Below are 144,179 nucleotides of genomic sequence, written 5' to 3'. Positions count from 1 at the left end.
CTGCTCACTCTCCCCAGTCTCACAAGCTCGTTACCTTGGAGTAACCCTCGACTCTGCTCTATCCTTCAAGCCGCACATCCAAGCCCTCTTCACCTCATGCCGACTACAACTCAGAAATATCTCCCGAATCCCTGCTTTCCTTAACCAAGAATCAGCAAAAACATTAGTACATGCCCTCATCATCTCCCGCCTTGACTACTGCAACCCCCTGCTCTCTGGCCTCCCTTCCAACACTCTTGCACCCCTCCAATCTATCCTGAATTCTGCAGCCCGCTTAATCCACCTATCCTCTCGCTATTCCCCAGCTCCACCACTCTGCCAATCCCTTCACTGGCTTCCCATTGCCTGAAGACTCCAGTTCAAAACATTAACCATGACCTACAAAGCCATCTACAACCTGTCTCCTCCTTACATCTGTGACCTAATCTCCCAGTACCTACCTGCGCGCAACCTCAGATCCTCACAAGATCTCCTTATCTACTCCTCTCTTATCTCCTCTTCCCACAGTCGCATGCAAGATTTCTCCTGTGCCTCTCCCATACTCTGGAATGCTCTACCCTAGCATATCAGACTTTCTCCTACCATGAAAAGCTTCAAGATGAACCTGAAGACCCACCTCTTCCGACAAGCCAACAACCTACAATAACCCTCAGTCCAGTACACCACTGCATAACCTGCTCTGTCCTCACCTATTGTACCCTCACCCATTCCCTGTAGATTGTGAGCCCTCGCGGGCAGGGTCCTCTCTCCTCCTGTACCAGATATCTTTTGTGCTGTTAATGATTGTTGTACTAGTTTTTATGAATACCCTTTTTCACTTGTAAAGCAAAATGGAATTAATGGCCTAATAATAATAATAATAATAATAATAATAATTAACAGTAAAATCTAAACTTAAAAAAACATTCTTACTTGGTAAGTCCATAATGTTAATGACAAATAGGATAAAGGTAATGCTGGTATTCATGCTGTGCAGTAAAAAATTAATTTATTTACCAATTGCTGATATAACTTATCTCGCAAAAAAAAACTTCTGAGAGATTCATTGACAGAAAAAAAAGTTTGGACACGGAATAAAATGATGAAAAATTAAAAAAGTATATCATCCTCCTTAAGGACAGAATCAATCTATTTATTTAAGATTTGCCATCTAGGGGATTTAAGCTAATTACACATTTTCTATGCAGTTTTCTGCTTACTTTACAGTGTTTTCAAGTCAGAATAGTTGTTGAGGCATAAAGTAATATTGTAATCTGAAGTGCAATTGTCGCGGGTGAAGGAGGGGACGCGCACTCTCCCACTGCTCGGGTCCGGCTGCCGCTGCTGCTGCGGCCTCTGCTGCTCGGTGGCTCGAGCGATGGGCCGGATCCCGGGGACTCGAGTGGCGCTCCTCGCCCGTGAGTGAAAAGGGGTTTGGTTTTGGGGATTTATTGTCTGTGACGCCACCCACGGTTGTGGTGATTGTGTGGACACCACCGCTGCTCTGTATGGGGATCCCGGGAGCGGTGACAGGTGAGCAGCTTTGTTGTTATTTCTCCCCTCCGTGGGTAGGGGGTTGGTTGTCCCGGGGCCCGCTGATGGGGTAGGGGTGAATGGCAGGCCAGGTGCGGGGCCTGGTGAGGTGCAGGGTCGCGGGGGCAGCGCTGTGCCGTACGGCACGGTGGTACTCACTCAGCCTGAGACGTTGACACAGTTCTCGGTAAAACACACGGCTGGAAAGACGATTCCCACGGACGACTGCTGTTGCTTTTCCCCGGTAGTTGACGGTGACTGTCTCTTTCCCTGCACCTAGTGTAATGTTGGTAGCGATGGGTTCCCACCGGTAACCCGCTCCCCGACTTGGATATGGGCCGGAGGAGCCCCTCTTTGCCCGCAGGTGCTGGCCCTGAGAAACTGGTGCCTTGGCGGTGGCGGTGTCTCTTTCCTACGGTTGGACTGTTGCCTTCAATCGGGACTTAGTTGCTGGGAGACCCGGAGGTCCCCTTCACTGACGGATTTGGCAAATTCATGGCGGCTCCTAGCCTTGCCGGGATCCGAAAGGCCCTGCCAATGGTGCTGGCTTCTCTTCCTATACCGGTCCGGTACAGCCAGGCCACCACCCGTCCACGGTCCTTTCGGCAACCTCCGATCAGCCTCTCCTGTAGACGGTCACCGCCGTCGGCCAACCTTGCTGTTTCAGTCCGGGGCACACACCCGGACTAACTTCAGGCTCCTCTTTTACTACTTTCCTTGCTTCACTCTACCTCCTTTCACTTCCTCCTCCAAACTTAACTGCCAGTTTTCCCTCCTCCAGGACTGTGAACTCCTCGGTGGGCGGAGCCAACCGCCTTGCCCACCCCCTGGTGTGGACATCAGCCCCTGGAGGAAGGCAACAAGGGTTTCTGGTTTAGCTTTGGTGTACCTATCCGGGGTGTAGGGTGTGGTGGTGTCATTACCTGTGACCCCTGGCTTGCCCAGGGTGCCACACAATAATAACAGTCATAATGATATTTATATTAGTCATATACTATATTTTTTTAATTGTAAGACGCACTTTTTTTCCACAAAACTGGGGGTAAAATGGGGGTGCATCTTACAAAAAGGATATGGCTTACCGTGGCAGTGGTAGTGGAGCGGGGTCATAGAAGGTAGGGTCACAGGACAGGTTCGGGGGTGTCACAGCAGGCACCATTGATCTGTGGGGGTGTTGCGGGAGCGGCGATCGCTATTGATCTACTGGTGGGCTGCGAGGGTGTCACTGCAGTGGAGTGACTCAGGAAGGTCACAGAACAGGCTGCATTGAGTTGACTGCGGGCTCTATTGAGGACGTGATGGACTTCAAGAAAATGGCCGTGGAGGTGGCACATTTGCAGATTGACCTGATGGATTTATGTAAAATAGCCACGGAGTCCTATCTGAGCAAGCGCCATCTCCGTGGCCATTTTCTTGAAGTCCATGTCATCAATTGCTGTTCAACAGAGCCCGCAGTCAGATCATTGGCACCCGAAGCAGAGACACCCCGTTCTGGGACCCTCCATCCTGTGACCTTCCTGAGTTGCTCCACTGCAGTGTGACCCCTGCAGCCCGCCGATAGATCAATAGCGCCTGCCGCCATGATACCCCCGAGCCTGCAGTATCTCTGACACTCTTGAGCTGCAACACCCCCTCCTCTGAGCCCGCAGCATAGCCCTGCCTCCTGTGACCTTCTTGAGCTGCTTCACCACCGCCACTCCTTCCTGGTGAGCATTAGGATTAAGGCGCAGTAGGATTATAAGACGGACCCTCATTTGAACATTAAATATGATTTTTTTCTATTTTCCTCCTCTAAATTTGAGGTGCGTCTTATAATCCGGTGCGTCTTATAAAATGAAAACTACGTTACGTTTTTAAATTATAACAGAGTTTACATGTGATTTTTAAGTCTAAAGGGGGCTTTACACGGTACGACCGATTGTGCAATTTCACAATCAATCGTACCCGCCCCCGTCCTTTTTGCATCATGGGCAAATCGCTGCCTGTGGCGCACAAAGTCGGTAACCCCCGTCATACATACTTACCTCTCGTGCGACCTCGCTGTGGGCGGCGAATGTCCACTTCCTGGAGTGGGAGGGACGTTCGGCGTCACAGCAACGTCACACGGCCGCCGGCCAATGGAAGCGGAGATGAGCGGGACGTAAACATCCCGCCCACCTCCTTCCTTCACATAGCCGGCGGCGGCCACGTGACGCAGGTGAACTGCTGTTCATCGTTCCCGGGGTGTCACACGGAGCGGCGTGTGTTACCCCGGAAACGATGAACAACTAAATTAAACGATATTATGGAACCTAGCGAGCAGTAGACGACTCACGATTTGTGAGCGATACTGCGACGCTAGGAGGTGTCACACAGGCCGGCATCGTCAGAGATGCCGGACGTGCGTCACAAAAAACGTGACCCCGACGATCTATCGCACGATAGGTTGTCTGATGTAAAGCAGCCTTTACTGTTAACATAGTTAAATTGTATAATTTTGTGTAATATTCTGTTATTTTAATGTTATTGATTAATACAGAAAAAGTTGGATTTAAAACAAGATTTTTTGCAACTAGAAAACTTTTTCAATAATGTACTTTTTATTTTGAATTATTACTATGGAAAGACTGGACTTCCTATTTAATTTCTGAAAAGTCAACCTTTTATGCCAAGATTCATTTCATATTATATACTGTATAGGTTGTGATGGAACTGTGACAGACACGCTTCTTGCTCTGTTCAAACATTAATCAATTACAACTTTCCTTTAGTCACCAGTCTTTCTTCAGTGTTGCTATCTAATCTCAAATTTCCAGATATCCTGCTCTATTCATTCTTCAATTTCAGTATAAAAAAAAAATATTAACGATTTTTTTACTTTATAATGAAAAAAAAAATGATATTTCACCAGTAAATAATAAATATATAAAAAGACAAAGTAAATTTTGAAAGCTGTCAAATAGATAATCATTTTTTGTCTCTTTTCACCCCCAAATGAATCCTTACTATTTATATTTATTGTGAATGTATTCCTTGTTATAATTCTCTATTTCCTTGCTTATTCCAGCTGGTTAAAGGGATTAAAAGACAACATGGTTGTCCTAGAGTAAAAGGTAATAGGCAGCACCTCCTGCCTGCGGAGCCTTACTTTGACTTGCAGTTTGTGAAACTCATATTGTCCCATATTGGACAGTCAAGTCTAGAATTGTGTCTAGCTTTAATGATGTAGTGGTGGCGTAACCACTGTATTTTTTGGATTGTAAGACGCACTTTTCCTCCCAAAAATTTGGGAGGAAAATGATGGGTGAATCTTACAATCTGAATGTAGCTTACCGGGAAGTGAAAATGGGTGCTGTGCTGGCAGCAGGGGCTATGCTGGCGGTGGGGGCCTGTGCTAGCGTCTGGAGCCCATGCTGGCAGGAGGCCTATGCTGGCGGCCTTGGGCTCTCCTTGTGGCAGGGGCCAGTGCTGGTGCAGGGGTCCCTGCTGGCGGCTGGAGCCCATGCTGGCGGGGGGGCTTGTGCTTGAAGCCTGTGGCTCTTCTGACGGCGGCAGCCCGTGCTGGTGGCGGAGACCAGTGCTGTTGACTAGGGCCAGTGCTGGAGGCATGGGCCTATGCTGGTGGCGGGGGTCCCTACTGAATTTGTGGAGCAAGGCAGTACGGCGAGTGTTCCAGATGCTCTGTCAGCGGTGCAGGCTTAAAAATAATGGCGCCCAGAATTGGCACGTGCACAGATTGAGCTTTTAGCTCAAGATCTTATCTGCGCACACGCCCCCTTTGGTCCATTAATCTCCAGGCTGCGGACTTAAGGAAAATGGTGCCCGGAGATAATACATGCACATATGAGATCTTGGCTTCTCATTGAGCTGAGAGCTCAAGCTGCACACGCATTACCTCCAGGCACCATTTCTTTGAAGTCTGCATCACCGACAAAGCATCTGACACCTGTCACACTGCCCTTTTTCGCAAGGTCCCCACAGGCAGGACAGACCCCGCAGCTATGACAGACTCTGCAGCCAGAACGGCCCCCACTGAAGTGCCTGCAGCATGGCCCTACTCCAGCACCATCCCTGCCTCCTTTGACCCCGCTACACCACCACTGGTGCCTCCCTCCGGTAAGACACCACCAGAGTATAAAATAGAACCCAATTTTTTTTAACCATTTTTTTTTCCTCTAATCTCGAGTGTCTTATAAAATGGAAAATATGGTAAATATCTTGCTCAAATTAGACCATTCTGCATTGGTTTAAAAAAATGCTGTCATAATATCCCCAAATAGTGCCACCACACATTATGCAAACACACGCCTCAACATTGAAATTGCAACTTAATCCGCTGTAAGCATTCCTCTTTGCAATGACGTCACATATGGGCCCAATGGCAGACAAGTTCTGAGACACTGCAGGCTTTAGCAGCCCATTTAGGCGACAAACGCTGTTCAAACTAGCACAATCCACATGGGACCTGATGTAACATTGATAAACATCTCCTGGGATAATTTCATGTTTTGTCATGAATGTATCTCAGTGGAATTGCCCAAGTATCCTCCAAACCAATAAGTAGCTATCATTGTATCCAAGTCAATAGAAGGACTCATGGCTGAAGAAGATTGACCTCCATTCTGGCCTCCATTGCCATCTTGCTTTGTACCATGACAGTATTTTTGAGTGGTGACATGAGGTCAATGAAACACTTGTACCTGGATGTTTGGCTCATAGCCTGTTGTGTTGTGAATGCCTTTTCTTCATTTGTGTAGACATTGTCTGATGCCTTAGAATGTAACGGAGGGAAAAGGAGAAAGAAAACCGGGCACAGTCTCCAGCAAGTAATCAGCACAGAAACACACCTGTCATATTAGACAGGGGAATATTTCCACTAGCATGGAACTGCCATAGGAACTCGTAGGGACTTGTCAAACCACTGTTTGTTGGTGCGAAACAGCTGTCGTCCACGTGTGGTCAGTCCCTCTCCCCTCCGTCTTGTTTTTTTGCCTGTGCTATGTCACAAATAAATACAAGTTTTTCTACTGCCTATCTACGGTAAGTGCCCTCCATTTTTACTTTTTTTCTATTGTGTGATGCCTTAGACTTGGTGTGTGTTTCTAATTTCACTTGCAGACTGGATTACTATGTACCATTCTTCGAATCCTATGAGACCATGTGAGCAACACCATGAAGAGATCTTCATGAAGGAATGTCACAATGGTCCTCCTCCCAGGATTTTGGTGTTTAATTGCATAATGTATGGTAGAAAGATCCTTTTAGTCTTTATATTTTGTACACTAGCAGCTCAGAGTTACTCTAGTTGATTTGGCCATTGAGTTGAACATGTCCCAGGTGCCATTTTTCATCATAACAATGCAAGGCAGTATATTGCTCATGTGGCTGTGAACAGCCTTCATAGCTTAAATGTGCTGCTGTGGCCTGCAGCATCTCCAGACTTATCTCCCATCAAGATCATCTGAAATGTCATTGGCCGGAATATGATAAAAAAGCTGCCAGAAGTGGATAGTGAAGATATGCCCATGTACATTCAGCATGAAAGAACATTTTTAAGACAACCATTAACGTAGTCTCTGACATATAAGATGACTTTTTAACCCCTGAAAATCTTCTCAAAAGTCGAGGATTGTTCTATACGCCGGGTGTCGTCTTAAACGGCGATGCATGGTGCCGTCGTTTACACACAATAAAAGATATTCTCACCTTTCCTATGTTCCCATGGTGCCTCCATCTGTTTCTTGCAGTCCGCAGGCACACAGCGCCCTCCGTGATAGCGCCCAGTGCACGGAGAGGCCGCTGCAGGATGTCGTCATGGCTTTACTACTGTTGAATGCTTTATGGCGCCACAGAGCATTCACAGGGGTGCCGAGGATGTCAGCACTTTACTGCAGTTGAATACTTTGTGGCGGCGTAAAGCATTCAACTGCAGTAAAGCCATGACAACATCCTGCATTGGCCGCTCCGTTCACGCTATCATGGAGTTTGCCTGCGGACTGCAATAAACAGCTGGAGGCAATGCTGGCATGGAGGACAGGTGAGAATATCTTCTATTGTGTGTAAACAACTGCTTGATAGGGGGCAAAAGGGGACCATCAGGGGGGCATTATTTAACAATGGGCTCATTACTGCACTGAACATTACAGCAGGGGACATTACTATGCAATGGGGACTTTACAGCAGGGGACATTACTATACAATAGGGACATTACAGCAGACATTATTAAACAATGGGGACATTACAGCAGGGGACATCACTAACAATGGGCACATTACTTGGGTCGGCTTACACTCGAGTATATAGGATATATCCCAAACTCTATATTTTAATTGGAAAGTTGGGGGTCGTCTTTTACGCCCAGTCATCTTATTCGCTGGAAAATACGGTAATTATGCCAATTATAGTTGCCAAAGCTGTTAGTGCTGTGATTTCTGCATGTGTCTCTCCACTCAATACTAAATACACTGAGATGTTATGATTTTTTTCCCATTTTTTCACAATTTGCAAATCATTAACATGTCTTTTAATCCTTTGACTTTTCCTCCTTGGTGTTGTAAGTGTAATACTGGAATACCATACCTAAAATGTTCTGATATTCATTCCTCAGATAACATCATTATAATATACCCACATAATGCAATCTTACAATAATGAATGTACAAATGATAGCACAATACACTGCTCAAATATTTGCATGATTTGTTCTATTTATAATATACAGTGTTTTCCCGAAAACAAGCAATAGCATGGAATTTTTGGCCTTTTCGGTGTATGACTTAAGCCCTACCCTGAAAATAAGCCCTAGTTGTGGTTCAATAATGAAGTGTCCATGCAGCTAAACAATATTAAAGAATACAGCAAGACACTTCATTATAAAAAGCAGACATCCCCAAAAGAGAGAATACATTCCCAAAAAAGAGAAGACAGACCCCGCAATCCACTAGCAGACTCCAAACAGCTACAGCTGGCAGATGCCGATAGGGGATGGGATATCCGACAGTGATCTGCGTCACTCTCAGGCCCATCACAAATCACACACACACATGCAATCACAGTAACATCACACAAACATTCACATATCTGGTGATACTTGTAATGCCTGGGTGGTGGATCCTCTGGGCCGTGCACCGGACTCCCCCAGTGAGGCAACACAGGGCTAACCCCTATACAGGGACTGTCCGGTCACCCCACTAGAGGGCCTAGGTGCACGGTTGCCGGAGCACTAAGCAGGATAAGGTCAGAGTCCTTTCCAGAAGCTGGAATGAGGAAGTCCCTGGGGACAAAGAGTTCCTAGTGCCAGGTGTGATGACGGTGCCCGGGTACTGATGGCAGGTAGAGATGTCAGACGTGAACAGAGTCCAACTGGTAGAGGAGGCAAAGGTCACCGGGTGAAGCCGAGGGTAGGAGGCAGGTTCAGACTGAAGAAGATGGTAGCGTCTCAGCTGATAGTCCCCGTAGGAACACTCGGACAGGCTGTGGCCCAGGCCAGGATAGCTTGGCAGGACAGTCCCCACAGGACCTCTCGGACAGGACCAGGTTAACTTGGTAGAAGTGGTTCTGTGGAAGACACAGTGTTAATGCAAGACACAGCAAGCGGGACCTGGACTCCTAGCTATAGAACTCGTAGAACAGGCGACGCCCTCCAGGCAGGAAGCTCCTAATATACCTGACCCTGACTGATGTAATATCCTGTTTAGGGAGTGCTGGGCCTTAAAGAGGAGGTCAGTGACCGCGCGCGTGCCCTAATGCGCATGCGCGACGCCCGGGTGCCGGAGGCTAGAGCAGGGAGCGGTGCCGAGGAGGACGTGTGACTGGAGGCAGGAGACCCGGGGACCTGAGCGGTGAGTGAGGAACGACGTCGGGACCCGGGGAGCATGACAGTAACCCCCCCCCAGGCCCCCCTCCCCGCAACCGGGACAGAAAGGCACGAATCAGAGGAGTACCCACATTCTCCCGGGGTTCCCAGGACCTATCCTCGGGACCATAACCTGCCCAGTCGACCAGGAAGTACTGCCGTCCCCTGACGGTCTTCATGGCCACGATATCTCTTACCGTATAGATGTCATCATCGGCTATGGGAGGAGGAGGACTGGCATCAGAAGAGAAGGGACCAAGGACAACAGGTTTCAGCAAGGATACATGGAAGGAGTTGGGTATCCGCAGGGAGGGCGGAAGCTGCAATTTGTAGGATACCTCGTTGATCTTCCTGAGGACCTTGAAGGGACCGATGTACCGCGGACCCAGGTTGTACGAAGGAATCTTGAGTCGGACGTACTTGGAGGCAAGCCAGACCAAGTCCCCAGGAGAGAAGCGAGGAGGATCAAGACATCTCTTGTCCACATGTTCTTCATTCGTGCAGCAGCATGTCCTAGGGAGGTCTTGACTGAGGCCCATGTAGCGGAGAAGTCTCTGGCCACGGCATCTGCTGCAGGTACATCGGAAGCTGGAGAGACTGGTAACGGCACAGAAGGCTGGAGACCATAGACAACATGGAAGGGAGAACTGGAGGTGGATTCGCTGATCTGGTGGTTATGAGAGAATTCAGCCCAAGGAAGGAGCGTGGACCAGTTGCCCTGGTGGACATTGACGTAGTGGCGAAGGAAGGTGGTCATTATCTGGTTGACTCGTTCCACTTGTCCGTTTGACTGAGGGTGGTAGGCAGAGGAAAAGTCCAGAGACACCCCCAGGTGTTCACAGAGAGCCCTCCAGAAGCGTGAGGTGAATTGGGTTCCTCTGTCGGACACAATATGGGCAGGAAAGCCGTGCAGCCGGAAGATGTGCTGTATGAAGGCGTCCGCAAGCTCTTGAGCAGAGGGCAATCCAGCCATAGGAACAAAATGAGCCATTTTCGAGAACCGGTCCACCATGACCCAGATGACCGTATGACCGGAGGACAAGGGCAAGTCCGTGACAAAGTCCATGGCTATGTGTTGCCAGGGAATGGAAGGAATTGGCAGAGGAAGAAGAGGATCAAAGGGCAGATGCTTAGGCGTCTTGTTCCGGGCACAGGAGGAACATGCAGAGACGAAGGTGGTGACATCCGTACGAAGAGACGGCCACAAATAATGACGGGCGATTGCGCCCCAGGTTTTCTTCTGGCCGGCGTGTCCGGCCACTTTCGAGGAGTGTCCCCTATGAAAGGACCTTGAGTCGGTTGGTCTCCGTGACGTATGTCTTCCCAGGAGGGATCTGTGACAGAGAGACGGGAGCCACCGGGATGACCTTGCTAGGACAGATGATGGGCTGGTTTGGCTCCTCCTCTTGGTCCACCGGAACGAAGGACCGAGACAGGGCATCCGCCCTTACGTTCTTGTCCGCGGGCCGGTAGTGTAGCTGAAAGTCAAACCTGGCGAAGAAGAGAGACCAACGTGCTTGGCGCGGATTCAGCCTTTGAGCGGAGCGTATATACTCCAGGTTTTTGTGGTCAGTATAGATGATCACCGGGTAAACCGCTCCCTCCAAGAGATATCGCCATTCCTCCAACGCCATCTTAACAGCCAGGAGCTCTCGATCACCAATGGTATAATTGCGTTCTGGGGCTGAGAAGATCCTGGAGAAGAAGCCGCAGGTGACCATCTTCCCGGTGGCGGACTTCTGCATAAGTACGCCCCTGCCCCTGCAGAGGAGGCGTCAACCTCCAGGGTGAATTGGCGGTTCAACTCAGGTCGTTGAAGGACTGGAGAAGAAGCAAAGGGCCGCTTCAGAGAGCAGAAGGCGGCTTCGGCCTCGGGTGTCCAAGCCTTCGGATTGGCCCCCTTCTTGGTCAGGGCGGAGAGTGGAGCAGTTAGGGTTGAGAAGTGAGGGCCGAACTGGCGATAGTAGTTAGCAAAGCCGAGGAAACGTTGGATGGCTTTTAGTCCCGAAGGAGGAGGCCAGTCGAGGATAGCAGAGACCTTCCCGGGATCCATCTGCAGACCGTTGTCCGATATCACATAGCCCAAAAAGGGAAGGGATGATTGCTCGAACACACACTTCTCGTGTTTGGCGTATAAGCGATTCTTCCTCAGCCTCTGTAGCACGATCTGCACGTGCTCTCTGTGAGTCCGTAAGTCTGGGGAGTAGATTAAGATGTCGTCCAGATATACGACTACACAGACGTAGAGGAGGTCCCTGAATACGTCCTTCACCAGCTCCTGGAAGACTGCCGGGGCATTGCAAAGACCGAAGGGCATCACGCAATATTCATAGTGCCCGTCCCGGTTGTTGAAGGCGGTCTTCCACTCGTCTCCGGAGCATATGCGAACCAGGTTGTAGGCCCCACAGAGATCCAATTTGGTGAATATACGGGCCCCCCGGAGCCGATCGAAGAGTTCAGGGATGAGAGGCAGGGGGTATTTGTTTTTTTCCGTGATTTGGTTCAGTCCCCGGTAATCGATACAGGGCCGTAAGTCGCCTTATTTTTTCTTGACGAAGAATGGATGAGGTTGAGATGAGGACCGTCGAATAAATCCCCGTGCCAGGTTCTCGGTGATGTAGTCAGACATGGCCCGGGTCTCAGCAGGGGACAAAGGGTATATCCGTCCCCGAGGGGGTGTGGTTCCCGGCAGAAGGTCAATGGCACAGTCGTAGGGTCGATGTGGAGGCAATACCTCCGACTCCTTATCAAAGACATCTGCGAAGGACCAATAGGCTGGAGGAAGGCCCAGTAAGGAGTCCGGGGCCGGAGGATGATGGACGGGCTGGACTGACTGGAGGCAGTTCTCATGACAAAATGGACCCCAACGGATGATTTCTCCAGTACGCCAGCTAACCGTAGGTTCATGTACCCGTAACCAGGGTAAACCCAGTAGAAGCGGATGAGACATGCGTGGCAGAACATGGAAGGCGATTTCTTCGGTGTGTAGAGCACCGATACGCAGTTTCACAGGTTTGGTGACGAACAGGACGGTGTCAGAGAGAGGTTCCCCATCCACAGAGGCTATCATAAGGGGTGTCTGCAGCGGGGTGACAGGTACCTGGTACTTGTCCACTGTGGCCTGGTGGATGAAGTTACCGCTGCCCCGGAGTCGAGATACGCCTCTGCCGTGAAGCGGGTTTCTCCTGTTGTCACCTGTACAGTCCATGTCACTGGGTCAGAGAGCTTCCCAGTACCTAGGGTGGCCTCTCCTACCAACCCTAGGCTTTGGAGTTTCCCAGTTTCTCTGGGCAGGAACGCACCTGGTGTGCGCCATCTCCACAATAGAAGCATAGGCCCTTGGTGGCTCGTTCCGCTCGACGCTGCTCGGAAGACCGTAGCCGGTCCACTTGCATGGGCTCAAGGATGGAGGAGCCAGGGAGCACGGATGAGGAGAGGATGGGCTTCTGTGGAGAAGCGGAGTGCCTTACAGGACGCCGCTCGTGGGACATTTCTTTAGACCTTTCTTGAAAGCGGAGGTCTATCCGGGTTGCAAGGGCGATCAAGGCGTCCAAGGTAGAGGGGACGTCTCGGCTGGCCAGCTCGTCCTTGATACGACTGGTAAGTCCGTCCCAGAAGGCGGCAGTAAAGGCTTCATTGTTCCACCCTAGCTCAGAGGCCAGGGTACGGAACCGGATAGCATACTGTCCCACTGTCAAAGTCCCTTGTCGTAGTCTGAGTAGCGAGGAAGCCGACGTGGAGGCGCATCCGGGTTCATCAAAGGTGGCCCGAAAGGCATGCAGGAAGTCTCGGATGTTGTTGGTTACGAGATCTTCCTTCTCCCACAAGTAATTCATCCATGCCAGTGCCTCACCCTCCAGGTGGGACATTATGAAGGCTACCTTGGCCTGGTCAGAAGCGAAGAGGCGCGGCAGCAGTTTGAAGTGGAACGAACACTGGTTCAAGAACCCCCTGCAGGTCTTGGGATCCCCGGCGTACCGGGGCGGAGAAGCCAGTCGGAGTCTTGAGGTCTCGGTGGCGGCTCCTACGAAGGTCGTGGACGTGGCTGGTGTTGATAGGGACGTGGCGGTTGCTTGCAGCGTGTTCAGGCGGGTGTCCACTGCCGTCATGAAGGCCAGCATACGGGATTGGGTTTCGCGTTGACGAACTAGCTCCTGCTGCAATCCGGCCAACTGAGCCGCTAAAGCTTCGGCGGGATCCATGGCCTGTTCTATCTGTAATGCCCGGGTGGTGGATCCTCTAGGCCATGCACCGGACTCCCCCAGTGAGGCAACACAGAGCTAACCCCTATACAGGGACTGTCCGGTCACCCCACTAGAGGGCCTAGGTGCACGGTTGCCGGAGCACTAAGCAGGATAAGGTCAGAGTCCTTTCCAGAAGGTGGAATGAGGAAGTCCCTGGGGACAAAGAGTTCCTGGTGCCAGGTGTGATGACGGTGCCCGGGTACTGACGGCAGGTAGAGATGTCAGACGTGAACAGAGTCCAACCGGTAGAGGAGACAAAGGTCACCGGGTGAAGCCGAGGGTAGGAGGCAGGTTCAGACTGAAGAAGATGGTAGCGTCTCAGCTGATAGTCCCCGTAGGAACACTCGGACAGGCTGTGGCCCAGGCCAGGATAGCTTTTCAGGACAGTCCCCGCAGGACCTCTCGGACAGGACCAGGTTAACTTGGTAGAAGTGGTTCTGTGGAAGACACAGTGTTCATGCAAGACACAGCAAGCGGGACCTGGACTCCTAGCTATAGAACTCGTAGAACAGGCGACGCCCTCCAGGCAGGAAGCTCCTAATATACCTGACCCTGACTGATGCAATATCCTGTTTAGGGAGTGCTGGGTCTTAAAGAGGAGGTCAGTGACCGCGCGCGCGCCCTAATGTGCATGCGCGACGCCCGGGTGCCGGAGGCCAGAGCAGGGAGTGGTGCCGAGGAGGACGTGTGACTGGAGGCAGGAGACCCGGGGACCGGAGCAGTGAGTGAGGAACGACGTCGGGACCCGGGGAGCGTGACAATACTCTACAGATTCCGACCATCAGTGAGACCTGGGACTTTGTGGAACGCGAGGACCTGCAGTGGAGTGTATGGATGACCTGCGGTGGTATGCATTGAGGAGCAGGTCCTCAATGAATTAAACCACAGGTCTTTGATTTTTCCACAGTGTTCCAGGTCTCCCTACAACTGGAAACAGTATGGGATCACCAGATGTGTGTTTGTGTGATGTTACTGTGGTCAGATGTGTTTGTATTTGTGTGTGAGAATGAAGGGATGCCAGCAGAAAGCAGGGGAGGACTTCTGAGGAACACATGTGGATCTGCTGTGAGCACCCATTGTGGATTGCAGCAGCGATGAAAGTGTCCTGGGTATGGTAAGTGTGATTCTCCTTAGGGTGTTGGCCTTTTTTTTATGGGGGGGTGTTTGAACATATTCCCAATCTGTGTTTTCCCAAAAATAAGCCTTACCCTTAAAATAAGCCCTAGCACATTTTTCAGGGCAAAACATAACATAAGACAATGTTTTATTTTGAGAGAAACACGGTAATCCATCACCCAAGTTACCCACAAAGCTCAGGGTAACCTTGATATTCCTAAATTCTTATAGGCTCAATCCACAGAATATGCCATTAGGCTCAAACAGGAGGAAAGCAGAACTTCATCACTCTGTTTTCAGGGACCATGTGGCAGCACATACTGTATATAGTTCTCTTCATTCATTTGTATGAGAGATCTGAAAATTTTCCGCGCAAGTGTGCAGGACCATTTTTTTTCCCAGGCTTCTTAAGAAATACATAAAATTGCGTAATTATAAGAAATTCACTTTAAACCTGAAGCAACTAGTCAGAGATTATACAATTGTCATCTGCTGGAAAGTCATTTATTAATCTAGAGATCAAATGCATTGGATCTATATGTAGTAAACAAAGCCTGGACCTGCTCACTGATCCAGATGAGTAAATTCTCCATCGTCATATATAATAAACTGTCAATATTCGTAAAACACAGAACAGATGCTAAAGTTATTTTAAGCAACAAAAAAGCAAAGGGAATAATTTGCTATTAGATCAATTGAAAATAGCAGAATGGCTTTACCTTACATATTATCAAGGGACTCAGCCTAAAATCCACTCATTTTCAGCATGTAATAAGTGAGCATTCAAACACGCAGCAACCTGGGGTTTCTGTAATAAAGTATTGATTTCACTTGAATGCCAGGATAATTAACAATATTAGAAAAGAGGGAAAATATAATGCATTTGCATGAAACTCGAATGTAACTGTAAATCAGATTAAAATACGAATTATTGCTGTAATACTTTTTCGAGGGTGGAATATTGATCATAAATCTGCCATATGTCTCCTATTTGCTATTACTTCACATAACATTTACAGTTTGATATGATCAGTATTGGGAACAATTATTTTATTGTTTAAGGGGTTTAATTTGAAAACCACAGAAAAACTTCTACATGTTATAATAAACACAAAAATACACATTACACATCCACATAATACACAGAAAAACATATACATTACACAGAAACAGAAAACACCAGCTGGAATTGAGTAAGCCGAAATCCATAATGACTAAAGATGGACGAGATATGCAAGAGGAACTGAATTGTACCCAAATTTTACAAAAATATGCAATGGGAAGTTTATAGATTTGTTGTAATCTACTCCTGGAAAATTTTGGTAATTTAGGCCCCAATCCGGCTGAACATGAGAGAGTGGACAAAAGATTAACATAAAAAACAAAACATTCCTCACCATTCTCCCTAGCTGTATCCACTGTTCTTGCCTTATTCCTTCTGCCTCCCGTTCACTGATGATCACCACGCATGTGCAATGACCTCACTTCTCCTGGTCATGATCAGAGAACACCACCTCGGAGATGTAGCACAAAAGGGAAAGTCCCAGTTTGTTGTTCACTTTAGACCTATGGACTTATGGTTATGGCCACAACCAGGGTATGTATAGGACATCACTGAACATGTGTACTGTTCACAGCTGGAGTTGAACACTAGGTCATAGATGCAGCTCAACAGCGTCATGGAGGACCAAACAGACGGCAGGGAGCAGTGTGGATGAAATCTGCTTGTGCCATTAGGCTTGAACTTACAACTACAGGCTCAGGACTGTAAAAGTCTGGATCCACGCAGGATACCGAGGATTCATGCACCGACCACAGGCCAAGAGTTCTTAGGGAACTCCAGGTAACTATCTGGATCTGGTCTTCTGGATAATTGAAAAAAAATAAAGAAAAAATAAAGAAAATATTGATAAGCAGGAGCATTATAGTTACCAGTCTCCCCGCGGCTGTAACACTACTCCCGGGGCCACTCATTATCCCTCATGCATATGCACTGCTTCCCTTGCCTACTGGCAGTCCTGACATCTGTGTTTCAGTCAGACTGCACCCCCACACTGTGTGACAGCATGTTTGACTGCTTGGAATAACACGTACACACTTATCTGTGTTGGTTATCATAATATGGGAGCATTCTATGCCAATTTTTTTATTTATTTATTTTACACTACTATACATACGCAGACAGCCTGTGCAATTCCAAGCAGTCAGACACACTGTCACGCAGGGTGGGGGCGCTGTCTAACTACAACCAATCACAGACGCCGGGACAGCAAGTGGGCGGGGGAAGCAGTGAATACGTTTGAAGGTAATGAGCGACCCTGGAAATAGTCCTACCGCCATGCAGGACACTCGGTAAGTATAATGTTTGAACTAATCCCGCTAGCCCTTTCTACCACAATTTTAAAGGTAATGATTCAGATCCCCATAGACTTACATGGGGATCAGCATCTGGGCAAATATCCAAAATTAATTTCTGGTCCCAATTAATTTCCGGTCCACCTGCATCTGTTAGCTGCACATCTGTGCTTATTAGGTCAGCAGATGTGTGTCTGGAATAATGCAGGCTCACCATGCAAGCCCGCATTAAAGGGACAGATACAACCTTGGATGTAGAGGTATGTCCATGGTCATAAAAGGGTTAATATGCTAAGAATAAGAATAATTGTGTTGCAAATTATATTTCCAATTAACATCCTTGCAATCTGGTAAATTCAAATATTGTCTTCTCTAATACTCACGTCTTTACTCACCTGTCCCCTTGCAGCAGCCCCCATCTTCCTGCCATCGTCTTGTGATGACCCCTTAACTGGCATGCCCAAATGTATCAGTACAGGAACTTGGCACTCCAGATAAATGTGAATAGTGGTCCATTATTGAGAAGAACTTGTAAAACCAGCACAAGCACAGATATTTCAGTCAAAGACCTTCAACAGTGTGTGTGCAGGGGGTCCTCAGAAGGTATAGCAACTTGGCAACTGGCGTAGTCAGGTGTGACGCAGTGTCCACCGCTGTCTATGTGGCAAAGAGCATCAAAGACCACTATTCACATTTATCTTGAGTGCCAAGCTTCTACATCTACTTGAGATAGTTTTGGACCCTACTTGAGCACCACCCCAGAAGTGCCATGTGTATCAACTCAAATGTATCAGTACATCAGAGTGTAATTGACACTGGAAGCGCAGCGGTAGAGTGAGAGTACCTGAAGAAGTAATTTTCTGCCAAAGGTAGGGGACTCCAGATAGACTTTCAGGAGGACAAAATACTGCGGTGGAGGTAATAAAATGAAATGCCAAGATATTAACAAAAATGTTGACCCTTTTCCTGGTTCTCTATGATTTAGCAAAATGAAAAAGGAGAATCTGATTATTTTTTGTAAAATTATAGGCAAATTCCATTTGTCTAGGACTGATTCGTTCAGCTCTAATTTTTTTTGTAGCTTAAAATTAATGTAATGTACTTCACAACATGTTCAACATCAATTAACCTAAAGTATCCAATGTAAAAATAATCTCTTTAAATCAATCCAGAAGAATGATAAGTTGCCATTAATTGAGTCGAATTGTAGCAGATTTATTTTGATACAAAGTGTACGTTCAATTTTTATGAGTTGGCTTTGAGAAATCATTATCTAGTGACAGTCATTGCAAAATCTGATATATAAGCATCCAGACTTCACTACTCGCTCCTTTGTATTTTAGAGCTGAGCCCTGCCATTGAAAGGAGTCCATTGCAGTATAGCAGTCAGTAATGAGGTCAAGAAATGGCCAGTTCAATAGATTTTAAGGCAACTCATCAGACTTTGGAAAGGAGCCCAAACCCCTTTGGAAATAAAGAAGGAGATTAACTGTTTTTCCATTTTACTACTCAAGGGCAAGGGAACTTGATACATGAGATACGGCTGCCATAAAGCCTCCACTGGGATAGTTCGTTCATCACATCTTGCTGCAAAGCCAAGTGTGAGCCCACTTTGGAAATACTTCAACGTTTAATTCATCAGTCGAAACTAGGTGTGATCAGATATACAGAAGATAAGCCCATGGAGAAAGTCTCCTATTGCTCTTGACATTTGCTACTTGCATTGAAGATTACTTACGAAAGAAAAAAAATCAACAAAATAAAAAAGTTAAAAATATAACTTAAGTTAAAAGTTTAAAGAACTACAGGATCAACTACTTTAAAACTTTTTAGGAGGACATATTTGAATTTTTTCTTATTTGCAGGTTTGGCCATTTTTAGTTTTTAGGTTAAAACAAATGCATGAACATTTTTTGCAAGTCAAGTTATAGTTTCCACTGATACATATTGCAAAAATTACTTTCACAGTATGTACTTTATTAAATGGTGAGTATAGAAACTCTTTATTTTATACTAGCTATTAATCAAAGAGTGTAGCTGCCTATTGACATACTATAGCTGAATGTGCAAATGCGTTAATCTGTCTAGTATGTGAATGTTTTACATGTCTTTTTATTATTATTATTATTATTGTTATTATTATTATTATCATTATTATTATTATTATTTATCGTTTTTCTCAATTATATACTGTTATATATAAAGCATGCACAATAAACAAAAATATAATATACATTATACTTCATACTTCCAATGGTTGTATCTGTAGCAGAGTAGCATTTATGGATTTATAGTAACCTTAGTGATTGGTATTGTGCATTTGCATATAAAGGCCTTTGATCGGTGCATAATTTTTAATGCTCCACACTTCTCTGGCTATGTGTGCTTGCGCCGCATGCGCGCCTTTGTGCGTTCCATTGCGTTCCATCTAGTAGACCAGATTAATGGAACGTTAATACCATCCTGCGTGTGTGCATTATGGCTTCTTGTCTATGCGCACGCGCATTTGACTGTTCGGCACTCTGCATTGACCAGTCCGCATAGTGCTGACCGCACATGCGTGTTGTTGTGCATTCCACTGCGGTATGCGGAAGTGACCGGCATTAGGCACATGGACATGACATGAGACGTGCTATTGCTGTTGAAGGTATTTAACTGATCGGGGCTGAATGGGCAGTGTACCACCATCCATTTTGCACACTCAGTTTTCTCGTTCATCTTGTACCAATCCCTGCTACTGCAGGTTACCTTTGTGTTATTTCTGCCCTGATGAATGCTCATGACAGAGAGGGAAACACGTCGGGAGGACTTTTTATGGGGTTGCGGGACAGACAGCATACTTTGTCAGGGCGGAAGTCTACACATAGGGTACAACAGGGGATAAGCTACAACTATAACCCTGGTTCTGCCTGATGCCTTCCAACCTTTGCCTTTTTGCTAATGTGATTGGTGCCTAATTCATCCATGGAGAAGGATCGGGTGAGAGTGACCCTTTTTTGATTATTGCACCTTATGGTTTTTGTATTTGCACTTTATAACTTATTTAGGTTTTTAATGTATTTATTAAAAGTTAAATTTTAGTCCCTACTATTTTAGATTGCTTTATAGGACTTTTGGGCTATTACTGTCTCTGATTTGCAGAATCGGCTCTTATATTCTACTCCCAGGGCCATTCATTATTGCTCATCCATATGCACTGCTTTCCCCACCCACTAGCAGTCCTGGCATCTGTGATTGGTTGCAATCAGACAGCACCTCGAGGCTGAGTGGCAGTTTGTCTGACTGCTTCTAATCACAGACCCTGTCTGAGGGGCAAGGTAGGTTGGTGTAAAACTAAATAATAAAAAAAAAATAGAATCCGCCCATATTATGATACCCAGCATAAATAAAGCATACGGCTACAGGCTGTAGCCCCCATCTTGGCTGTGTATCAAAATAAGAGGAACCGCATTCGGCATTTTTTTAAATTTAAATACATAATTTTAAAAACATCGTGTAGTCCTATGCATTTTTTATACAAAGCCATGATGAAGCCCGACAGCTGGGGGCTGGTATTTTCAGGTTGGGGAGACCCATGCTAATTGTGTGCAGGCATAAAGTAAAATAATTAAGGGTTAGGGTTAGTGTTAACTCTAACCCTAATGTGAAAAAAAGTTTTAAAAAATGTGTAAAAATATGAAAAAAAACCCCTAAAAGTTCAAATCACCCCCCTTTTGCCCCATAGAAAATAAAACATTTAAAAAATAAAAAATACACATCTCCTATTGTTGCTTTCAAAACTTCCAAAAGTCAAAATTACATTTTTTTGGTCAATGCAACATTTCTTTAAAATGCAATAACAGGCAATAACAGGCAATGAAAACAGCACATCTACTTTAAAATGGAATAATTAAAAGTCCAGCTCAAGATGCAAAATATGAGCCATAACAGAGCCCCAAATTTAAAAAAATGACAATGCTATGGGTCTTGAAAAATGGCAACAAAAGCCATACTGGGTTTTTTTGGACAAACTTCTGATTTTTTTTTTCACTCCTTAGTTATAAGTAAAAGTATACATGTTTGGTATGTACAAACTCGTACTAACGTTAGGCAGTAAGCTTTACCTTATAGTGAACATGGTGAATAACCCCCCAAAACAATTGTGCAATTGCACATTTTTTACTATTTCTCCATAGTTGGATTTTTTTTTCCCTTTTTCCAGTACACTATAAGGTAAAAAGATCTCATATAGCAATGTTTATGTAAAAATAAAAAGGTTATGGCTCTCTGAAGAAGGGGCGAAAAAAATTAAAATGAAAAACAAAAAATCCCCCGAGGCTAAAGGTGTTAATGGCAGCCCACAGCTGCCACTAAGCCCTAGATTAGTAATGAGAGGCATCTATGAGACTCCCCATTTCTAATCTGTAAGTGAAAAGAAATAAACACAAACACCAAAATAAACTTTTATTTAAAATACGTAAGAGCACTCTCTTTACCCCCTTTATTAACCCTTAAAGAATCCAGGTCCGATGTAATCCACTCGAGGTCCCACGACGTTTCCAGCTCTCCTACATATTAGGTGACATCAAGAGGCCATAGAACATGACAACGCACTGTGAGGTTCTGGCAACTAAGATACTGAGGTTATTAGTGATCACAGCTGGAGGTTCTTACAGTCCTCCACCTGTGAGTGAAGGGAACCGGCCCTCAGGTGATCTCACTGAACTGAATTCACAGACCTGCATATCCTTGCTAAAAAAACACTTTTTATTCCAAAGAGATCCAGATTTGGTGCTGAAATTTCTATGGCCTATTGTTGCACCTAATCTATGTCTCCTGGCATAACTACCACATGTCATATGATGTGGTAATGATGTAACGACTGAATTCCGGTCGTTATGATTATTAAGATACGATGGCACTATGGAAAACCCAGGGACACAAAGATGGTGAATAACAGTTTTTTTCTTTATAAAAAAAACAGTTCTCTTACAACTTATGGGCCACAACAGCCCGGAATAAACAATGAGAGATTATGCAACTTGGAGGACTTCAAGCGTCGGTCTGTAGGGATGAACAGGACTATATTTCCCCCCACTATACTGCTCCCTCCCTTATCTATTGATGGGGCTTACCCGGGTGCACTACTACAGATAATGCCACGTGATCGCTCCAAGGATATAATCTTACAATCACCTCCCCTTATGTTTACAATTCAATCAGGGTACCCGGCCACCTTCCTATATACAGCCAGAAACAAGTAAATATATGTACATGTACCTTTATACTTGTACCTCTAGCTCTACATGTACCTCTATTCAATATTCTGTACCTCACTGCTTCCAGACAGTGTGATGAAGTAAAGGCAGAATAGTCTGTAATTATCAGCACAACACAGCTTAACCTCTAATAACTTCCAGTTCAGAGCAAACGCCTCAGGATAAACAAGCAAGCACAGCTCCTTCTCAGTGAATAATCTGTCGAAGAATAATCTTTCTTCTTCGTTATCCTATCTATCTATCTGTCCCTGACTGACTATTATACACCGATAGGTCTCAGGTCAATTGTTACTCACTGAAGTCTTTCACCCAAGATGGCGTCCGTCTACCTCAGACTGCTTCTGATTCACTCTTAGATGATTTTATCCAAACAGTTTCTGGAGAAAAAATCACTCAGATGAATTCCCCTCGTCAGGGACAGTAGGAACTCCAAGGAAAAAAAAACGAGTAAGCAGTCCACAAAAGGAAAAAACAAAACAAAACAGGCAATGCTATGAATCCAAACACGGGGAAAAAACTGCCATCTTCTCTTGTGCAGTCCCTTAGATCTTGACTGAAATTTTCAACCGTCTCTCTGTCTACATTACCAGGGAAACCTAATGTAACCCCTTACTGTCTAGCAGTGTGCCTGCCCTCTAGTGACACCTAGTGGCCATTTAAGTTATAGCATAAATATATATAATACATTAACAAACATGCAAATTTATCTTATGTACATTTTCACCCTGCGATTTTTTGCTATGATGTGTAGATTGAGTGCAGGCATATGATATAAAAAATTGAATCACCAAATTTGCATATCTTGGCCCAAAAGTGAAAAAAAAAAAATATTTTTTAAAGCTGTGATTTTCTTTCAGGAGGTGCAAATTTGGTGCTGAATTCTAGTGCAGACATTTCATCTTCAAATTTGCACCTCCTGGCAGAAAACGTACCAAAACTGCATCAAAACAGGTTTTTTTTTGCATTTTTGGGCTACGTAATGCAAATTTGATGCTAAATTTGATGCTTTTACACCATGTTGATGCACCCAATCTACGCCTCCTGGCAAAAAAGTGCATCTAAAAAGCATGCGGTATCATGCAATTTTTTTGCCATGTGGTGTAGATTGGCTGCAGGAATATGGTGTAAAAAGTTCAGAACCAAATCTGCATCTCTTGTCAAAAGAGTGGTTTTCTGCCAGGAGATGTACAGTCAGGGCCAGAAATATTTTGACAGTGACACAAGTTTTGTTATTTTAGCTGTTTACAAAAACATGTTCAGAAATACAATTATATATATAATATGGGCTGAAAGTGCACACTCCCAGTTGCAATATGAGAGTTTTCACATCCAAATCGGAGAAAGGGTTTAGGAATCATAGCTCTGTAATGCATAGCCTCCTCTTTTTCAAGGGACCAAAAGTAATTGGACAAGGGACTCTAAGGGCTGCAATTAACTCTGAAGGCGTCTCCCTCGTTAACCTGTAATCAATGAAGTAGTTAAAAGGTCTGGGGTTGATTACAGGTGTGTGGTTTTGCATATGGAAGCTGTTGCTGTGACCAGACAACATGCGGTCTTAGGAACTCTCAATTGAGGTAAAGCAGAACATCCTGAGGCTGAAAGAAAAGAAAAAATCCATCAGAGAGATAGCAGACATGCTTGGAGTAGCAAAATCAACAGTCGGGTACATTCTGAGAAAAAAGGAATTGACTGGTGAGCTTGGGAACTCAAAAAGGCCTGGGCGTCCACGGATGCCAACAGTGGTGGATGATCGCCGCATACTTTCTTTGGTGAAGAAGAACCCGTTCACAACATCAACTGAAGTCCAGAACACTCTCAGTGAAGTAGGTGTATCTGTCTCTAAGTCAACAGTAAAGAGAAGACTCCATGAAAGTAAATACAAAGGGTTCACATCTAGATGCAAACCATTCATCAATTCCAAAAATAGACAGGCCAGAGTTAAATTTGCTGAAAAACACCTCATGAAGCCAGCTCAGTTCTGGAAAAGTATTTTATGGACAGATGAGACAAAGATCAACCTGTACCAGAATGATTGGAAGAAAAAAGTTTGGAGAAGAAAGGAAACGGCACATGATCCAAGGCACACCACATCCTCTGTAAAACATGGTGGAGGCAACGTGATGGCATGGGCATGCATGGCTTTCAATGGCACTGGGTCACTTGTGTTTATTGATGACATAACAGCAGACAAGAGTAGCCGGATGAATTCTGAAGTGTACCGGGATATACTTTCAGCCCAGATTCAGCCAAATGCCGCAAAGTTGATCGGACGGCGCTTCATAGTACAGATGGACAATGACCCCAAGCATACAGCCAAAGCTACCCAGGAGTTCATGAGTGCAAAAAAGTGGAACATTCTGCAATGGCCAAGTCAATCACCAGATCTTAACCCAATTGAGCATGCATTTCACTTGCTCAAATCCAGACTTAAGACGGAAAGACCCACAAACAAGCAAGACCTGAAGGCTGCGGCTGTAAAGGCCTGGCAAAGCATTAAGAAGGAGGAAACCCAGCGTTTGGTGATGTCCATGGGTTCCAGACTTAAGGCAGTGATTGCCTCCAAAGGATTCGTAACAAAAAATTGAAAATAAAAATATTTTGTTTGGGTTTGGTTTATTTGTCCAATTACTTTTGACCTCCTAAAATGTGGAGTGTTTGTAAAGAAATGTGTACAATTCCTACAATTTCTATCAGATATTTTTGTTCAAACCTTCAAATTAAACGTTACAATCTGCACTTGAATTCTGTTGTAGAGGTTTCATTTCAAATCCAATGTGGTGGCATGCAGAGCCCAACTCGCGAAAATTGTGTCACTGTCCAAATATTTCTGGACCTAACTGTAGGTGTAGGAATTCACTTTCTCAGTGCAAGCTGGCTGCAGTGTTGAAAGGCTCATACTGGGGGTAACAACAGTGTGATTGGATGTAATGTGAACCAAACCAAAAAAATGGAAAAACCATGCCCATCCTTCTTGGAAGTGTTCTGTTTATGGCTGGGTGCATGTGGGCATAGACCAAAACTGCACTATGACTTCCATTGGAATTCAGGTGAAGTTTGGGTCCCAAGCCGGACTTTATCTAAAGTCCAGCTGAACCCGCCAAACTAATCTCCCATGGGTCTGCTCATCTCTAGTAGTGATAGCTAAGCCACCCATACAATGATGATTTATAAGTGCACAACAGTTGCTATAATAAGAATCTAAATTATGCTTTTCCACTAGCCCTCAAATTCACTGTTGCTTGATACTGTATATTCCTGTGAAAAATTAAACTAATTAGGATCCAAATTGATTTCAGGAACAAATTTATAAAATCTTTTAAATATTTCATACAGGTTTTATTATCTGGATTTAAACTTCCTTTACTGGACAAGAACCGGAAATCCCCTTTAACTTCACAATGTTAACTCTACACTAAAATGACTAAAAAGCCCGAAAACTCACAAACTGTAAACTATTCTAGTTTTGTTTTGCTCATAGCTAAAGAAGATTTCTGAAGATTTAAGAATAGCTCAGCATACATTATAAAAAGAGATTTTTTTTCTTAGAGCATCAGCAAAAGTTTAGGCCTCGAGGGTTCTCAAATTTCTGACGATATCTGCTGAGTGGTCTTAAAGTTATTTTGTATTAAGCGTCTTCTCATATCCCTTCCTAAATGTTCACCAAAGGTATTAAGAAAGGAATCTATTTCACCCTGGGCTTTGTCTGATGGTTTGTATCACTATTTCAATTTTCATGTTTCTGCACTTATAAAAACTTTTTTTTTATGTGACAAAAGCTACCTGTCAACTCCCGGAAATCGGATTTCAATTGAATATTACACTTTAAAAAAAATATAGTGCATAAATGAAATTGGAAAATTCATTCACATCATATTATAGTACCAGAAAATCAATTATACATTTTTTTCCAAGAGTTAACAATCCCAGCACATTAAATGACTTCTCTCCTGGGATCATTTATAGACGGGTGCATTGAGGGACCTGTTATAAGATTGATGAACAGATGAAAACAAACATGGCTAGTTATGTAATTCATATAAGACATTTACTCCATCCAGTGAGATGATAATAAAATAATACGATTCAGGTATTTTCAAGCCAAATAGGTTAATAGTTTTTTTTAAGGAGTGCACAAGAGAATATTGATAGTGTGATGTCTGTCCGGAACAACAGACTCAGGATGGCTTTCATGGACAGACTAAAGGTAAGCTATCTTCATAGCAGAATCCCGAGAACCTCAAAACCCTTTAAAGCCTATACAAGGATCTGTCATTACTAGAGGGTCCAAGAGATTGCTACCTATGGAAGGCTGCAGTCTAGAGAAGAGTAGTCGACAGGCAGGGTCAAAACTAAGACAAAATGGACAAAAACAGCAAGCAAGAGCGTAGTAAGGAAACCAGGCCAAGGTCAAACTAGAAATGGGAGAGAAGTACAAAACACGGTAGGCAGGAGAGTCGTCAGTGAACAGGCTGAGGTCAAAACACGGGGATCAGAAATCAGTAGCAGGGTGTGAACCAGAGACCAGCAGAATACTATTAGACTATATATGGCGGTGACCAGCAGACAGGAGGAGGAATAAGAAGGGTGTGGTGACTTCCCATTGGCTGTGGCTAAAAGGTGGTAACTTCAGTTGGAAGGCATAAGCCACCACAGTCAGCCAGTGGTTTTGCAGATCCCTGAGAAACCCAACTTAATGGATGGACGGAGCCTGCACCCACCAGATCTACTGGTAATGACTCCTCCCCTATCACCAGTACTGCCCACAGCGGGAATACAGCAGTGCCTGGTGCCTGAAGCAGAAGTCACAGGAGCGGACTCTGGTGGAGACATGACAGTCAATGGATGGGAGTTTAAAAAATCCAAATTATTTACTGCATTAAACCAAACTGTTGGTTGCAGTTGTTTCTTTACCTTTTAGTTGTTTGTATACAATTGCTTGCTGTGTGTTTGGTGATTTAAGCTTAAGTTATTATATGTAGTAGTTTTTGGTGAGTTTTTGACACTACATATTTTCACTTTGCCAAAAATGCGGCACCTTACAGTTCTATTCAGTTCTATTAAAGTGGATAGGATTTGTAAAAATCTCATGCTACTTTGAAATCCACAACATGGCAATTTATTTTGCCAGTAAACTATGTTATATGAGCAGTGTAAGAAAGCAGGTGGTAAGGTTCTGGATGGCCAGCATGTGTCACCAAGATGGCTAGCCTTGGTGTTTTCCATCACAGTAGAAAATGCACTAATAACAATAGATTATAGAGATCGTTTTTGTTTTGACTGGATTTGGGGTCTGAGATTTAGGATCAACCAAAAGAGCCTGGGTGGGTAAGATTACTCCCAAAATCTAGTCCGGATCTAGCAAGCCTAATAGCAGGCAGCTGCGTTGGCTCAACACAGAGTGTGTGTTGGGTTGGAGCTGGACAAAGACTGTTCATGGTGGACCACAAAGAAAGGGGGGAGCCAGCACTGCTTGAGAATGCATGCAAAAAATTTTTTTTTGTGTAAATTCAAAATTATTCCAACTGTACTATAATGCAAATTGAGATTTTTACCAAATGATTGATCAATAATTTCAGCCGCCCCTGCCACCGTCAAGGCAAATCTCTATAGGGGGATCCTAACTCTATATTTATATTTTAAATGTGCCATACGGCTAACTAATTAAATTAAAAGCAGAACCATATTAAAGCACACATATACCTGATACATGTCAAAACCGCTCCCATGCTGCAAAGACAGGCTAAACTGCGAATAAAGGCAGTCTACGTCCCAGCACGTGCAGCTGTGTGCCGCACACATTAGGACAATGTCAAGACTAGCCCTCACAGTGCCCACCCAGCAGCCATGAATGAAGACGGAACAGGCCCAAGCATATGGTGCTTAAATAACAATGCCTGTGGAAGGGGCGTGGTAGCTGTGTGTGTGAAGAGATCTCAATTTGCATTATAGTACAGTTGGAATAATTGTGAATTTACAATAAAAAATGTATTTTTTTTTGCATGCCATTCTCAGGCAGTGCTGGCTCCCCCTCTCTTTGTTGTTCACGGTGGACAGTCTATGCTAGGGACAGAAATGCTGGTAATACCAAGCTGGTGAGACCGTTTGATTTACTTTGCCTTAAGGGTGCTTTACACGCTGCGACATCGCTAACGATATATCGTCGAGGTCACGTCGTTAGTGACGCACATCCGGCGTCGCTAGCGACATCGCAGCATGTAACACCAAGGAGCGAAGATCAACGATCGCAAAAACATCAAAAATCGTTGACCGTTGACACGTCGCTTCTTTTCATAATATCATTGGTGGGGCATGTCGCAGGTTGTTTCTTGTTTCTGCGGCATCACACATGCTATGTGTGACACCGCAGGAACGACAAACATCTCCTTAATTGCGTCCACCGGCAATGAGGAAGGAAGGAGGTGGGCGACATGTTCCGGCCGCTCATCTCCGCCCCTCCTCTGCTATTGGACGGCTGCCGTGTGACGTCGCTGTGGCGCCGCACAAACCGCCCCCTTAGAAAGGAGGCGGATCGCCAGCCACAGTGACGTCGCAGGGAAGGTAAGTCCGTGTGACGGGTGTAAGCGATGTTGTGCACCACGGGCAGCGATTTGCCTGTGACACACAACCGACGGGGGCGGGTACGCACGCTAGCTATATAGGTAACGATATCGCAGCGTGTAAAGTGGGCTTTACCCTGCTAACAGATTGTTTTGTTAACCCTTTGTGCTGATGAAAGGCTTTTTTCATTTGTGGAGATGTAAGGATATGGAGAAGTAATCAATTACCACAGCTAAATGCATAGCAGAGCAACTGCAAATGAACACTATCATCTACTGGTCAAAGATTATAAGAAAGGGAAAGAATTGTATCAGCAGGAACTGTAAAGCAATGCATGTGTTTCCAGAGAGGAAGGAATAGCAGGAGAAACAAGGTTATATGATAGTTGTGTCTCACTTAGAAACTATAAAAAGACCTAGGAGGACATAGAAAGGCAGGAGTCAACAGCTGAGTCTGTATCAGTACAGTTATTTGTAAGCTTCTGAGCTCACTTATAGCTAGATATGAGCAATGTTCGAGGCTCGAGGTTTGCCAATTTCATGTTCGAGTGATTTTGGGGGGTGTTCAGAGGCTCGAAGAACTCGAGCCTTTTACTAAAAGCTCGACAATTCTAGTAACGTTCGAGAATGGTTCGATCACCAATAGCGTGGCTTTTTACAGCTACGTGTGCAAGGAGCCATCGCTGGCAGCCTGCAGTAAGCTGGTAACCAGGGTAAATATCGGGTATCCAAGCAAAGCGCTTTCGTGTGACTTCCGTCGGATGCCACTGCAGTCTGTGCCCCGCTCCAGCCCCGCGGCTGCTTCACTGCAGTGTCAGCATATGCCCGCACTGTACGGTGTCCGCAGCTGCCCACACTGCAGTGAAAGCAGCCGTGGGGAAGACAAGCGCTGCCGTCAGGAGGTTAGTGAAGTTCCTTACCTGCAGTGATGAAGTCCTGCCCTCCTGACGTCAGCGCTGTCACATCTCCTCTCGCTGCCAACCCGAGACTGTGACTAGCGGTGACGTCACAAGCACCCGCGATAATTGGTTGTGAAGGCGGCGGTCATTGAACTCAGTGACAGCTCTGCTATCAGGAGTGCAGCGATCACCACAGGTAATGTACCTCGCTAAGCTCCTGACAGCAGCACTTGTCATGCCCTGCAGTGACAGCTCTGCTATCAGGAGTGCAGCAATCACCACAGGTAATGTACCTCCCTAGCCTCCTGACAGCAGCACTTGTCATGCCCTGCAGGGACCTGGGCTGACCTATTGATGTTAGCTCAGGTCACTGCATTGCTCTCCCAGCTAATATGGAACATTCTGTTCTTCATTGACTGGGACATTGACTATGGTATGTATCATCATGGGACCCCCTTGGACTACAGCAGACCTGTATTTGTTTTTCTTTCTAATAAATTGGTGAAAGAGGGAATGTTTTGGGGAGTGTTTTTTCAAATAAAAATGTGTTTGTCGTCTATTTTTTTTTTATTACTGACTGGGTTCGTGATGTCGGGTATCTGATAGACGCCTGACATCACGAACCCCAGGGCTTGATGCCAGGGGACATTACACATCTGGTATTAACCCCATATATTATCCCGTTTGCCACTGCACCAGGGCAACAGGATGAGCTGGAGCAAAGCACCAGGATTGGCGCATCTAATGGAAGCGCCACTCCTGGGGCGGCTGCAGCCTGATATTTTTAGGCTGGGGAGAGTCCAATAACCATGGACCTCCCTAGTCTGAGAATATCAGACCCCAGCTGTTTGCTTTACATTGGCTGGTGATCCAATTTTGGGGGGACCCCCACGTGTTTTTTTTTTTATTATGCATTTAATTTAAAATAACAGCGTGGGGTGCCCTCAGTTTTGGATTACCAGCCAAGGTGAAGCTGCCAGCTGTGCTCTGCAGGCTGCAGCCATTTGTTTTACCCTAGCTGGCAATCAAAAAAAGGGGGAACCCCACGTCATTTTTTTTTAAAATGTATTTATTTTTTGGCTAAATACAAGGCTAAGCACCCCTTAGTGCCACATGAAAGGCACCAAATGGTGCAAAATTACAAAATGCAGGAGAGTGGGACATTATTTCTTTCTGCCATTATATTATCTGCCTTTATCAGAAAAGACTGATATGAAGTGTACAAGCACAAGAAAATCACCAGAGCACTCTACGCTGTGAAAAGCAGTCGAAAATGGCACTGGAGTGAACATGTGACCGCCTCAAGTAGGTTGAATATATGGATCCTGGGTAAATGTATGTATTTTCCCTCCTTCAGTTTTTTTGAAGTACGCAAAAAAACGGAAGGCACACGGATGACAAACGGATGACATACGGACCGTATACGGAACGGAAACGGAAGCCACACGGATGCATCCGTGAAAAAAACGGACCTTTTTTGCGGACCGCAAAAATGGATCGGTCGTGTGAATGTAGCCATATTCTGATCTGCCGTTCATAAACAGCAGGCAGAAATAAGTGAATCGCGCCCCCAGCGTCAGAAAATCTCCGGGGTTTCAGGGGGTAGCTGAGACCCTGGAGATCATGATTTAGGCCGTTTTTTCCGGTCCCCGCTCAAGTGATCACCGGTATACACCGTATGCCGATAATCACGTTACAGTAAATGACAGCGCCGGTAAAAAATTATTCATCTCCCATCTGGCATGAACAAACATCTCAGATGGGAGATAAATCTCCTCCCTGGGCCCCTCCAGTTCCCCGGTGTCACCAAAGTGCCCCACCCCGACCCCCTCCCGGAAATCCAAGATGGCCACGCACACAGCAGCGCGCTGGCCACATTCATCATCCTGTTTTGATTTCTGTGCCATGACACATGCTCCTTAGGCCCTGCCAGGTCACCCCCTATAACCCTACCGGTGTTCTCCGCTGTCCCACGGTGCCTGTGCAGCGTTGATCCCCCGCGACCCCCTCCTTCACAATAGACACTGCCGCATGCACAGAGTGGCTGTCAGCTCAGCTTCCTGTGTTCAGACACAGTGAGTGGCAGTAACCATGCATCTGTAAGCTACTGCAATGCCCTGCTCATGAGGTAAGGAACATAGTTGATCAGGAGAGCTATGCTACATTTCCAAATGGAGGTATTTGATTTTAGAGTTGCCCTTCTGAAATGACTACCAAACATGAGAGTCCATTATATGCTACAAGAAAACATGTCTAAATAGCAAGCTCTGTGGTTTAGTATTCATTCAGATAGATAACTGGACTTAAAGGGGTATTCCATCTCCAAGATCTTATCCCCAATATATAGTAGGTGGAATAGTAATAATATTAGGACATACCTTTATTAGCAAATTTAGTATAGTTCTCCTGATTAGGCATGCCCTTACCTCATGAGCAGGGTATTGCAGCTTTGGTAGCAACAGTTACGACATTGACTCTGCTGCTGTTGACCCGGGGAGAGTGGGTCCAGAGTTGTCGTGGGAGTCTCTTATTTTTTTTCCTTACAATAAATTGGTAAAAGAGGGAATGTTTTGGGGAGTGTTTTTTCAAATACATTTTTTCAGTCTATTTTTTTTTGTTAGTACTGACAGTTTGTGATGTCGGGTATCTGATAGATGCCATGACATCACAAACTGCTGGGCTTGATGTCAGGTGACCTTACAGCTAGTATCAACCCCATTTATTACCCCGTTTGCCACTGCACCAGGGCACGGGATGAGCTGGGGTGAAGCGCCAGGATTGGTGCATCTAGTAAATGCGCCACTTCTGGGGCGCCTGCGGCCTGCTATTTTTAGGCTGTGAAGGGCCAATTACTATGGACCTTCCCCCCCTGCGAATACCTGACCACACCTGTCTGCTTTACCTTGGCTGATGATCCAATTCGGGGGGGACCCTACTTTTTTTTGTAATTATTATTATTTTTTTAAAATAATTATAAAAAAGAGCCCCTAGCTGGCTATCAAAAATGGGGGGACCCCAAGTAATTTTTTTTAACTATTTTTTTAAAGAAAAAAAAATGAATGGGCTTCCCTGTATTTTAATTGCCATCCGCAGCACAGGTTAGCCCGAGCTTTCTGGGCCCCTCTGCTGTGAATTGCAGTCCACAGCCGCCCCAGAAAATAGCGCTTTCATAGAAGCGCCATCATCTGGAGCTGTATCAAACTCTTCCAGCTGCCCTGAAGCCGGGTGGCTCGCTGGGTAATAAGGGTTAATACTAGCTTTGTTTTACTAGCTAGTATTAACCCTGAGATTCTTAATGTTAGGCAAGTTTGACCCAGCCCTTAAGAATCTCCAATAAAATGTTAAAAAAAAGACACCACACAGAGAAAAAAATACTTTATTAGAAATAAATACACAGACACACTTAGAGACTCCCTATTTATTACTGCCTGTCAGCCCTCCACGATCCTGCTCTTCTGTCTTCTTTCTCCTTCAACCCATGCAGCTCTGCTACATCAGACAGCACTGCATGGGAGAAAGAATGCATCTGCTCCCATGCAGTCTATTCACTCAGTGAGTGAGCTGAAGCTGCGTGCTATAAGCGGTGACGTCACCGCTGACAGATGGGTTACCATAGCAACGGTGTTCCGATCATGTGATTCCCAGTGCCGCAATTCACCGGCGTTGGCAGCCAGTCCTTGCATTTGGCTGACTCTGTAAAGAGCGCCCACATGCATGGATGGGGAGTCGACCGTGTACCAGAGCATCTCACCGGTAAAAGGACATGCTCAAACGATCACCACTTACCGGAGAGATGCACTAACAGGACATAGCATGACGTCTACGTCTAGCCATGTGACCAGTCTGTAGCCAATGAGATAATAGACACATGACTGGTCACATGGCTATTTTGACGTCACAATAGGTCCTATCATCAGTGCTGGTTACCGGGAGGGCGCAGTGATTATCGGAAGGAAAAGCGGTGGGAGACAGAGTGCAAGACGCATCGCGGGACCTGTAAGTGTTTATGGCAATGTTTATTAACTGTATGTGTACATTTATAATTTGTTTTTATGTGTTTGTGTTTTCCTTCCATTGTTTTCAATGGGATTCGAGAGGTTCGTCGAATGGTTCATCGAGCCGAACTCGAACCGAACTTGAGTCTTTGGAGGCTTGCTCATATCAACTTATAGCCACAATCATCTACAAGAAGCAAATCAATGAAGTGAGCCATCAGCCATCTTCAAAAATGGGATTAGAAGAGGAGTCTGCAGAGAAGAATAGATAGGACTGGCTGACCATAGGGATCAAGAGGATCATCTGACCGAATTAATTGAATGGACCGATTGATCAGAGGAATCAAAAGGATTGTGTAACCAGAGGAATAGAGAGGAATAGTTGACCTGAGGAATAGAGAGGATGGGCTAACCAGAGGAAATAAGATGATCGTATGACCATAGGGTAGATAAACAGTAAACATACGATTGCGCCACAATCGCATGACAACACCTAGGGACTGATATCAAAGAAGACTTGGTACTCAGGAGTTGATATTGTTAAGGATGGAATACAAGTGATCCCTTTTAATCTGACCGCTGTTTCTAATCATAATATTCTGTGTGCACGGCGAAAAAGAATAATAATTAATTGGAATCAATTATGACTCTTTCTCTCACGACAAAAGCTGAGGCAAAACTGAAATCTTTATTCTTGGACAGCTAGACCACGAACTAAAAGGGGTGTAAACAAAAGTTTTAGTCCAATCAAGTATCGTAGGTCGGGGCTTCATGATGTATAGGATCTGCATATCCTCTCTTTGATTGGACAGTCCAGACTCCAGGAATTTCTTTTGTCCATCTGTCTCGGGTGCAAACAGGATATGGCAGCCATTTTGAGAATACATGTGCTGATATATATATTGTTTTAAGGGAGAATACACTAAATATGCAATGTATACCTATATATACGTATTAGTAAAAGTGTAAAAGAGAACAAAGACATGCATAGATATGTGTGTTAGTTTACATCTACTAAACTATATACCTGAGTCTATGAAATGGCTGAATTAAGTATTTTTTATACTCAATTCTTATCCTCAACAATATGAAGAAACTGTGCTTTTTTTAATTTCAAGACACTACCCACCACAAACGTTTTGGTCCGTAATGGACCTTCCTCATTGTGCAGTGGTGGTTGAGTGTCACTATTTCCTGGGAGAGGCGGGCGCTTCATGGCCTCTTGCAGTGTCCACCGCTATACTGTTTTTCAGTATAGTGTGCATACAAATCAGAGTAAAGAGGGGGTTAATGCCACGTATCAGCCAAAATGAAGATGTAGCACGTTGATGTTATAAACGTATTCTTTTATTCCATCGGTCTATGCGTTTCGAGGATATACCTCCTTCTTCAGGACCAGTGCATCAACATAGTAACTATGTTGATGCACTGGTCCTGAAGAAGAGGTATATCCTCGAAACGCGTAGACCGATGGAATAAAAGAATACGTTTATAACATCAACGTGCTACATCTTCATTTTGGCTGATGCGTGGCATTAACCCCCTCTTCACTCTGATTTGTATGCACATCCATGTGGGGCTGCAGCAGACGCCTTCATCCTATGCTCTATCAGTGGTTGTGACTATCACAACCTTTTCAGGTGAGTGTATTTTTCCTGATCTACCTCACTGATCTGTTGGTATTACACTATCAGCGCTCCTTATTTTTCAGTTTTCAGTATAGTGTGGCAAAAGTACAACTCGTCCCACAAAAAACAAGCCCTCTTTTGTCTATGTTAAAGCAAAAGTTAAAACGTTATGGCTCTTGGAAGAGGGGAAGGAAAAAATGAAAACTAAAAAAGGGATCTCGCCCAGGGGTGAAGGTTAAAAGATAGGTATAGATTAACCCATGCCTGTCATATTGTACTTCCTACAGTCTCAAAAGTCTATTGATAGAAACACACGAATACTTTCTGAAATATGACAAAAGCTTAAAGTAAAAAAGATAAAACTTAAAAAGACACAATGTGCAGACTAGATGGTCCAAGTTATGTGCCTATCATTTTCTAACATTTGAAAAGCTCAATGGCCTCAGCAGTTTCACGAGCCACAAATCTATAGCTTTGTTATTCGAATAAATTGAAGCGTTCCAATCCATTTATCCCTTAATGTCTTATTATAAAGTCAAAAACCACAACAAAAAATAAATTAGACAATTAATTAGGAGTTCTCTGATATGACTTCTTTTGGAGTTGATAAACAACTGACATCAAATGACAGAAAGAAACAGATTGCATTGCAAATTCACAATGTGTCTGATTTACATCTTCAGAGTAGATTTTAGAATTAACTTCTGTATTTCACTTATCTAGATAAGTGTGCGCTCCATTGTTTTCTCTCTAAATTGACATTTACCAGACTACATTTAAACACATTTCAACATTTGCAAAATAATCAAAATAGAATTGTTAAAGAAATGCTGGTGCTTTAAAAACAGTATTAAGTACCCCTGCCATCTCTTTATGTCCCTCTTGAAACGTGAATGCGAGAGGCCAGAAGGAGCCATATATAGAAAGGTAAAGAGTTTCTCTCGATGTCTACAACCTGATTGCATTTTTCTGGTTTCAATAGTAGTGTACCGTGCTCCCCTGTAAAGTACGATAGGAAGCTAGGTTTAGATGATTCATGTGTTTGGTATCCTTTTGCAGAAGGCCCAGTAATCCCTGGCCCTAGCCACGACCTCTGTGTGTACCCCCATCAGTGGAACGCACATTTCTTCATCCCTTACTGCATGTCTTATGCATTTTAAATTATGTACCAGCTAAGAGCGGTATTATAAGAGAAAAGAGCATATTTTAATTAGCCCTGAAATGGACTGTTGTAAGTGGCAGCACAAAAGACTGTAAACTAATGAACTCTGCATAAATGTCTCTATTAAATTATATTTGCAGAAACAAACCCAAAAATAATTGCAGACTAATATCAGTATTATTAAAGAATAAAATCTATTTAAATTAGACCTGAAACGAACAGTTGTTTGTACATGGCAGCACCAAGAACTATAATGCAATGAAATCTGCTCTGCCAAAATACCTTTAATACACCATCTCTACTCCAGAAGCTAACCCTACACTAATTGCAGACTAAAAGCAAAATTATTAGAGAATATATTATATTTAAATTAGGCCTGAAAAGAACTGTTGTATGTGGCAGCACCAAGGACTGTGAACCAAAGAACCATGCCTAAATGCCTCTAATATGCTATTCTCTAAAAGATATCCGTAATCTAATTGTAGACTAAAAGCGATATTAGTAGAGAATAGAATGTATTAAAATTAGCCCTGAAAAGGACTGCTGGTTGTACGTAACAGCAGCAAGGTCTGTAAGTCTAGAATACACTATTCCTACTCCAGAAGCTAACCCTACACTAAGTATATACTAAGAACGTCATTAGTATGGAATTGAATCTATTTAAATTAATGAAAATGACTATTGGTTTAATGTTGTACCAGCTGGTACTGAGATGCTATAAGACACTGCCCCTTCCCCAGCAGAAACACTCACTACACTAAATGCAGTTAGGAATGGTATTGTTAGAGAATATAATAGACTTACTTTTAATTAGCAGCAGCAAGGTCTGTAAAACTTGAATCCCTGCCTACATCTTTTAATACACTATTGCTTCTCCATCAGTCTGCCCTAACCTAAATGCAGATCAGAGTAGTATTATTATAGAATGGAATAGATTTTTTACTTATCAGCAGCAAGGTGTGTAACTAAAAAACAAATACTGCCGAGAGGATAAATTTAATTTCCTCCCGGCAGTGGATTTTAATGTGCAGGTGCCAGGAAGGTTTCAACCTATATTAACCTGCAGATTAACACCATATCTGAAGGTTAATAGTGTTTTTACATGTAACAGGTTCCCTTTAAGATCTGCAGTTGGCAGTTTCCTATGTATTTTCCAACCAATGACGTCCCAGATGTGCTGGATGGTATACAAAATCAGAGACGCTGCAAGCCATAGTAGCACGGTAGTACAGTCATGGCCAAAAGTTTTGAGAATGACACCAAAATTATTTTTTCACATGATCTGTTGCCCTCTGGTTTTTAATTGTGTTTGTCTGATGTTTACATCACATACAGAAATATAATTGCAATCATATTATGAGTACCAAAAGGTTATATTGACAGTTAGAATGAGTTAATGCAGCAAGTCAATATTTGCAGTGTTGACCCTTCTTCTTCAGGACCTCTGCAATTCTCCCTGGCATGCTCTCAATCAACTTCTGGACCAAATCCTGACTGATAGCTGTCCATTCTTGCATAAGCAATACTTGCATTTTGCCAGAATTTGTTGGTTTTTGTTTGTCCACCCGTCTCTTGATGATTGCCCACAAGTTCTCAATGGGATTAAGATCTGGGGAGTTTCCAGGCCATGGACCCAAAATCTCTATGTTTTTTTCCATGAGCCATTTACTGATCACCTTTGCTTTATGGCAAGGTGCTCCATCATGCTGGAAAAGGCATTGTTGGGCGCCAAACTGCTCTTGGACAGTTGGGAGAAGTTGCTCTTGGAGGACATTCTGGTACCATTCTTTATTCATGGCTGTGTTTTTAGGCAAGACTGTTAGTGAGCCGAGCAACCCCACACATGAATCGTTTCAGGATGCTTAACAGTTGGCATGAGACAAGACTGGTGGTAGCGCTCACCTCTTCTTCTCCTAATAAGCTGTTTTCCAGATATCCCAAACAATCGAAAAGGGGATTCATCTGAGAAAATGACTTTACCCCAGTCCTCAGCAGTCCACTCCCTGTACCTTTTGCAGAATATCAGTCTGATGTTTTTTCTGGAGAGAAGTGGCTTCTTTGCTGCCCTCCTTGAAACTAGGCCTTGCTCAAAGAGTCTCCGCCACACAGTGCATGAAGAAGCACTCACACCAGCCTGCTGCCATTGTTGAGCTAGCTCGGCACTGCTGGTAGTCCGATCCCGCAGCTAAAACAGTTTTAAGATACGGTCCTGGCGTTTGCTGGTCCTTCTTGAGCACCCTGGAGCCTATTTGGCAACAATGGAAGCTCTCTCCTTAAAGTTCTTGATGATACGATAGATTGTTGACTGAGGTGCAATCTTTGTAGCTGCGATACTCTTCCCTGTAAAGCTGGGTTTACACACTGCAACATCGCAAAGGACATCGCTGTAACGTCACCGGTTTTGTGACGTAACAGCGACCTCCCTAAGTCTCTGCTAAGTCTCTGGTGAGCTGTCAAAAAGGCAAACCTGGCCAACAACGCAACAGCGATCCGTACCTGCAGAGCGACCTAGCTGATTGTTGGGGACGTTGATAAGCAGCCTTTTGAAAGGGAAGTTGCTAACAAAGTCTCTGCAAAGTCTTTCACACACTGAAACTTTGTAGCAATGCTTGCTGCACATCGGGAAACAAAGGACCTAGGAATGGTCCTGAACGATTTGTAACGATTACAGCTTCACAGCAGGGGCCGGGTCGCTGATAGGTTTCACACACTGCAACATCGCAAACAACATCGCTATTGCGTCACAAAACCGGTGACGTTACAGCGATGTCGTTTGAGATGTTGCAGTGTGTAAACCCAGCTTTAGGCCATTTTTGTGCAGAGCAATGATGGCTGCACGTGTTTCTTTAGAGATAACCATGGTTAACTGAAGAGAAACAATGATACCAAGCACCAGCCTTTTTTTAAAGTGTCCAGTGGTGTCATTCTTACTTAATCATGACTGATTGATCGCCAGCCCTGTCCTCATCAATACCCACACCTGTGTTAATGGAACAATCACTAAAACAATGTTAGCTGCTCCTTTTAAGGCAGGAATGCAATGCTGTTGAAATGTGTTTTGGGGGTTAAAGTTCATTTTCTTAGCCAATATTGACTTTGCAAGTATTTGCTGTTAAGCTGATCACTCTTTATGACATTCTGGAAAATATGCAAATTGCCATTAGAAAAACTTAAGCAGTAGACTTTGTAAAAATTAATATTTGTAACATTCTCAAAACTTTTGGCCGTGACTGTACACAGGCTTCTCACAGTAGCACGAGCAACTTACACCCTAGCATCTTAAGATTGAAATGTGACTTCTGGGAAACTTTGGGAAAATGGGTGCTCCACTGGTTTCATGACCAAATCAATGCAATGTACCTGTTAATGTCCCATGACTGATGACTACAAAGTTCTGGCTACCATTCATTATGCCATCATAACACTGGGACTTTAAGTGGTATACTGTGCTCTTGTGAAGGTCCATCCATTGGCTTCATGCCACTTCTCTCAATAGACACTAGATTTGTGGTCCATCCCTATCAACAATTAGCCTTGCTTTTGGCTTGGATACAATGATACCCAGAGATGGGTCTTTAGACCACATGGACAACACCATAACAAGGCCTTCAAAAATGAATGTTACATCACATCTATGGATAATGTGGGGGTGGAATAATGGATAACAGCCAGACGCCGTTATTCTTCAATACAGGTGTCAAGCTACCACCAAGGAGTGTTGGGACTCAGCTAGAGATAGACTCCTGAGTGCAGTAATACAGAGACCCACTAGAGGTCGCTAATAAGCGTAGAGATAGTTGATCAACCAAAGTCTATGCCGGAATGACACATCTGTACAGAAAAGTAATCAAGTCAAAGTCAGATAACAGAGGCAAGGTCAGATGCTGGGAGGACAAGTAAGCACTGGGGAGGGAAAAGCAGAGGACACGGAACAGGACCAGAGACAGGAGGGCAGGGAGGAACAGAGGTCAGGCCAGTCAGGAGGAACGGAGGTCAGGTCACACAGGAGAGAAGGAGGACAGGGACATAGGTCAGGTCACACAGGAAGGAAGGAGGACAGGGATGTAGGTCAGGTCAGGCAGGAGGGATGAAAGTCAGGTAAGGCAGGAGAAATGGAGGTCATGTTGGGCAGGAGGAATGGTATTAGGTAGCAGGACAAGAACAGAGAACTCTCACAGGAACAGTTGCACGCAGCAGAGCCGTAAATATTACTGGTGGTGTTCTGGTGGAGTCCACACCATAATAAAGTGGTCTGAGTCCCGGAACAAGGCACCACCGAGCAAGTCCCTCCTACAAGACTGAACCACAACAGAGTTCTACTTAACCACACCAGTCATGACACCAGGTATGCTAACAACTCACCATTTCATTGATATTGAGGTGGCACCAAAGTGCACAAAAAGCCGTTTTTCAATACAAGAATGCCAGACCACATATTGCTCGTACTACTGTGAGCAGCTTGTGGATAATGCTGCTTAACCTGCACCATCTCCAGATTTGTTTGCCATTGAGCATATTTGGAACATCATTGGTCAGCAATTGCAAAATGAGATGCCAGCAGAGGATCTTGATAATCAATAACCTCCATGTTTGCAGCCAAGGCATGTAAGTAGTTGTATTTCTACGCATGGCACTATTATTCAATACTGAATAAATCGAGATGTTTTAAAAATTTTGCTTTCATTTTATCATTTGCATATAATTAACATGTCTGTTGAGCCCATGATATCCTTACTTCCATGATTTATATTTGCTTTCTTGCTATCACATTATATTTAATTGCAGTCCATTGTAATAATATACATTGAAATTACAATCTTGGTTCTGAGGCACCTACACATTATTTAGAACCCTTAACATCTTTACTAACCTGAATAGAACAATCAATGGATCAGTTTGAGAAAAGCAGAGGCAATAATCTTGATCTGTTTGTTAATCACAGCCATCAATCACAGGAAAGCAATATGCACATTAACCAGAGGAACATACACAGCTAAACAAATACTCTTAGGCCCTCAATGAACCTTTTTGAGATGCCAGTAAATTGCAATCAAAATTGTATTCTATTATCTCATAGTTTTACAAAATGAGAATTCCATGTCAATAAGTTTCTGTCATATTATACTAATATAACTAGAATAATTTTACGGCAGGAAAAGAATTCAGATATTTCTGTTCCACACAATAGTAAATGTATCTTGAAAGTCATCCACATTTAGCATATGATGGCATTAAACATTAAACATTTTCTGTTGGAATTAGGGAAAAACAAATCTGCTGAAATATGAATTTGGTTGGGAAATTCAATATTCATTGTATTTATTTGATGCTAATAGAATTTATACCGACTTCCATTAACATAAGCTGCTAATTGTGTTATAAGAGCTTCTAATACCAAAGTATATTGGCAAGATACAGGTATTTTCCTCAAGCACCCTGACTCTGTCTGCTCCTGGGATGTGACATCCGTCATCCCGGCCTATTAGTCTGACTGTCCCCCAATGAACCCTGTGTACCTCACAGGGGAAAACGCTTTGGAAGACTTTTTTCCCACTGAGGACCCTGACTGATGGATCTTCTAATCAGATGAATCCCAATTAGGGATGATCGAATACCTCAAATATTCAGCTTCGCGAATATCTGACAAATAGGTTGCCGCTATGCGAATATTCGATACGCAATGTAAGTCTATGGGAAGCCCGAATAGTTCCGAATAGTTGTTATTCGGGTTTCCCATAGACTTACATTGTGCACTGAATATTCGCGAATAGTCGAATAGCGGCGACCTATTCGGCAAATGTTCGCGAAGCTGAATATTTGAGGTATTCGATCATCCCTAATCGCAATTGATTATCTATTGTGTAATTTTCCCTATCAGGTTTTAATATCTTTTCACTTTTGTTTTGATGGTGCACTTTTTGTATAGTTTAGGGTTTGCTATTAGGGTTTTCCGTCAGTGAATGGGGGCAACACAACTCTAGGGCGTCATACCCTCCATTGTTAGAGGCTTTAGGGTCCATTAGGGTCAGATTTTTCCCTTCCCTGTGTCCCCTTTTATGGTATATTACCGATCATGGATTACATAGCCCTTTGATTATTTACCCTACACTATAAGATGATATTGCTTTTGGTGTTGTTTTTACCTGATATTTATTTTAAAGGTTATATTTCATATGGGGTTTGTTATTTTTGGTTATACATAATTAGTACCCCTTGTGTATTAGCTGCGGCTTTGGTCTTTTGTTTTATGAGTCATAGCGTCCCCTTGGGGAACTAGTAAAATCAATAAAAAAAACAAACAAAATAAAGATTTAAAAAATATGAAAAACCTAAAAGTTTACCCTTTCGCCCCATTAACAATAAAACAATAAAAAAAATACATATTTGGTATTGACGCATTCAGAAATGCCCGATCTATCAAAATATAAAATCAATGAATCTAATCGGCACACGGTATAGCAATAAAAAATTACAAGTGCCAGGATTAAGTTTTTGGGTCACCACAAGATTGCATTAAAATGCAATAACAGGTGATCAAAATATTACATCTACACAAAATGGTATATACTTAAAAAGATTAACTCAAGACTGAAATAATAAGCCATCATTCAGCCCCAATTCCCAAAAAAGAAGAACGCAATGAGTCTCAGAAAATGGTGACAAAAACACTTGTTTTTTTTGGACAAAATTTAGAATTTTTTTCACCCTCTTAGATAAAAGTAAAAGTATACATGTTTGGTCTCTACGGACTCCGACCAATATGAGGCATCATAATTACATGTCAATTTTACCATATAACCAACATGGTAAATAAAAGACCATTCCAACAATCCTGCAATCGCACTTTTTTTGCAATTTCACTACACTTGGAATTTTTTTTCCATTTTCCAGTACTCTATTTTGTAAAACTAATAGTTTCATTCAAAAGTACAGCTCATCCTGCAAAAAACAAGCCCACATATGGCAATATTGATGAAAAAATTAAAAAAAGAGTTTTGGCTCTTGGAAGAAGGAGAGCATAAAACGAAAAAAATGAAAAATCGCCTAGGGGTGAAAGGGTTAAATTTAAATTTGTGTGAAATGACTTTTACAGGAATTAAATTTTCCAGCAAAAGTTGTGTCAACAGCCAAATTTTCCTTTATCCGCACATCTCTAATAAGCACCACACCTACTGTATATCCTGTCTATGACATCACAGCTCGCTGCTGAGCCTCCATTTATTCCCTAAGGCATTTGCTCATGGTCTGGGCTTTGTACTCTTTGTTGCCACTTTCAACACTAACTAAGCATTGACAAACATCATAAGGTCATGATGTGCATCACCCCACAAGGTCATGACATATTCACATGCAACTAGGCATGGTTGGTGCTACAAAAACTGGCAGAGAGTGAATGGAAGATTGGAGTCTGTGAAAAACCAGTAAGGAGTGAGAGCAGGGAAAGGTGAATGGCAAGGCGAAATTTTATTATTTTATGACTTTTTTCCAGACCATACTAATCTGGTAAAATGGTAGCTGATTGGCTGTAACATTAAAACTACTGGCAGTGCTGGGATGCCAACTGTCCATACATTTCATAAAAATAGGGTACATTTATGCCCTCTCTGAAAAAAATAATAGTTTTTCAAGCTGGATTAATTTATGCAGATTGTTCTGACTGTAATTATCACCATTTTACAGTTTAAAATGTAAGTAACCGATGTTTTTGTAAAGGGGTGGTGATCAAAAGGCACACTCAGTTAACTTCTTAGTGTATGCATGGGAACATCACCATCTGCTGGTTGAGAACGGCAAGCATGGACTGAAGAACAGAGTGTGTGTTTCATCCAGGTAAGACTTTTTCTTGGTTACAGTTGTGGCGGAGGTGTTTAATCCCGAAAGGACCTGACAATTTTTAGTTTTTGCACTTTTTTTCTTTCCTCCTCTTATTCTAAGAGCCATAAGTTTTTTATTTTTCCATTGATATAGCCATGTAAAGACTTGTTTTTTTGCAGGATTAGTTGTACTTTTGTATAATACCATTTATTTTATCATATGATGTAATAGTAAGTGGCGAAAAATAATCCATGCGTGCCACAATAGAAAAATAAGTGACATTCTGACATTTTTTTTGGTTTTTTATTTACAGCTTTTATTTTACCATAAAATTGACCAAGCAGTATGATTCTTCAGATCAGTACAATTACATAGATATCAAATATGCAAAGTTTTTGGTGTATTTAAATGATGAAAAACATTCTGAAATTTGGAAAATAAATAAAATCTTGCTTATCTCATGACTTTCCAGGATACATAACATTTTCAATTTTTGGGATCTAGGGCTTTTTGATGGCTTGGTTTTTTTCACCCTAAGCTGATGTTTTTATTCATATTGTCTTTGAGTATATGTAATGGTTTGATTGCCTATTATAAAAACAATTTCAGTTGTTGTGGAGGCAAAGAAACTGCAATTCTGACATTTTGAATCTTTTCTTATGTTGTTTACTAATGAATGCTAAATTTATTTTATATTTTTATAAGTCCGACATTTTTGAAACAGATATCAAGTATATGTATTTTTATGTTTTTTAATTGTTTTATTTTCCATGGGGTGATTAGAATTTGTGATTTTTCTTTTTTTTCATATTTTTAAAAACTTTTTTTTACTTTTTTATTGAATTTACTAGTTTTTTTTAGGTATGCTTTGTATAGCAAAAATCACAGTCTCCTATGAATGCCAGCTCACAGCCGATGCTCACAATAGGATCATCATGACAGACAGAGGGGTCTTCAACTAATAGGAATAACGTTTGGAACACCATTCTAAGTTCGAACTGGGTGCAAAAACCTAAAAAAACATCACTATGGGGAGATAAGGTATGCACACCAGTGACTATGTCTTCAACTGACCCCCAGCTTTCATGATAACCCATCAGCACCTCGTGACCATGTCAGAGTAGTGCCGTTGGCAGCATGTAATTATGCACCCTACTACCGGAGGATATTAAATTTCCCTCTCAGACATTGCCATCAACATCTAACACCTGCAAACGGTTCTGCGATAAAAAACAGCCAACATGTGCAGGGAAAGATGTGGGCTCAGCATGCGCTCCCGTATCAAAGGTACGGAGATAAGTTGACCAATGATGTACATAGCACCTCATGGATGATTAAGGGGTTAATATAAAAGCCCAGGATGGACAAGGATGGGAGGAGTTTGCAACAACTTTTGAAAGGAAGTGGTCATGTATGTAGTAGAGTGAGCTTAAAGCTGCCATTACTGTGAGTCACCTGATTCATTAGAAGACCTTAAACCTGAGTAATTCTGGCTTCAGGGAAACCCCAAAGATCGAACACTGAAGACCAAAGACTGAACTATCTTCCCAGAGCACGCCTCCTGTCCAGATGTACGGTACTAAGTGAAAGCAGTTACCCACTGAAAGCAGACTGGTAGCTTAGAAGGTCGCACTATAGCCTTGCTAGAGCCAGTGTGTTGAAAGATTGATTTATTTAGACAAGTGGGATTGTGACAAGGGCTGGGGTGGCAATGAGGTGTCTAAGACAAAGAGACAGGAACTAAATTAAAGTTAGCAATACTTATTGATTTAGTGTTATAAGAAATCAAGTGTAAAGAATTATCACACTCACACCTTGCATAACACTTGCTGTATGTTAATCTGTCTTTTAATAGTCACTTGTACTGTTCCCTGACCATACCATAACACTGCCACTTTTTGTGTAAATAAATTCCTGTTATTGAGTCACCACTGAGTCACTTCGATTGCGCCATTGCATTCTCGTAACTTGTTAATATCTTCATGTCAGAATAATGGGCTGTAAGAAATAAGGAATAACGATTGGAACACCATTCTAAGTCTGAACTGGGTGCAAAAACCTAAAAAACATCACTATGGGGAGATAAGGTATGCACACCAGTGACTATGGAAGGGGAATACATGAAATAGCAGAAACTGCTGTGTGAATACTGACTTGAAAAATCCAATAGCTATATGTAAGAGTGAAAATGTGAAAAATGGAATCTGCATTACTGCCATGAACATATGAATCAAGAGAAATTTAGCTACTGAATTGATCAATGCAATAGAGCCCCAACACTACGCCAAAGTATTTCTCTACGTTGGGGTCCCTAGCTTGTGTGTGTCCTCTCATGCAGTTAAAAAACTTACCGTGTATGGGAAGCTGAGACCCAGGCTATTTATGCGTATGATATGGATTGGCAATAGGTGTGGTTGGGGAGGGTTCACAAACGAAAAAATACTAACAAATAAGGAATAACGTTTGGAACACCATTCTAAGTCTGAACTGGGTGCAAAAACCTAAAAAACATCACTATGGGGAGAATAATGGGCTGTAAACATGGATCACTTATAGTCATAATAAATGGTTTTCCAATGTGTCTGTAAAAAACATTGTGTCTATAATGTTCTTCTCAAAGAGGAGTGAGAGATGCAGTAATCAGGCAGTACACTAGGTGGTACTGGGAATACCTAGAGACTGAGGGAAGTCAGGTAGGCCGGGGTCAGAACCGAGAGGGTATGAAGAAACACAGGGAGCAGACAGGAAAGAGGTTGTCAGATAAGCCGGATGTCAGGTACCAGGAGAGTGGGTATAAACACAAGAGGCAGGCAGAAGAATAGTCAGGGGAGAAAGCCGGGGTCAGGAGCCAGACGGAAATGGAGAAGGCAGAGGGGAGTAGACAGAGGCAAGTCATGAGTCAGTCCGGGGTCAAATACAAAGATCAGTCACTACAACCAGAAGACAGGCGCTTATCGCAACTTAGCCAGAGAATACTATTGGCGCTGCTCTGGGCATGATCTCCCCCAGATAAAAGCAAGAGTCCAGAAGCAGGGCATGTGAGTAAACCCCTCACAAAGCCAGTGAACAACCCAGTGCAGGCAACCCAGCGGCTCGTCACCCCATGGCAGAGAATAACATGTGACCGCACGCAAAAGAACCTAACATAAGGTCCTGACGCAGAGCCATATCGCAAGTCAGGGCCGTGACAGTGTCTTTGTTTTTTGATAAGCTGTGCAGAAAATAATAAAAAGTTAAGTTGACAATCCTGTAATAGTATAAACTGACTATATCATTATATAGCAAGATCTTAGTAACCTCTAAATGAGCTGGTTTTGTGGCGTTTTCCTAGTAAAGAGTGGTTGGCATCTACAATGAGTGATTGAACTGGTGAACTGGTTTCAAGTTCATATGTAAAGGTGTGGAGAAGATGTTAAAGAGCCTCTCTGAAGACTGTAGTTCATGTATTGTTCTTTACCTTCTGTGTTTGTCTGTGTGTAATATGTTTTGGATCCCTGTGGGCTGCAGTCTCCTCTGTATGAAAGTTACAGGGTTAATACGTAACCAGTCAGGGAGAGGGAGGATTTACTGGGCATGTTCAGGAAACTATTTCATGTTAGCAGCCAGTTTTGGAAAGTATTTTAAAGGAAAGGATTCTCAGCAGTGCAGCCATAATGGATGTGTGCAGTGAAGTCAGTCTTGCAGAATACTGTTTTTTTCCAAAAATAAGACACTGTCTTGTACTTTTTTTCCATAAGAAAAGCTATAAAAACTTATTTTCAGGGTAGGTCTTATTCTTGGAGGAACATGGTTGGGGGTAAGTAGACCCCTTTAAAAAAGTAGACCCTACCTTCACAGGAGATTTATACTTACGAGAAGCCGGACGACTGCATGGCTCCCGTGTCCTTCCTGTGATCTTCGGGGGACCCTCCCAGCAGTCCTCCTCTGCATCTGGCTGACACACTCACATACATCAGTTCACACACTCATACACACACATACACACAAATCAGATCACACACAATTACTGATCAGATCACACACACACACACACACACTCATTAATTACTCACCACATCCAGCAGTACAGAATGCCTCTGGCCATATGGATAGATGGGACACAGTGCAGTGGAACACATGAAGAACTCGGCGGTGAGACACACTGCAGGTCCTGTAAGCATTCCATCTGCAGGTTCTTGCACTTCACCGCTTTGTGTCTCAGTATTCTGCCGGCCAGAATAAATCGGCATTGCTGGATGTGGTGAGCGTGTGTGTGCAATCTGATGGGTGATTGTGTGTGTGATTTGATGTGCGTGAGTGTGTGGTCCTCTCACTCGGCATCTGATGAGTGTGATTGCGGGGTGTACGCTGTCTATAATGAAGTGTCCTGCAGTATTCTTTAACTTCTTTAGCTGCACGGACAATTCATTATTGAACCACAACTAGAGCCTATTTTCGGGGTAGGGCTTATATTTAAGCCTTGCTTCAAAAATGCTGAAAAACCCTGCTAGGGCTTATTTTTTGGGGAGTTCTTATTTTTGGACAACCATGGTGAATTGGTGTATGTTCTTTGCTTCTGGTTACAGGAATGCAAAGTCCTATAATTATTGTGTAAGTTCCAGGATTTCTCTGGAACTCATTGTGTTTTCTTGTCCTCATCCAAGATGGAGTTTGTTGCCTCGTCTTGCCCTTGAACTTCCTGGTTTCCCCGCTTATAAGTCCTGAGCTGGGACTTATTCCTTGCCAGAGTATTTTGTGTTGTTGGGTCCTGAGTCACTCCTGGCTTACTGCTGGACTTCCTGCTGCCGCTTATTAGTTCTGTGCTCTGCCTCATTTATGCTCAGCTGCCTGCAGTCTACAGTGCATTATCCTGATCATGGCTGTGGTTCCCTCCCTTCAAGGCCTGTTGGAGAAAAGCTATAAAACTCCTGAACTTCCTTTATCTGTGAGAACTTAGATTCTTGTTTAGTGATCAGTGTACTTAAGCCAGGACTCTATCTGTACTGGCTGTGTTGAATATTTGCAGGACTTTGTCAGCCCCAGGAAGGACACTGGTAACCATTAGTTTGCTGTATACACTCCTGCATATTATTCTCGACATTCACGTATTAGTGCTGTGTGCACTTCTCCATAATATTTTCTGGACACTCATTTATTAGTGTTCTGCGCACTCCTGCATATTATTTCTGGACTTTCATGTATTAGTGCTGATTGCACTCTTGCATATTATTTCTGGACATTCACATATTAATGGGGTTTGCACTTGCATTTTATTTGTAGTTGCCTGCTGTTATTCTCTGTTATTTTCAGTGTGTGTCTATTATTTGTTAATAGAGTATTTACCCAACCCTTGTCACAGTTTTGTTATATTCCACGCTATCAGATTTCAGAGCATCTACATAAGTCTTACAAATTGATTGCCTACATTAACATTTTCTTATATAGGCCCATGAAAAAGCCACAATTTTAAATAAAAAATAGATTTTTTTTTTTATGTTACAACATAGGCTGTGTTTTGGGCAAAATAAGAATTTTTGTATTATTTTTATGTTGTTTTCTTCCCACAGCTTTGTAGCTATGCATGTGGCTAGATATAAGTAGATGATGCAATGTTCAAATTAATGTTTAAAAAATTAAGCTCTGAGACTTCTGGCTGAAATTAAGCCTTGGAAGATTCTGCGCATATGCATGCAAGAACATGGTGAGAATTATCAAGGGTTTCAGAGAAACCGGCGAAGATTTGGCAAAGATTGAATGTGTCAAGTGGAGGAGTTGGAGATATGAGTATAAGGATTTTTTGTAAAACTGTTTAGTCGTCTTACAATTCAGAAAAAAAAAAGAAAAATTGTGGCCAGAGGCCGCCATTTTGCGAAAACCACTCAGGGAATTCCAAAAATCTGAATTTTGTTGAATGCAGATTTTTGTAAAACTCAAGTAGAATTCAATTCCATTTTAATTTATTTGCTTAGAACTTATACCAACTTTATAATTCTTGATGAAGCACATTTACATCCATCCTTTGAAAATATATATTCGATTTTAGATCTCCAACTTCCTAAATTGTCATGAGGTGATAAAGCCGAGCAGTTTGATTAGTAAATTGTAAATATAAAAACCTTTGCTGGTTTGACCTCAGTTGAGATATTAAATGATACTGCCAATATCTATTATAGTTTTGGTGGGTAGCCAGATATTTACACCACCTTAATTGACCATAAAAGTCTTTGCGCCTTTACTGACTGTATATATTATCGCTTGTCAATTCCTTTAAATGAGTCTGATAATCAGGTTAAATCATCTCTCTAGTCGACCATATAAAATCAGTCAATTTCGTAAACACAAACGTCTAATTAATCACCGCAGAACAATGAATATTAGATCGAGTCCTTGAAAGGTAACTCTCCAGATATGGAGGGAGAGAATGACAATTAATGGAGATAATGAGTTGATGGAAGTGTATCTTGTATTTAAACCTTCAACATAATGAATGGATGTAGGAACTTACTGCTTGACCGGCTACATATAAATCCATTTTACTATGCATGGATTAAGTTTCCCTACTTTGGCCTTGTTGAGTATAATGTATTGATGGAATCAAACGTCTACAATAGATGTGAAGATTTTATAAAGCAGCTAGGCAAATTTAATTTTTGGTAAAAAATAAGTGTTTCTAAATTTGGTAGAGAAACTACCATCAAACGGGAGTATTAAATTTACCTGAAACCGAGCACAGTTATTTTTATATGCCAAAGCCCAAAAAATTACACCGATAAAATCAGCAGGCTATGTTAATTGAAATATTTTTCTGCAGAGGGGAAAGGAGTAAATTTTCCCGCGTGTCTCTGCGGCACACAAACTATCCTGTTTTCTGGAATCCAGGATGAGTTGTAGTGGAAATATTTGGCATCAGCTAATTTTAGCCAAATTTTTGGTAAGTAAATTGTCACGGGGTGTGACGGGATCACTAGGACAGGGGAGCCTGAACTGGCCCTCGGGCTGACCCTGATCCCAAAGATATGCCTGAAGGTGATGATGTTTGTGCCACCTTCCTTAACCTAGCTCCTGAACAACCCAGGTCTATTGGCCCCCTCCCTCAACTCATGAGAGGGCCAGGAAAGGAGTGATTAATCCCAACAAAAACAGACAGGGCAAAACCAAAACTAAAGCTCACAGCAATCACTCCCAGAGGTATAGACAGTACGTGATCATCAAGAAACTAAAGAAAGAGAGGAAATAATCAGACGAGTATTTCCACAAGACACCAAGCAGCACACAGAAGATATCACCAGCAACTGGATATCAAAGCACAAGGACCAGCATAAAAAAAGCTATAATTGGAATGGGAAACGAGGCTCCATCATCTTAAAAAAGGCGAAGGTTACTGTGATAGGTCTCATGCAACATGTGACTAAAGCAGTAATCCACAGGCTAGTAGAAATTAACTCCTCAAAGCCCAATTACTAACAAGAGCACATCTGGTTGATGCCTGAGTCTGTTTTTGCAACTCAAATGCAGTATTATGTGAAGTGTCTGAACAGTACCAGAAGTATCTTGACACTCGGCGAATTTTGAGCCAAATACCATGTGACATAAAGGTATCATTTATCATTATACTATGGATTATATTTCTTGCTGATTCTTTCAGAGAACCATTTTAATGTAATAGCTAAAGATGTGTGGATCAGTCAAAATTTAAATTCGCCTATTAGCATTTTTTATTCTTGGAAATTTGATTTGAAGAGAATAACTTCTATCCCTTAGTATGCTCCGGAATCTCTCATCCAGACCCAAATACATAATAAGTGTAATATGTTAAAAAATACTTACCTCTCTGGTCCCTCCCTCTCCCTTTGTCATCTTATGATCACTTTCAGTCATACTGAAATCCTCCAGGCTTTTCACTTCAAGTTGGATTTCTGGGATTAATAGCCTCTGGAGGGTTCTGCTAATACCTATCAGACCTGGAAGTCCCAGGCCAGCAGCAGAGGCCTGGAGATTTTAGCATGGCTGATGGTGATTTGAAGATATAACAACGACCAAATGGGAGGCAATAAAGAGTAGAAAGAACACAGAGGTGAGCAGTGAGGTGAGAATAAGGATCTTTTTTAATTTTCAGGGTTCTGAAAAATGTAGGACAGTGACCAGCAAATTCCTGAAATTGTAAGAAGATGGCAATATTGACAAATTTTCCCTTTTAATTTTGTGTAATGTATATTGTTGTGACATGTATTATTAGTTATAGATTGTATTCTGCTCAACAGTAGGAAGAGTTAGAGTTAATGTTTAGGAATAGCCCAAAGTAGAAGGGGTGATAGCGAAGGGAAAGAGATAATTTCCTGTCTGGAGGTCAGATATGGCCCTGAATCCAGTAAAAGCAGACCTAAAGTTTAACTAGTGACCAGAGCCACATGACATGGGGGTCCCTAATGTGAGAGGAGACTGGGACAGTGGACAGAGTGATCCCGAATAAAGAGAACGAATTGATTGAAGGACAGTGATTGACTGGGGATTGGTCCTGGAAAAGGATGCCTAGCAGTACAGCCCCAGGGTTATAATTCTAAGAAGTATAGAAGCTAAGTTCTGGTCATATTGACAAAATAATCACTTTAAAAAAAAGAAGAACCATCTGTTGAGAATAGTTCTCACTGACTGAATTGTAGTAGTGAGCTGGGTTATAGTGAATAAACTGAAATTAGAGATGAGCGAACCTTCAGTTTTGAGGCTCAGGTTCTCGGAAAATGACGTGAAAATCCCAGTGGTGAGTATCACGCTATGCTCGTGTGTGAGTGCTGCGCAGCATTATGCGAACTGCGAGATGGGTGTGATTGGCTCAATTTTGATTTACATTCTGCGTTCTAAGATGTTTTGTACACAGAGAAATTTAAAACTCAGACACAAGCACAGCGCGATACTCACCACGGGGATTTTAACGTCATTTTCCAAGCTCAAACCCCGAGCCTCAAATCTGAAGGTTGGCTCATATCTAACTGAGATTCGTTGGGGCAGTGACAAGGGAAATCTAGGAAGTAAAGAGTATGCGTATGAAAATGTTATGTTGTAAAGGAAACATTTGTGACGCTATGTACCAGCTCTCTACTGTACATAATCCCTACCAAGGGAAAAAAAGGAGCCAGCACGATCTGAAATTGGCATGCATCATATAAAAATTGAAAATTCACAGATTTATTCCAACTGTACTATAATAAAAAAATGAGATTTTTAGCAAATAATTGATCAATTCTTTTAGCCACCCCTGCCAACGTCACGGCAAATCTCAATAGGGGGGTCCTAACCTACATTACGTATTTCATGTGCCATGCGGCCTCCTAGATAAAGTTAAAAGCAGAACCATAATGGAGCACACATACCTGTAACCTGTATATATAACCGCTTCTATGTTGAAAAAAAGGCAATTGTGGATAGAGACCAGCCCAGGTCCCAGCATGTGGAGCAAGCTCTACACATACCAGGACTATATCAGAACTGACCCTCCCAGTGCCAGACAGCAACCATTGATAAAGGCAGACCAGAGGCTCCCCTCTCTCTCTATAATCCCTACCAATTAGTTATTCAGTAAAGTTTTTATTTTCCATTGGTCGTCTCTCTTATTGAGCTGTTCAACATCCAGCCCTTGCCAGCTGAACTCACCATGAGGTATACATGGGGAGTAGCACCCCCATAGTAAAAGTCCACACTTCCAGCCAGTACTTCCACTCTCATGGAAAGTTCTGGGTTGTAAGAGATGAAGACATGAGTATCTCTCCCATGGCTAGCACCCTACACCACACTACATATCCTTGGAAATACGGATTTGTTGTAACTTTTAAATAGAGTTCAATTTCACTTAATTGTATTCACATATGATTCTCTAGTAAAAACTTTAATTTCAATTGTGTCTTTTAGGATGGTGAATGTCTTTGTTCTCCTCACATGTTTATTTTAGCAAACACTTGAATTTCTAATGCAATCAAAATTCTGGACCATATTTTAATTTTAAAGCAGTGGTTTGCCAGTCTCCTGTTATGCTTATTGAAAGTGTAGGAATAACTGAAAAAAAAATAGTTAATTAATTAATTAATTCATTCATTCATTCATTCATTCATTCATTCGTAAAATGATCATTCATTAAGCCAAAGGGATATGTTCCAATAAGACGTAAGTGCGTATCTCAAAATTTGCTCAGTTCAAGTGAGACATACAATTCACATCAAATAAATGTGGATGAAATCAATTCTATGGGCAATATGTTACAGAAATTAACTCATACTCATATCTCCTCTGTCTTTCCCATACAGTGGTGCTAGAAAATTAGATTTTCACAAGTTTTTTAAAAGTAGATAGACAACAATATTAACAGAAGTAAGTCAAAAATACCAAACTTTGTCATGTTTTAATGACTGTTCGAAGTCTGCCACAGTGGAAGAGGCCCAAAGATTCCAACATAAGCGATGGAGCTGATCACAAGATGCCGTAAGGAGTAGCAGAAGAACTGGAGATGAGTAAAGAGTGAGTATATGTATGTACTTATTTATTTATTATTTACATATTACGTTTATTATGTTATGGGGGTCATAAAAGACCCAGGAGCAAAATTGGCGGGATCAAATTTCAGGACAATAATTGCTCCGCAAATCGAATTTCAAGCAAAAATTTGAATGAATAGGCAAATTCCAATCAGTAGGGACCTGGAAAATAATGAGAACCATTGACATGAATTGCAAGCTTGTGATTTTCGGCAAGTATATCAATAAACACATTATGTACTGCTCATGTTTGCAGAATTCAACCAGGACGTAAATGCTAGTGAGGAAACTTGAGTGATTGTCGTTGTGGGATGCACTTGCATAGTGGCGGGTAATCTGCCTAATCTGAAAATATAGGCTGTGAGCCATCATGGTACAATACATATATCAATGTGACTAGCAGCTTTTACAATCCTTAGCCGTGTGCATCTATAATACTCAACCACCACACATCCATGAATGATAGGTGTTTGAGTGTACAGTCATGGCCATAAGTTTTGAGAATGCTACAAATATTAATTTTTACAAAGTCTACTGCTTAACTTTTTCTAATGGCAATTTGCATATACTCCAGAATGTCATAAAGAGTGATCAGCTTAACAGCAATTACTTGCAAAGTCAATATTGGATAAGAAAATGAACTTCAACCCCCAAAACACATTTCAACATCATTGCATTCCTGCCTTAAAAGGAGCAGCTAACATTGTTTTAGTGATTGTTCCATTAACACAGGTGTGGGTGTTGATGAGGACAGGGCTGGCAATCAATAAGTCATGATTAAATAAGAATGATACCACTGGACACGTTAAAATGAGGCTGGTGCTTGGTATCATTGTTTCTCTTCAGTTAACCATGGTTATCTCTAAAGAAACATGTGCAGCCATCATTGCTCTGCACAAAAATGGCCTAACAGGGAAGAGTATCGCAGCTACAAAGATTGCACCTCAGTCAACAATCTATCGCATCATCAAGAACTTCAAGGAGAGAGCTTCCATTGTTGCCAAAAAGGCTCCAGGGCGCCCAAGAAGGACCAGCAAACACCAGGACCGTATCTTAAAACTGTTTCAGCTGCGGAATTGGACTACCAGCAGTGCCGAGCTAGCTCAGCAATGGCAGCAGGCTGGTGTGAGTGCTTCTGCACGCACTGTGAGGCGGAGACTGCTTGAGCAAGGCCTGGTTTCAAGGAAGGCAGCAAAGAAGCCACTTCTCTCCAGAAAAAACATCAGGGACCAACTGATATTCTGCAAAACGTACAGGAAGTGGACTGCTGAGGACTGGGGTAAAGTCATTTTCTCAGATGAATCCCCTTTTCGATTGTTTGGGACATCTGGAAAACAGCTTATTAGGAGAAGAAGAGGTGAGCGCTACCACCAGTCTTGTCTCATGCCAACTGTTAAGCATCCTGAAACGATTCATGTGTGGGGTTGCTTCTCAGCCAAGGGAATCGGCTCACTCACAATCTTGCCTAAAAACACAGCCATGAATAAAGAATAGTACCAGAATGTCCTCCAAGAGCAACTTCTCCCAACTGTCCAAGAGCAGTTTGGCGCCCAACAATGTCTTTTCCAGCATGATGGAGCACCTTGCCATAAAGCAAAGGTGATCACTAAATGGCTCATGGAACAAAACATAGAGATTTTGAGTCCATGGCCTGGAAACTCCCCAGATCTTAATCCCATTGAGAACTTGTGGGCAATCATCAAGATACGGCTGGAAAAACAAAAACCAACAAATTCTGGCAAAATGCAAGCATTGCTTATGCAAGAATGGACAGCTATCAGTCAGGATTTGGTCCAGAAGTTGATTGAGAGCATGCCAGGGAGAAATTTTGTGCAAAATGCAATAACAGGCGATCAAAACACAGGATCTGTGCAAACATGGTGCCATTAAAAACTTCGGCTCAAGGCACAAAAAATAAACCACACTGAGCCTCAGATCTCAAAAAATTAGAACACTACGGTTCGCGGAAAATGGCGCAAAAATGGCCACGGTTTTTTTTTCAATATTCTTTTTATTATAGTGAAAAACAGCATATGAAACACAATGCACACCTTACAAGTATTGTTCGGAGCAAAAAATTGATATATCGTAACTAGAGATGAGCGAACCGGTCGCGGTTCGGCTCGAGGTCGGTTCGCCGAACGGGGGTCCCGTTCGAGTTCGGTTCGTCGAACGTTCGACGAACCGAACTCGAACGTATAGGCTAGAATGGGAGGCAATCACAAACACATAAAAATGCATGATAAATGTACACAAACAGTTAATAAACATTGCCATAACACGTACCGGTCCTCGCGATCCCTTCTGCACTCTGTCTCCTGCCGCTATTTCATCCGATGATCGCTGAATCCTCCCGGTGACCTGCACTGCCAGCAGAGAAGCAGGACCTATCGTGACGTCAAAATAGCCATGTGACCAGTCACGTGGCTATTATCTCATTGGCTACAGACTGGTCACATGACTATGACACGTCATGTAGGACCTGCGAGTGCATCTCTCCGGTACACGGTGCACATATGTGTATCGCCGTGTACCGGCGACATGCTCTAGCACACGGTCGACTCCCCGTTCCGTTAGGGACCGGCTGACACAGCCGGTCATTAACGGAGATCACCGTTGCCATAGCAACGCAGTTAGCGGTGACGTCACCGCTAACCGCGGCTCCGGGAGCACCGTTGCTATGGTAACGCGTCTGTCAGCGTTACCGCTAGCAGCCAGCAGTGATCACTCACAGAGTGAAGGCTGCACGCTGCTTCCCGATTGTAGTGAGCATTGTAGTTAGGATGGAGGTTCCCCAGCCCCAAGTGATGCCCCTCACTACAATCGTCACTACTACTACACTAGAAAGAAAGAAGACAGAAGAGCAGGACCGTGGAGGGCTGACAGGGGTAATAAAGATGGAGTCTCTAATGTGTCTGTGTATTTATTTCTATTAAAGTATTTTTTCTCTGTGTGGTGTCTTTTTTTAACCCTTTATTGGAGATTCTTAATGGCCGGGTCAAACGTGCCTGACATTAAGAATCTCTGGCTTAATACTGGCTGGTAAAACAAAGCCAGTATTAACTCATGATTACCCAACAAGCCACCCGGCTCCAGGGCTGTTGGAAGAGTTGGATACAGCGCCAGATGATGGCGCTTCTATGAGAGCGCCATTTTCTGGGACGGCTGCGGACTGAAATCCGCAGCAGAGGCGCCCACAAACCTCGGGCTAACCTGTGCTGCGGATTCCAATCCCCAGCTGCCTAGTTGTACCCGGCTGGACACAAAAATAGGGCGAAGCCCACGTCATTTGTTTTTTAATTATTTCATGAAATAAGTGAAATAATTAAAAAAAACGGGCTTCCCTATATTTTTGGTTCCCAGCCGGGTACAAATAGGCAACTGGGGGTTGGAGGCAGCCCGTGGCTGCCAGCTGTACCTGGCTAGCATACAAAAATATGGCGAAGCCCACGTCATTTTTTTGGTGGGCAAAAAACTTCTGCATACAGTCCTGGATGGAGTATGCTGAGCCTTGTAGTTCTGCAGCTGCTGTCTGCTCTTCTCCATACAGACAGACAGCAGCTGCAGAACTACAAGGCTCAGCATACTCCATCCAGGACTGTATGCAGAAGTTTTTTGCCCCCTGAAAAAATTATGTGGCTTCGCCATATTTTTGTATGCTAGCCAGGTACAGCAGGCAGGTACGGCTGCCCCCAACCCCCAGTTGCCTATTTGTACCCGGCTGGGAACCAAAAATAAAGGGAAGCCCTTTTTTTATTATTTCATGAATTTCATGAAATAATTAGAAAACAAATGACGTAGGCTTTGCCCCATTTTTGTGTCCAGCCAGGTATAACTAGGCAGCTGGGATTGGAATCCGCACCACCGGTTGGCCTGAGCTTTCTGGGCCCCACTGCTGCGAATTGCAGTCTGCAGCCACCTCAGAAAATGGCATTTTCATAGAAGCGCCATCTTCTGGCGCTGTATCCAACTCTTCCAGCACCTGCCTGCTATACCTGGCTAGCATACAAAAATATGGCGAAGCTCACGTCCTTTTTTTGTAGCTTTTTGGCAAAAAAAAAAAAAATGCTTCCCTGGATTTTCCATTGCCAGTGAAGGTAACACCAAGCAGTGGGGGTTAGCAGCCAGTAGCTGCTTGGATTACCCTTAGCTAGCAATACAAAAAATGCAGTGGGAGCTAACATATATTTTTTTTAATTATTTATTTAAATAACTAAAAATAAAATGGGCTTCCCTGTATTTTGATTGCTGGACATCACAGTGCTGTAAAAATAAATCTTTAAAAAAATGACGTAGCGCTCCGCGATATTTTTGATTCTCAGCGCAGATAAAGCAGACAGCTATGGGTTGCCACCCCCATCTGCCTGCCGTTACCTTGGTTGGCAATCAAAATACAGGGAAGCCCATTAATTTTTTCTATTTAAAAAATAGTTAAAAAAAAAAAATTACGTTGGGTCCCCCCATTTTTGATAGCCAGCTAGGGTAAAGCAGACGGCTGTAGCCTGAAAACCACAGCTGGCAGCTTTACCGTGGTTGGGGATCCAATGTGGAGGTCCCCTCAGGCTCTTTTTTATAATTATTTTATAAATATTAATAATTACACAATAAAAGTAGGGGACCCCCCAAATTGGATCACCAGCCAAGGTAAAGCGGACAGCTGTGGTCTGGTATTCTCAGGGTGGGAAGGTCCATAGTTATTGGGCCTTCACAGCCTAAAAATAGCAGGCCGCAGGCACCCCAGACGTGGCGCATCCACTAGATGCGCCAATCCTGGCGCTTCACCCCAGCTCATCCCGTGCCCTGGTGCAGTGGCAAACGGGGTAATAAATCGGGTTGATACTAGCAGTAAAGTCACCTGAGATCAAGCCCAGCAGTTTGTGATGTCATGGCGTCTATTAGATACCCAACATCATAAACTGTCAGTACTAACAAAAACAAAAAATCGACAAAAGAAATTTATTTGAAAAAACAGTCCCCAAAACATTTCCTCTTTCACCAATTTATTGTAAGAAAAAAAATAAAGGGGTCCCACGACGACTCTGGACCGTCTAGAATATGGGGGGGAGACACTCAGGGAACGTATCCCCCATTTTCTAGGAGTGCGGACCCTTCATGTGAGGAGTGTGGGTGCAATGAATCTGCACTCACTCTCCCCGGGTCCACAGCAGCAGAGTCCATGTCGTAATGGTTGCTACCAAAGCTGCAATGCCCTGCTCATGAGGTAAGGGCATGCCTAATCAGGAGAACTACTGTAGAGGAAGCTCTGCTCACTGGTATATAGGTGCTCAGAGGTAATAATAGATAAAATTAGTGAGTAACCTCGGCACTCTATATCTCCCAGACTAAGTCAGTAAGTCACAACGGATAGTAATGCAAAATCACTCTTTATTGGTCCGTATTAAGAAAATTTTTTTTTCATAAGCATATATGTTTTTGTCCAAAACAAGTTACAAATGACGTTTCGGCCTGAGCCTTCGTCAGATTGGACTTATCTGCATGTAATCATGAAAAATGACAATAATCAGTATCACATAAGAGTGAGAGAACAATAACATAAACTCGAACAATGTAGAGGTACAATTGGGATGCAGCAAAAAAATTGCAACACAGCAAGAAATGAAACACATGATACAAATGTCATAATACAGTACAAGGACAATATAGTAATGACAAATATGGGGTCAGAGTAGACTTAGACAGCTCTGGTACGAAAGAGATGTCAATCATAAAGTAACATGTGCAGTAGGTGTAGAGCTACACTATGCATGGCAGAGCTAATGGGTAGACCGACCATAGAAAAAGTAGAGAAAAAGTGGAGAAAAAGTGGAGAATAAGTGGAACATAAGAGGAGAAAAAGTGGAGAAAAAGTGGAGAAAAAAGTGGAGAAAAAGTGGAGAAAAAGTGGAGAAAAAGTGGAGAAAAAGTGGAGATTAAGAGGAGAAAAAGTGGAGAAAAAAGTGGAGAAAAAGTGGAGAAAAAGTGGAGCATAAGAGGAGAAAAAGTGGAGAAAAAGTGGAGAAAAAGTGGAGAAAAAGTGGAGCATAAGAGGAGAAAAAGTGGAGAAAAAAGTGGAGAAAAAGTGGAGCATAAGAGGAGAAAAAGTGGAGAAAAAGTGGAGAAAAAGTGGAGCATAAGAGGAGAAAAAGTGGAGATTAAGAGGAGAAAAAGTGGAGCATAAGAGGAGAAAAAGTGGAGATTAAGAGGAGAAAAAGTGGAGAAAAAGTGGAGCATAAGAGGAGAAAAAGTGGAGAAAAAGTGGAGAAAAAGTGGAGCATAAGAGGAGAAAAAGTGGAGAAAAAAGTGGAGAAAAAGTGGAGAAAAAGTGGAGCATAAGAGGAGAAAAAGTGGAGAAAAAGTGGAGAAAAAGTGGAGCATAAGAGGAGAAAAAGTGGAGAAAAAGTGGAGAAAAAGTGGAGCATAAGAGGAGAAAAAGTGGAGATTAAGAGGAGAAAAAGTGGAGAAAAAGTGGAGCATAAGAGGAGAAAAAGTGGAGAAAAAGTGGAGAAAAAGTGGAGAAAAAGTGGAGAAAAAGTGGAGCATAAGAGGAGAAAAAGTGGAGCATAAGAGGAGAAAAAGTGGAGAAAAAAGTGGAGAAAAAGTGGAGAAAAAGTGGAGATTAAGAGGAGAAAAAGTGGAGCATAAGAGGAGAAAAAGTGGAGAAAAAAGTGGAGAAAAAGTGGAGAAAGTGGAGAAAAAAATGGAGAAAAAGTGGAGAAAAAGTGGAGAAAAAGTGGAGAATAAGAGGAGAAAAAGTGGAGAAAAAGTGGAGAATAAGAGGAGAAAAAGTGGAGAATAAGTGGAGAAAAAAATGGAGAAAAAGTGGAGAAAAAGTGGAGAAAAAGTGGAGCATAAGAGGAGAAAAAGTGGAGAAAAAGTGGAGAAAAAGTGGAGCATAAGAGGAGAAAAAGTGGAGAAAAAAGTGGAGAAAAAGTGGAGAAAAAGTGGAGCATAAGAGGAGAAAAAGTGGAGAAAAAGTGGAGAAAAAGTGGAGCATAAGAGGAGAAAAAGTGGAGAAAAAGTGGAGAAAAAGTGGAGAAAAAGTGGAGCATAAGAGGAGAAAAAGTGGAGAAAAAGTGGAGAAAAAAGTGGAGAAAAAGTGGAGAAAAAGTGGAGAAAAAGTGGAGAAAAAGTGGAGAAAAAGTGGAGATTAAGAGGAGAAAAAGTGGAGAAAAAGTGGAGAAAAAGTGGAGCATAAGAGGAGAAAAAGTGGAGAAAAAAGTGGAGAAAACGTGGAGAAAACGTGGAGAAAAAGTGGAGAAAAAGTGGAGAAAAAGTGGAGAAAAAGTGGAGCATAAGAGGATAAAAAGTGGAGAAAAAAGTGGAGAAAACGTGGAGAAAAAGTGGAGAAAAAGTGGAGAAAAAGTGGAGCATAAGAGGAGAAAAAGTGGAGATTAAGAGGAGAAAAAGTGGAGAAAAAGTGGAGAAAAAGTGGAGAAAAAGTGGAGAAAAAGTGGAGCATAAGAGGAGAAAAAGTGGAGAAAAAAGTGGAGAAAAAGTGGAGAAAAAGTGGAGAAAAAGTGGAGATTAAGAGGAGAAAAAGTGGAGCATAAGAGGAGAAAAAGTGGAGAAAAAAGTGGAGAAAAAGTGGAGAAAGTGGAGAAAAAAATGGAGAAAAAGTGGAGAAAAAGTGTAGAATAAGAGGAGAAAAAGTGGAGAAAAAGTGGAGAAAAAGTGGAGAATAAGAGGAGAAAAAGTGGAGAATAAGTGGAGAAAAAAATGGAGAAAAAGTGGAGAAAAAGTGGAGAAAAAGTGGAGCATAAGAGGAGAAAAAGTGGAGAAAAAGTGGAGAAAAAGTGGAGAAAAAGTGGAGCATAAGAGGAGAAAAAGTGGAGAAAAAAGTGGAGAAAAAGTGGAGAAAAAGTGGAGCATAAGAGGAGAAAAAGTGGAGAAAAAGTGGAGCATAAGAGGAGAAAAAGTGGAGAAAAAGTGGAGAAAAAGTGGAGAAAAAGTGGAGCATAAGAGGAGAAAAAGTGGAGAAAAAGTGGAGAAAAAAGTGGAGAAAAAGTGGAGAAAAAGTGGAGAAAAAGTGGAGAAAAAGTGGAGAAAAAGTGGAGATTAAGAGGAGAAAAAGTGGAGAAAAAGTGGAGAAAAAGTGGAGCATAAGAGGAGAAAAAGTGGAGAAAAAAGTGGAGAAAACGTGGAGAAAAAGTTGAGAAAAAGTGGAGAAAAAGTGGAGAAAAAGTGGAGCATAAGAGGAGAAAAAGTGGAGAAAAAAGTGGAGAAAACGTGGAGAAAAAGTGGAGAAAAAGTGGAGAAAAAGTGGAGCATAAGAGGAGAAAAAGTGGAGATTAAGAGGAGAAAAAGTGGAGAAAAAGTGGAGAAAAAGTGGAGAAAAAGTGGAGAAAAAGTGGAGCATAAGAGGAGAAAAAGTGGAGAAAAAAGTGGAGAAAAAGTGGAGAAAAAGTGGAGAAAAAGTGGAGATTAAGAGGAGAAAAAGTGGAGCATAAGAGGAGAAAAAGTGGAGAAAAAAGTGGAGAAAAAGTGGAGAAAGTGGAGAAAAAAATGGAGAAAAAGTGGAGAAAAAGTGGAGAAAAAGTGGAGAATAAGAGGAGAAAAAGTGGAGAAAAAGTGGAGAAAAAGTGGAGAATAAGAGGAGAAAAAGTGGAGAATAAGTGGAGAAAAAAATGGAGAAAAAGTGGAGAAAAAGTGGAGAGAAAGTGGAGAAAAAAATGGAGAAAAAGTGGAACACCCTTTGGTACCTTTCATGTGGCACTAAGGGGTGCTTAGCTTTGTATTTAGCCAAAAAAATGAAAAAAAAATGACATAGGGTTCCCCCTAGTTTTGTAGCCAGCTAGGGTAAAGCAGACGGCTGCAGCCTGCAGACCACAGCTGGCAACCTCACCTTGGCTGGTAATCCAAAACTGAGGGCACCCCACGCTGTTATTTTAAATTAAATAAATAATTAAAAAAAAAAACACGTAGGGGTCTCCCAAAATTGGATCACCAGCCAAGGTAAAGCAGACAGCTGGGGCCTGATATTCTCAGACTAGGGAGGTCCATGGTTATTGGAATCTCCCCAGCCTAAAAATAGAAGGCCGCAGCCGCCCCAGAAGTGGCGCATCCATTAGATGCGCCAATCCTGGTGCTTCGCCCCAGCTCATCCCGCGCCCTGGTGCGGTGGCAAACGGGGTAATATTTGGGGTTAATACCAGATGTGTAATGTCACCTGGCATCAAGCCCTGGGGTTGGTGAGGTCAGGCGTCTATCAGATACCCGACATCACCAACCCAGTCAGTAATAAAAAAAAAATACACGACAAACACATTTTTATTTGAAAAAACACTCCCCAAAACATTCCCTCTTTAACAAATTTATTAGATTGAAAAACAAATCCAGGTCTGGTGTAATCCAAGGGGTTGCCATGACGATGCACACTGTCCCAGTCAATGAAGAGCAGGATGTTCCCCATTGGCTGGGAGAGCAGTGCAGTGACCTGAGCTAACATCAATGGGTCAGCCCAGGTCACTGCAGGGGGGTGACAAGTGCTGCTGTCAGTGAGGTACATTACCTGCGCTGATCTCCAGCACACTGACAGCCCCTGTCACTGAGGTCAATGACCGGCGCCTTCACATCAAGTATCGCGAGAGGTCCGTGACGTCACCCCCAGTGTCAGTCTCGGGTTGGAAGCGATAGGTGATGTGACAAGCGGCGGCCATGGAGGACAGTGACAGCGCTGAGGTCGGGATGGCGGGACTTCATCACCGCAGGTAAGCCGAGCGAGCGAGCGAGCGGGTGGGCGGGCGGGCGGGGGGGGGGGGGTGGATGTGTGTGTGTGTGTTTGTGTATGTGTATGTATGTGTACATGCCGCGGGCAGGAGGGGGTGGAGCGAGCTGAGCGGGAAAGTGTGGGCTTCCTGCACGTAACTAAGATAAACATCGGGTTACTAACCAAAGCGCTTTGCTTGGATACCCGATGTTTATCTTGGTTACCAGCTTGTGGCAGGCTGCCAGCGATGGCTCCTGCACACTGTAGCTGTAAAAAGCCCTGCTTTTTGCTGCTAGAACCATTCTCGAACATATCTAGAACTATCGAGCTTTTAGCAAAAAGCTCGAGTTCTAGTTCGATCTCGAACAGCCGAAAAATCACTCGAACCTAGAACTGGAGAACCACGAACCACGAACCGCGCTCAACTCTAATCGTAACATAAAACAATGAATAAATGTGAGAAAATATAAAGGCATTCGAATCCTGGAGGGAAGGATTTAGATCCAAAGTTCGGTCCACAGTTCTGGATAATTTTTCTTCCCTTGTCGGAAGTACCTCAGTTAGGTGTGTTTACCATTGCAGTCCATGTGAAATCAACAATAAACTTTTGTGAATAATTAACATTAGTGAAATGAACATATGTAAAACATGTCAATAGTAGGATGGGGGGTGTAAAGAAAGGTAAGGATGGTTTCAAGAAAATAGTGAGAGACAGGAGGTGTGAGTGGGGATTAATCTAGATGAGAAATATATCATGGCTGGCTCAGGGGAGGGGGGTGGGAGCAGGTCAAGACGCCACCAATTCAGTGTACTCGGAGGATTCTCGGAACTTCAACCAGGGGGCCCAGATGAGTCTAAATTTATCTTGAGAGTAATAAGCTAAAGCTGCCAGCTCTTCAATATGATATAACTGGTCGATTTTGAGCATCCAAGTTTGGATAGTAGGTATACTTGTCGAGCGCCAAAGGGGGGGGGATGAGCAGTTTGGCCGCCGCTAGTAGAAATAGGAGGAGAGTTTTGTTCGGAGTGTTTTGTGGGTTGCTGACCAAGTTCAAGAAGATTAGGCTGGGTTGGGGGTTAAAGGACAGTTTACAGATTCGCTTGGTGTAGGTAATCACATTTTTCCAGAAGGGCTGCAACTGGTCGCACTGCCACCAAATGTGGAAGTATGTACCGTCGCTCTCTATTGCACCTCCAACATGACTCTGAAGAGGAAGGGAACCATGTGCTAATTTGAGAAGGTGATACATACCATCTGGTAACTAATTTGTATGAGTTTTCCTGTACCTTCACGCAATGTGATGGGCCAAAGGATCTCTTATATATTTGGATCAAATCTCCTTCTGTAAAATTCCTGCCTAGATCTTTTTCCCATAATGATATAAATGCCCGTTTCTGCGGTAGCTTATTTACGACCAGTATTTGATATAATTTAGACAGGACTTTCTGAGGGCATTTTGTTTTCGTAATCATAGATTCAAAAGTGGAAAGGTCCCTTCGGGGCAGCCCATTTGGTAAGTGATCCCGTACCGCTAACTTTAGTCTTTCATATTGAAGGAAGTTGAGTGAGTTTGGGGCTATGATCTTATTAAGCTGAGTCAGGAGTGTTAATGTTCCATCCTCTAACACTAGTTCCACTGGCGTAGTGAGTGTATGAAGCTGATCAGGAGTGCGTGATTGTGTGCTATCTGAGTACAGCCTTGGCAAATCCATTATTCGGATTATCGGGGAAGGTGGGGGAATAAGATAATCTGCATGTTTTGTCCAAGTTTGAAGCGCGTTCTTAAAGATTAAATTACCCGTCGTCGGGTCTCGAAGAAAATGTTTTGCCGAATGAAGGATGGGTCTGAAGTTCATCGGACTGATGAGTCTGTGATCAAGGTCCAAAGTTTGTTTGGAGATTTGTGAGTCCAATCTGTTATCATTGATAGTATTGCTGCTGTGTGATATTTTTGTGGGTCTGGTGCCCCCATTCCTCCTTAGGACCTAGGTAGTACTAGGGTATTATAATTCAACCTCGGGCGCCTACCCTTCCAAATATAGTTGATAAAGAGGGTTCTAGCTTTATGGAAAAAGGTCTGTGGTACCTGAATTGGTAACATCTGTGATACATAACTAAATTTTGGTAACACAAAGCTTTTTAATAGATTTTTACATCCCATCCATGAGACAAATGGGGCTGACCATGAGGCTATTACTTTTAAAGAAGATTTTAATAACGGGAAAAAGTTTAAAGAGACTAAAGAAGACCAATGTGAGCATATCTTTATTCCCAGGTAGGTAATAAACTTGGGGGGCCACTTAAAGGGGTATTTATTTTTTAGGGTATCCATTGTTGCTTGAGGGAGCTGTATACCCAAAGCCTCCGATTTGTCCAAATTAATTTTGAAATTTGACAGTGAGCCAAAATGTTTGAAGATATCCAAGATAGCCGGAAATTCTTTGAGGGGTTCCGTCAACAGGAGAAGAAGGTCGTCGGCGAAGGCTGCCGCTATATGTATAGTTCCAGCTATGGAAGCCCTTTTTATGTCCGGATGCTGTCTGATTCGTTGAATGAGGGTCTCCATCACTAAGATGAACAGCGATGGAGAAAGCGGGCAGCCCTGCAGAGTTCCATTGTTAATGTTGAATGGGCTAGAAAGATCCCCATTTATCCTAATACGCGCTGTCGGGTGTGTATACATCTGAAAAATTGCCTCTATGAATGGGGTAGGAAAGGTGAAGTGACGTAGTGTTTCTCTGATGAATATCCAATCGATTCTGTCAAAAACATTTTCAGCATCAGTGCCTAATAGCACTAAGGGTCTGCGGTGAGTAAGGGCATGCTGCATTAGATGGAGTAAGCGTATGGAATTATCTCGTCCCTCTCTTCCCTTCACAAAACCCACTTGTTCGGGCTAGATAAGTGTAGGTAGAATGGTACTTAAACGGTGTGCCACAAGGCTCGCAAATAATTTCAAATCATTATTCAACAGTGAAATCGGTCTGTAGTTGCTACAGATTTCAGGGTCTTTTCCTTCCTTATGTATGAGGGTAATATGTGCTTCTAATGATTGTTTTGGAAAAGGGGAGCGCTGTAGCACAGCATTAAAGAGGTGAAGGAGATGAGGGTGGGAGTAGAGTTTCTTTAAAGGTCTTGTAATAAGAGATCGGGAGGCCATTTGGGCCAGGGCTTTTCCCTGTGGGGCACTTTGACAGGATTGACTGGAGCTCCTCAATAGAAAATGGCCTGTTCAGGTTTGTTATATGGGTTGTGTTGAGCGTTGGAATACGTAGTTCTGACAGAAAAGAGATTATGTCCCGTTGTCTTTTATCTGCTTGTTCTGGTGTCTCATGCTCTCGAATGTGATACAAGGAGGAGAAATATTTGCTAAAGGCATCAGCAATAGCATCAGTGTCTGCAAGTTTTTTGTTATTTGAATCTTTTAAAGAATAAATGTACGTACGTGCTTTCCTTTTTTTGATCAGGGAAACCATAAGCTTAGATACTTTGTCTCCATGTACAAAGAGGCGATTCCTCCAGTTCATGTAGAACTTTGCAGACTGTTTGTTTAAGATATCTCTGAGTCTTTGTCTTAATTGTGTTAGGGTACCTTCACACTTAGCGATGCAGCAGCGATCCGACCAGCGATCTGACCTGGTCAGGATCGCTGCTGCATCGCTACATGGTCGCTGGTGAGCTGTCAAACAGGCAGATCTCACCAGCGACCAGTGAACAGCCCCCAGCCAGCAGCGACGTGCAAGCGACGCTGCGCTTGCACGGAGCCGCCGTCTGGAAGCTGCGGAGACTGGTAACTAAGGTAAACATCGGGTATGGTTACCCGATGTTTACATTAGTTACCAGTGTGAGCAGGGAGCAGGGAGCCGCGCACACTGAGCGCTGGCTCCTTGCTCTCCTAGCTACAGTACACATCGGGTTAATTAACCCGATGTGTAATGCAGCTACATGTGCAGAGAGCAGGGAGCCGCGCACACTGCTTAGCGCTGGCTCCTTGCTCTCCTAGCTGCTGTACACATCAGGTTAATTAACCCGATGTGTACAGCAGCTACATGTGCAGAGAGCCGGAGCCGGCAGCATAGGCAGAGTGAGAGCTGCAGAGGCTGGTAACTAAGGTAAATATCGGGTAACCACCTTGGTTACCCGATGTTTATCTTGGATACAGCTTACCTCAGCTGTCAGACGCCGGCTCCTGCTCCCTGCTCGCTTCATTTGTCGCTCTCTTGCTGTCACACACAGCGATCTGTGTGTCACAGCGGGAGAGCGGCTTTGAAGAAAACGAACCAGGGCTGTGTGTAACGAGCAGCGATCTCGCAGCAGGGGCCAGATCGCTGCTCATTGTCACACACAGCGAGATCGCTAATGAGGTCACTGCTGCGTCACAAAAAGCGTGACTCAGCAGCGATCTCGGCAGCGAGCTCGCTGTGTGTGAAGCACCCCTTAAGGGACTGAGGATGTTTGGTGACTGAGAGGTTTTATGTTGCAGTTCCATTTTTTGTATCTCGGAATACAATGATGCCACCTCATCTTTTCTGGATTTATTTAAGAACGAGGATATGGAGATAAACTCTCCGCGTATTACTGCCTTGTGCGCTTTCCACACTGTAGGAAAATGGACTGTATCTTGAGTGTTAATATCAAAGTAATTTTTCAGGGCTTTCGTAACACGTGTCTTACACTGAGATTGAGACAAGAGAGATTCATTCAATCTCCATGTCCTGTTCCGGACCCTCTCCCCAAAATGTGATTCCCAGTTTTAAGATAGAATGGTCCGAGTGGACGCTAGTAATAAGTTTGGCATGTTGTATCATGGAAAGAGCTAAGAAAGGAACAAATATGTAGTCAATTCGGTCATATGAATTTTGTGCAGGTGCGTAATGAGTGTAATCTCTTTCTGTTGGGTGGAGGTGTCTACAGGCATCGACCAGTTGGGCCGAATGCAAGGATTTATGTATACGCATCAGCGCCTTTTTAGGAATAGAGGATCTGTTTGTGGAGGAATCAAGTTCCGGATTAAGGGCCACATTTATATCACCTCCCAGGATGAACGTACCCTCAATAAAATGTTTAGCTTCTTTCAAAACCTTCGATATCCAGACATCCTGCTTAGTGTTCGGGGCCTAGATATTTCCAATTGTTACTAGTGTATGTGCTATTTTCCCTTTGAGAAATACGAATCGGCCCATATTGTCTGAAAAGGTATCCAGCAATTGAAAGGGTGTGTGTTTTGAGAAGGCAATGGCTACTCCCCTGGCTTTTTTTGTAGTTGAGTATGAGTGGAACCATGTGTTGTAAAATGCTTTATCAAAGTTCGGTGACTTCTCTAGCATTAAGTGCGTTTCTTGTAGCAGAAGTATGTCTATCTTTTCTTTTTTAAGGTGGGCTAGAATTTGTGAGCGCTTGACGGGAGAGTTAAGGCCTCTTACGTTGTAAGAGGCGAGTGTCAGCAGGTTGTGTTGTTTAGCCATAGTTAAACTGTGTGGATGCCCAGCTCAACCCACTCCCACCTTAGATCTCGAGCCAATGTAAAAGTGATACACAGAGAAAGGCAAAAGAGAGAGTATTAAGAGAAGGGGTATAGAGGGGGGAAGGTGTGACATAGAAGGAGAGGAGAATGGTGTGGATAGCAGTCTTGTCCTTGTGAACCGTAACCATGGGGGATTTATTGGGGTTCATTCAAATAGGCGGACGATTTTAATCTGCCAGGGAGAACCCAATAATTAATTATAACAATATATGCAGAGGTTCAACCTAAATGAAAAACATTTTAAATCTGTAGGATGATAAGAGGGAGAGAACAAGAGACAAAAGGTCAAATATTCAAATTTGTCAGAGGTATACTCATCACATAGGCAGTCTTTATTCAGATAGAACAGGCGCCTTCCATCAAACAGCCTCGTGTCTGGTTTCGGACAGAGGTGGCCTGGTAGGTCTTCGTCTGGGGCGTTGACTTTTCGGATATTCCACGTTTTCCCATGGCTGCTGCGTGGGGAGTGGTGGAAGATGTAGAGCAGGTTGGAGGAGATTCAGATCTGGAGTAGATCCTAGTGGGATGTCCAGTTCCACGCAAAGGTTGGAGAAGTCCTTGGGAGATCTTGCAGTGAACTTCTTCCCCTTGGCCGAGACCAAAATACTGAAGGTGAACAGCCAACGGAATTGGAATTTTTGTTTCCTCAGTTTGTCCGTGAGAGGTTTAAGGAGGCGCCTCTTGGCTAATGTAGAAGGGGCTATGTCTTGGAAGATTGCAATGTTAGATCCTTTATGTTGGATGTTAGGGTCTGATCTGGATTTTTGGAAGATTTTGTCCTTAAGGCGGAAATCTAGAATTCGTCAGATAACATCTCTGGGAGGATCATTGGGTTTGGGTTTTGGGCGTAGTGCTCTGTGTGCCCTCTCTATGATTAACTGGTGTTTTTCTTCAGCATCCAAATAGTTTGAGAAGAGGGCAGTTAGTGTTTTAGAGATGTCCTCCGCGATTACCGTTTCTGGAAGACCCCGTATCCGGAGATTGTTGCGTCTGTTCCGGTTTTCCTGGTCTTCTATTGCGGCATATATTTTATAAATGTGATCATCATGTACATGAAGGTTGGCTTCCAGCTCTTGGGCATGATATATGATGTCTGTCTGAGGCTGCTCCAGCTCCTCCACTCTGTGACCCAGTTGGTGAATGTCTCTTTTAATGTCAGATAGATCTTTTGCCAGAGGTGCTAAGGCTGTTTTGAGTATTCTGGTAATAAATGCCCTGGAGATTGGCTTGTCTGGGCTATCAAGCAGTTCTGCTTCTGTGTCAGAGACATCTGAATTGTGGTTAGGTGTATGTTCTCCTCCTTTGCTCTGCTCTGTTTGTTGTTTTTTTTTTTCTGTTGCTTGTTAACAAATTTGTCCATCTCTTTCTTGTTGGGTTTGGATGCATGATATACCTCTGTTGATGCGGATTTCTGGCCAAACGTAACCATGTTTTATCCTGTTCATCTGTAGGTTGAGCTGAGGTTCTCCCAGGTAGCATAGAGATTGATTTATTGCATTCCTCTAAGACCCAGTACCTGCTAGTCCGTTTAAGTTAGGTGCTTGGTTCTGGTGTATGTATGAACCTGGTGTCCCAGGGGTATGTTCAGTGACCAGGCTTCCTGAGACAAGCAGTAAAGAGATCTATGTAAGGGGATATCTTCTTCTTATGATCTACTTGCTAGGATGTAGGTCGTTTCCCCTTCACAATATAATCAGGTGTGTCCCCTTTAAGAGTCACTGAGTACTGGACCTTACCTGGTTAATATTTGTTTAAGCTGCTGCCAGGAGGGGAAGGGGGGCGGAGGTGTATTCCTGTATATCTGCTCCGCAGTGTCCCAAACAAGCTGTTCAAGACAGCGTTTCCCTGCCTCTAGTCACCAGCTCCTGGACCCAGTCACATACAGCAGATAAGTCACCACAGGAAGGAGGATTGTTTGCCATGCTGCAGGTGATAAGGCCCTGTGTGCTAGGGCCTCAGCAGCCACTCTCACTAGCAGAAATCCCTGAGACAATGACTCCTGGGCAGTTCAGGGAGATGAGAGGGGTCAGGAGAGTGCTCTGTTTACCTCTGAGGGAGGGAGGAGGTTTGCTGGGAGCTATTCTGTGTCTGGAAGAAGCTTTCCTCCAGGCCGAGGCTTCCTCATGTGGACTAGGCCGCAACTTCTCCTCCCCACAGATACCCCCAGGGCTTGCTGCACAGAGGGTCCCTCAATGCTGGGGTCACCAGAGGACAGGTCCCACCGCTGGGTAAGCTTTAAAAGACTCGATGCCTTTGGATTTTTTCACTTTTTAGCAGAGCTCTCCAGCCTCACGTCTGCTCCTTGCTCCAGTCAGGCCACGCCCCCCCAAAATGGCCACATTTTTGGGACAAACTTCAGAATTTTTTTAAACCCCTTAGATAAAAGTAATTCTCTATATGTTTGGTGTCTATGAACTTGTACCAACCTGAAGCATCACAGCGATGCATCAGTTTTATCATATAGTGAACACGGTGAATAAAATATCTCAAAAACTATCATGCACTTTTATGCAATTTCTCCGCACTTAATTTTTTTTTCCATTTGCCACTACACTACATGGTAAAGCTTATGGTTTCAGTTAAAAGTACAACTCTTCCTAAAAAAAACAAGCCCTCATATGGCAAGATTACAGCTTTTAAAACAAGGGGAGCAAAAAAAAACCTCAGAAAATCGCTCGAGGGTTAAGGGGTTAAATCTTGTAATGGAGAAACAAAATGTATTAAAATTAAATAAATATTCATAGGGTATCACCTTAATTCTACTCACAGCTGAGCTTAACATATTATTTATTATTATTTATATTGCATAGTGAGCTATATAAAATTGAAAATATGAAAAAAGCACAAAAATAAAAAAACAACTTTCTGTTTTCATTGAAGCATGATCATTATTTCCCAATTTTAAAGGGAACCAACCATCAGGATTTTCATATATAAGGTAAAGCTGGTGCTATACTGGTGCTAGGATGCTGAATGTAAGGATAGCTTTTGTTCAGAGACTGGATGTTTTATTTCAGAAATATGTGCAAGTAGTTACATAAATGATCTGCTATTTGATTGACAGGTGCAACAGGAAGGGAATATGTGGGTCAGGTCTTGCTATATATTCCCGCCCCTGTCTGCCTTTCTGGCCTTCATCCCCCAGTTGCAGTCATAGGCATTCATTCTGGTGGAGGCAGACAGACAGGGGCAGGAATAGATAGCAAGACCTGAACCACATATTCCCTTTTGTTGCACCTGTCAATCAAATAGTAGTGTATTTCTAGAATTTACTTGCACATATTTCTGAAATAAAACATCCAATCTCTGAACAAAAGGTATGTTTAGATTTAGCATCCCAGAGTGAGGAGAGCACTGGCTTTACTTTATATATGAAAATCCTGATGGTTGGTTCCCTTTAAGTAACTGTGCCAGTTTCTCTGCCCACATTGATAATATAAAGGACTGTATGACCCTGGTGACCAGCAAAATATAGATGACACAATAAAATGACACGTTAAACCATAGAATTTTATTTTGATATTTTCTAGTCAATTCAGGTAAATTTTAAGCAGCCAGAAGATTTTTTCAACTAAAGGAACAAACAATTTTCAGCTAGATTGACCAATTTGAGCATTTGAGGTGTGTAAAGGCTGCTTTACACCTTACAATTACTCATGTGATCTCGTATGTGATCGCACACGCCCCCATCATATGTGTGGCACGTTCAATTTGTTGCCCGTTTCGCACAAACGATTAAATCCCGTCACACGTACTTACCTTCCATACGACCTCGCTGTGGGCGGCAAACGTCCACTTCCTGGAGTGGTAGGGACGTTTGGCGTCACAGCGACGTCACACGGCAGCCGGCCAATAGAAGCGGAGGGGCGGAGATGAGCGGGATGTAAACATCCCAGCCCACCTCCTTCCTTCCGCATAGCCGGTGGGAGCCGCGGGACGCAGGTAAGCTGCAGTTCAATGTTCCCGAGGTGTCACACACTGCGATGTGTGCTGCCTCAGGAACATTGAACAACCGGACATTCAATTTTTAGTAATTGAACGACGTTTTTGCGATGAACGGTTTTTCGTTCAATCGCAATCGCACGTAGGTTTCACACACTACAATATCACTAACGATGCCGGATGTGCGTCACTTACAATGTGACCCCGCTGACACATCGTTAGATATATTGTAGCGTGTAAAGCCCGCTTAACTCATTCATTTGTTTTTGTGATAAGTCACTAGGTTATTCTATTAAATTAGATTTACATGTTTCCCCATGAAAAAAAAAAATCTTCAAACCATATCCCCATGAGAAAGGATAAATGACAAACTCAGCGCTGCAATATCCATAATTCTGTACATTGATTTACTACAATTCATTGAGACAGAGGCTACCCATCAGAATATAATTATGACTACATGACAGCAAAAATGTGATAAGTACATCAAGATTTAGTATGTCTCTATTAGTTTCTTGGTAAAGGAGGACAGTATGTCTGCCAAGCCTCAATCATTACCCTGATGTGATCAGTATGATAATTGGGAATGCCTGGAACCCTTCCTAGATTTTGGGGGCAATAACCAAATATTGCTACATTAGATAGCTGGCAGATTATCCTAAATATTGTGATTAATGTACTCCTTAATACAGTTCTGTATGCTGACAAATCATTAACATTGTTGACAGCTTAACGGTGTTTCGGTTATCAACAAATCCCTCCACATTGGAAAAGAAACTTAAAAGACTTAATTCGAATTAGGTTGAAGACATTATCAATAACATTAAAAATAGACAAAAATTGACATATTTTTATAGACTTAAGTTTGAAATGATTGTCAGCTACTTTTATGCTCGGGGTGATGGCAATTTTTGATAGCCTACCGTTGAGTTATTTTACTTTGTACAGTTCTTTGGTACTATGTGGGGTACAAAGCATCTTCCATATAATGCTCTTTTGGAAAAGAAAATATAAAATATATTTTAAATTAGGAAAATTTCAGTCTATTGCAAAATATGAAAAATATAAAATTGTTAAAAAAATGCAGAAAAAATAAATATGATTATTTAGTATTATTAGTGATAGTAATATTTATTCCTGACAAAAGATATTTCTGATTTGTAAGCAAAGCAGAGCAAATGGACCTCTGGAAGCACGATCCTCCTCGCAAAACGGCAGATGTCGTCCCTGCTCCCCATATCCTCCCCCTTTCCTTCTGTCCGGATGAAATAAAGGACTGTTTTTACCTATTTGGGTGAGTGCCTACCATTATTTCTTTGTTTTTTTGTGGCAACATATTTCTGATTTGTGCTTTTGATTTTCCTCTCCTTCTTCCAAGAGTTATTTAGTTAAGTGCTTACATATGACACTTATAACTAGATATTCCAGCTCAAGATGACTGGACTACATTCCACAGTTCTTTTTATATTCATAGGCTTTGTATCAATAACAGCATTTTTTATGTCACTCCACAAATTCTCAATTGGATTGAGGTCTGGAGATTAGGCTAACCATTTCTTAACATCAATCTTGTTAGTCTTGTGCCAGAATATTTCCTAATTACTGGTGTGCTTGGGGTCACTGACCTGCTGAAGCACCCATTTGAAGGGCATTTTAAGGGCATAAAGCAACACATGACCACTTCCTGTATTTTGATATATTCAATGTTCGTGATGCTTGGTATAGGATATATTTAACCAACTCTAGAGTATGAGAAACATCTCAAAACCATTATGCTTGCACCTCCATGTTTTCCAGTCTTCACAGTGTACTGTAGCTTGAATTCAGTATTTATGGGTTGCCTCAAAAACTGTGTGAAACCTTTAGATCCAATGACATCAATCTTCTTCTCCTCTGTCCATAAAATGTTGTGCAATTTCTTTTAAGTAAACACAAGCAAAAGGGATACAGCAGCACTCTGTAAGCGCCAAGACATACGCAAACAAAGAAAAATGAAATTTAAACTGCATTAATGCTATTAAAATATACTTAAAAATGAATGTTTTTTGAGCAACATGTGGTCAATTTATGTATGCCCATTTACCGCTGCAAGGTGACCTTTCTCTGATGGCACCCTATACTAGTGTCATGGCTCACCTGGACTAAAAGTCTAAAAATATATGGGCAGAGAGGATCTAGAACTAATTAAAACCACCCTATGGCTGATGGGCAAAGTCAGAATATCTGGCTTTTTACACCTACAATCTTTACCGAAAAAATAACCTGCATCTCCAAATATAGGAAGTGTGAACAGGTACTAACTGCTAAAAGTACATGAAACACAAACAAAAGGGATATGGCAGCACTATGTAAGCGCCAAGACATATGCAAACAAAGAATGATTAAATTTAAACTGTAATAAAGCTTTATAAAATCTAGTTAAAAAGATACTTAGCAGATCCAAGATGGCCGCCGTCACCACAGGACGTGTGTGAGGGAGCTCCTGGTATTGCAGACTCAATCCACCCCATGGATCCTCTGCAGAGCTCCCTCGACCATCACGTCCCCCTTCAACATCATCATGACACCTGGGGGACCCCAGTGGGGAGATTTTGCTCCCTTTCCTCAGCTATAATCATCTAGAGGGCCACCCCGGTCTGAGGCCGACTGCACAGGCCTTGGACCAGTCTGCGGCTGGAGACTCTCCTGTTGCCCTTCCCCAGAGACTGCAGAGGGAACTGATCAGGCAGAAGGAGCCTGCACCATTCAAATTGGCAACCCCCAGCCCGGTAAGCCACAACCCCCATACCTGGCGTGTGAAGTCCTGGGGAGAGAAGCTGCCATTTTGAGAGAAATTGGATCTGTCCCTGGTGTCTGCAGTGAAGTGATCAGGTGGTTTGGCCTCCCGAGTGGTATAAGCCTCTTTGGTCTGCAGGCAGCGTGTTGTGTCTGATCTCTGCAGCATCCAGGCATAAACCCAGTGGAGGGGAGAGATCTGAGGCCCAACAGAACTGTCAGAGCTGGAGGACTTGCTCACTCAGGGGCTGCCTCAGAAGCCGGCAGTCAGTGGAGAGACTTCAGTGTGCTCCACTAGGAGTGAGATATTCTCCCTGCATCGGGCACAGATGTTGCAATGTGCCTGACAGAGTAAACATAATAAACAGCTCTGGAAGAGCAAAGTCAAAGTTAAGCTGGGTTCACACTAAGCGACAGCGACAACGACGTCGCTGTTACGTCACCATTTTCTGTGACGTAACAGCGGCCTTGTAAGTCGCTGTTATGATTGCTGCTTAGCTGTCAAACACAGAGACGCAGCAGCGATCATAACGTCGCTGTGCTACATGTGCAGAGAGCAGGGAGCTGCGCTTAGCGCTGGCTCCTTGCTCTCCTAGGTACAGTACACATCGGGTTAATTAACCCGATGTGTACTGCAGCTACATGTCACAGTGCAGAGAGCAGGGAGCCGCGCACACTGCTTAGCGCTGGCTCCTTGCTCTCCTTGCTACAGTATACATCGGGTTAATTACCCGATGTGTACTGCAGCCACATGTGCACAGAGCAGGAGCCGGCGCTGGCAGCAAGGGCGGAGGCTGGTAACGAAGGTAAATATCGGGTAACCAGAGAAAGGTCTTCCCTTGGTTACCCGATGTTTACGCTGGTTACAGCTTACCGCAGGCTGCCAGACGCCGGCTACTGCTCCTTGCTCGCTTCATTTCGTCGCTCTCTCGCTGTCACACACAGCGATGTGTGTGTCACAGAGGGAGAGTGACGACCAAAAAATGAAGCTGGACATTCAGCAACGACCGGCGACCTCACAGCAGGGGCCAGGTCGTTGCTGGATGTCACACACAGCGACAGCGACGGGACTTCGCTGCAACGTCACAGAAAATGGTGACGTAGCAGCGACGTCGTTGTCGCTATGTGTGACACCAGTTTTACAGCTGCAATAATTTCTTAAGGCCACAAACTAAAACATTATCTCCCCTGGATCTTTGTTCCCGGGATGAATGTGAAAAACCATTGCAGATTGCTCTGCTGCAGACCCCTGCAGGGTTCAGTAAACAGAGATAAGGTGCCGTTTTTTGTTGTGTGGTTTTGTTTTTTTTTTTCCCTCTCAAGAGTCAATAAAGCATTGCAGGGGTTAAATTTGCCAAATCCTGGTGCAAACTCAGCATTGAAACTGCATCCTACCATCCAGTGGCCATTTTATGTACTGCATCTCCAGCATTAATCCTTAACTTTATCCAACTAGAATGCTGATCATCACTATTAACTTTTTGTGGCTTCCGGTTCAGGCGCCGGCTATGTGAAGACTCACAAGTTATATCCCTCACCCTTCGCTAATACTGTACTACATTCCAGAGCTTAACATACCTAACGGCTTGCTGGAGTACATGAGACCAGAGGTGTACTATTTATTGATCCCTGACATCTTCATTTATGGACTGTTACCTTCTCCGTAGTGGGCAGAAGCATCAGCTAACTTCACGTAAATCTGTTCCAGGAGTCGTCCCTAAGATGGCACCATTACCCACCACAGGGGGATCAAAATTTGTACAATGATGTTAATGAGGAGATTGTTTCACCAGCAAAATCGCCTTTATACCTTACAACCACGGATATTGAGCTAAGGGTTGACAGCTCCTCTCTGGCTGCGGAATTCACTGCCAAACTACTTCCAGAAATATCCGCTGTAATCCAATCCACTCTTAACATGGCGCTAAAGGGCCTGCAAGACAGACTACACGAACAAGCGGAACACATCTCTGAGCTGGAGGCACGTGTATCAACTATTGAGAATGACTCTTCCAGTGACCAAAAAATTAATGGCCCTTTCCAAAGAGAACACCATTTTGAAGGACTGCATAGAACATTTTGAGAATTGCTCCCACAGGAGCAATCTACGCCTCGTGGGCCTACCAGAATCTTTTCAACAGAAGGACCTAAAAATGCTTTGTGAGAATGACCTCCCAAAAGCTTTACACTTGCCCGAAGGCAGAAAAGTTGAGAGAGTCCACAGGGTGGGCCCACCTTTAGCTACTTCAGATAAACAGGCCGCCCGGAGGCCACGCCAAGTCATCATGAAGTACTTGGACTTTAACGACAAATCATATATCATAGTCTTATTTCACCCTCCCAGGTAGGATTTATAAAAGTCCGATCAGCAACGTTCAATATTAGAAAAGTGTTATTGGTTCTGGATAAGATCCATTCTTCCAAAAATAAGAACAACAACACAGGTGTCCCGGCTATAGATGATATATAGATGATGATGACTATTGATGCGGAGAAGGCCTTCGATAACAATAAATGGGATTGGCTGTATAAAGTATTATCGAAAATGTCATAATCAGGCCCCTTTTTTAACTATGTAAAGAACTTATACTCTTCTCCAAAAGCTCGTGTATACACTTCGGGCTTCTTATCAAAACTAGTGTTGAGCGGACCCGGACTGCAAACGTCCGGATCCGCGCGGTTTCAGCGCTATCCCCAGGCCGGACCCGGGCGCGGGATTCCGGCTGCACAATCCGGAATCGGCAATTAATAAAAATGAAAGTAAACAATAAATAAATGAGCGTTTTATACTTACCGAGACTCTGTCATGGCGGCACACTTGCTTCCGGGTCGCGCTTTCACTTCCTTTGCTGTGCACACAGTCACACAGCTTTCCGTGTTTTCCCTGCCCACCGGCCGTCCTCTCAGCTGTGATTGGTTCCTGGCTGACGCGCCCCCCAGCCTGTGACAACTTTGCCGTGCAGTCATCGCTTATCGCGGTCAGTACTATGCTGCACTCAGAGCGGGCAGCCGTGCTCTATGGCTGCTAACTCTGACATGCAGCAGAGCTGGATGTGTCTCCGCTGGATGTCGTGTGGATTTCGCCGGAGCTGCAGGGCTGTGTTGGGGTAATAAGTTGTGAAGGAGAAGGCTGCGTGTGTAATTTATTCCACATAAAGTATTTCTCTGTATCTTGTTTATTTACTGTAATTTACAGTTTTGTGATGCGGGTATCTCACAGACGCCCGTGCGATCACAAATCTGGGGTTTAATAACAGCCATGCGCTGTTATTAACCCCTGCTATTACCTTGATTGGCACCGCATCAGGGCAATCAAGATGAGCCAATATCGCACCGGAATGGCCACATCTAACAGATGCGACCATACCGGGCGGCTGCGAGCTGAGGATATACCAGCCCCCAGCCGGCGTTATCATGGCTACTAATGAAAATTGGGGGGGACCACATGTCATTTTTTTTAAATTATTTAATGCGGTTTATCTTAGACAGCAGTCACAGCGTGGGACTCCCACAAGTGTGACATTGCAGCACAACCGAACACACATCTGACAGGAGCGTGCATTTGTTTCTAGGTACATACACGCTCATGTTCAGACAGTGGAAGGCTGTGCCTTGTGATAGTGTGACATCCTGGAGCCCAAGGGTCACAGGTCGTTACACACACCACACATCCCCTCCACGCACTAGGAAGGTAACACCCGTCAATCAAGACCTGATTGCCTCCCTCAGTGTTAGACAGGCACACCAGGTAGGCGGAGTCAGGCAGAAAGACACGCCCACTGAGGAGTCTGCTGGCCTGAGGCAGGAAGTTCAAGGGCAGATTAGTTAAGTTGTTGCTAGGAAGTGGTAGTGAAGGAGTTCAGATGTGTGACACACAGCGCTGCTCGGCGCCTGGGTTGGAGCCCAGGACCGACACACAGTCAGTCAGGCAGATGGCAGGGGCCGCCTGCAGGAGACCGAGAACGCGACCGGTGGAACCGTAGAAAGCGGAGCTGGGTTGGAGCCCACCGGACCCGCAGCGGGGTGCCAACAGTCTACCGGAGCACCAGGAAGGGTACTCAGACCCTGACTAGGCTGTAGGCCACCATTTAGTCAAATTAACTGATTGAGGTCTGGACCTCACGGGGTCCTTTCCCACCCAAAGTCCCGATTGACGGTAACAGCCCAAAACTGACTGGATAACAGCCACCGCCAGAGGCCATAAATCCGAGGGCCAGCGCCTGCGGGCAAAGGAACTCCCACGACATACCCGCCGGGGAGTGGACCACCCGTGCTTAGGCACTGTGTCCACACAAGCTTAGGTGCAGGAGAAAGGAGGACCCTGTCACACCGTCCAGTGCTGCAGCCGGCCATGGGCAACCCATCTTCCACCTTGTTTGGTTTACCAGCGCCTCTGAGTGACTTACTTGTGAGTACCACACCATCGCACCGCACTGCAGCACGGCGCCCCGCACCGCAGCTCCCCCGCTACCAGGCCCCGGGACACACCGCCCCTTCCCACGGAGGGGTTAACAACCAAGCTGCGCCCTGCCATCTCTCCCAGGAGCCCCACCATCTTTACCGCAGCGGTGGTGTCCCATATCACCACAACCCGTGGGTGGCGTCATGAAAACCACCCCCACACCAGCATCCCCGCATCCCCCGCATGCAGCGCCAGCCTCCCCCTTTCAGGGTGGCGTGACCCCCGGGTCCGTGAGAGGCTCGAGCCACCGCCAGCAGTACGAGCACGGACCCGAGCGGCTCGGCGGTCACAGCCAAGGCCGCGGGGCGGTACAATGTCATGTCAGACCCTCACGAGTCTGACATTGCAGGACAGCCGCACATGTCTGAGGGCTCTTGTACACTTGCGTACTGCTTCCGATGCGACAGCGTCGGAAGTGATATGCAAATGACCCTCTGTTGCGGGTGCCAGCCAAGGGTCATGCGACTGTGATGCAATCTTGCAATCGCATCACAGGAGCAGAGAAGATAGAGGGAGCACTTTCTTACCATCTCCTCCACTGTCTCCGCGTGCATCGGTGCGATCCCATTGCATGACACACGGTTCACGCTTGCAGTACAGCAGAGCCGAGTGTCATGCGAGTGTCCGTCCCTGCCACTGAGGTCAGTGAGAACGGACCTCTACTGCGGCCAGCACTGAGGAGGGGAGGGGCTGGAGCTGCGGAGGAGACAATGTCATAGCCCAGCCTGTCACAACCGCTCAGTCAGTGTCTACACTCAGAGCTGGCAGCCGTGCTTTACGGCTACTAGCTGTGAGATGTAGCAGAGCCGTATGTGTCGCCATGGAATGTGTGGATTACGTCGAAGCTGCAGAGTGTTGGGTAATAAAATGGTGTTTATTTACATTCATTTGCAGGTTTGTGATGCGGGTATCTCACAGATACCTGTGCGATCACAAACCTATTACCCTGACTGGCACCGCATCACGCCGCCGGGAAGAGCAGGTAATGTACCGGTATAGCCGCATGTAATACTGTCCAAAAATGATGTCTAATGCTGTCCAAAAAGTTGATCCTTAAATATTGGATAACATCCTGCACCCCTTCTATCTCAGAACATATAACTCAACTTAAGCATTAAATGGAGATTGAGCAGGGAGATGCACTCACAAATAAGGAAGCGCAGGCGAGTAGATTTCTACTAAAATGGAAACAGTTTGTGGTGAATTATTGCAATAAGGAGGAAAAAGAAAAAATGGTGCAACCTTTTACCTCAACTGCATGGTACATCATGGAAGACCTAAAGAATAACCTAAGTCACCTCCTAATAGGTAACTAAACTGTGACTAAGGGTGGCTTTAAACGCTGCGACATCGCTAGCCGATGCTAGCGATGTCGAGCGTGATAGCATCCGCCCCTATCGTTATGCCAATATGTGAAGATCGCTGCCGAAGCGAACATTATCGCTACGGCAGCATCACATGTACTTACCTGCTCGGCGACATCGCTGTGACCGGCGAACCGCCTCCTTTCTAAGGAGGCGGTTCGCTCGGCGTCACAGCGACATCACTAAGCGGCCGCCCAATCAAAGCGGAGGGGCGGAGATGAGTGGGACGAACATTCAGCCCACCTCCTTCCTTCCTCATTGCTGGCGTGTGGCAGGTAAGGAGAGGTTCCTCGTTCCTGCAGCGTCACACGTAGAGATTTGTGCTGCCGCAGGGACGAGGATCAACTTCGCCCAAGCGACAGCAGCGATAATTGGGAGAAGACCCCCATGTCAACGAGGAGCGATTTTGGACGTTTTTGCAATGATCCAAAATCGCTCCTAGGAGTCACACACACCGAGATCGCTACAGCGGCCGGATGTGCATCACAAAATCCGTGACCCTAACGAGATCGCTGTAGCGATCTCGTAGCGTGTAAAGCCCGCTTAAGTGGACTAAATGAAAAATCAACCCCCCCCCTCTTTTACTGCTTTCTTTTTTAAATGAGATTGCTGTTACGTTTGCTTGGATTATTGTTTTGTTTGTTTTTTTTCTTTTGTGTGTTTTTACTCTTACTTGCACTTTTCATCATCCCAATGGTTGTTGTAGATTTATTGTGTCTACAAGTTATGTTTTCCCAGTCTACTGGATGAAAGTTTATTACTATATTTTGATGGGAATGCTAATCATATTGTTTACTGTTTAATGGTTAAAATTTTCAATAAAAATATATATTAAAAAAATATATATATATTCTTTGCGCAAAAATTGGCCAGTTCTTGCATGCCTATCAACCACGGCAATGTGACTTCTCCGAAGGGACCCTATAATAGTGTCATGCCTCTCCTAGACTAAAAGTTGGAGGTGTAGAAATCCTCCTATTCTGACTGTGCTCTCTGTCCATAAGGTCTTATTTAGTGCTAGATGGTGTCATGATTAAGAGCACTTCTGCTCAAAATGCATAGAGCAGACAGAGTTTATGTTTTACATTTTTGGATTAACTGAAGGTTCTGATGAAGATCATTGGCAGATGCTGGCTTTTTTCTAACTTGGACTGAACTGCTCTGGAGTCGGCCTAATCTTTCCGTGTACCGCACCCTTTGATATATCCTGTTCCTCTATGATGAGCTAAGCTGGTATTATTTTCTATTTTGGACGCTCTTCCCCAGGGCTGTTGCCCACTCCAAATCCACTGACCAAGGCCCCGGCCATATCCAACATGTCTCCCCATTGGATGAGGTACCCGCTATGTCTGTTGTGTGCTGTGAATGATCTATGGTGCCAGGACAGGATAGGAACTGCAAAGGAAGTGTTGGAAAAGCGGGGGTAGTACCCTGAGGTCCTCTCTTCTTTCATACATCCATTTGCGGTAGTTCAGTTGCTGTTTGAGTCTGTAACATAGGGTTTCCTACAGTAGGAAAAGGAGTGAGATGAATGCATATCTTTACTCCTCCATCGCCAGGCCATGCCTCTTTCCCATGTTGTATGGTCTTTTCTCCCAAAAACAGTAATTAAATACATTAGTGAAGTTACACTCCTATTAATTTAGACATAACTGTTTCTTGTTCTGTCCACATAGCCATATGAGGGTTTGTTTCTTGCTGGACAAGTTGTAATTTCTAATTACATAGTTATATAGGTTGAAAAAGACACCATTTATTTTACTATAGTTATATGATGTACTGGAAAGTGGAAAAAAATTGCTAGATTGGACTTTTACGTACACAGCTGCACCATATCTGTGTATTTATCTTATTTTTGGGACTCTAGGAGATACTCTGCTGTGCTTTCCTGGACTATTGAGATGGCAGTGATACGAATTCTCTGTGCAGAACTTCTTGCACTTTAAGAGATGCTCTGCTGTGTTTTCCTGAGCTACTGAGCTGGCAGGTTGATTGACAGCACAGGATTCCAGGTTGGTTCTGAGAAGTGCTGATTGCTCAGGTGTTCCATCTTCCTGGTAATTGCTCTGCTTCTTTACTGAACATGCTCTCTCAGAATTTTGCCAGTCGTACTTTCTGGCTCTTTTGCTGTACTGTTGGCCTGTGTTCCTGCCTGTGCTCTGATATTTGTTTCTTGACCCCTGACTGTTGTTTGACTCCTCTCTACCTTCTCCTTGAACCTGTTGTGACCTCCTGGATTTTTACCTCGGACCATTACCTGACCACGTCTCAGTTTCTCACTTAATCTATTGCATGCCCTCCAGGAATTCTGACCTTCGGATTGTGACCTGACTACACTTCTATGTACTCCCTGCATCCATACGTGTCCTCCTGTTACCAGACCCCGGCTTGCCTGACTACTCTTCCGTCTGTACTATCCATAAGTAGTGACTTGCATTACAATTTTGATATTTTTAATGGAGCAAAAGTGGGCTGATTTCAACTGTGACATGTTTGTATTTTTAGAAACATTTTTTATCCTTTCTACTCAATTTTTTTGTCCTCTGAGGGGAGTTGTACCTGTGATCATTTAATCACTTATACTATGCACAGCAATAATGACAGTCTCCTATGAATGCCAGCTACAGGCTAGGTTTTATAGGAGTACCACCATGACAAGAATTGGGATCTTCAGCAGATCTTCAGCCATCGTGACAATGTAGCGCTCCCACGGGGCAGGTGGTCAACCTACTTGTCGCCGGGCAGTCGCAGGTCGGGTCAGGCGATGTCACGGGTGGCCTTGCACGTTTCTGTTGGCCCGATGTATACAGGAAAAGGGATGGTTTGCGGAGTATTTGAGGAAAGTTTGTTGTTACGCCACCTTTATAATGCGGCCAGGAGTAACTGCCATTGTAGAATTCCTTGCCAGGGCAGGTGTTATGGCATCCGCGATGGTGTCGCTCCCAAGAGGCGGAGCGGGCCCTGGGTGGATAAAGGGGGGTTTAATGGCCATTGGCGCCTAAGCGCTGGGTGGCGGCACCGGTAAGGACAAGCTAAGACAGTCACTGCACCTTAACCCTAGAACGCGCAAGCAATTCAATCTACCATAGAAAACAAATGACCTAGCAGGCCTGCGAGGCCCCAGGTATGCGTTCTAGGGTTAATTGAGGTGCAGTACCCTGTGGCGACCAGAGCCCCAGGGGTGCCACAACAACCCATTGACACTTCCAAACCATGTCACAGGTGCACCAATTTTTACATAGAATGATATGCGTTTTGCCAGCTAATACTAAATGCTGGTGTCACAGATAGACCCAAGCATTTAACATAGCTCATTGAGATTATTTGCAACTCCTTTAACTTTAGACTTAGAGATGATGAGAGGGAAATATAGAAAGTGCATAGAAACATCAACTCACCTGAATGAAAATATGTTAGATCAAATATCCATTACATATCCTTAAAGTCAAAGTTACCCAACAATAAGTAATTTAGAAAAAGGAAGGTTGGCATTGATGGCTTGTAAAAAGTATGCGATTATATTAAAGTGCTAAATCAGATGAGCAGTACAAACGTTTGTATTGCTCCTCAGATGTGATGTAGCACTTTAAACAAAGATTAAATAAAAGATGGTTTTACATTTTATATGCCATCTATTCCACCTTTCCTTTTTTAAGAGAACTTTAGTATTGGACAAGGTGGGAAGTTGATAGATAATGGAATAAAGAAATAAAAAGGATAATATCGAATGGGAGAAATGGGGAAGAAGGGATTCTATGAAAACCATAATATGCATAACCATAAATTTCTTAAATTCACATCTGCTGGTCCTGAAGATCCATTACACTTGTAAATTTTACTATGGGGCTATAAATATTGTTTAACACACGAGGTAGACTGCAATGTGGTTGTCTTCATTGTTCATGCCAACTAGTTCTCCTCCAGAAGTAAGAAAATTGCCTGTCTAGTGCCACCTATTGTAAGTTACTACACTTTTCCTCAATCTTCAACCCATGATGCTCTTTAAAACATGACTATGAATTTTAGCCAATCCAATGCTTCTATGAAAAGGAAGGGACACCTGTTTATGAAAGGATTTCTGGAGTTCTTGCATCTAAACATTATAGGACAGAACTAAGAAAATTGTCTGTCTAGTTAGAATCTTTTCAGCCGAGTGGGATATTTTTAGATTGAGAGCTAATTTTAATGCAATTTTCCATGGAGAATTGTCTGTAAGACCTAGCTGCATCTATTAACTAAACCCCTTTACAACATCCTTTCATACGGGCTCTCCCGTGTTATTCCCTACACATGTCTTCTGATCTGATGAGTAACCAACGTATCAGGGTTCTTTCTGAAAACCCTATGTTGATTGTTTAAAATTCACTCCTAGAAGAATACATTTGTAGGACTTCTCTATCTTCATCTGATCAGCAGACATGTGCAGCTAACAGGTGAGGGTGGATCTGAGATCCACCCATGCCTATTAACTAGTCAGATTGTGCTGTCAAACTCAGCACAATCTATTGCCCTCCAGTAGGCATTGCTCCATTCGCCGCTGCCATCGGTAACCCCATGACATGACTACGGGGAGAAAATTAGTTATCATGACAGCGCGGGGTCAACTAAGGACCCCTGTCATGACTTCATTCCTGTGCATACTGGCTGAACCCAGCATTCATAGGAGATCAGCATTTCTGCTGTACAGTGTGGTGCTGAGGCATCGCTCTGAACAGCAGAAACAATCGCATAGTGCAGGCTTCAAGTTCCATATTGGGACTGAGAAAATAAATTAAAAGTTAAAAAGAAAACAAAAAAATGGTATTGCTGAGTTCAGAAATGCCCTATCTGTCAAAAATAAAATCAATTAATCTGATCGGTAAATGGCTTAGTGAGAATAAAAATGCAATCGCACGCGATCAAAACATCTACTCAAAATAGGTAGAAATAAAAACTTTATCTAAAGACAGAAACAATATGCCCTCACACAGACCCAAATCCTGACAAATGAGAACGCTACGGGTCTTTTTCTGACATATTACTGATTTTTTTTACCACTTAGATAAAAGTAAAGCAGTATATGTTTGGTATCTACAAACTTGTACTGACCTGGGAAATCATGTTGCTATGTCCGTTTTACCATATAGTGAGCATGGTAAATTAAAAAAGCAAAAACATTAGTGCAATTGCACTTTTTTTTGCAATTTCACTGCACTTGAAATTATTTTCCCATTTTCAAAAACAATATGTGGCAGAATGAATGGTGTCAATAAGAAGTAGAAGTCATCCTGCAAAAATCAAGCTCTTATATTGCTATAGTAATTGAAAAATAAAAAGTCATGGCTCTTAGAAGAAGAGGAAAAAATAAAAGCGAAAAACGGAAAATAGCCGGGTGATACAAGGGTTAAAACCATTATCTCTGCGGCTATTTTTTTTGTCTTTATTCTAGTTTGCATTGAAGAATAATTGTGACCAAGGTTTTGCAGAATACAGTAAGTTTAGTTGTGTTACCGAACGCATGGTCAATGCTTGAAATGATTACTGTATTTATAAACTAAAGCGGGCTTTACACAGAGCGACATCTAGTTTCGCTGGTGAAAGCACCCCCCCCCCCGTCGATTGTGCATCACGGGCAAATCGCTTCTCGTGGTGCACAACATCGCTTACACCTGTCACATGGGACTTACCTGCCTAGCGACATCACTGTGGCCGGTTAACCGCCTCCTTTCTGAGGGGGCGGTTCGTTCGGCGTCACAGCGGCGTCAGTAAGTGGCCGCCCAATAGAAGTTGAGGGACGGAGATGAGCGGGCCAAACATCCCGCCCACCTCCTTGCTTCCTCATTGCGAGAGGCCGCAGGTACGGTGATGTTCCTCATTCACATAGCGGTGTGTGCTGCCGCAAGAATGACGAACAACCTGCATCCTGCAACAGCAACGATATTCGGGAAAGGAACGACGTGTCAACGATCAACGATTAGGTGAGTAATTTCGATCGTTAACGTTCGTTCCAGCGTTTCACACGCAACGACGTTGCTAACGAGGCCGGATGTGCGTCACAAATTCCGTGACCTCAACGACATTTCGTTAGCGATGTTGTTGCATGTAAAGCCCGCTTAAGTGTCCAGTATTTATTTGTGGGTTCTTTTTACAGTGGATAGTGATTTAAAAAGGCAGTGGGGAGAGAAAGAAGTGTCTTATAAGTGGAGAACAAAGGAGATTTATTTCATAATATATATTTGTTTATATATACTATAACTTTTCTGAAAGTTCAGTTCCCATTTCAGTTTCCAACGCTCCCACACATAAGCTCAGGAACAAATATTAAAATCTACTATTGGAAAAAGGTATTTAGAAGTACTTGATTTTAATTATTTAACAACTGAACAACACAAATCCCTATAAAATGAGTTTTATTAACAAATATTATTAAAATCATCCAGGTGAAAAATCCATAATCCCAAATATCAAAAATGGGGAGACAATATGGAATGAGGGGCAGCCGAATATTAATGATGTCACTAGGCAGAAGTCAAGCAATATGGTCACAATTACCAAAAATAAATATATGAACAATGAGGACCCTAATAAGTCATTAAATCTGAACCCTGCCTAACCAGAAAGGGTATGACACCCTAACTTTATTGGGCGCCCCTGTTCCTTGTCGGCAATGTCTTACACTCCCTACAAACACCCTAAATGCACAAACTAATTGTGCTCCTAGAGATACATCACAAAAAAAATATTTACAGTACATTCCGTATAAATGTCTCTAAGGATAAGTGCTAAATATATACTTATATACTTACTACATTAGTGCCGAAATTGTCAGGACACTAAACTTTTAATTATATCTCATGATTTTAATTTGGGGCTTTAAAATTTCTATGCAGGGTCATCCAAAAATTGGCTTAGAGCTGAATCAATTAAACAACATATTATATGGGGAAACATATACACTGACACACAACAAAATAAGTTTATTTGCATTTTATTACATTATTTACACTGTTTAATCTCGTAAGTGCTCAAAATGATTTCCATCAACATTGTGACATTCCTTGAACCTGTTCAGTACACGGTGACACATAGTACAGCATAAATTCCAGTCTGTATTAATGCCCATATATGCTTACATAATTAATTTTCTTAATTTGTCCATTGTCTGGTAGTTCCTTTCAAGAAACTTATTATTTACTACAACCTAAAAGAAAAAAGTCTATTGGTGCTAAAGAGATATTCTCAAGTTGTCCCTTGAGCTGCTCATAGGAATATAGTCTCCTTACTTCCTTGTTTCTGGGAGGGACGGCTCTCCTCCTCTTTATTGTTAACAATACGAAATAATTTGATTTATTTTACTAAAAAATGCTTTGTCATGGAAGCACATGTGTTTGCCCTCCGCTTTATTCAAACTGTCAGTGGGCAGTCTTTCTTTATGTACCACATGTATATAAATGTATCATCCTGTGCTTTTTCATGTATTGTTGATTTCTTGGTCGGGAGGAAGAGGTCCTGTACCTTGAAACACGTAGACCTATGGAATAAAATAATTACTAGTTAGTCAACAATTTTCCATCTTCTTTGGTGACAGCGCGGCGTTAACCCCTTCTCCTCCCCAGCTTTGAAGACCTTCCACGGGGGCTGCGGCAGTCGCCATTATTTGTATGCTATCTCAGGTGGTTGTGACCTTCACAACCATGTAAAGTGAGTGTATATCACTACACATTGCCCTTTTTATAGATCTGGTAAGACCCTATCTGCGCCCTTTTTTTTCCCTAGTCTTTTTGAGTGTCAATTATGACACCCATACTATTAGATCAGTCGAGCTTGCATACTGCTAGTGCACTTGATGTTTGACCCTTGTTGGGTAATGGCTGTTTTTGGTCAGTTGTTTTGACTTCTAGAATTAAAAGGGAAATTAAAGAAGCACTTAGGACAGCGAGAAAGTAAGCTGTGTTAGGCCTCCGACACACTCACGTGTCGCTGGTCCGTGTGTGCCATTTTTTTACATGGACCGGAGACACGTGCACACGGGGACCTAGGTAATCCCTATGGTTAGGAGACACGTAAGTCCGTTCCGTACTTACGTGTCTTCGTGCCATTTTTTACATGGACCGGAGACACGTGCACACGGAGACCTAGGTAATCCCTATGGTTAGGACTCACGTAAGTCCGTTCCGTACTTACGTGTCTCCGTGTGTTAAAAACGCTGACATGTCCGTGTTGCTCCGAGAGCACGGGTATCACATGGCCCTCACCCATACCACACGGATGTGGTGTGGATGCGGTCTCGTGTGACATGCGCCGGAGAAAACACAAATGTCAGAGTAAAAAAAGAAAAAAATGTTACTCACCTTCTCCAGCACTCCTGTCTCTGCCGCTGCTGTTACTTGCTGCTGACCGCCGCTCATTATACTCATTTAATATTCACTTCACTGTGGCCGGCAGCAGCGGGGAGATGGCAGGACCGGAGCCGAAGATCAGCACCACGGACAGCAGGAAGGAAAACGTGAGTATGCAAATTACTGGTTCTCTGTGTGCTATTGCGGATAGCACACGGAGAACACACGTGGCCCGCACGTACCAGAGACACGTACTTACCTACATGCAACACGCAGGGTAAATACGTGTCTCACGGCACGTGCATGATTTTCACGTGAGTGTGTTGGAGGCCTTAACAAGATCTGCTCTGAAGCTGCAGATAGTAAGGAATAGGTTTTTTTACAAGATTTGTAAAAGCAGCTTTTCGTGAGCTGAGAGGGAAGGGGAGCTGTGATCAGTTAACTTCTGTATGAAAATCAATTGACTGGAGAAGAATATCATAGATGTTACTTCTATTGAAATGTAATTACTGCGCACTTTTAGCCAAGGTATGCATAGACACTGGTGGCAAAAGACAGTGGAAACCAGCTGTACACTATGAAAGATGAAAGGTCTCTTTGCAGGAGAATGACAATAAATGCAAAAAGCAAGTCAAATAAAAGGATGCTTATTTCAATATCATCTTACTAATTAAAGGTATTTAATAACTTGACAATACTCCTTTAATTTCAGTGAATTGGTTATAATTCAGTACTGCCACGCCATCTGTTCCAATGCTAGAATATTGGAACGTGTTGTCAAAGTAGTTCTTTACTGCAAAAGCATAATCGTGAGCTGGTCATCTGCTTAGAAGAGCAGTTAGTGAAAGTTAGCTCTAATTCAAAGCTAAGATATGACACTAATGGTATACCGTCAATGGTGGAAGACCACGCAGCCCTATAGGGCACGTGGTTCAAGGGGGACCGGTGCCTGCGCCAGCACCGCCCCCTACCTGTTCAACTGTATCTGCATCCTAGATGAAGAATATCGACTTCCTGTTAAAGAGATATTCTCAAATTGTCTCTTGAGCAGTTAAAAGGAATACAGTCTACTTACTCTCGTGTTTCTGGTAGGGCGAGCTTTCCTTCTTGAGTGACAATTCTGTTCAACTGTGTAGGCATCCTGGATATCAATACAGTTGAAATCAATTATGAAAGAGGGCGTGCTCTATTTATCATCATTCTCTTTTGCTGTGTGACGTCTCAGTGCAGCGGGTGAGATGACATTCTACATTGCGTCTGCTGGGCTAAGACAAGCAGAGCTGCAGACCTCTTGCGATGGAGACCGGAGTAGTGGAGAATTGCGAGAGATCAGTACTTATGTTTTTTAATCACTAAGTACACTGGTGGCCATAAAACTATATGGCTGACTATGGGGTGTGCATTATTCTATATGGATGGCTATGGAGGGCCCATTATAGTATATGGAACGCTATGTGGAAGCTCTTATATTATTTGAAGGGCTTTGAAGGAGCCTTTATACTTTATGAAGTTCTATTTAAGGGTTATTATACTGCATGCAAGCAACGATACAGTGATAAGGTTTGTCTGGAGTCAAACCATACTGTACAGAGGGTGGTGTGGGAGCCATTTTACTTTTCGAGGGGCTAGTGAAAGCCATTATACAGTGTGAAGTGGTGAGGGGACCATTATACTGCATGCAATCCTATTACATTGTACGGAGGGCAGTGTGGTGGGTCTTAGTTGATTGATCATACTGTGTTGGGGTCACCATACTTTGCCAGAGTAGTTGAGAGGGGGTACAGTAGGGTCATCATACATACATCTTTGTGTAAAGGGTACTGTAGGGGTATAGTACATTCAAAATGAAGAAAACTGTAATCCAGCTCCAAAAATAGATACAATTTGGAAATTTATTTGTAGAGTCTTAAAAAATTGTTGAACAGGTACATGTTAAAACTATTAAGCTGCAGTTTGTGAGAAGTGATGGCCCATGCTACACGTTTCGAGTGAGAAGCGCGACATACTTTTTTGTTCAACAATTTTTTAAGAATCTGCAAATAAATTTCCAAGTTTTATCTAGTTGTGGAGCTTGATTACTAGAGATGAGCGAACCGGTCGCGGTTCGGCTCGAGGTCGGTTCGCCGAACGGAGGTCCCGTTCGAGTTCGGTTCGTCGAACGTTCGACGCACCGAACTTGAACCGCATAGGAAACAATGGCAGGCAATCACAAACACATAAAAACACCTAGAAAACACCCTCAAAGGTGTCCAAAAGGTGATAAACAACTCACAACACAAACACATGGGAAAGTGACAAGGACATATACTCATGCGAAAACAAAAGAGCTGGACAAGGAAAAAGAGGAGGAGACACAGATATATGAGTATATGCAAGGAAACATCGATGCCAGTACTGTGCAACTTGAGCCCTGCTCATTTTAGGCTTCCAATCTGGATAAATTGCCTGAGCTTGCCACGTACGCCTTGGGGATCTTGTCGTGTCCTGCAGCCAGCCTTCTCTCGGAACCTGTCTTCAGTGCTGCTGGGGGTCTGCTGGCAGATAAGCACACGTGTCTGTCAACTGACAATGTGGACATGGCTCTCAGAGGACTTTTCTTCCCCTGGGTCATCCAGGGGACGGGAAAGGCACGCGTATTTTTGAGAGTGCTTCATGCAAAGCATCTGTTTCATTTTGATAAGGGGGATCAAGTGATGCCAGTCAAGTGGGGTGTGTGTGGCCCAATTAGTGGAAACGAGGGAGACTGTGGTTGGAGTCCCCTCGCTTTTGAAAAAAGAACCAAGATGAACAAGTCATGGCTCTCAGAGGACTTTTCTTCCCCTGGGTCATCCAGGGGACGGGAAAGGCACGCGTATTTTTGAGAGTGCTTCATGCAAAGCATCTGTTTCATTTTGAAAAGGGAGATCAAGCGATGCCAGTCAAGTGGGGTGTGTGTGGCCCAATTAGTGGAAACGAGGGAGACTGTGGTTGGAGTCCCCTCGCTTTTGAAAAAAGAACCAAGATGAACAAGTCATGGCTCTCAGAGGACTTTCCTTCCCCTGGGTCATCCAGGGGACGGGAAAGGCACGCGTATTTTTGAGAGTGCTTCATGCAAAGCATCTGTTTCATTTTGATAAGGGGGATCAAGTGATGCCAGTCAAGTGGGGTGTGTGTGGCCCAATTAGTGGAAACGAGGGAGACTGTGGTTGGAGTCCCCTCGCTTTTGAAAAAAGAACCAAGATGAACAAGTCATGGCTCTCAGAGGACTTTTCTTCCCCTGGGTCATCCAGGGTATGGGAAAGGCATGCGAATTTTTGAGAGTGCTTCATGCAAAGCATCTGTTTCATTTTGAAAAGGGGGATCAAGTGATGCCAGTCAAGTGGGGTGTGACTGGCCCAATTATGGGAAACGAGGGAGACTGTGGTTGGAGTCCCCTCGCTGTGTTTTACATGATTTTCGAAGGGCATGACATGCCTAAGAGGTTGAGTTTCATCATCTGCAACTTGTTGGCAACAGAAAGACTGCCTTTACACCCTTTTGAGACCGAGTATTTTCGAGACCTTATGCCCATTGCAGTGCCCCAAGAGCCGATGGCCAGTCGTCACTCCTTCTCCAAGAAAGGCGTGCCCGCGCTACCACAGCAGGTCGCACACAACCTCACCGATTCCTTGAGAAACTCTGTGTGTGACAGGGTGCATTTCACCACAGATACTTGGACCAGTAAGCATGGACAGGAGAGTTACATGTTGCTGACTGGGCACTGAGTAACTATGGTGAGAGATGGAGAAGGGTTTGCTGTACAAGTCTTGCCATCCCCACGACTTGTGTGTCAATCCTTCCTCTGTATGTACAAGTTCCTCCACTGCTTCTGCCTCCTTAACCTCGTGTGGGTCCTCCCCCTCGGCCCAAACCCTGTGTGGTCAGGCCACCCTTCCTTGTAACTGCGCCCAAGGAATCCCACACACCTCCTTACTATGCTGGCAGCAGAGCTCAAGGCCATCAGGCGGTCAAATGTTTACTTTGAAATGTAGGGGAAATGTGAGACACTGCTGAGGAATTGTGGACGGTTAGCTCTGGAGAGTGAGACCGAGTTTTAGCAATCGTTGTCTCCACTCAACCAGCAGCCAGGGAAGGTCAGGTGCGACAATGATGCAAACCAGTCTGCGACCCTTCTTCAGGGCAATGTGGCACACGTGCCTTGTATGGCTCACGTGTTGAACCTGGTTGTCCAGCAATTTTTAAAACACTATCCCGGCCTACATGGCCTTCTGCAGAGGGCACGGTGTAACGTCTGCCTGGATCGACACACTCAGATGGGCTGTAAAGGATAGGCTAGAGGCAAGCCACTCACAGAGCTGGACACCCAGAACCCTGAAACCCTTTAACCCCTTGTGAGACTGTGACCGGGGTTATCTATGACGGCCGGTATGTCTCGCCCCGGTTGTGCTCACTCCATGATAGAAAGTAAATCCACTCTAGGGTTAATGCTGTTTCCCTACAGGCTGAAGGAAGGGTTAAATGGAAACAGGAACAAGGGCAGGTGTGCCGGGGGTGAGAGAGTGAACAGAACTCCATGAGTTCTCTGCTGGAGAGGCACATGTATATTGTTGTGGATTTTTGTTTGGACATCAAACCGTGTGCTGTGAACCTTAATGCCTGGATCCCGTGTCTTCTGCTGTGCAGCCGACCACGCTACCTCACATATTATTATTATTATTATTATTATTATTATTTATTATTATAGCGCCATTTATTCCATGGCGCTTTACAAGTGAAAGAGGGTATACGTACAACAATCATTAACAGTACAAGACAGACTGGTATAGGAGGAGAGAGGACCCTGCCCGCGAGGGCTCACAGTCTACAGGGAATGGGTGATGGTACAATAGGTGAGGACAGAGCTGGTTGCGCAGTGGTCTACTGGGCTGAGGGCTATTGTAGGTTGTAGGCTTGTTGGAAGAGGTGGGTCTTGAGGTTCCTCTTGAAGCTTTCCACGGTAGTGGAGAGTCTGATGTGCTGAGGTAGAGCGTTCCAGAGTATGGGGGATGCACGGGAGAAATCTTGTACACGATTGTGGGAAGAGGAAATAAGAGAGGAGCAGAGAAGGAGATCTTGTGAGGATCTAAGGTTGCGTGCAGGTAGGTACTGGGAGACTAGGTCACAGATGTAGGGAGGAGACAGGTTGTGCATGGCTTTGTATGTCATGGTTAATGTTTTGAACTGGAGTCGTTGGGCGATGGGAAGCCAGTGAAGGGATTGGCAGAGTGGCGAGGCTGGGGAGTAGCGAGGGGAGAGGTGGATTAAGCGGGCTGCAGAGTTTAGGATAGATTGGAGGGGTGCAAGAGTGTTGGAAGGGAGGCCAGAGAGCAGGAGGTTGCAGTAGTCGAGGCGGGAGATGATGAGGGTATGCACTAATGTTTTTGAAGATTCTTGGTTAAGGAAAGCACGGATCCGGGAGATATTTTTGAGTTGTAATCGGCATGAGTTGAAGAGGGCTTGGATGTGTGGCTTGAAGGATAGAGCAGAGTCGAGGGTTACTCCAAGGCAACGAGCTTGTGAGACTGGGGTGAGTGAGCAACCATCAAGTTTGATGGAAAGGCTTGTTGGAGGAGGTGAGTGAGGAGGAGGAAAGACAATAAACTCTGTTTTGTCCATGTTAAGTTTTAGGAATCGTGCAGAGAAGAAGGATGAAATAGCAGACAGACATTGTGGTATTTTGGTTAGTAGAGAGGTAATGTCAGGTCCAGAGAGGTAGATCTGTGTGGTACATATGGTGGAGAATCGGCGGGCATGCCAGCCCGGTGAGGTGTAGCTTCCATTTCTGGTGACCCGGTAGCACATGTCCTGGATTCAAGCGGCTATACTACAGCCCAAACCCGGCAACGCTATGGAGGGCATACTAAAGCAGCTGGCTCAGGCTACTGCACAGCAACAACAGATGAATACACACCTGATCCGGACGTTGGATCATCAGCAGCAACAGCACCAGCAATCCTTGAAATTGCAGGAACAGAGGCACCAAGAACAGATGGTCCTCCTGGCCAAGTCGATCCGTGCCGGACCGGCAGCAACAACCCCGGGACCGGGTGACGACGGCAGCGTCCGGAAAGCGGTGAGACAAGCGTTGCAAAAGATGACCCCGGGGGATGATGTGGAAGCGTTCCTGGTGGTGTTTGAGCGGGTGGCCGAGCGGGAAAAGCTGCCGACCCCCCAGTGGGCTGAGGTATTGTCGCCCTATCTGACGGGGGAACCCCAAAAAGCATACCTGGACCTCTGTACCGAGGACGCCATTGACTATGTGACCCTGGAAGCCGAAATACTGGCTCGGTTGGGGGTGAATACCTATGTACGGGCTCAGCGGGTAAATCAGTGGTTCTATGAGGAAGCCAAACCCGTACGCTCCCAGGCCTATGACTTGTTGCATCTCGTAAAAAAGTGGTTGCAGCCTGACCCTCTGAGCCTGGCGCAAATGGTGGAAAGGGTAGTAGTGGATCGTTTTGTGTGCACTTTACCCGTCACCGTTCAACGGTGGGTAGGACAGGGTGACCCGAGTACCCTCGACCAATTAGTGTCCCTGGTAGAGCGGCATGTGGCTACGCAGGACTTGATACGGGACACTGAGACTTTGCGTACCGCCCGTCGGTCCGGCCCCTCCAAGCCTAGGGCCAAAGACCCACCGCTGACAACGGTAAAGGAGTCCCCTACCGTCCCGTCTGAGGCCGCGCCCGCCATTCCTGAGGTCCGGAAGGTTCTGTACCCTAAACGACAACCCGTCAAGGGGGTTTCCGTCCCCATTAGATGTTGGCGGTGCCAGCGGGTGGGACATATGGAAGCCCAGTGTCCACTCACCACGGAGCCCCACTTGTGCCAAATACAGGTGAATGGATGTCCGGTTACATGATTGTTGGATTCCGGAAGCTTAGTGACCCTTGTGCGATCAACCCTAAGGGCTAAAGTAAAGGCCACAGGACGTACCGTGGGGGTGGTTTGCTTACATGGGGACCGCCGAGACTATCCCACGGGGATTGTCACCATCACAGCACCTTGCGGTCAGGTGCAACATGAGGTGAGACTTCTTAACACTCTTCCTTATGACGTGATCCTAGGAAGGGATCTGCCCTATTTTTGGACTTTATGGAGGAGATCCCCTAAGTCCCCTCAGATATTGATCAGTCCGGGACCTGAGCCCTACAATCCTGAATCCGGGACGCCTGCCGTAGGGGTCACCATGATAGGGACAGAGTGTGAACCCGATAGGTCACCCCTAGAGGTATTGGCAGGAGAGGCTGAGATGGTCGAGCCTATCCCGGAGTTGGAGGCGTCCCCGGATACGTTTGGGACAGCCCAACTCCAGGACCCTATGTTAATACATGCCCGGAGTCGGGTGACAGTAGTTGACGGGGTGGCACAGCTGCCCGGTGCCCAGGTAAGGTACCCCCATTTCGCTCTTAAGCAAGATTTACTCTACCGGGTAGATGAAATACGGGGCGTGGGGGTAGAACAGTTGGTGGTGCCCCAGCCGTATCGCCGGCGGGTCCTCGACTTGGCTCATAAACACCTGATGAGTGGCCACCTAGGGGTCAAGAAAACGCAGGAGCGAATATTGCAAAGGTTCTATTGGCCCGGGGTCTTTGGGGAGGTAAAACGGTTCTGCGAAACCTGCCCGGAGTGTCAGCTTACAGCACCCGTGACCCATTTTCGCAGTCTGTTGGTACCGTTACCCATTATAGAAGTCCCTTTTGAACGGATAGGGATGGATCTGGTGGGGCCCCTCGTAAAGTCCGCTCGAGGGCACCAACACATCCTAGTGATCGTTGACTATGCCACCCGGTATCCCGAGGCGATACCTCTCAGACATACTGCAGCAAAGCTTATAGCTCGGGAGTTGTTTGCTGTGTTCTGCCGGGTGGGGTTGCCCAAGGAGATCCTTACGGATCAGGGGACCCCATTCATGTCTAAAGTGACCAAAGAGCTGTGCCGGCTACTCCAGATCAAGCAGTTGCGTACGTCTGTGTATCATCCTCAAACGGACGGTTTAGTCGAGCGGTTCAATAAAACCCTGAAAACCATGCTAAAAAGGGTGATTTCAAAAGACGGGAAAGACTGGGATATGATGCTTCCCTATTTGATGTTTGCCATCCGTGAGGTGCCACAGGCATCCACGGGGTTTTCGCCTTTTGAATTGTTATACGGGCGACATCCCCGGGGATTGTTGGACCTGGCAAAGGAAACATGGGAGCAAGAGCCCACCCCCCATAAAAGTGTGATTGAACACATTTTGGGTATGCAGAACTGCATAAGCGCGGTCATGCCAATTGTGAAGGAGCATTTACAGGAGGCTCAGGCCGCGCAAAGCGGCCGCTACAATAGACAAGCCACCGTGCGGACCTTTAAACCCGGGGATCGGGTGTTGGTATTAATCCCCACGGCGGAGAGTAAATTCCTGGCTCAGTGGCAAGGCCCCTACGAGATAAAGGAAAGAGTCGGGGTGGTTAACTATAAAGTATTGCAGCCCGGTAGGCAGAAACCTGGACAAATATACCATGTCAACCTATTAAAACCTTGGCAGGAACGGGAAAGCCTGATGGCTGTTTTTCCCCATCTCCCTCCGCTTCGGGTCGTTCACATCCGGCTCCAGCGACCTCCGGATAGGACGAACCGGAAGTAAGGATTGGAGAAGCCCTCACCAAGACTCAGAGGCGAGAGGCCAGACGGCTGGTTCAGCAGAACCCAGATGTCTTCTCCGAGCTGCCCGGTAGGACCAGTCTGATACGACATGATATTGTCACCGAGCCCCACCTGAAGGTACGCCTGAAGTCATACCGGGTACCGGAGGCTCGACGACAAGCCATATCGGAGGAAGTAAAGACAATGTTACGCCTGGGGGTCATCGAAAAATCCCGGAGTGAATGGGCTAGTCCGATTGTCCTAATACCAAAACCCGATGGCTCCTTAAGGTTGTGCAATGACTTTAGGAGATTGAACGAAATATCCAAGTTCGATCTCTACCCCATGCCCCGGGTGGATGAGCTGATTGATAGGCTGGGACAGGCGCGATATTTTACCACGCTCGACCTGACCAAGGGGTACTGGCAGGTGCCACTGACGGAGTCCGCCAAGGAGAAAACCGCTTTTGTTACGCCGGAGGGTCTCTTCCACTATGTTGTCTTGCCTTTTGGGTTACATGGCGCTCCGGCCACGTTCCAGAGGTTGATGGACTTAGTGCTGGAACCCCACCAGGCGTATGCATCAGCGTACCTTGATGACATCATTATTTACAGCTCCGATTGGCAGACCCACTTGGAACAGGTACAAGCGGTGGTGGACGCGCTTCGAACAGCCGGATTGACAGCCAATCCCAAGAAATGTGCATTGGGACTCACGGAAGCCTGCTACTTGGGCTACGTGATAGGCCAAGGAGTGATTAAGCCCCAAATTAACAAGGTTGAGGCGATCCAGAAGTGGCCTAGACCCCTGACCACGAAGCAGGTTAGGGCCTTCCTGGGTATCGTGTGGTACTACAGTAGGTTTGTAAAGGATTTTGCGGGACTATCAGCCCCCTTGACGGACCTTCTCAAAGGCAAGAAGTCCGTCATGGTGCGCTGGACTCCGCAGGCCGAGGACTCCTTCCGGGCCCTGAAGGAGGTCCTGTGCGGACAGCCCGTTCTTGTACACCCTGATTTCCGGAAGGAGTTCATAGTACAGACTGACGCCTCAGAGGTCGGCCTGGGGGCAGTGCTGTCTCAGGTGGTTCAGTGGGAGGAACACCCCGTCACCTTCTTGAGTAGGAAGCTCACCCCTCCCGAGCGGAATTATAGCGTAGTGGAGAAGGAGTGCCTGGCGATCAAGTGGGCCTTGGAGTCCCTACGCTATTACCTGCTGGGACGGCAGTTTCGCTTGGTGACGGATCACTCTCCACTGGTCTGGATGAGGTCCGCCAAGGAACGGAATGCCCGGGTTACCCGGTGGTTCCTTTCTCTGCAGAACTTCCGGTTTATGGTTGAACATAGGGCCGGTGGGTTGCAGGGCAACGACGATGCCTTGTCCCGCGGCCCGTGTTTGATGGCGGGAGTTCAACCCCGCACGCTTGAACTGAGGGGGGGGGTATGTGAGACTGTGACCGGGGTTATCTATGACGGCCGGTATGTCTCGCCCCGGTTGTGCTCACTCCATGATAGAAAGTAAATCCACTCTAGGGTTAATGCTGTTTCCCTACAGGCTGAAGGAAGGGTTAAATGGAAACAGGAACAAGGGCAGGTGTGCCGGGGGTGAGGGAGTGAACAGAACTCCCTGAGTTCTCTGCTGGAGAGGCACATGTATATTGTTGTGGATTTTTGTTTGGACATTAAACCGTGTGCTGTGAACCTTAATGCCTGGATCCCGTGTCTTATGCTGCGCAGCCGACCACGCTACCTCACACCCCTATACAGTGATTTGGAATTACACAGGGCCCAAGTTGATCAATACCTGTGGAAGGCTGCAGTTCCAGAGAATAGTAGTCATGCAGGGTCAAAAACATTAATTGAGGAAGAGGAAGAGAATGGGATGGCCAGGACTTATGGCCCTGTCACACACAGAGATAAATCTGCAGCAGATCTGTGGTTGCAGTGAAATTGTGGACAATCAATGCCAGGTTTGTGGCTGTGTACAAATGGAACAATATGTCCATGATTTCACTGCAACCACAGATCTGCCAAAGATTTATCTGTGTGCGTGACAGGGCCTTTAATCAGAAAACAAGCAGAGGTGAAATGCGGATCGGCCAACGAGGTACATAAACAGCAAGCAGGAAAAGTAGTCAGGTAACAAGCACACTAACTCATAAAACTGAACTGGGGGTAACAGTAACAAGAGGTTCATAGCTTTGTCTGGCAGTGGTCTGCAGACAGGAGGGGCCTAAAAAAGGGTGTGGTGTCTTACCATTGGTTATAGCTGAATGATGGTACTTCATCTGTGAGATACCCACCACCTACATTCAGCCTGTGGTTCTGTATCTGTCAAGGTAACGCAACCCAGTGGGTGACCATAACCTGCGTCCACCTGCACCGCAGGCATCGACTCCTTTCCCATCATCAGCACTATGCACGAAAGGAACACGTTGTCACCTGGCGACCGGAGTACAAATTGATTGAGTGGACTACGTTGGTGACTTAACAACCGTGTGCGGCAATGATTCAAACCTGTCTGCGGCCCTTCGTCAGGGCAATGTGACACACGTGCCTTGTATGGCTCACGTGTTGAATTTGATTCTCCAGCAATTTTTAAAATACCATCCCGGCCTACATGGCCTTGTGCAGCGGGCACGCTGCTATGTGCTCACTTTAATCCTTCGCACCCAGCAGCTCAACAACTTTCATCGCTCCGGAAGTCTTAGGGTCTGGCGGTTAAACGCCTGAAATGCGATGTTCCGACTAGAGTTGAGCGCGGTTCGTGGTTCGTGGTTCTCCAGTTCTAGGCTCGAGTGATTTTGGGGCATGTTCTAGATCGAACTAGAACTCGAGCTTTTTGCAAAAGCTCGATAGTTCTAGAAACGTTCGAGAACGGTTCTAGCAGCCAAAAAACAGCTAAATCTTAGCTTGGTTTCTGCTGTAATAGTGTAAGTCACTCTGTGAATCAAACTATTATCACATTTCAGTGTATAGTGTGCGTGAACAGCGCCTTCAGATCACTGCTGTTTCTATAATGGCGATCGCCATTTTTTTTTTTTTTTTTCTTGTCTTCCTTCCCTAAGCGCGCGCGTCTTGTGGGGCTGGCCAGCATGTCAGCCAATCACAGACACACACACACCTAAGTGGACTTTGAGGCAGAGAAGCAACGGCATGTGTGATAGGATCTGCATGTCACATGTCCCTGCATTATAAAACCGGACATTTTCTTCACGATCGCCATTATCTGCCTTCTGCGTCTTTGGTGTCAGACATCACTGTCGCAGTTCCGTCCTTTGTCCTATCGCCGATACAGCTGTATGCGCTGCATACACAGCGTTAGACAGCTTAGGGAGAGCACATTCTAGCAGTCCTTTTAAGGGCTCGTACCGGCAGGGTCAGAGAGCCATAGGTGACAGGTCCTGCAAACAGCAACAGCGTCTGTGTAGCCCAGGTCTGGGATTTCCTCCCTGCATTTCACCATTAGGAGGGAATAGAAAGGCAGGCTTCCATTCCTCTACCCAGAGCACCACAATCCTGCCACTGTACCCTCTTGTCCTCTGCACACTCCAACTCATTCTAAGTAAGCCATTATACTAGCACACACTCAGTGTACCTAGTGGCATCCTATACGTGGCTATTGGACTTTGCTATAGTCCCACTAGTGCAAAGACATTAGCAGAGCACATCTGCCTGCATTGCACACTCCAAGTTTTTTAAACTCAGCCATTATACTAGCAAACACTCAGTGTACCTAGTGGCATCCTATACGTGGCTATTGGACTTTGCTATAGTCCCACTAGGGCCAAGACATTTGCAGAGCGCATCTGCCTGCGTTGCACACTCCAACAAATTATAACGAAGCCATTATACTAGCAAACACTCAGTGTACCTAGTGGCATCCTATACGTGGCTATTGGACTTTGCTATAGTCCCACTAGTGCCAAGACATTTGCAGCACGTCTGCCTGCGTTGCACACTCCAACGAATTATAACTAAGCCATTATACTAGCACACACTCAGTGTACCTAGTGGCATCCTATACGTGGCTATTGGACTTTGCTATAGTCCCACTAGTGCCAAGACATTTGCAGAGCGCATCTGCCTGCGTTGCACACTCCAACTAATTATAACGAAGCCATTATACTAGCAAACACTCAGTGTACCTAGTGGCATCCTATACGTGGCTATTGGACTTTGCTATAGTCCCACTAGTGCCAAGACATTTGCAGAGCGCATCTGCCTGCGTTGCACACTCCAACAAATTATAACGAAGCCATTATACTAGCAAACACTCAGTGTACCTAGTGGCATCCTATACGTGGCTATTGGACTTTGCTATAGTCCCACTAGTGCCAAGACATTTGCAGAGCGCATCTGCCTGCGTTGCACACTCCAACTCATTATAACTAAGCCATTATACTAGCAAACACTCAGTGTACCTAGTGGCATCCTATACGTGGCTATTGGACTTTGCTATAGTCCCACTAGTGCCAAGACATTTGCAGAGCGCATCTGCCTGCGTTGCACACTCCAACTCATTATAACTAAGCCATTATACTAGCAAACACTCAGTGTACCTAGTGGCATCCTATACGTGGCTATTGGACTTTGCTATAGTCCCACTAGGGCCAAGACATTTGCAGAGCGCATCTGCCTGCGTTGCACACTCCAACTAATTATAACGAAGCCATTATACTAGCAAACAGTCAGTGTACCTAGTGGCATCCTAAATGTGGCTATTGTACTTTTGTCAATTCACAGTATTGGAACGTTATTTGCAGCACGTCTGCCTGCATTGCACACTCTAACTTTTTTAAACTCAGCCATTATACTAGCAAACACTCACTGTACCTAGTTGTATCCTAAACGTGGCTATTGTACTTTTGTCAATTCACAGTATTGGAACGTTATTTGCAGCACGTCTGCCTGCATTGCACACTCTAACTTTTTTAAACTCAGCCATTTTACTAGCAAACAGTCAGTGTACCTAGTGGCATCCTAAACGTGGCTATTGTACTTTTGTCAATTCACAGTATTGGAACGTTATTTGCAGCACGTCTGCCTGCATTGCACACTCTAACTTTTTTAAACTCAGCCATTATACTAGCAAACAGTCAGTGTACCTAGTGGCATCCTAAACGTGGCTATTGTACTTTTGTCAATTCACAGTATTGGAACGTTATTTGCAGCACGTCTGCCTGCATTGCACACTCTAACTTTTTTAAACTCAGCCATTATACTAGCAAACAGTCAGTGTACCTAGTGGCATCCTATACGTGGCTATTGTACTTTTGTCAATTCACAGTATTGGAACGTTATTTGCAGCACGTCTGCCTGCATTGCACACTCTAACTTTTTTAAACTCAGCCATTATACTAGCAAACAGTCAGTGTACCTAGTGGCATCCTATACGTGGCTATTGTACTTTTGTCAATTCACAGTATTGGAACGTTATTTGCAGCACGTCTGCCTGCATTGCACACTCTAACTTTTTTAAACTCAGCCATTATACTAGCAAACAGTCAGTGTACCTAGTGGCATCCTATACGTGGCTATTGTACTTTTGTCAATTCACAGTATTGGAACGTTATTTGCAGCACGTCTGCCTGCATTGCACACTCTAACTTTTTTAAACTCAGCCATTATACTAGCAAACAGTCAGTGTACCTAGTGGCATCCTATACGTGGCTATTGGACTTTGCTATAGTCCCACTAGTGCCAAGACATTTGCAGAGCGCATCTGCCTGCGTTGCACACTCCAACAAATTATAACGAAGCCATTATACTAGCAAACACTCAGTGTACCTAGTGGCATCCTATACGTGGCTATTGGACTTTGCTATAGTCCCACTAGTGCCAAGACATTTGCAGAGCGCATCTGCCTGCGTTGCACACTCCAACAAATTATAACGAAGCCATTATACTAGCACACACTCAGTGTACCTAGTGGCATCCTATACGTGGCTATTGGACTTTGCTATAGTCCCACTAGTGCAAAGACATTTGCATAGCACGTCTGCCTGCATTGCACACTACAACTTTTTTAAACTAAGCAATTTTACTAGCAAACACTCACTGTACCTAGTTGTATCCTAAACGTGGCTATTGTACTTTTGTCTATTCACACTACTGCAAATCTATGTGCAGCACCTCTGCATGACAACCTCGTGCTCTGTTTTTAATAAGCTATAATGATAGCACAAAATACTGCCATTTTGTGGCATCATAGAACTGGCTGTTGTATTCCATTAGTGCCCCACTGGTGACAAGCTATTTCTAGCACCTCTACATCACACCCTCATGCACATTTAGCTACGCTAATGTTATAGCAAACTCATGGAATTCATTGCTGCATTTCATAATTCGGAGGGATAGAAAGTCAGGCTTCCTTTAGCTTTTCCTTCTGTTCATAGACAGCATATCCAAGACAAATTTCCCCTCCACGTCTAAGTGTGGAGAGGCAGCTAGTGCGCATGCGTGTGCCGATGTACCCCAGCTGCAGCATAATTACAGTGTTTCGCCTAGTGAGTATGCTCAGCCTGACTGTGCCATTCCTGACGCTAAGTTTTCATTTCGGGATACAGCGCATGCTCCCACACTAAGTGTGAAAAGCCTCTTTGCACAGGTGCTTGCATTCCGTGCCGGGTCTAAGTCCTGTTTTGGGCATAGACACCATGCTAAAGCTGATAGTCTTTTTTCAGAGACTGTATTTCATGCTACTGAGCATGCTCAGGCACTTCCTGCATCAGAGACTAGGTCCGGTAATGAACTCTTTGGCCCTGGCCCTGATGTGGGGGTCCCATATAGACCACAGGGCATCAGGTGTCCTCCCAAATGGCTTGCAGAGGCCCACACCTATGACTTGTCACCGCATTATTGATGCTCAGACGATGACTGGTGAGGTGTTTGGGTCATGGCAGCCATGAGGTCATCATTGAAGTTGCGTTTCCAAATAGGACGCTAGTTATGCCACTCATGACGTGTCACTCTACTTTTGTCTCCAGGAGGTGCATTGTGGTTCACCCTGGTTTGGGGCGGACCCAGGTTATAAAAGGGGCTGGAGCCAACAAGGAGGTGCGCAGTCTTCTATTATGCTCCGAAAGAGCACACCTCCATGTGTTGAACCCATTGCGGCTTTAGGCCAGAAGTAGGCAGGGATCGGGTGGTGGATGCAGGCCACCACCACAGTTGGTAACGCAGAACGGTTAAGACCAGCTCCTGTCCTAACAGTCCTGCTTGTGCAGCCCAATCGCATTAACAGGCCTGCTGCTGCTGATGCGCCTGCTGTCCACAGGTGTGGCCCCTACGCACACGGTCAGCGTACTCAATGGCCCCTGTGTTGTTAACAGGGAGTTCCTGGGCTGGGTGGGCATGTGGACCCTGTGACGCTAACAGGGCTCACAGTCTCCAGATCCGAATGGCGTCTAACTCGGTTCAGGCTACTATTAGTTTCATAGCCACACAGCTCTGTATCCTCCACCAAACCTTCAAGTTGCCAACCTCTCCTTTTCCAACTGGGAGCACGGTGGACACTGACTGCTGATGGGGATATATACCTTTCTCTTTCTTTTCTTATTAATTTTCGTTATATAGCGGTCACAGATTATATACCACTTTATCCAAATCTGCCAGTCCCACTGTAACAGATGTTGTTTCTTCAGCAAATGTTACAGTTGCTTAACCACCAAATCCACGGACCAAAACTTTTTTCCCCTTTCCAACACACCTGTTCCCCTTTCCAACAGCATCTGTCCTTTTTCAACTCATTTTGGGATATGACCAAAAGTGCAACTGTGCAGGGACACCGTACTCAACGCCATCTCAGCACAGCAGCCATCCCTCGGTCCCTCCGATGTGGACAAGTAAAAGACCATTTCCTCCTATCCATGACAAAGCATTGAGATTCACTCTGTGCAGCACTGGTGTTTAGTGGACAAGTAGATCTAAGATTGCGTACCACATTCTGCAGATACTCCTGTATACGTGCGTCTATTTCTATGGCAGGAATTAGTTCGCCAAATTTTGTCTTGTACCGGGGATCTAACAGTGTGGCAACCCAGTATTCAGGATTAGTTCAAATTCATACAATCCGAGGGTCATGTAGGTAGTGCAGCAAGAAGGCGCTCATGTGTCTTGTGCATCCAGGAGGACCAAGTCCTTGGTGTGTTGGTGGCAGAGAGGTGAGAATCGTGCATCCTTCCTCTGCCCTCTACCCACAACCTCGCACAACCGAAATGTGAGCAAGCTCTCACTCATCTGCTGAGTCTTCCATGCCCATCGCCAGTTCGTCCTCCATTTCTTCATGGGCTCCTGCACTTTCATCAACACTTTTTGCTGATACTATGCGCCCTTGTTAATCCCTCTCCCTCACCATGAATGCCGCATAGGTGCCGCTGACCATCTGGACCTCGTAGATCTTGTTATCCCTTCCGCATATGACTCCTCCTGTACTTCCTCCCCTTCCTCTTGTCCCAACACCTGACTCAGAATAATAATTACAGTGTGCTCCATCATGTAGATGACCAGAATTGTCACGCTGAGAATGACATTGCCAGTGCTAAACATCTTCGTCGACATTTCAAAACTGTGTAGCAGGGTGCATAGGTCCTTGATCTGACACCACTCCAGCAGCGTGATCTGCACCACCTCTGGATCAAGTTATCCCAGGCTATATGTCTTACCGTATTTCAGCAGGGCTCTGCGGTGCTGCCACACACGCTGCAACATGTGCAGATTCCAATTCCTGCGTGTCGAAACATCGCATTTACGGCGTTTAACTGCCAGACCCTAAGACTTCCGGAGTGATGAAAGTTGTTGAGCTGCTGTGTGCGCACGATGGAAGTGAGCACATAGCGAGCGTGCCCACTGCACAAGGCCATGTAGGCCGTGATGGTGTTTTAAAAATTGCTGGCGAATTCGGTTCAACACGTGAGCCCTAAAAGGCACGTGTGTCACATTGCCCTGAGGATGGCCCGCAGCCAGGTTTGCATCATTGCCGCACACGGCTGTTAAGTCACCAACGTAGTCCGCTCCGTCAATTTGTACTCCGGTTGCCAGGTGACAACGTGTTCCTTTCATGAATAGTGCTGATGATGTGAGAGTAGTCGATGCCAGCGGCGCAGGTGGACGCAGGTTATGCTCACCCACTGGGCTGCATTACCTTGACAGATGCAGAATCTCTGGCTGAATGTAGCTGGTGGGTATCTCACAGATGAAATACCATCATTCAGCTACAACCAATGGGAAGACACCACACCCTTTTTTATGCCCATCCTGTCTGCAGACCACTGCCAGACATAGCTATGAACCTCTGGTTAATTTTACCCCCAGTTCAGTTTTATGATTTTGTGTGCTTGTTACCTGACTACTTTTCCTGCTTGCTGTTTATGTACCTTGTTGGCCGATACGCATTTCAACTCTGCTTGTTTTCTGATTCTTTCCTGGCCGTCCCATTCTGTTCCTGTTCCTCAATTAATGTTTTGACCCTGCCTGACTACTATTCTCTGTAATAGCGGTGTGACTCACATTTCCCATACATTTCAAAGTAAAGCTTTGACCGCCTGATGGCATTGAGCTCTGCTGCCAGCATAGTAAGGAGGTGTGTGGTAGTCCTTGTGCGCAGTTGCAAGGAAGGGTGGCCTGACCACACAGGGTTTGCGCCAAGGTAGAGGACCCACACGAGGTTGAAGAGGCAGAAGCAGTGTATTAACTTCTACATACAGAACAAGGATTGAAACAACTCGTGGGGACGGCAAGACTTGTACAGCAGACCCTTCTCCATCTCTCACCATAGTTTGCCAGTGCCCAGTCAGTGACATGTAATGACCCTGTCTATGCTTACTGGTCCAAGTATCTGTGTTGAAATGCACCCTGTCGCACACAGATTTTCTCAAGGAAGTGGTGATGTTGTGTGCGACATGCTGGTGTAGCGCGGGCATGCTTTTCTTGGAGAAGCAGTGGTGATTGGGCATGTGGTACTGGGGCACAGCGACAGACATAAGGTCTGTAAAATACTGTGTGTCCACTACGCGTAAAGGCAGCATTTCGGTAGCCAACAGCTTACAGAGGGATAGAGTCAACCACTTCGCTTTGTCATGGGTCGCAGTAAGTGGCCTTTTATTTGACCACATCTGAGGGAAAGAGATCTGGCTGCTGTCTGTAGACGGTGTTGAGTAGGGTGTCCCTGGAAAAATGCAGGTTTGTGAGAAAAGTGCAGGCGGAGACATGATGTTGCCTTCATCTTGCCTTCAGATCTGTTCATCTTGTATCATTTTTAAAAAACACATCAAGCAAGGGTTACTCCAAGCGGAGTCTACCTTTTTTCCCAACATTGGGCACACAGACACGCCATCAGTGGCAGCACTTGTGCCCTAGTTGCAAACAGGATGTTTTGATTTGCATCAAGCACATTCCAAATCCACAAGCATTTACTCTCCCCAGGCTGACACAGGGGTAGTAAATTCCTTCTGGATCCATGACTTGTTCATTTTGATGAACGTCAGTGTGTCCACATTGTCACTGGACAGACGCGTGCGCTTCTCTGTCAGCACACACCCAGCAGCACTGAAGAAGACACGTTCAGAGACAACGCTGGCAGCTGCACACGACAAAATCTCCAAGGCGTAACTGGAGAGCTCTGTCAATTTTTCTAGATTTGAAGCCCAAAAGGAGCAAGGCTCCATTTGCAAAGTCATTGCATCGATGTTCATTTGGAGATACTCCTGTATCATCCTCTCCATCCGTTGACTATGTGTCAGACTTGTTGTCTCTGGTGGCCTTGCAAAGGAGGGTCTAAAAAAATTATGAAAATATTCCATAAAATTGCTGTTACCAGCACCAGATACGGTCCTACTGGTACGGGTAGACTGTTGAAGATGACGATGCCGTCCCATGTTTGTCAAGTTACAACTGGGAGAATCACTCCCTTCACCTGCACGGTTGTTTGGTGTAAAAGCCGAGCTAAGATCGAGTAACAGCTTATGCTGATACTCCAGCATTCGTGCGTCCCTTTCTATGGGTGGAATTATGTCACAAAATTTGGACTTGTCCCGGGGATCTAATAGTGTGGCAAGCCAGTAGTCATCATCACTTCTAATTTTGACAATCCGAGGGTCATGTTGGAGGTAGTGCAACAAGAAGGCACTCATGTGTCTTGCGCAGCCATGCGGACCAAGTCCACGCTGTGTTTGTGGCATAGAGGTGCTAACCGTTCTTTCTTCCTCTGACATCTCCCCCCAACCTCTTTCAACTGAATTTTGACCAAGGTCTCCCTCATCCGCTGAGTCTTCCATGTCCATGGACAGTTCGTCCTCCATATCTTCATGTCCTCCTGCACCTTCCTCAACATCTCGCCTGCTACCATGCGCCCTTGTTGATCCCTGTCCCCCATGGTCCCATGCCTGCCGCGTTGGTGATGATGAACGTCTGGACCTTGGTGATGTTGTTGTGTCTTGCGCATATGAATCCTCCTGTAGTTCCTCCCCTTCCTGTTGTCCCACCCCCTGACTCCGAATAGTGTTTAGCGTGTGCTCCAGCATGTAAATGACTGTAATCGTCATGCTGATAATGGCATTGTCAGCGCTAAACATATTCGTCGCCATGTCGAAACTGTGCAGAACGGTGCATAGGTCCTTGATCTGAGATCACTCCATCAGGGTGATCTGCCCCACTTCTGCATCTCGTTGGCCCAGGCTATACATCATGACGTATTGCACCAGGGCTCGCCGGTGCTGCCACAGTCGCTGTAACATGTGGAGAGTTGAATTCCAGCGTGTCGCCACATCGCATTTCAGGCGATGAACCGGCAGGCCGAAAGACTTCTGGAGCGATGCAAGTCGCTCAGCTGCGGCGGTTGAACGGCGGAAGTGAGCACTGCAGACAGTTTACGTGCCCTGGTCAGAAGGCCATCTAGGCCGGGATAGTGTGTTAAAAATTGCTGGACAACAAGGTTCAACACGTGAGCCATACAAGGCACGTGTGTCACCTTGCCCAGGCGAAGGGCCGCACCCAGGTTTGCAGCATTGTCGCACACGGCCTTACCAGGCTGCAGGTTGAGTGGAGACAACCATTTATTAAACTCGGACCGCAGAGCTGACCACAACTCCTCAGTTGTGTGACTCTTATTCCCAAGACATGTCAAGCTAAAGACCGCCTGATGCCGTTGCGCTCTGCTGCCAGCATAGTAATGAGGGGTGCGTGATTCCTTCTGCGCAGTGAGAACGCTGGTGGCCTGACCAGGCAGGCTTGGGGCGGAGGTGGAGGACCCAGATGAGGTGGAGGATGCAGAAGCAGTGGCGGAACTTGGACAGACAGAGGATTGACACACAAGTCGTGGGGACGGCAAGACTTGTGCAGCAGACCCTTCACCATCTATCAACATAGTTACCCAGTGCCCAGTCAGCGACATGTAACGTCCCTGTCCATGCTTACTGGTCCAAGTATCGGTGGTGAAATGCACCCGTTCACACACAGAGTTTCTCAAGGAAGCGGTGATGTTGTGTGCGACATGCTGGTGTAGCGCGGGCACACCTTTCTTAGAGAAGTAGTGGCGACTAGGCATCTGGTACTGGGGCACAGCGACAGACATAAGGTCTCTAAAATCCTGTGTGTCCACTAGGCGGAAAGGCAGCATTTCGGTAGCCAACAGCTTACAGAGGGATAGAGTCAACCTCTTAGCTTTGTCATGGGTCGGAGGAAGTGGCCTTTTATTTGACCACATCTGAGGGACAGAGATCTGGCTGCTGTGTGTAGACGGTGTTGAGTAGGGTGTCCCTGGAAAAATGCAGGTTTGTGAGGAAAGTGCAGGCGGAGACATGATGTTGCCTTCATCCAACGTAGGTGCTATCGATGTCTGAGAGAGCTGTACACACTCACTTGTTTCCCCTTCCAAACCAACTGACGACCTTACAAGCAAACTGCCTGTTGCGGTTACAGTGGTGGAAGTTTTGCGTGGAAAAACAGGTGTGACAGCTGTCCCCACAGTCCTAGAAGATGAAGAGCGCGCGGATGCACTGGAAGGGGCGGGCGGTGGATGGTTCGCTCCGCTAGGCCGCATTGCAGCACAGTGAGCTTCCCACCGGGACCTATGATATTTATTCATGTGACGATTCATGGAAGAAGTTGTCAAACTGCTGAGGTTTTTACCTCTACTAAGAGAATCATGACAAATTTTACATATCACATGATTTGGGCGATCTTTTTCTATGTCAAAAAAGGAACAGGCTAGGCAAGGCTTAGAGGCCATGCGACCTGTTGATGCACCCCGAATAATGCTCATAGGCAGAGTGGTGGCTGAGGATGCAGTTGTAGACGTGCTACCAGTGCTCCGACTCTGTCCAGGAAGGCGCAAGGTAATTTCGTCGTCGGTTGCATCCTCCTCCACCGCCTCTGTTGACCTCCTCGAGTGCCTGACTGGGGGTTGACAGTAGGTGGGATCTAGAACTTCATCATCAATTGTTGTGTTTGCACTCCCCTCCCCCTCAGACCGAGCCTCTTCTTGCCCTGACCGAATATTTAAGTTGTCATCCCAATCGGGTATCTGCGTCTCATCTTCATCAGTATGTTCCTCATTGCCTATAACCACAGTTGTTGGAAAGGCAGCATTTTGGTAGCCAACAGTTTTCATTTTATGAAAGTCAACCTCCAAGCCATGTCATGCCCTTCTAAAAGCATGTATAACACAGCGAGGGGACTCCAACCACAGTCTCCCTCGTTTCCACTCACTGGGCCACACACACCCCACTTGTCTGGCATCGGTTGAGCTCCCTTTTGAAAAAGAAAAAGATGCTTTGCATGAAGCACTCTCAAAAATACGCGTGCCTTTCCCGTCCCCTGGCTGACCCAGGGGAAGAAAAGTCCTCTGAGAGCCATGACTTGTTCATCTTGGTTCTTTTAGAGACACAGCGAGGGGACTCCAACCACAGTCTCCCTCGTTTCCACTAACTGGGCACACACACCCCACTTGACTGGCATCGGTTGAGCCCCCTTTTGAAAAAGAAAAAGATGCTTTGCATGAAGCACTCTCAAAAATACGCGTGCCTTTCCCGTCCCCTGGCTGACCCAGGGGAAGAAAAGTCCTCTGAGAGCCATGATTTGTTCATTTTGGGTCTTTTAGAAACACAGCGAGGGGACTCCAACCACAGTCTCCTTCGTTGCCACTCACTGGGCCACACACACCCCACTTGACTGGCATCGGTTGAGCTCCCTTTTGAAAAAGAAAAAGATGCTTTGCATGAAGCACTCTCAAAAATACGCGTGCCTTTCCCGTCCCCTGGCTGACCCAGGGGAAGAAAAGTCCTCTGAGAGCCATGACTTGTTCATCTTGGTTCTTTTAGAGACACAGCGAGGGGACTCCAACCACAGTCTCCCTGGTTGCCACTCACTGGGCCACACACACCCCACTTGACTGGCATCGGTTGAGCTCCCTTTTGAAAAAGAAAAAGATGCTTTGCATGAAGCACTCTCAAAAATACGCGTGCCTTTCCCGTCCCCTGGCTGACCCAGGGGAAGAAAAGTCCTCTGAGAGCCATGACTTGTTCATCTTGGTTCTTTTAGAGACACAGCGAGGGGACTCCAACCACAGTCTCCCTCGTTGCCACTCACTGGGCCACACACACCCCACTTGACTGGCATCGGTTGAGCTCCCTTTTGAAAAAGAAAAAGATGCTTTGCATGAAGCACTCTCAAAAATAGGCGTGCCTTTCCCGTCCCCTGGCTGACCCAGGGGAAGAAAAGTCCTCTGAGAGCCATGACTTGTTCATCTTGGTTCTTTTAGAGACACAGCGAGGGGACTCCAACCACAGTCTCCCTCGTTTCCACTCACTGGGCCACACACACCCCACTTGACTGGCATCGGTTGAGCTCCCTTTTGAAAAAGAAAAAGATGCTTTGCATGAAGCACTCTCAAAAATACGCGTGCCTTTCCCGTCCCCTGTCTGACCCAGGGGAAGAAAAGTCCTCTGAGAGCCATGACTTGTTCATCTTGGTTCTTTTAGAGACACAGCGAGGGGACTCCAACCACAGTCTCCCTCGTTTCCACTCACTGGGCCACACACACCCCACTTGACTGGCATCGGTTGAGCTCCCTTTTGAAAAAGAAAAAGATGCTTTGCATGAAGCACTCTCAAAAATACGCGTGCCTTTCCCGTCCCCTGGCTGACCCAGGGGAAGAAAAGTCCTCTGAGAGCCATGACTTGTTCATCTTGGTTCTTTTAGAGACACAGCGAGGGGACTCCAACCACAGTCTCCCTCGTTGCCACTCACTGGGCCACACACACCCCACTTGAATGGCATCGGTTGAGCTCCCTTTTGAAAAAGAAAAAGATGCTTTGCATGAAGCACTCTCAAAAATACGCGTGCCTTTCCCGTCCCCTGGCTGACCCAGGGGAAGAAAAGTCCTCTGAGAGCCATGACTTGTTCATCTTGGTTCTTTTAGAGACACAGCGAGGGGACTCCAACCACAGTCTCCCTCGTTTCCACTCACTGGGCCACACACACCCCACTTGACTGGCATCGGTTGAGCTCCCTTTTGAAAAAGAAAAAGATGCTTTGCATGAAGCACTCTCAAAAATACGCGTGCCTTTCCCGTCCCCTGGCTGACCCAGGGGAAGAAAAGTCCTCTGAGAGCCATGACTTGTTCATCTTGGTTCTTTTAGAGACACAGCGAGGGGACTCCAACCACAGTCTCCCTCGTTTCCACTAACTGGGCCACACACACCCCACTTGACTGGCATCGGTTGAGCCCGTTTTGAAAAAGAAAAAGATGCTTTGCATGAAGCACTCTCAAAAATACGCGTGCCTTTCCCGTCCCCTGGCTGACCCAGGGGAAGAAAAGTCCTCTGAGAGCCATGATTTGTTCATTTTGGGTCTTTTAGAAACACAGCGAGGGGACTCCAACCACAGTCTCCTTCGTTGCCACTCACTGGGCCACACACACCCCACTTGACTGGCATCGGTTGAGCTCCCTTTTGAAAAAGAAAAAGATGCTTTGCATGAAGCACTCTCAAAAATACGCGTGCCTTTCCCGTCCCCTGGCTGACCCAGGGGAAGAAAAGTCCTCTGAGAGCCATGACTTGTTCATCTTGGTTCTTTTAGAGACACAGCGAGGGGACTCCAACCACAGTCTCCCTGGTTGCCACTCACTGGGCCACACACACCCCACTTGACTGGCATCGGTTGAGCTCCCTTTTGAAAAAGAAAAAGATGCTTTGCATGAAGCACTCTCAAAAATACGCGTGCCTTTCCCGTCCCCTGGCTGACCCAGGGGAAGAAAAGTCCTCTGAGAGCCATGACTTGTTCATCTTGGTTCTTTTAGAGACACAGCGAGGGGACTCCAACCACAGTCTCCCTCGTTTCCACTCACTGGGCCACACACACCCCACTTGACTGGCATCGGTTGAGCTCCCTTTTGAAAAAGAAAAAGATGCTTTGCATGAAGCACTCTCAAAATTACGCGTGCCTTTCCCGTCCCCTGGCTGACCCAGGGAAAGAAAAGTCCTCTGAGAGCCATGACTTGTTCATCTTGGTTCTTTTAGAGACACAGCGAGGGGACTCCAACCACAGTCTCCCTCGTTTCCACTCAATGGGCCACACACACCCCACTTGACTGGCATCGGTTGAGCTCCCTTTTGAAAAAGAAAAAGATGCTTTGCATGAAGCACTCTCAAAAATACGCGTGCCTTTCCCGTCCCCTGGCTGACCCAGGGGAAGAAAAGTCCTCTGAGAGCCATGACTTGTTCATCTTGGTTCTTTTAGAGACACAGCGAGGGGACTCCAACCACAGTCTCCCTCGTTTCCACTAACTGGGCCACACACACCCCACTTGACTGGCATCGGTTGAGCCCCCTTTTGAAAAAGAAAAAGATGCTTTGCATGAAGCACTCTCAAAAATACGCGTGCCTTTCCCGTCCCCTGGCTGACCCAGGGGAAGAAAAGTCCTCTGAGAGCCATGACTTGTTCATCTTGGTTCTTTTAGAGACACAGCGAGGGGACTCCAACCACAGTCTCCCTGGTTGCCACTCACTGGGCCACACACCCCACTTGACTGGCATCGGTTGAGCTCCCTTTTGAAAAAGAAAAAGATGCTTTGCATGAAGCACTCTCAAAAATACGCGTGCCTTTCCCGTCCCCTGGCTGACCCAGGGGAAGAAAAGTCCTCTGAGAGCCATGACTTGTTCATCTTGGTTCTTTTAGAGACACAGCGAGGGGACTCCAACCACAGTCTCCCTGGTTGCCACTCACTGGGCCACACACACCCCACTTGACTGGCATCGGTTGAGCTCCCTTTTGAAAAAGAAAAAGATGCTTTGCATGAAGCACTCTCAAAAATACGCGTGCCTTTCCCGTCCCCTGGCTGACCCAGGGGAAGAAAAGTCCTCTGAGAGCCATGACTTGTTCATCTTGGTTCTTTTAGAGACACAGCGAGGGGACTTCAACCACAGTCTCCCTCGTTTCCACTCACTGGGCCACACACACCCCACTTGACTGGCATCGGTTGAGCTCCCTTTTGAAAAAGAAAAAGATGCTTTGCATGAAGCACTCTCAAAAATACGCGTGCCTTTCCCGTCCCCTGGCTGACCCAGGGGAAGAAAAGTCCTCTGAGAGCCATGACTTGTTCATCTTGGTTCTTTTAGAGACACAGCGAGGGGACTCCAACCACAGTCTCCCTCGTTTCCACTAACTGGGCCACACACACCCCATTTGACTGGCATCGGTTGAGCCCCCTTTTGAAAAAGAAAAAGATGCTTTGCATGAAGCACTCTCAAAAATACGCGTGCCTTTCCCGTCCCCTGGCTGACCCAGGGGAAGAAAAGTCCTCTGAGAGCCATGACTTGTTCATCTTGGTTCTTTTAGAGACACAGCGAGGGGACTCCAACCACAGTCTCCCTGGTTGCCACTCACTGGGCCACACACACCCCACTTGACTGGCATCGGTTGAGCTCCCTTTTGAAAAAGAAAAAGATGCTTTGCATGAAGCACTCTCAAAAATACGCGTGCCTTTCCCGTCCCCTGGCTGACCCAGGGGAAGAAAAGTCCTCTGAGAGCCATGTCCACATTGTCAGTGGACAGACACGTGTGCTTATCTGCCAGCAGACCCACAGCAGCACTGAAGACAGGTTCCGAGAGAACGCTGGCTGCAGGATACGACAAGATCCCCAAGACGTACGTGGCGAGCTCAGGCAATTTATCAAGATTGGAAGCCAAGAATGAGCAGGGCTCAAGTTGCACATTAATGGAATCGATGTTTCCTTGCATATACTCATATATCTGTGTGTCCTCCTCTTTTTCCTTGTCCAGCTCTTTTGTTTTCGCATGAGTATATGTCCTTGTCACTTTCCCATGTGTTGTGAGTTGTTTGTGACCTTTTGGACACCTTTGAGGGTGTTTTCTAGGTGTTTTTCTGTGTTTGTGATTGCCTGCCATTGTTTCCTATGCAGTTCGAGTTCGGTTCGTCGAACGTTCGACGAACCGAACTCGAACGGGAGGTCCGTTCGGCGAACCAACCTCGAGCCGAACCGCGACCGGTTCGCTCATCTCTAGTTCCGACACGCAGGAATTTGAATCTGCACATGTTTCAGCGTCTGTGGCAGCACCGCAGAGCCCTGCTGAAATACGGTATGATGTATACCCTGGGCTAACTTGATCCAGAGGTGGTGCAGATCACGCTGCTGGAGTGGTGTCAGATCAAGGACCTATGCACCCTTCTACACAGTTTACAAATATCAACGAAGATCTTTAGCACTGGCGATGCCATTCTCAGCGTGACAATTCTGGTCATCTACAAGATGGAGCACACTGTATGCATTATTCGGAGTCAGGTGTTGGTCCAAGAGGAAGGGGAGGAAGTACAGGAGGAGTCATATGCAGAAGGGATAATAAGATCTACAAGGTCCAGACGGTGAGCGGCACCTAGGCGGAAGTCAAGGGACGGTGGGGGAGAGGGATTAACAAGGGCGCATAGTATCAGCAAAAATTGTTGAGGAAGGTGCAGGAGCCCATGAAGAAATGGAGGACGAACTGGCGATGGGCATGGAAGACTAAGCAGATGAGTGAGAGCTTGCTCACATTTCGGTTGTGCGAGGTTGGGGGGAGAGGGCAGAGGAAGGAGGCACGATTCTCACCTCTCTGCCACCAACATACCAAGGACTTGGTCCTCCTGGATGCACAAGACACATGAGCGCCTTCTTGCTGCACTATCTACAACATGACCCTCGGATTGTACGAATTCAAAGTAATGCTAACTACTGGGTTGCCACACTGTTAGATCCCTGGTACAAGACAATATTTGGCGAAATAATTCCTGCCATAGAAAGGAACGCACGTATACAGGAGTATCTGCAGAAGGTGGTACGGATTCTTAGATCTGCTTTTCCAGTAAACACCAGTGCTGCACAGAGTGAATCTCAACGCTTTGTCATGGATAGGAGGAAATGGGCTTTTACTTGTCCACATCTGAGGGACCGAGGGCTGGCTGCTGTGCTGAGATGGCATTGAGTACGGTGTCCCTGCAGAGTTGCACTTTTGGTCATATACCAAATGAGTTGAAAAAGGACAGATGCTGGTGGAAAGGGGAACAGGTGTGTTGGAAAGGGGAAAAAAGTTTTTGTCCGTGGGTTTGGTGGTTAAGCAAAAGTAACATTTGATGAAGAAACACCATCTGTTACGGTGGGACTGGCAGATTTGGATAAGGTGGTATATACTATGTTACCGGTATATAACGAAAATTAATAAGAAAAGAAAGAGAAAGGTATATATCCCCATCAGCAGTCAGTGTCCACCGTGCTTCCAGATGGAAAAGGAGAGGTTGGCAAATGGAAGGTTAGGTGGAGGATACAGATCTGTGTGGCTATGAAACTAATAGTAGCCTGAACCGAGTTAGACGCCATTCGGATCTGAAGACTGGGAGCCCTGTTAGTGTCACAGGGTCCACACGCCCACCCAGCCCATGAACTCCCTGTTAACATCACAGGGGCCATTCAGTACGCTGACTGTGTGCATTGGGGCCACACCTGTGGACAGCAGGTGCATCAGCAGCAGCAGGCCTGTTAATGCCACTGGGCTGCACAAGCAGGACTTGTAGGACAGGAGCTGGTCTTAACCGTTCTGCGTTACCAACTGTGGTGGCAGCCTGCATCGACGCCCTATCCCTGCCTACCTCTGGCCTAAAGCCGCAATGGGTTCAACACATGGAGGTGTGCTCTTTCAGAGCATAATAGAAGACTGCGCACCTCCTTGTTGGCTCCAGCCCGTTTTATAACCTGGGTCCGCCCCAAACAAGGGTGGACCACAATGCACCTCCTGGAGACAAAAGCAGAGTGACACATCATGAGTGGCATAACTAGCATCCTATTTGGAACCGCAACTTCAATAATGACCTCATGGCTGCCACGACACAAACACCTCACCAGTCATCTTCTGACCATCAATAATAAGGTGACAAGTCATAGGGGCGGGCCTCTGCAAGCCATTTGGGAGTGGCCTGGACACATCGTCAGGACACCTGATGCCCTGTGATCTATATGGGCCCCCCCGCATCAGGGGCAGGGCCAGAGAGTTCATTACCGGACCTAGTTTCTGATGCAGTAAGTGTCCGAGCATGGTCAGTTGCATGAAATAGAGTCTCTGAAAAAAGACTATCAGCTTTAGCATGGTGTCTCGGCACAAAACAGGACTTAGACCCGGCACGGAATGCAAGTACCTGTGCAAAGAGGCTTTTCACACTAAGTGTGGGAGCATGCGCTGTATCCCGAAATGAAGACTTAGCCTCAGGAATGGCACAGTCAGGCTGAGCATACTCACTAGGCGAAACACTGTAGTTAGGCTGCAGCTGGGGTAAATCGGCACACGCATGCGCACTAGCTGCCTCTGCACAATTAGACGTGGAGGAGAAATTGCTCTTCGGGTGTGGACTTGGAGATGCTGTCTATGAACAGAAGGAAAAGCTAAAGGAAGCCTGACTTTCTATCCCTCCGAATTATCAAATGCAGCAATGAATTCCCTGAGTTTGCTATAACATTAGCGTAGCAAAATGTGCATGAGGGTGTCATGCAGAGGTGCTAGAAATAGCTTGGCACCAGTGGGACAATAATGGAATACAACATCCAGTTCTATGATGCCATTAAATGGCAGTATTTTTTGCTATTATAGCTTATTAAAAACAGAGCAGGAGGGTGTCATGCAGAGGTGCTGCACATAGATTTGCACCAGTGGGGCACTAATGGAATACAACAGCCACTTCTTGTATACCACTAAGTTTACTCAATTTTTGGTATTATAATGTCTTAGTAAGTAACAATGAGTTTGAGTGTGCAATGCAGGCAGACGTGCTGCAAATATCTTTGCACTAGTGGGACTATACAGAAGTCCAATAGCCACATTTATGATGCCACTAAGTTCACTCAGTGTTTGCTAGTATAATGGCTTAGTAACAATGAGTTTGAGTATGCAATGCAGGCAGACGTGCTGCAAATATCTTTGCACTACTGGGCCAATACAGCAGTCCAACAGCCACGTTTAGGATGCCACTAGGTTCACTCAGTGTTTGCTAGTATAATGGCTTAGTAACAATGAGTTTGAGTGTGCAAAGGGCAGGAGGGTACAGTGCCAGGGTTGTGGGTCTCTGGGTAGAGGAAAGGAAGCCTGCCTTTCTATCCCTCCTAATGGGGAAATGCAGCGAGGAAATCCCTGACCTTAGCTACACAGACGCTGTCATCTTGTGTAGCTATTAAACTCTGTTTTCAGGACCTGTCACCTATGGCTCTGACCCTGCCGGTATGACCCCTTAAAAGGACTGATAAAAAGTGCTATCCCTAAGCAGTCCAGCGCTGTGTATGGAGCGTATACAGCAGTATCGGCGATAGGAGCTGTGCCAGTGATGTCTGACACCAAGGACGCAGAAGGCAGATAATGGCGTGCTGGAGGAAAGTGTCCGGTTTTATAATGCAGGGACATGTGACATGGACATCCTATCACACATGCCGTTGCTTCTCTGGCTAAAAGTCCACTTAGCTGTGTGTGTGTCTGGGATTGGCTGACATGCTGGCCCGCCCCACTACTCGCGCCTGCTTAGGGAAAGAAGACAAGGAAAAAAAAAAAAATGGCGATCGCCATTATACATACAGCAGTGATCTGAATGCGCTGTTCCCGCACACTATACACTGAAATGTCCTAATAGTGTGAGTCACAGAGTGACTTACACTATTACAGCGGAAAGCCAGCTAGGAATTAGCAGGTTTTTTTGCTGCTAGAACCGTTCTCGAACATATCTAGAACTATCGAGCTTTAGCAAAAAAGCTCGAGTTCTAGTTCGATCTAGAACAGCCCCAAAATCACTCGAGCCGCGAACTGGAGAACCACGAACCGCGAACCGCGCTCAACTCTATTGATTACTATTTTCTTCATTCTGGATCATCCACTCCCATTAGAGTGAATCCGTTTCCCCAACCACGAGTCTTTATTTGGGGGAGCTAGTTTACAAACTTATTTATTGCTATCACACATTTTTTGTTCGACACTTTTTTTTTATCACACTTTATCAGGATTTCAGTAGGAGTAAAATTACGTTGTCAGGGCTGCAAAGTTGTGAAATATGCTCTTCTCTGACCAAGCTGAAAATTATTAATATTTTTTTAGGGGGGGGTGGCTCAACTAAAACTTCTACTTTTGTGCCCCATGATTTCTATGTACGTCCCTGTGTGACAATATCATGTCGTGCAACATATTTGGGCAATAGTTACTTTCTCCAGATGAATGGAAGAAAACCTTTCTACAACACTTCTGCTGTACAGTGCACTCCACATTGTGATAACTCTCTGGTTGGGATAATGATAGTTAAATGAGTATTTTCATTTGCCCAATACACAGAGTTATGCCTATTTAGGTTGCCTGGCAGTTGTGTGTTACTCTATATGTGTACCTATAAAAGTTTATAGAGTTTCATTGATTTAACTGTGTAAGTAGTTTTGGTCCACAATGTCTTTAAAATTATATGCTGACTTACAAATGAATGTCCTTATGGGCAGGTGTCTCCAGCAGAGTCTGCAGCAGTGATTTCTGCTCCAGCCACCAGGCACCACCACATACCCATTGTGGGCTTTGGCGGTGATAGAGGCTGAGTCAGTACCAGTAGCACTGGTGAGCGCAGACTCCGTCCATCCACCAAGCTTGATAAGCCAGGCACTTGCAGTACCACTGGTTGAGTGTGGTGGTGTGCGCCTTCCAGGTGAAGTTATCAGCTTCCAGCTTTAGCCTATTGAAAGGCATCACACCCTTCTTATACCTTCAGTGGTCTGCTGCTCCCTGCCATTATATAGACTAGTTTATGGCTGCTTGTTTCTGGTTCATACTCTGCTCTGCATATTTTATCCCTGTGTTTTGCCCTCTGCCTGCTCTCTGATGACTCTCCTGCCTTAAATTTTTGTACTTTGCTGCCATCTCAAGTTTGACCTTAGTCTTATTTCCTGACTATGCTCTTGCCTGCCGATTTTGGCCCTTTTCTGTACCTCCTAGCTTCACCCTGCTTGATGACTACTCTTCTCAGGATTGCAGCCTTCCATAGGCATCAACCTCCTGGGCCCTGTAGTAATTCCAGATCCCTGTACAGAGTTAAAGGGTTTCAGGGTTCTTGGGATCCTGCTTTGTGGGTGGCTAGCGTTTAGTCTTTCTGTGAAAGCCATCCTGAGACTGTGGTCCCGGACAGACGTTACAGCAGGGCCTTCTCTCCTGTGGCCACTTGAGAGCTTAAGTTTATTTTCATTGAATTTATTATTTGTTGAATCCCTTTGTATGTCATACATGAAGTCTTAATGTACGTTAATGAGTTATTCCCAAAAAACGTTTATGGATGAGGGTCCAACCACTGAGACCCCAAGCAATCTTGAAAATAAAACTTTGGAAGCTTGAGACTGGATCTCTGCATCCTTGTCCTCAAAGAATGAGTGGATCACATGTACAGCCAGCACTTCATTCATTATCTTTTGGGGCTGCTGGAAATAACCAAAAACATCGCTCACAAATCCACAAATCTTTTCTCTCTTCTGTAAAGGGTTTGCGGAATCACAATCTTGGGATCGTTGTGGGTTCCAGTTTTCAAACTTCTAATGATGAGCAAGTAAACTTGAATTTGCAGGAATAACCCTTTAATGTATTTTTGTAAGTCCACACTTCTTTAAATTGGGAGGTATTGGATTACAATGTGATATAATGTCTTATGCAAATTGTCTCACTGGCAGGAAAGAGACAAACTTTAGCGCCACTTATTGGAAGTAGCAATCCTAAAAGTCAAAAGTGACCCTTCAACGAACTTTGTCATATGACATTTATGCCAGATCAGAGCTTCAATTTGTAGACATAGTGTTTCGGTTGATTGCCCTTCATCAGTGCAAAGTATGAGATCTGATCTGGCTGTATGAAAAATAAGGTTGGGTCTAAGGGGAAAATGTTTCTCCTAATGGAGACTGACAAACCAGTCTGGCTGCCAGTGAGAGGTCTTATGGCTGCAATGCTCCTCTGGAAAATATGCAGGTTGTCTTTTCAAGGAGGAAGGAGATGAACTCCAGTGCCACCTATTGGAAGTAGCAAGCCTAAAAGTCAAAAGTGACCCTTTAATGAGCCTTGTCATATGACTTAGGATTTATACCAGATCAGAACAATTTGTAGATCAGAACCTCCAGATCAGATCTCATACTTTGCACTGATGAGGAGCAATCCCCAAAAACACTGTGTCTGCAAATTAAGGTTCTGATCTGGCATAATTCCTAAAGCCCGCTTTACACGCTGCAATATATCTTACAATGTGTCAGCGGGGTCACGTCGTAAGTGACACACATCCGGCATTGTAAGTTACATTGCAGTGTGTGACAGGTACGTGCGATTGTGATTGAACGTTAAAACGTTCATCGCACGCACATCGTTCATTTCTCTAGAATTGAACGTCAGATTGTTCAACGTTCCCGGGGTAGCGCACATCGCAGTGTGTGACACCCCAGGAACGAAGAACAGATCTTACTTGTGTCCTGCGGCTACCAGCTCACAATGCGGAAGGAAGGAGGTGGGCGGGATGTTTACGTCCCACTCATCTCCACCCCTCCGCTTCTATTGGCCGGCTGCCGCGTGACGTCGATGTGACACCGAACGTCCCTCCCACTCCAGGAAGTGGACGTTCGCCGCCCACATCGAGGTCGTATGGAAGGTAAGTATGTGTGACGGGGGTTATTTGTTTGTGCGGCACGTTCAACAAATTTAACGTGCTGCACATACGATGGGGGTGTTGCAAATCGCATACGATATCGTATGGGAAATTCAAATGTGTAAAGCAGGCTTAAGTCATATCACAAGGCTTTTTTAAGGGTCACTTTTGACTTTTAGGTTTGCTACTTCCAATAGGTGGCACTAGAGTTTGTCTCCTTCCTCCCTGAAGAGATAATTTGAATATTTCTCAGAGGGGCATTGTAGCTATAAGACTCCTCACCACTGACCGCCACATTGGTTTGTCAGTCTCCGCAAAGAGAAACGTTTTCCCCTTAGATACTGTCTTATAAAATACTGTACATTTAGTACTACACATAATCTGTCCAGCTCATAGCTGCCCATGATTGGATACACTGTAGTTTGCAGCTACTAAAAATTAGTAATTTGTGTTTTCCTCTGTTGTACAATATTTAATGCTCAATATCACTGTAGGAATATAAAATATAAAAACACACTTAGCTCAGACTTTTCATTTGTAGACATTTTAATTATTTGGATGATTTGCTTTTGATACGGACAAAGGACTATGCTTCCCTCCTGCCTCCACTGGTTCTTAAAGCTTCTAATTTTCACGTGTTATGAATTTTAGTGCCACCTGGGTCTATTTTATATAGATCAAGGAAAAAATATTCATGGAGTTTAAAATGCTGCCCACTGCACAATTCTATAGCTGGGACTTAGGCTTGAGCTCAGAGGCAGATGCCAGGAAATTCCGACTCTAGAAATGGACTAAACAAAATAGGAAAAAGTTTGTGGCAAAGTGAGAAAACATTAGCTATATATATAATTGCCTTATTCTGTCTGTCTGTCTGTCTGTCTGTCTGTCATGCTCCGAAATTGTGTCCTTACGGTGACACAAAGCTGATTGGCCGCTGGGCTCGCAATGGCCCCGCCCCCCCACACGGATTGGCCTCTCGCCCCGGCTCTCTGCAGGCCCCGCCCCCCTCATGCAATGCACGCTCGCTCTGGCCCAACTGACACGGAGCTCCGATTCCCAGGTGAGTACACACACACATCAGATCACACTCACTCTCACACTCACTCTCACACACACCTCACACATCACAACATGCTGGGATATCGCTTGCGTCTACACCGGCTCCGTCAGGATCCCGGCAGCGCCAGACATAACCTTGCGATGCTGGGATATTGACGGAGGCCGTGAAAGCTGGTAACCATTATACACATCGGGTAACTAAGGTTCCTTAGTTACCCGATGTGTATCATAGTTACCAGTGTACACCGGCTCACACTCACTCTCACACACACCTCACACACACATCACATCGCATCCACACATCAAGGTCCTGCAGCGGCGGAACATACACACACATAACAGCACACACACACACACACACACACACAAATCAGATCACACTCACACACACCTCACACATCACATCGCATCCAAATACTCACAACATCCTGGGATATCGCTTGCTTCTCGGCGGCGATACTGTGCTGTTGTGAGCTTCCAGGACCTGCCGGGGGATCACATGGCCAGAAGCATGTGATATCCCCGGATGTTGTGAGTATCAGCGCGTATGTGCAATATCGTCAGTGTGTGTGTCTTTGTGTGTGAGTGTATGCGATCGGGTGTGTGTGAGTGTATGCGATCGGGTGTGTGTGAGTGTATGCGATCGGGTGGGTGTGAGTGTATGCGATCAGGTGGGGGGGTGTGGGTGTGTGTGAGTGTATGCGATCATGTGTGTGTGAGTGTATGCGATCGGGTGTGTGTGAGTGTATGCGATCGGGTGTGTGTGAGTGTATGCGATCGGGTGGGTGTGTGTGAGTGTATGCGATCGGATCTGTGAGTGTCGGCAGAGGAGCACGGCGTGCTGGAGGAGGCTGAGAGGAGAGAGGCTGAACCTGGGGAAGGCTGGGATGGGGAGGCTGATGCTGGAGACGGAGAGGCTGATGCTGGCGCAGCATGGCGGATGGAGCACCTTTGGGAGTGCGCAGCATGGCGGATGGAGCACGTTTGGGAGTGTGCAGCATGGCGGATGGAGCACGTTTGGGAGTGCGCAGCATGGCGGATGGAGCACGTTTGGGAGTGCGCAGCATGGCGGATGGAGCACGTTTGGGAGTGCGCAGCATGGCGGATGGAGCACGTTTGGGAGTGCGCAGCATGGGGGATGGAGCACGATGGGGGGTGCGCAGCATAGGGGATGGAGCACGTTTGGGAGTGCGCAGCATGGCGGATGGAGCACGTTTGGCAGTGCTCAGCATGGGGGATGGAGCACGTTTGGGAGTGCGCAGCATGGCGGATGGAGCACGTTTGGGAGTGCGCAGCATGGGAGATGGAGCACGATGGGGAGTGCGCAGCATGGCGGATGGAGCACGTTTGGCAGTGCGCAGCATGGGGGATGGAGCACGTTTGGAAATGCGCAGCATGGCGGATGGAGCACGTTTGGGAGTGCGCAGCATGGGGGATGCAGCACGATGGGGAGTGCGGAGTATGGCGGATGGAGCACGTTTGGGAGTGCGCAGCATGGAGGATGCAGCACGATGGAGAGTGCGGAGTATGGCGGATGGAGCACGTTTGGGAGTGCGCAGCATGGCGGATGGACCACGTTTGGGAGTGCGCAGCATGGCGGATGGAGCACGTTTGGGAGTGCGCAGCATGGGAGATGGAGCACGATGGGGAGTGCACAGTATGGCGGATGGAGCACGTTTGGGAGTGCGCAGCATGGGGGATGGAGCACGATGGGGAGTGCGCAGCATGGCGGATGGAGCACGTTTGGGAGTGCGCAGCATGGCGGATGGAGCACGTTTGGGAGTGCGCAGCATGGCGAATGGAGCACGTTTGGGAGTGCGCAGGATGGGAGATGGAGCACGATGGGGGGTGCGCAGCATAGGGGATGGAGCACGTTTGGGAGTGCGCAGCATGGCGGATGGAGCACGTTTGGGAGTGCGCAGCATGGGGGATGGAGCACGTTTGGGAGTGCGCAGCATGGCGGATGGAGCACGTTTGGGAGTGCGCAGCATGGGAGATGGAGCACGATGGGGAGTGCGCAGCATGGCGGATGGAGCACGTTTGGGAGTGCGCAGCATGGGGGATGGAGCACGTTTGGGAGTGCGCAGCATGGCGGATGGAGCACGTTTGGGAGTGCGCAGCATGGGAGATGGAGCACGATGGGGAGTGCGCAGCATGGCGGATGGAGCACGTTTGGGAGTGCGCAGCATGGGGGATGGAGCACGATGGGGAGTGCGCTGCATGGCGGATGGAGCACGTTTGGGAGTGCGCAGCATGGCGGATGGAGCACGTTTGGGAGTGCGCAGGATGGGAGATGGAGCACGATGGGTGGTGCGCAGCATACGGGATGGAGCACGATGGGGAGTGCGCTGCATGGGGGATGGAGCACGATGGGAAGTGCACACCTCCCCCCAACACACACACATACGCGCGCGCGCGCACTGCACAACACACCACACCACACCACACACACACACTGGGAACCACAAACAACTGCCCTACACAGACACCCACACACACAGACAACGCTGCACACACAAATATACACACATACCGCACAACACGCACATTGCACAAAACATACCTCCCCCCAAAACACACCACACACACACAAACTGCGCAACACACACACAACGCTACAGACACACAGCGCTCCACAAACAACGCAACACACAAACAACACCGCTCTCACCCCCCATCACACCCAGACAACATCCAGAACATGTACAGCGCCCTACACAAACACTTGTTAACTACACACAACAACATCTATATATATATATATAACAAAAATCATACATGAACTACACAATACGTAAATTCTAGAATACCCGATGCGTAGAATCGGGCCACCTTCTAGTCTTCTATAACAATACAAATTCTAAATTGCCTGTATTGGCAATCAATAACCTATTTTTACCAAAAAAATTATTACATTTTTAATATAGCTATTAAATTATTTTAACTTATTTAACCCTCTTGCATGACAGCCACTTTGGGCCCTAATGCCAGACAACTTTTTTTCTTATTTTACTATTTTCATACTTTATATTGTTATCTTCTAGGAAACAGTTATTCTACTTTCTCGATGTCATAGTTATATGAAAGCTTTATTTTTTTTATTTATTTATTTATTTTTTGGGGGGGTGGGGATGGGTTGTACATATCAGTGTCTTCATTTTGGTAAACATATAACTTATTACATAACTTTAATTAAAGCGGGCTTTACACGCTACGATATATCTAACGAGATGTTGGCGGGGTCACGTCGTAAGTGACGCACATCCGGCATCGTTAGTGATATCGTAGCATGTGACAGCTATGAATGAGCAGAAATACTCACCTTCTCGTTCCTCATTGACACGTCGCTCATTTTCTAAAAATCGAACGTCCTGTTGTTCATTATTCCCGAGGCAGCACACATCGCTCCGTGTGACACCCCGGGAACGATGAACTACAGCTTACCTGCGTCCCACCGGGAATGCTGAAGGAAGGAGGTGGGTGGGATGTTTACCTCCCGCTCATCTCCGCCCCTTTGCTTCGATTGGTCGGCCGCTGTGTGACGTCGCTGTGACGCGGAACGTGCCTCCCCCTTCAGGAAGTGGATGTTCACCGCCCACAGTGGAGTCATTTGGAAGGTAAGTGTGTGTGATGGGGGGTTACAACAATGTGCGACACGGGCAAGAAATTGCCCGTGCCACACAAACGATGTGGGCGGGTGCCATCGCAAACGCGATCGCACAATAAATTGTAACGTGTAAAGCAGGCTTAACTCTTAATGGGAAGGACAAAAGAAAGAAAAACAATAATTCTGCCACTGCTTTTTAAATGATCTTTTTAGGCTATGTGCCCGCGGATAAATTATCTGCGGATATTGCCACGGAAAACCCGCAGATTTTCTAGATTTTCCAGATAAATCCACGGGTTTACGCAAGTACAGACAATCCCCAATTTATCCTATGGGATATGGGGAGTGCTCTATCAATGCTGCGGTATTTGCTGCTGCGGAAAATGCTTTTTTGAATTTATTTGTAAAAAAAACCTTGAAATTTGGTGAAAAGTTAGAAAATTTAGCAATTTTCAAAATTAGAATTTTTATGCTCTTATCCTCTTACCAACATTGGGCGTACTGGGTATGTCCTAGATAATGTCAGTATAATCACCGCCGGCTGCTTCGATGAGCCCCGCACATGTCTTTTGATTTGTACAGCAGACATGTATGGCTATCAGGTCGCTATCATAGCTTACTTCCTGTTATAGCTGGCAGAGCACTGGCTGTAAGTAGAGAGCAGCTATTCAGCTGATCTGATATGTGCAACTCTGATCAGGAAAAATGAACAAGCGATCAGACTGCTGATCCTTATAGTCCCCTAGTTGGACTAGTAAAATAAATTAAAAAAAGTAAAAAAACCTTTAAAAAATAAAAAAATTAAAACTTCAAATCACTCTCCATTTTCCCCATTGAAACTTAAAAGGTTTAAAAAAAATATACCCGTATCACCACTTTCAGAAGTGCCCGATCTATCAAAATAAAAAAACAATTAATCTGATCGGTAAATGGTGTAGTGGCAAAAAAATTCCAAATGCCAAAATTAAGTTTTTTGGTAGTTGCAAATTTTGTGCAAAATGCAAGAACAGGCGATCAAAATGTATCATCTGCACAAAAATGGTACCATTAAAAAAGTCACCTCAATATGCAAAAAAGAAGTCATCACTGAGCCAAATATCCCTAAAAAGGAGAACACTGTGGGTCATGGAAAGTGGTGCAAAAAGTGACTTTTTTTGACAAAATTCAGAATTTGTTTAACCCCTTAGATAAAAGTAAACCTATGCATGTTTGATGTCTATAAACTCATTCCAACCTGAGGCAGCACACCAACACATCAGTATTAATATACAGTGAACACAGTGAATAAAATATTCCAAAAACAATTGCGCAATCACACTTTTTTTGTAATTTTTGCACACTTGGAATTTTTTTGTCATTTTTCAGTAGACTACATGCAAAAACTCATGGTTTAATTTAAAAGTACAACTCATCTCGTAAAAAACAACCATATGGCAAGATTGATGGAAAAATAAAAAAATTATGGCTCTCGGAAGAAGGGGAGGAAAAGACAAGTTAAAAAAAAAGAAAAGTGCCAGGGGTGAAGGCTTTAAACCATAGAGTTATGTCACATAACACAGTTAATAAGTCAAATATCCTACATGTCTATTTTACACAATTTTTGAAAAAAAATGTTTTTGTTAGGAAGTTGGAGGAGTTAAAAGTTTATCTACAATTTCTCATTTTTACAATAAAATTTACAAAATATTTTTTTTATTGACCACATTTGAATTGACTTTGAGAAGCCTAGGTGACTGCAAACACCAAAAAAATGACACATTCTAAAAACTGCACCGCTTAACCGCTTAACGACCCATGACGTACTGGGTACGTCATGGATCGTGTGTCGGTAAGCCCCGCCCCCTGCCGCCAGCAGGCGGCGGCAATCCGGGCACATATCAGCTGTTATCAACAGCTGACATGTGTGCCTGCTAGCCGCGGGTGGAATCGCTTCCACCCGCGGCCATTAACCCCTTACATTTCGCTGCCAAAATCTTGGCAGCGATATGTATATGGGCGCAGCCATGACAGTCACTTACCCCGCCCCCACCGGAAGTCACGTGACATGATCACGTGACTTTCAGCAGTTGCCATGGTAGCACAGGGTCATGTGATGACACCTGTAGCTAACATGACTCACTTCCTCTCAATGCCGGAATACAGCCGGCATTGAAAGTGAAGCAGCAAATCTGCAGTTCTCAGCTCTGTAGCTGAGATCTGCAGATAGTGCAAAGCAATCGGATTGCTGATCGCTATAGCCCCCTAGGGGGACTAGTAAAATAAAAAAAAAAAGTTAAAAAAAAGTTTTAAAAAATTAAAAAAAAAAAAACCTAAAAGTTCAAATCACCCCCCTTTCACCCCATTGAAAATTAAAGGGTTAAAAAAAAATAAAAAATACACACATATTTGGTATTGCCACTTTCAGAAATGTCCGATCTATCAAAATATAAAATCAATGAATCTGATCAGTAAACGGCGTAGCGGCAAAAAAATTCCGCAAAATGCAATAACAGGCGATCAAAACGTAGCATCTGCGCAAAAAAAAGGTACCGTTAAAAACGTCAGGTCGAGACGCAAAAAATAAGCCATCACTGAGCCTCAGATCCTGAAAAATGAGAACGCTACGGGTTTTCGAAAATGGCGCAAAACGTGCGCCACGTTTTTTGGACAAGCTTGTGAATTTTTTTTAACCCCTTAGATACAAGTAAACCTATACATGTTTGGTGTCTACAAACTTTTTATTTTATATACAAAAATGTTGCTTTAACCACAAATGTCTTACTTTTTCAAAAGGTAAAGTAACATCAAACAGTGGACCCTACAGTTTGTTACCCAATTTCTTACGAGCACGGCCATACCCCACATGGGGTCACATTTACAGGGCACTTAAGATACCTCAGCAGCTGAAACCCCCACAAGTGACCCCATTTTGGAATCTAAACCCTTCAATGTTTTTTCAGGGCTATAGTGAGCTTTTTAACCCCTAAGTACTTCACAGAATTTGATGGCATTTGGTCATCATATTGAAAATGCTCTTTTTTCACAAAAATATTGTTTTAGCACCAAATTTCTCACTTATAAGAGGTAACACCAAAAAGTGAACCCCACAGTTTATCATCCGCTTTCTTATGAGCACGGCGATACCCCACATGTAGTCAAAAAGTTCTCTTTGGACAAACAGAATGACTCAGAACGGAAGGAGCATTATTTTAATTTTAGAAAAACTGAAATAGATTGCTGAAGTTACCTATACAGCAGAAAGCCCCCACAAGTGACAACAACTTTCAGACCCTTGCATTTTTTTTAACCCACTGGTACTTCATAGAATTTGATAACATTAGGTCATCATATTGAACATTTTATTTTTATTTTTTCAGAAAAATGGTGCCGTAACACCAAATTTCTCACTTTTAGTTGTCACTCACATCTGCGTATTTATTTAAAAATAAATAATAAAAAAAATGATGAGGGGTCTCCTCTCTTTTTGATAGCCAACTTTGGTAAAGCAGACTACTGCAGCCTGCAGCCCACAGCTGGCAGCTTTACCTTGTTTGCTAATCCAAAACAGAAGACACTCCATGCTGTATTTTAAAATTATTTATTTATAAATAAATAAGTTATAAAATGTGGGATGCCCCCTCCCCAAGTTAGATCAAATAGGAGACTTTTATGAGCATCCTGAATACGGCTTGTGCAGAAAATATACCCTATGGGAACAAACATGCTAGAAATAGGAGGAAACCCCTATGGCTAAATAGAGCTGTAAGGGAAGCAATAAAAGAAAAACAGAAACCTTAAAAGAATTAAAGAGGGTAGGTAGTGATGAGGCATTATATAATTATAGAAAATTAAATAAAATATGTAAAAAGCAAATTAAGTTAGCTAAGTTTGAGACAGAGAGACTCATTGCGAGAAAAAGTAAAAATAATCCTAAAATATTCTTTAACTACATAAACAGTAAAAAACTGAAAAGCGATAGTGTTGGCCCCCTTAAAAATAGTCTTGGTGAAATGGTGGAAGGAGATGAGGGTAAAGCCAATCTGCTGAATGACTTTTTTTCTACGGTTTTTATACAAGAAAATGCCATGGTAGATGACATGACCAGTAATACCATAAATTCACCCTTGAATATTACCTGCTTAACCCAGCAGGAAGTACGCCGCCGCCTCGAAATCACTAAGGTTGACAAATCTCCGGGCCCGGATGGCATACACCCCAGAGTACTACAGGAATTGAGTTCTGTGATAGATAGACCATTATTTTTAATCTTCTCAGATTCCTTAATAACAGGGTCGGTACCGCAGGACTGGCGCATAGCAAATGTGGTGCCAATATTCAAAAAGGGGACAAAAACTGAGCCGGGAAATTATAGGCCGGTAAGTTTAACCTCTACGGTTGGTAAAATCCTTGAGGGTTTCTTGAGAGATGCTATACTGCAGTATCTCAAGAAAAATAACCTTATGACAGAGTATCAACATGGGTTTATGAGGGATCGATCCTGTCAAACTAATTTGATCAGCTTCTATGAAGAGGTAAGTTCAAGCCTGGACCAGGGAAATGCAGTGGATGTTGTGTATATGGACTTTTCAAAAGCTTTTGATACGGTGCCACACAAAAGGTTGGTACATAAAATGAGAATATTGGGGATAGGGGAAAATATGTGTAACTGGGTTAAAAACTGGCTCAGTGATAGGAAACAAAGGGTGGTTATTAATGGTACGTACTCGGACTGGGTCTCAGTTCATAGTGGGGTACCACAGGGGTCAGTATTGGGCCCGCTTCTTTTCAACATATTTATTAATGACCTTGTTGGGGGCATGCGGAGTAGAATTTCAATATTTGCAGATGATACTAAACTCTGCAGGGTAATCAATACAGAGGAGGATGGTTTTATATTACAGGGAGATTTATGTAAATTGGAGGATTGGGCTGAGAAGTGGCAATTGAAGTTTAATGTAGATAAATGTAAGGTCATGCACTTGGGTAGAGGAAATAACATTTATGATTATGTACTTAATTGTAGAACACTGGGTAAAACAGACACAGAAAAAGACTTGGGTGTATGGGTGGATGGTAAACTTCACTTTAGTGGACAGTGTCAGGCAGCTGCTGCCAGGGCTAATAAAATAATGGGATGTATTAAAAGAGGTATAAGTGTTCATGAAAAAAATATAGTTCTACCTCTGTACAAGTCACTAGTGCGACCGCACTTAGAATACTGTGTACAATTCTGGTCACCGATATATAAGAAGGACATAGCTGAACTGGAGAGCGTGCAGAGAAGAGCCACCAAGATTATTAGAGGAATGGGTGGGCTGCAATACCAAGACAGGAAAAACGAAGGCTTAGGGGGGATCTAATCACAATGTATAAATATATGAGGGGACAGTACAGAGACCTTTCCAAAGATCTTTTTACACCTAGGCCTGTGACTGGAACACGGGGGCATCCGCTACGTCTTGAGGAAAGAAGGTTTAATCATAACCACAGACGAGGATTCTTTACTGTACGAGCAGTGAGACTATGGAGCTCTCTGCCGCATGATGTTGTAATGAGTGATTCACTACTAACATTTAAGCACAGCCTGGATGCCTTTCTTGAAAAATGTAATATTACCAGTTATGTATATTAGATTTTATGACAGGGTATTGATCCAGGGAACTAGTCTGATTGCCGGATGTGGAGTCAGGAAGGACATTTTTTCCCCATTGGAACTTGTTTGCCACATTGGGGTTTTTTTTTGCCTTCCTCTGGATCAACATGTTAGGCTACGGGTTGAACTAGATGGACTTAGAGTCTCCCTTCAACCTTAAAAACTATGATACTATGATCACCTCCCAAGGTGAAGTAGATAGCTTTACCTTGGCTGGTAATCCAAAATAGAGGTCACTCCCATGCTGTTTTTGTTTTACATTATTTAGTTATAAATAAATAGAAAAATAATTTAAAAAAGTGGACTCCCCCAAATTGGAATAAGCTTAGTTCTGATCACTCATCTCTTTAATAAGCTTGGTTCTGGTCCAGTTTCTTTGTAATATGTTCAGTTCTGCTCCCATACTTCTGTAGAAAGCTCGGTTATCATCCCATATCTCTGTAGTAAACTCAATTTTGTTTCTGTATCTCTGTAGTAAGCTTGGATCTGAGCCTGTATCTCTATAGTAAGCTCGGTTCTGCTCCCTATCTCTGTATTAATCTAGGCTCTGCTCCCATATCTCTGTAGTAAGTTCAGTTCTGCTCAACTATCGCTGTAATAAGCTTGGTTCTACTTCCATATCTCTCTAGTAAGCTTGGCTCTGATCCCGTATTTCTGTAGTAAGCTTAGTTCTGATCCCATATCTCTTTAGTAAGCATTGTTTTACTGCCCCGCTCGCAGCAGCCGAGCTGCTCAGATCCGGATCTTCTGTGGGTGGCTCGAGGGTCTCCGGACCCAGGGGTCTCGCGGTCACTTCGATGTAGGACGTATATGTATGGGCTGAGCCGTACTAAGTTCGTGACGCCACCCACGGTGTGTGGTGAGGTTGGACACCACCACTGCAGTTACAGGGCACCCGGGGGAGATGTTATGCAACAAGTTGTTAATCCCTCCGTGGGCAGGGATGGTGGCCCCGGGACCCATTAGGGTTTGTGGTGCAGGGAGATATGCGACCGCAGGGTGCTGATGTACTCACTGTTGAAGGAAACACACGAGTCTCTGGTAAACCAAGGTGATGTGGTCAGTGCCCGCAGCCGGCTGCGTTCTGGTTCCCTCTCTGGTGGTCTCTGTCTTTCTCCTGCACCTTTGTAAGATGGTGGACTGCCTGTGCTTGCAACTTCAGGAGTCCGCTCCCTGCTGGATGTGGCCTAAGGAGCCCTTGCCCACAGACGCTGGCCCGTGGGATCTCTGAGCCCTGGCAGTGGCCTTCTATCCCCCTCGGTGGGCTGTTGTCTTCTAATAGGGACTTTGGGTGGGACAGGACCTCTAGTCCTGGCCTCAATCAGTAAATTAACCGGTTCCAGTCGCTTCTGGTCCCGACTTCAGGGTCCAAGTACCCCCCTGTGTGCTCCGGTTTCCGAGTCGGTTCCCCGGGTCGGTACTGATGGGCCACTACCATGTCCCGGTGCTCCTCGGTTCCACCGAGCCGTCTTCCTGGCTCCTGCAGACGAAGACCGCTGTCTGCCTCCTAGCCAATGGCACCAGGGCTCCTACCCTGGCGCCGTTCAATTTGTGGTATTTGCCTCTGTTGGAGCTGCACACAGCTCCTGCCCACACTCCTCTCCAACTTGAACTCTAACACTTGTCTGTTTACTTTCCTGCGCCAGGCTGTCTAGACTCCTTGGTGGGCGTCTTCCAACCGCCTGGTTCTGCCCCCTGGTGTGTCTATCCAGCCCTGAGGTTGGTGACTAGGGTTTTGAAGGTTGGCTGATATCACCTGTGAGAGAATGGTGTAGTGCAGGGGGCCATCTGTGACTACTTGGCCCGGCCAGGGCGTCACATTATCTTCCTCTCATATCTCTGTATTAAGCTTGACTCTGCTCCCATATCTATGTAATAAGCTCAATTCTGCTCTCATATCCGTGTACTAAGCTCCGTCTGGTCCGATATCCCTGTACTAAGCTCAGTTCTGCTCCCTTATATCTGTAGTAAGCTCAATTATGTCCCCAAATCTCTTTAATAAGCTCAGTTCTGCTCCCATATCTCTGTGGTAAGCTTGGTTCTTGTCCTTTATCTCTGTAGTAAGCTCTGTTCTGCTCCCTTATCTCTGTACTAAGCTTGGTTCTGCTCCCTTATCTCTGTAGTAAGCTTGATTCTGTTCCTTTAACTCTGTTGTAAGCTTGGTTCTGCTCCCATATCTCTGTAGTAAGCTTGGTTCTGTTCCTTTAACTCTGTAGTAAGTTCGGTTCTGCTCCCTTATCTCTGTAGTAAGCTTGGTTCTGCTCCCTTATCTCTGTAGTAAGCTTGATTTTGCTCTCTTATCTCTGTAGTAAGCTCAGTTCTGTTCCCATATCTCCCTAGTAAGCTCCTTTAAGATCCCATATCTATGTAGTCATCTTGGTTCTGTTGCAATATCTTGGTAGCAAGTTCAATTCTGCTCTCATATCCATGTACTAAGCTCCGTCTACTCCCATATCCCTATACTAAGCTCAGTTCTGCTCCCATATCTCTGTAATAAGCTCTGTTTTGCTTCCATATCTCTGTAATAAGCTCAGTTCTGCTCCCATATCTCTGTAGTAAGCTTGATTCTGCTCCCTTAACTCTGTGGTAAGCTCAGTTTTGCTCCCATATCTCTGTAGTAAGCTTGGTTGTGCTCCTTTATCTCTGTAGTAAGCTTGGTTCTGCCCCCTTAACTCTGTAGTAAACTCGGTTTTGCTCCTTTTTTGTAGTTAGCTTGGTTCTGCTTGCTTATCTGTGTAGTAAGCTTAGTTCTGTTCCCAAATCTGCGTAGTAAGCACCATTTAGTTCCCATATCTATGTAGTCCTCTTGGTTCTGTTGCAGTATCTATGTATGCAGTAAACTCAGTTCTATTCCCATATATATGTATGTATCAGCCTTTTCATAAAGCCTGTTACCTCTGCTGCTTTAATGCAGCGGTCAGAGATAAAACGGCCAAAGGAGGGCCACTGCAACTTGAGGGCCATTGCCTTATGATTGCCCCCAGGCTAAAATGTGCCAGCCAGCCCCTGGACAGGGGAGACTGCACTGCACATGTACCCACTATTTCTCAAGATGCCAAGGAGAAGGTTTTATCATGTCAGCTAAAGAGAAACCATTTTTTTTTTACCGACACTGCATTTATTTATATTGTGTATAACAGCAATCATGTGACGGGGGAACCAGAAAAGCCAGCCAGGATCGTGATCCCCAAGTTCTCAGCTATCCCCGGTAGCTGAAAGCCCAGAGATTTTCAGACCATGGGGTTGCTATACACCGCTATAAACCGGTGCTATATGTTTTAAAAAGGCAGTAAGGAATAAGTGTGCCGCCCCCGTATCAGCAGCCGGGCTGCTTGGATCTGGGTCTGCAGTGGCTCGAGGGGTCTCCGGACCCAGGGGTCGTGCGGCCACTCAAATGAAGGGGGTATTTACAGGGGATTGTGTTAAAGTTCGTGACGCCACCCGTGGTATGTGGTAATTTGGAGTACCACCGCTGCAGTTGGGAGTACCCGGGGGTGATGGAATGGGGCAGCCAGGTGTTAGAACCCTCCACGGGTAGGGGGAATGCCCCAGGACTCGGTGATGGGAGCTGGGGAGGTGCCGTTGGGAGCGAAAGGGGGTCACTTGCGTACTCACTTAGTCCACAGAGCTGACACTGACAACTGGATAAACCAAAGTTCTGGACACCTTCGCCGCTGAGGGGAGCTAGTTTGGGTCCCGTCCCCAATGGTGTTACCTGGTGATCTGTGACCTTACTCCTGGCATTAAGTTCTCTCTTCTGGTGGTCCCGGTAGTGTAAAACTAGTCGGGTCCTGCTCCCCAGTGTGGCTAACTGTGGGAGCTTGCTCTCAGGGTTCACGCTTGGGATTTTCTGGACCGTTTTTGTGGAAAGTCTTATCCCCCTAGTTGCGCTAGTACCCCGATTTTGGAGTGGGTGGAGAGCGGATCTTGAAGGCTCCGTTCTCGTTGAGTAAATTGTCAGGTTGCCTGAAGCTACTCCCTGATCTAGAGTCCACGTAACCCGTCGTGCCCAGGTCCCAGCCCGGTGATGGTAGAAGGCCACCGGCTGTCCTCCTCGACAGTTCCATGCCCCTTGTCACAATCCCCTGCAACTGGACTAGGCCCAGGCCACTGTCTGCCACCTAGTTGCGTCCAAGGAGCCCGGCTCCTGATCTTCTCTCCTTCACTCTCCAACTCCACTGACTCTCAACTGAACTGAACTGACACTGACACTCCTGACCTCCCCTTAACCAACCCCCCAAGTGGGCGACCCTATGCCACTCAGGCCGTCCACCGATGTGTCTGGTGGGTGTGGTGCAGAGAGTACCTAGGACTTTCATTGACTGATGTTGGCAACACCGTGTACTTGGGGACCCATAACCAAGGAGGAGGTGGATATTGCACAGAAGGGCAGATTGCACAATACCCTGTGACGACCTGATAGTCCAGGGTGTCACAATAAGTACCCTTAACAACCGCCATTTTAAAGCATAATTTGGTCATTAAGGGACTAAAGGATAAATATGATCTATCTAGCAAGTGTCAGAGTATTATCATGATCTCTGGGATTAAACCATTTCTTAATATCTCTTCATATGTGGTATATATTACGCTCTATTAAATATGTTAATAGAGCATAAGCATAGAGCCAGGAGGCTGCTCTATAATTTTCTTCATTCCAACTGTGTGAAAGAACGTATCCAAGCAAGGCTCAGTTTGCATCAAATTTGTGATGTATGTTTAGATTTTATGTTAACAATCCTTAAGGTGTACATTCTAAACATGACTACAGGATACGTTAGGAATGTTTTATTGACCTCTGTTTGGTTTATATCTGTTCGTGTACCAGAAATGAAAAGTTTTTTGATGTGTCGTAGACTATGTTAATCTCTACAATGTGGACAATGTTGTTTGAACATAATTTGCATAAAGTTAAACTGCAAGCAAATCTAAGAAATATTGTAGCATTTCATATAAAAAAGGTCATGGTTAGCCTGGTGAGTTAGGTTTGCTAAGTCATAGGTTTGAATGTGCAGCATGGAGCCGAAATGTTGGTGCAACAAGGTACAGCTTAGTTGGATAAGCTATTTGACACTTGGAAGAGTAGAGCTGGATATGTAGGAAAGCACATGGAACAGTGGGATGGATATGCAGATACAGGTACAACAGAGTTGAGTGTGCCGACAGGCACCTTGTAACAGTATAGCTATCGATATTCAGACAGGCATCAAGATACTGCAGAGCCAAATATTTGAACAGGAATCTTGGTACAGCAACGGTACCTAGAATTAGTAGAGCCATGTATACAGACACGTGTCACGCTTCCCAGGCCCAGACCCCATCCTCCACTCACCGCTCCGGTCCCTGTTCCTTCAGCCCGCGGCTGCTCAGCCCGCTCTGCCTCCTCTGCACCTTCCAGGCTTCCTGCTCCCTGCTCCCAGCGTACATTTGCGACCCCGGACACTCACACAGGCTCCCCTGAATACTCTGCACCACTTCCTGCGCTGGTCTCCGGCACTTGGGCATCGCGCATGCGCATTAGGTCGCGCGCGGTCATTAACCTCCTCTTAAAGGGCCAGCATCCGGAAACAGGATATCGCTTAAATCAGGTGTAGGGTATATAGGGGTCTTCCTGCTGTGGGGGCGTTGCCTGATCGTGGAGTTTCAGTAGCTAGAAGTCCAGGTCGTCTTGTGCTGTACAGACATTAACCCTGTCTTCTTTCTAGTACCCGTCCTGCCTCCGTGATCGGGTCCTGCATCCGGGATTACCAAAAGGTCCTCCTGTGACTACCGGCGGAGAAGATCCTTATCGATACACCTCCCGGTCTCCTTCTCGGTTCCCGATCCCTTCCGGCTATCGATACCGTCACACCAACTTCTCCTGGATCCCGCCCACGGTCCATTCCCGGCATCGGTACTACCCTCAAGTCATCTCCATTTGAAACCCCGTGGCTCCTGGGACCCCGCTCTACTCGTCTCCTGAAGGACATTGACTTTGCCTGTTACTACTCCGGCTACCATGTACCTAGGCCTTCTGGTGGGGTGACTGGACAGTCCCTGTATAGGGATTAGCTCTGGGTTACCTCACTGGGGGAGTCCCGTACACGGCCTAGAGGATCCACTACCACCTGGACCTAACAACACGCACCTTGGTACAGTAGACCTGAGTATGCAGACAGGAACCTTGGATTAGTAGAGCTGAGTATACTGAACATAAAGACATCTTGGAACCATTGAACTGTGTATGTACCGATACAGCAAGGATGAGTATGATTACAGGCACATTGAAACAATAGAGATGTATAGTTTATCACAAAACTGAGTACTCCCCTCACATTTATATCCATGTTTAATGACATCATTTCATGGGACAACACTGATATGACACTTTAACACAGTGTAAAGTAGTCAGTGTGCAGCTTGCATGACAATATAAAGATGAGAGATAAGAATATCTTTTATTGTGTACAAACAACTGCATGATAGGGGACAGAAGGGGACCAGCAGGAGGACATTATTAAACAATGGGCTCATTGCTGCACGGGACATTACACCAGGGGACATTACTATGCAATGGTGGCATTACAGCAGGGGACATTACTATACAATGGGGACATTACAGCAGGGGACATTATTAAACAATAGGCACATTACTGCAGGGGACATCACTAAACAATGGGGACATTACAGCAGGGGACATTACTAAACAATGGGAACATTATTCGAGTCCGCTAAAGGTACCATCACACATAACGGTTTCTGTGACGCAGTAGCGATCCCGTTAGCGATCTCGTTATGTGTGACACCACCAGCGATCAGGCCCCTGCTGCGAGATTGTTAGTCATTGCAGAATGGTCCAGGCCATTTTCTTCAAACGCGATGTCCTGCTGGGCAGGACACATCAATGTGTTTGACACTGTGTGACAGGTCCCATTGACTGCTGAGATCGTTATACAGGTCGCTACTGTGACCTGTATAGTTTCTGCATCGTTGATAAGGTCTGACTGTGTGACATCCCAGCAACTTACCAGCGATCCTTATCAGGTCGCATCGTTTTTCCGGATCGCTGGTAAGTCATTGTGTGTGACTGGGCCTTTACACTCCAGTATATATGATATATCCCAAACTCTATATTTTAACAGGAAAAGTTGGGGGTCGTCTTATATGCCCAGTCGTCTTATACACCAGAAAATAAGGTGAATAAATATAAATCTTTATTTAGCGCTAACATATTCCACAGGGCTTTATATACGTTATTAACACTGTCCCCATTGGGGCTCAAAAATCTCTAAATTCCCTGTCTTTGGAATATGGGAGGAAACCGAAGAACCTGGAAGAAACCCATCCAAACACAAGGAGAACATAGAAACTTCTTGCAGATGTTGTCATTGGTGGGATTCAAACCCAGGACCCCAGCGCTGCAAGACTTCAGTGCTAACTTCTGAGCCACCGTGCTTCCCACATGACGAGAGCTAGGGGGCTATTGTTATATACCTATAGTATAAATGTTTCCCAAAAACATTATTCAAAATCATGATTTTTTTTCCAAAGCTAGTCCTCTTACACCACCAATTTCAAAAAGGTCCGTGAAGCCTCTAATAGGAGTCTCGACACGGAAACACCCATCTCGGCATATATTGAACCAATAGAAAAGCTAAGGCCGGTTTCACACATCCGGCTTTTTGCCGTTTTGCCGGATGCGGCGCTCTCACGTACAGTTAATACAGTACAATGACAGCGCAACAAGCGCCGGTCACATGCTGTCATGTGACCGGCGCATGTGACCCGGAAGTTACAGCGCTGTCATTGTACTGTATTAACTGTACGGGAGAGCGCCGCATCCGGCAAAACGGCAAAAAGCCGGATGTGTGAAACCGGCCTAAGACATCACATATCTTTCAATGGAGAGCTAAATGTTACAGATCAGGGACCTGTAATACACTTTATTTCATGGTGATAGTCCACATGGCCGTTACTAGGATACTATAAAACTAACGGAAGATATAGTGAAACTTTTTTGGAGACTTTTATAAAAATCCGTTAATTAAGCTTGTTTTTTCCAAACATTCGGATATCATAATCACATCTTTCTACGACATGTAAAATATAATCTGCTGTTCTTTTAAGAGAAAATCAGACATTAAGCCGTGAATGAAAGCGATGCGCAGGATATGAAAGATTCAAAGCGTGATGTCCCGTTCCGTAATGAGAAATCACAAAGCAAGATTACTGCCATCGCTTGTCTCTGCTTTGACTTATTGGCTTTTTGAGTTTCGGCTCTTGTGATATTCAGCATAGATTATAGTCCAGATGTGCAACAAATTCTGCAAAACCTCTCCGGCAGCTGCTCTCATTTCAGAAGCCAGCCAGCCTTTTCCAAAAACATAGTCCGTGAAGCAAATTGGGCTTATAAACCCTTCTAATTCCGCGGAGATATACGGGGACTTTAGTGAGCAAGGAGGAATATTATTGACGGCTTGTGAAAACAGAGAGTAAGATGTTATTAAACGGAGTCAGCGATAGATATCAATAACTAATAAAAAGTCTTTATTGCTTTACAGGCTCTTTCTAGAGATGGGTTCACAATTCCGACCCTGTGTTTCGCTTTCAATTTTGTTGGCTGTACAAGACTCATGAATTAAACATCATTCCCCTCCCTCGTATGTCTCATATTAGTCAGAATTTTATCAGGAATTTTATCTGCCTCATTTTCTGTTAACCAACACGAAAGAAAATCTGCTTCTGGCTGTCGGTGACTGGACACGGAAAATTAACTATTTGAGCATTACGATAGGGGAATGTTATGGATTAGAAAGTGCCGAATGTGTTGCTTTTATTGATTATTGTTCCTGTTTAGAGAAAAGAGAAAATAATATTATCAATTAGAGAACACATACAAAAAATATGCAGATAGATTCATAAATAAATAAAACATCAAAGGCGAGCATTAATAATGAAAGAGAAACATAGATCGATGGCGGAAGATAAGACAACCTTGTGTTATATACAAGAGGATTTAAATATGGCTTAAAAACTTTATATTTTTTTTTAAAACTGATATTTTTATTGTATCGTATAAAAAATTAAAATCACATCAGTAGATTTAATTATGAGACTGCGGT

General features: G+C 44.9%; 1 long non-coding RNA gene across 1 annotated transcript; it reads left to right on the top strand.

Annotated features, from left to right (window-relative positions):
• Positions 1–71,964: 71,964 nt before the first annotated feature.
• On the top strand, positions 71,965–141,330 carry LOC142302059 (uncharacterized). Its single transcript, XR_012752924.1, has 3 exons — positions 71,965–72,038; positions 75,217–75,345; positions 140,784–141,330. It is a non-coding gene; the product is annotated as an uncharacterized LOC142302059 (long non-coding RNA).
• The last annotated feature ends 2,849 nt before the right edge of the window (positions 141,331–144,179 follow it).

Source organism: Anomaloglossus baeobatrachus, chromosome 1, assembly GCF_048569485.1.
Source record: "Anomaloglossus baeobatrachus isolate aAnoBae1 chromosome 1, aAnoBae1.hap1, whole genome shotgun sequence".
Classification (NCBI taxonomy): Eukaryota; Metazoa; Chordata; class Amphibia; order Anura; family Aromobatidae; genus Anomaloglossus; species Anomaloglossus baeobatrachus.
This window is presented reverse-complemented; position numbering and strand designations above follow the sequence as displayed.